This window comes from Delphinapterus leucas, chromosome 17 (assembly GCF_059928025.1).
Source record: "Delphinapterus leucas isolate spDelLeu-1000000601 "Yukka" chromosome 17, BTC_Dleu_Yukka2, whole genome shotgun sequence".
Lineage (NCBI taxonomy): Eukaryota > Metazoa > Chordata > Mammalia > Artiodactyla > Monodontidae > Delphinapterus > Delphinapterus leucas.
The window spans coordinates 7,925,331-8,068,882 of record NC_143145.1 but is presented as its reverse complement, the minus strand read 5'-3'; the positions used below and the strand labels follow the sequence as shown (position 1 = coordinate 8,068,882).

The window sequence follows — 143,552 nt, the reverse complement described above, 5'->3', positions numbered from 1 at the left end:
ATATCCCTATATCTCCTCCGTCTTGCATCTCTCTCCCACCCTCCCTAACCCACCCCTCTAGGTGGTCACAAAGCACCGAGCCGATCTCCCTGGGCTATGCGGCTGCTTCCCACTAGCTATCTATTTTACGTTTGGTAGTGTATATATGTCCACGCCACTCTCTCACTTCGTCCCAGCTTGCCCTTTCCCCTCCCCGTGTCCTCAAGTCCATTCTCTATGTCTACGTCTTTATTCCTGTCCTGCCTCTAGGTTCTTCAGAACCGTTTTTTGTTTTTTTTTTAGATTCCATATATATGTGTTAGCATACGGTATTTGTTTTTCTCTTTCTGACTTACTTCACTCTGTATGACAGACTCTAGGTCCATCCACCTCACTACAAATAACTCAATTTCGTTTCTTTTTATGGCTGAGTAATATCCCATTGTATATATGTACCACATCTTCTTTATCCATTCATCTGTCGATGGACACTTAGGTTGCTTCCATGACCTGGCTATTGTAAATAGAGCTGCAATGAACATTTTGGTACATGACTCTTTTTGAATTATGGTTTTCTCAGGGTATATGCTCAGTAATGGGATTGCTGGGTCGTATGGTAGTTCTATTCGTAGTGTTTTAAGGAACCTTCATACTGTTCTCCATAGTGGCTGTATCAATTCACATTCCCACCAACAGTGCAAGAGGGTTCCCTTTTCTTCACACCCTCTCCAGCATTTATTGTGTAGATTTGTTGATGGTGGCCGTTCTGACCGGTGTGAGGTGGTAACTCACTGTAGTTTTGATTTGCGTTTCTCTAACGATTAGTGATAACATCCTCCTTTGACTCTTACGACAGTTTTGACTTAAAGTCTATTTCGTCTGTTATTAGTCTAACCAAGCCTACTCTATTCTGGTTACCATTTAGATGGAACATCTTTTTCAATCCTTTCATTTAAATGTGTCCTTAAAAAATTGGGGTTCTGTTACCAAAAGAATGGATTTAGCAGTTAGCAGTCATCTCTAACCTACTTTTCCATTATTCATAACAGAATATGTGAAGGAAATTGTCAATAAGCACTAACATTTCTCCTTTCCCTCAGCTTGCCTTGTCCCTAACAATATTAATTAATTAAAAAAAATAAACTAAACTAAAATGGACCAGTGTGATGTCCCCTTGTTCTTGAGGAGTTTTCTGATAAACCTTGCCATGCATTTTGGGCTTCCTTCCCTCTCTGCCGTCTTTCAGGTTCATTGGTAGTCTGTCATAATAGTCTCATATCTTGAAAGTCAATATGAGGGGTAGAATCCTAAGGAAATAATCTAAGATGCAAAAATAATGCCGGGTCCAATGTTAGTCATCAGAGTGTTTGTTATAATGCAGACGTTTGATACAATCTTAATGCCCAGCTCTCATGTACTGAGCAGATAAGGCGAAGATAAACCACAGTGTAGAATGATAGGCAGTCATAAAAGGCAGGTTTGCAAATATCTGTTTAACAAGAAAATAAAAACTCAGGATATGCTAGGTTAAAAAGCAGAATAGACAACTGTAAATACATAAAACTATAACTTCAATCACCAAAAAATATGTGTAATAAAAATAATCTGAAAGATAAATTACAAAAATATTCCCAATGCTTATCTCTGGGTGATGGGATTTCAGGTGTAATTTATTCCTTTCCTTTCACATTTTTGTATTTTTTAGACTTTAATGTGAAAGTATTGTTTCTAGAGTCATGGGGGAAGAGAAATGCATATAACCTCATGCAATGGCAGGAAACACAGTTTCACCCAGTTTGGATTGCATGGGTGGGACGTGGTGGGAGTGGCATCTGGGTTTATGGTTCCCTCAGTGGAGTTGAAAATGAACATTCCTTCCAGAAAACCCTCAAAGGGTGGAGAGGGAAGGACTCTGAGCTCATTAGACCAGAGTTTCTCTTCCTGCAGCCCCAGAGATGATCAGAAGTGGACAGGTTGGTCTGGGGTTGGGGCAGGATCCTACGCTGTCCACTGGGAAACACATGGTCTCACCCAAAGGCAACAGCATCCCAGGAAAACCTCTGTACCCCTGCCTATGGCTGATACTTTGGACGCCCACCCTGGTTCTTTCTGAGGCCCATTGCTTCTTTCCCCAGGACGGAAGCACCCCCAACCTGAGCAGGAGCAGCCTCAGCCTGTGCTCAGAGCGGCTCGGGGGTCCCAGGAGCCACTGTGACCAATGGCAGGTGGGAGTTGGTGGCTGCAAGTCCAGCTCTCTCGCCCTTCGGTGAGACAGCGCTGAGTCAGGTTCTCTGCCGTCTCCCAGACAACCCCCGTAGGAGCGAGCCTCAGGGTTCCACAGCCACGACCTGCTCATGGATGCATCCGGCATTGGTGTCCGTCCCTTCCCTGCTTCAGTCTCCCACCCCTGCTGCTTCCTGAGAACATTTCCCCAAAAAGCTACCGACACACAAATCCTTGTGTTAGAGTCTGATTCTTGGGAGACTCAACCTAAGACTTGGCAACTCCTGCTGGCTCTGCTTCCTCTGGCATTTGGAACATTCTTTACTCCTCATTGATCTTACCCCCAGGGACACATGAGAGGCAATTGTCTTGTCCCAGGCACTCACTCCCGTTCCCAGATGTCTGGTGTGCCCTGCCCTCCTTTCTCTAGCTCCCTATGCCCTAACCTTTGCGTAAAGACCCATCTGTGCTTTCTTTTCTGGTTTTGCACAGTTGGCCGCCATTATGTTCGGGTTCTCTTCTCCAGCCATTTCCCTGATTCCTCAGGCATTTATCACTGCATAAGAGACTGTCAGTTGCTGTCTTCCACCTCTCATCTGCCCCCATGCAATCCGCTCTTCCTTTAAGCCAGATGATAAAGATGGAAACCCCCAAGGAGTTTGCTGGAATCATTCAATGAGCTCGAGGGTGGAGGAGACAAGAACAGTGCCAGCACCCACCAGGTGCTCGGTTGGCCCCCCCTGCTGGCTATACATCGGAGGTGTCCTGGTGCACCTTGGATTGAGTTCTGCTCCTTATTTGGGGCCTGGGACCAGGAGGGTGGCCCAGAGAGGCAGCTCAGCCTGGCTCTTGTGGGTGGAGCAGTATGTCTCATGATACATTCACAGAAATCACACTGTTGGATGGATTCCTACTGGCCCAATTGATGGCCAACTATGAGCTTGGAGTGGTCCGTGACACAGCAGCCATCTTGCTAACAGCAACAACAAAGGCAACAATAATAATAACAGTTATTTCTTGGCCTTCAAATGACTTCCCATCTCCCATGCACAGAAAAAGCCAAAAACTTTACAGTGGCCACAAGGTCATATGTAATCAGCCCTCCTTTCCTTCTTTTCTGATCTTATCTCTTCCTCCTCTTTTCCTTGCCCCAGTAATGTGAAATACAAGATACAAATAGAGGAGAGATAAACAAGGAAGACAAACCAGAAAATATTCAACTTATTCTTAAGTAGGGTTTCTGAGAAAGAAAACGAAAAATGGGAGAAAAATTATACACATATGTATTAGAGCGAAACTTTCCTGAAATAAATACACAGATTAAATAGGCAAAGTCCCAGGGGAAAAAAGCCTGCAAAATAACGAATGCCAAGATATAGTTATTGAACTTTAATGCTAAGAGAAGGACCAGAGTGTCCATGAGCTTTTCTTGGAGGAAGAAAGAAGAAAGCAAGAGAAAAACCAGTTGATATGAATTCCTGTCACACAAGCGATAAACCAAACACAGGACCCTGAGTTGGAGAAGCTCCACAAACAGACTAATGATGAACATCTAGCCCATTTAAATGCCCAAGTGATTCAAAACAAATGCAAGAATTATGGTTCTGAAATAGAATACAAGTTGTATCACATTTAATATTGAAAACCTCTATAATCAGAAAAGTGTCATAACCCGGTGGTAGAAATGGAGGAATGTTAGAAACATGCATAAGGACGTAGATTTCCTTTTCGTCATCATTCATTCATTCAACAAATATTAGTTGAGCACTTACTGTGTGTCAGAACAAGGAAAAGTCCCTGCTATCACAGAGCTGACATTCTACTGGGCACTAAGACAATTATTCCTGCTACTTGCTTCGTTTGGGGTCTTGTTATGAATCCCTTGAAGAGTTTCAGAACCCACCATGCTTGTCCATGCTTTTTAAGTGTCCTTTTTGCCTGGAACGCTTTTCCCACCCTTCGTCTGTTTTGCTTTGTTAACTCCCACTCAAATTTAAATACTCAGTTTAGGCATTACCTCTTTCAGGAAGCCTTCCCTGATCTCACACTCTGGCTGTTTTAGGTATCCTTCAAATGTGACTTCTTCAGCCACATCTCCTCTCCTTAACCCTGAGAGCTTTTGCTGTCTTGATATTTATCATACTTATTGTAAGTGGCTTTTACCCATCTGTCCATTCTTTTAGAAGCTGAACTATTCAAGACATAGATTATGTCTTTTGTGTCTTTGTATTCTGAGCACAGTGCCAAGCAGAGAAATAAGTACTAAATACTGTAAATATTTATTAAACAGATAGATAAGTAGATGAACTGAGGCTGGATGGATGGGAGGATGGATGGATGGATGGATGGATGGATGGATGAATAGGTCAGTGAATGGATGATGAATGAAAGAATGGATAGATAAATAGTTTAATGGGTAGATGGATGGATGAATAGTTGTATGGATGGATGAAAAATTAAAGAATGGATAGATAGATTAGTTGAATGTAGGTATACATGTATGTATTTACGAATGAATTAAAGAATGGGTGGATGGACAGTTGGATGGATGATGGATTAAAGAATGGATAGATAGTTGAATGCATGCATGGATGGATGGGTGAGTGGATGGAAGGACGGATGGAAGGAAGGTAGCGGATGAGCTGGTCTCTCCTCGTGCAGCATCACCCTCTGTAATCCACACTTCATCTTATTGTCATAACCTAGGAACCTAAGCATGTCACACAGTGCTCTCAATCTTTTTCCTTCATCCCACTGGCCACTTAATGAAGTCCAGGCTCTTTACTGTGACGTATGATGCCCTCTGTGATCTGGTTTCTTCTCTCATCTCCAGGCTCCTGCCTCAAAGCCACATCAGCCCTCGACTCAGCCAACACTTGTTACATATAAGCAGCCCCATGCTCTAATCTGGAATGACAGTCAGCTCCTCGACACGACCTCTAACTGGCCTCTTCTACCCTTTATGCTTTTGCTTTTCCTCCTCCCTTTTCTTGGAATTTCTCAGGCTTCTTTTTCTCCTTGGTTGTCCTGACACTGCCTGTATAGAATTACATCTTTACAACCGAAACTCTCTAATTTGCTTATTTGTTTACTTGTTTGTCATCTGTACTAGCCTGTGAATTCCTTGAGAAAACAGCCCTAAATATTGTTCACTTTAGAATAAGATACTACACCTGGCAAAGAATAGGTACTCAGTAAATATGTGTGAAAATATAATTGTGTGATAGGCGGACTAATGGCCCCTAAAAATGTCCACGTCCTAATTCCCAGAACCTGTGAATATCTCACTTTACGTGGCAAAAGGAACGTTGCAAATGTGATAAAGTTAAGAAGTTTTAGACAGGGAGATTGTCCTGGATGATCTGAGTGGGACCAAAGTAACCACAAAGGGCCTTCAGAGATGGAAGAGGAGGGCGCAAGTGTCAGAAAAGGAGATATGATAGAAGCAGCTGTCCCAGTGAAGTGATTGCTGACTTTGAAAGTGGAGGGAGGAGGTGGGGGGAGAGGTGAATGAAAGTGGAGGGAGGAGGTGGGGGGAGACGTGAATAAAAGTGGGGCTTCCCTGCTGGCACAGTGGTTGAGAGTCCGCCTGCCGATGCAGGGGACGCGGGTTCGTGCCCCGGTCCGGGAAGGTCCCACATGCCGCGGAGCAGCTGGGCCCGTGAGCCATGGCCGCTGAGCCTGCGCGTCCAGAGCCTGTGCTCCGCAACGGGAGAGGCCACAACAGTGAGAGGCCCGTGTACCGGAAAAAAAAAAAAAAAAAAGTGGAGGGAGGAGGTGAGGGGAGAGGTGAATTAGGAGTTTGGGATTAACAGATATACACACTGCTGTAGATAAGATAGATAATCAACAAGGACCTGCTGTAGGGCACAGGGGACTCTCCTCAATACTCTGTACTGACCTATAGGGGAAAAGAATCTGAAAAAGAGTGGGTATATGGAGAGTTCCCTGGTGGTCCAGTGGTTAAGACTCCATGCTCCCAATGCAGGGGGCATGGGTTCAATCACTGGTCAGGGAAGACCCCGCATGCTGTGTGGCACGGCCAAAACATTTTAAAAATTAAAACTTAAAAAATAAAAAGAATGGATCTATGTATTGTATAACTGAATCACTTTGCTGTACACCTGAAACTAACACAACATTGTAAATCAACTCCACCTCAATATAAAATAAAAATTAAATTAAATGAAAAAAAGAGAAAATGATGGGAGGGGCCATAAGCCAATGAATGCAGGCTGACTCTAGAAGCTGGAAGAGACAAAGAAACAAAATTTCCCCAGGGCCTCCAGAAGGAACACGGCCCTGCTGACACCTCGATTTTAGCTCATGGAGTCCCACTTAGGACTTCCGGCCCCCAGAACTGTAAGATCCTAAGTCTGTGTTGTTTTAAGGCACTGACCACTTGTTGCAGCAGCAGTAGGAAAGTATCGCAAAAGGAATAGCTAATGTGTGTGGAAGGCTCCCTGTACCTTCCCCTGTGCTCAGCCTGCTGCATTTGTTGTGCCATTTAGGCTGAGAAGTGACGTGACTGTCACATGCATACTAAGGGCAGGTGGGGACTGGAACTCTGGCTCCAGAGCCCCAGCTCTCAGCTGCTCCTCTGAATTAAAGGGTTTGGGCATCTTCACCTCTGTGATCTCAAGACACTGTAGTTGTAGTTGACTCTGTTAGTGTTGATTCTGAGGAAGAATCTAAAAGGATCTTAGTTCCTTCCTAATCCAGACCCCAGCGGTAGGAACTTCTCTTTCTTCCTTCCCTTTCCTTTTTACCTTCTTTCTCCCTCCTTCCCCGAGGAGGAAGCCGGCAGGAAAACAGCTGGAGCAGAGGTTTGTCCTCGCTGGGAGCCAAGTGAGCTGAGAGGCAGGTCGGGGAGCCAGCCAGGCTGTACCCCTGCCTCTGCCCTGTGGCTTCCACGCCTGGCTTCCCACTGGGGAGCAGAGGCTTTAGGGTGCCAAGGCGGGCTCGGGCGCTGGCCAGGTGGGCTGTGGCTTTTCCCAGAAATCGTCACTCTGTGCCAAACGTCTCCCGGAATCCACGCTGCTCACTGTGCCAGGCGGAGCTCTGGTTCTGCTGCTCTGGCCGGCCTGCACGGGAGTGGGCACCAGCTGGGACCTTGGGGCGGGACAGGCTTCCAGGTCCTCCTCCAGAGCTCTGCTAGGGCTTCCCTGGTGGCGCAGTGGTTGAGAGTCCGCCTGCCAATGCAGGGAACACGGGTTCGTGCCCCGGTCCGGGAAGATCCCACATGCCGCGGAGCGGCTGGGCCCGTGAGCCGTGGCCGCTGAGCCTGCGCGTCCGGAGCCTGTGCTCCACAACGGGAGAGGCCACAACAGTGAGAGGCCTGCGTACCACAAAAAAAAAAAAATCCAGAGCTCTGCTAGAGGTCTAAACCCACGGCTCCTGTGAGCACAGAGAAGAGCAAGAGGAAATGTGGATGGCAAATAGGAGGAAGACACAGGTCCCCTTGCCAGCAATCAAAGAAACGCACACCAGTTACCTGTCACATTCGTGAAGTTAAAAATGCTAATACTCACGCTCTCAAAGGTCTTGAAATAAATGTGCTAGAAATCAATTTAGGCTTATGTATTATTTGGAAAACTTCATACTCTCTGACCCACTAATTCCACTCCTCGGGACTCATATTCAAAAGGGAAAGAAGACAAAGCAGACATCTGAGCAATGATTTATGCAGAAACATCATCAATGCCATGTTAGGTATAAGAATAAAAAAAAGAACAATACAAAAGTCAAATTAGGGGTAATTCTGTATGATGGTAGGCTACATAGACTATAAAATGAATATTTTATAGGACTTCAATAGCATGAGAAACTTTTTCTGATAAAGGATTATGTGAAAATGAGAAAATACAAACCTATACATACTGTGTGATTCAATAAGGATGCAAACACACACACACGCACACACACACACACACACACATTTTTAAAAGAATACACCAGAATGCTAAGCATGGTTATCTCGGTGACTACTAGGTATAGCTTTTATTTTCTTTCTTATAATTCTTTGTGTTATCCCAAATGACATTATATTAAGTTTTGGTTACTTTTTTTTTTTTTTTTTTTTTTTGGTTGCTGCAGGTGGGCTCCTTAGTTGTGGCTTTCCAGCTCCTTAGTAGCGGCATGAGAACTCTTAGTTGCGGCATGCACATGGGATGTAGTTCCCTGATCAGGGATCGAACCCCCTGCGTGGGGAGCGCGGAGTCTTATCCACTGCGCCACCAGGGAAGTATCTTGGTTACTTTTAAGTCAGAATAAACATAGGTGTTATTTGTTTAACCCACATCAGAGATACTCTGTCTCCTTCACGCATCATGTTTACCAAGTGCTGACGCTGCTGTCAGTACTAATAAACCCAGGTGTTACTGAGATGCTCAGGCCACGGCAGGCAAGCCTGCAAGGAGTCCTCAAGTTCACGGAGGCAGCAAGAGCTGCGGCCAGCCCAGGGACACCGAACCCTCCTGACCTACCTCTTCTTATAAAAAAAGAGGCAGGTCTGTCTGTGAGCTCCACCGTCAGCTGCACATTGAAACAATCGGCCCCGGGGTGCGTCAGCTGACCTCACCCTGGCTTCACATGTGCCTTTCTGGGAAGGATTCCAGGCCCCTCAGGTGGACATTTATATTTTTGGAAACAAAACTGATCAACAACAGGCAAAAGCATTCTTTGCCTCCACTTTCAGAAACCCAGCTCTGATCTCACAAGGTGGTGTCTCAGACTCCTTCTTCCCCTCATCGGGCAGCCCCGGGGGGTCCAGGCTCCTTCCTGCTGTGTAGACGGTGCTCTTTCCCCAGAAGACCTGGCCGTGCAGACGGGAAGCTGAGAGCAGAGGGGGAGCCAGAGGCCTGAGTCTGAAGTCCAGCTTCGCCACTTACAAGCTGCTTATAACCTTGAGCAAATTACTAAACCTCGTCAATCTCAGTTTCCTCATCTGAAAAATGCTTCCTCTTTCAAAGAAATGGATATGTGAGTGTTCATCAATTACTAAGTTCTCACTGTGTGTGGGCCCCCTGGTACGGAGGGCAAGAGGCCGTGCTGGTAAACCACACTCTGCAAAAGAAGAAGAAAGCCCTGGTGTGTGGCCTTTGCCAGATGCTGTGGGGTAAACACACCCGCTATCATCCATTTCAAGCTACCAACAGTTTAACTGGTTGGCAAGGTTCCTGCATCTTTAACAACCAGGATCTCATGAGCTTCTGCACTCAGCCTGTCCCACGAGGACAAACTTAATCCTGATCTCCATGGGCTCGCGGTTTAATGGGAGAAAATCAAGAACTCTCTGTATGGTAATTTAATATAGATCTGTCCCACCTCTAGGCTCTGTGACGGCAAAGACTATTTTTATTTTTAAAAAACTTTTTCTTGTCATGTTGTCTTTATTTTTGGGGGGGAGGGGGGTGCCCCACGGCACGGACCTTAGCTCCCCGACCAGGGATCGAACCTGCACCCCCTGCAGTGAAAGCACAGAGTCTTAACTGCTGGACTGCTAGGGAAGTCCCTTGCTGTGTTATCTTTAGTCCTGGCAGATAGGAAGGTGCCTAATAACACCTAATAACATGTTGAACGAATACATAAATGTCTTCAATAAAAAACCAAAATGACCGAACGCTGAGTTAAATGCTGAGATACAGAGTAAGAAGGAGAAAGTCTTTTCAGTAGGTAGCCTCTCGGAGGAAAATATATTGAAGAATTAAACAAAACAATATTTTTAAAGGATGTAGCACAGTTGTCTATTCAATAACTATTCAATAACTCAATATATGATACCTAATGTTCCCTTTCTTTGTTCTTTGAGGCCAAATCACTACCCCAGTCCAAATGGTACGTCATTTCCTGTCACAGTTTCCTCTGACTTTCTTCCCGCTACCATGACCCTCTGTGGAGACCCCCAATGGCGGCCCTGCCCTAGCTTCCTGGAGGGGTCAGCATCTTCTATCGCCCATGGCTCTTGTGGCTGAACAGAGGCATCTGCGCATTCTCATACCCACGCTCTGGAATGTTCTGGCTCTTACTGCCCAGCCGAGAGCGTTGGGTCTTCTCTCCAACAGGGGTGGCCCGGGAGCCTGAGGCTGCTGGGAAGAAGAGTGCAAGGGTAGAACTGGTCTGTGTAAGGTCACACGTCTACCCAGGGCATAGCCCTGGTTAGGAAGATCTGGCCAGTTACCTGACTGTCACCTTGGGCAAATCACCATGCTTTGGCGTTTCAGCTTCCTAATCTATAGAATGAGGGTTTGGACCCAACGGTGTCTGCGCCTCCTTCAAGTTCTAACGTGTTAACGTTCATATCAGTTGACACTCTCCAAAATGTCCTTCAAACTCTCTGGGCCTCAAGAACAAGCTGTGCCTTAAACACGGCCATCAAATAGCCTCTGGCAAAAGCACACACAGCCTGGCCCCCGTGTCCCGGTAGAAGGCAGGTCTGACGAATGGAGGTGTCCTCTTGACGCCATCACCTCTGCTGTTCTCCCCCAGAATTTCTTCGCATCTCCCCAGTGGTCAGCATCTCTGGAGTCCCCTGCCAGCAACACGTGGCTCCACAGAATCTTAGGCCACTGAGGAGGCCCACATACGTCAATCTTTTCTTTTTTTTTAATACATTTTAATTTTTAAATTTATTTTAAAATTTATTTTTATTTTTTTGCGCTATGCTGAGTGGCTTGTGGGATCTTAGTTCTCCGAGCAGGGGTTGAACCCAGGCCATATCAGTGAAAGCACAGGGTCCTAACCATTGGACTGCCAGGGAACTCCCTCAAACTTTTCTTAATACCCCACGTGTGGAAGTCCAATCTCTCCTCAAAAGCTTCCAGCCGTGGGGAGCTCCCTACCGTACGGAATGAGGTCTTCCATTGTTGGGGGTCTCCAAGGGTGGGTTTGAGGGCTGTGGAGCTGATAGGAGAGAAAGGAGCCCACCTCTACTAAGCACCTACTATGCACCAGCCACGCAGGGCACAGCGTTCTGTCAGTCACCTTACTGAGTCCTTCTAATCTGGGGACGCCCAGCTCACTCTCATTTCAGGCCTGAGGCTCTGAGACACTGAGTCACTCACTTGAGGACACACAGCCGGGATGCCTGAACCTGGCTCTTTGCCTCATGCCACATGCTGCCTGGTGCGCAGAGCCTGAGCCTGACACCGCTGGGATGGCCACCCCTGTCCCGTGTCCGCCTGAATGATGCCCCTCACCAGCCGGACATGCCTCTCTTAGAAACCCTGGGTCACTGGGACCCCGCTGAGGGCAAACTCACACCAACTTGGGTGACATCCGGGGACTGAGGGGAAGGGAATCTTCATGTATTGGGTACTTATTAGGCAGCCCAAATTCCTTCATCTACTTTCCTTCCATCCTATCACATACTCCTGAGCACAGGCGGTAGAGTTCATGGTTAATAAGCATTTGTCAAAAAGACAAAGGCATGTCCCTTGCAGAGGCAGACACGGGGGCCTTGAGAGGCGGGGTGACCCACAGCAGGTAAGGAGAGCTGGGTCCAGAACCCAAGACCAGCTGGCTCAGGGCTCAGGCCCCCATCCCCACAGGAAGCTGCATGTTCTCACCTATGTCGGATTTGCCCCCAGCCCAAAGTCCCCAGGGAGACTGGGCCCAGTGAACGGTGTTTATAAAAGGCAGGTATGGAAGTCTCTGGATGCAGGTTACTCATTACATTTTATTAAATGCTGATATCGCCAACCCTCAATAAATAGGCCAAGGGGTGCTAAGTCATCAAAAGGCCAAGCCAGACAAACAAGAACCTTACTGATTAACCAAGCCCTGCTTTCCAGGCCTGCCAGCTGCTCTGCAGCCCTGGGGAGGCCAACGCTGCCATCTCTGCCAAGGTAGCCAAGGATCAAAGGCTGGGCTTGTCTGGGGGCCACTGTCAGGAACCTTGAAAACCAGGAGTGGAAAGGGCCCCTGGAGTCTCCCAAAAGCCCTGTTGTGGGGGGGGGTATTTTTCAGGGGAGGTGCTCCTTGAGTCCTGCCTCCTCTGACACCACGAGGCCCACTGGAGGGAAGCTGGCTGTCCCACACCCTGGCCCCAGGCAGCTTGGGGACTCGGCGGTCCCCCTTCCCACTGGACCCGGGGCCTCAGCTGCCACCTCTGTCCTGGCTCTCACGCTGGCTCCAGGTTGGGGACCCTGGCAAACATTCTCTGGCACTCCCAACATGAGCCCACAGTTGTTGTTGGCTTCAGAGTTTCATGAATAATATTTGTAGAGGGACAGAAAAAGGGGAAGAAAAATGACCACCGAGAGAAGCAAACAACAACCTCAAAGAAGTGCTGGGATCTTTCAAAGTCCTCACGGCGCTGTCTTAGCTGATGGGGGTGTGAGCTTCCTATGGTTGCTGTAACAAATTGCAACCAGCTTGGGGGCTTAAAGCCAAAGGAATCGGTTATCTTATTGGTTGTCTTATAGTGCTGGGCGTCAGGAGTCCAAAATGAGACTGTGTTCCTTCTGGAGGCTTGACGGGAAAATCATTTGCTTGGTCTTTCCGGCTTCCAGAGGCTGCCCACCGCTCCTCGGCTCAGGGCCCTGCATCCTTCTGCCGTCACATCTCCCTCTGGGACTCTGCCTCTCCCGCCTCCTCCTTATAAGGACCCTTGCCCAGCCAGATGATGCAGGACGATCTTTCCACCTCAAGACCCTTAACTTAATCACATCTGCAAAATCCCTCTTGCTACCGTGTAAGGTAACACGTTCCCAGGTTCTGGGGTCAGGATGTGGACATCTTTGGGGAGGGGTCATTATTCAGGGGGGCACAGTGGGTTTGCGCTCTCTCTGCAGTGAGCTCTGACAGCCCCGTTGTCCTAAGGTCACCAAGCTTCTCACTGACCCCTAGACACAGGAATCCCAAAATTTCCTTCCTTATGGCCTGCTCCCCAGGGCCGGGAGGAGCCTTCCCTGAGGCTGACAAGGTGCAGCTGTGCTCGGCGGGGGTGGCACTCATGCTGCCAGGAATCAGTCCCTCTGGGCACATCCTCACCCTTGGATCCTGATGGAGCTCTAGTTTCTATTCTCAACCAGGGCTCCTCTCTCAGCCTTGGCTTCAGAACCAGACTTGGCCATGTCAAGGTCATGAGTAACACTGTACAGATTACTCCCGCCTCTGACCCTCCATTTCCTCATGCACACAAAAGTGCCAATGCCATCTCCTCCCCAAAGCTATTGTGAGGACTGGAAATGGCAAACTGTAATTCAGATAACTCAGACACCCATAAAGGTCCCTTTGCCCTTTGCAAAAAGGACAAGATCTCTGAAAAACACAGCTCAGATTCTTGCACTCCCCACCTGAGATGCTTCAGCGGCTTCCGGTAGCGCTTGGGTTAACATCAGGCTCCCTCCCGAGGCTTCCCAGAACAGCAGAGTCAGGCCCCTGCCCACCTCTCTCCTCTCACCCCAAATCATCCCCACTGGCCCACTTCCTTTCCTTAAATACATCAAACCCACTTCTGGGATTTGTCCTTCCCTTTCTGTCCAGAACACTCTCGCCCAGCTGTGTGAACCAGTCTCCCCCTCGCCCTTCGGCTCTTAGCTCAAATCCCATCTCTTAGGAGCATTCAGTCTGAGTTGGTTCCTCCACTTCCTCCCCATCTGCACACCGTGTCTCTCTCCTTCATCACACGTGTCACTTTCCTCCTCCTCCTGGACATCCAGCTGGACCACACCTCCCGCCTTCCTTGCAGTGAGATGTGGTCACGTGACTGTGCCCTCGCCGCCAGTGGCACATGGGCAGGAGGGGTGCCCACTGTTACATCAGTCTGTTATACAGACCCCCTGCACGGTCCTCCCTGCTCTCTCTGCTCCCATCTGTAAGGCCAAGTACAGAGGGTCTGTACTTGAGGATTACGTCCTAGCAGATGGGGAGGGGGTCACATTCGAGTAAAGCCTGCACCCCCTAATCTGAGAAGACCTGATAAATACCTATATTGGATTTCTCCATAAGAAATAAAGTTTTATTGTTTTAAGCGGCTGAGTTTGGGGGTTGTTGGCTAACCCTGACATTTTTGTTTGTATCTGCTTCCTTGTTTATTGTCTATCTCACTAAAATGTCAACTCCAGGAGTGCAGGGGCACTGGATGTCTTGGTCCCTGTTGTTGTCTCAGCTCCGAGCACAGTGTCTCTGACACAAGGTAGGTGCACAACCTAAGCTTTTTTAATTAATAAATACAGGAGTGAATAAATAAAGTTGGCCTGACTCCCCATTCTATGTTCTATAGAAATCCGAAGCCCACCCCACGTTTTTGCAAATTCCCATGGACTTGGGCTCAAGGGTTCAGAGTTCTGGCGTTTTGCTCCCCTTTCCGCTGGATTATTTAAGTCTAAGCGTCTTCATTTCATCATATTCACAGCTTGATAAGTCGAGCGTGGAAACCCATCTCTTTCTGTGTGCGCACGCTCACATAGAACCGTGCACACGCACACACCAGCCCAAGGTGGACTAAAGTTAGTGGAGGGAAGAGGGTGACATTGCACGCAACGTTGAAATGAAGTCAACAACTCATTTTTACTTTCTGGGGCCACCCACTGCTCCGCCCAGGCACTCTGCCCAGCCATTTCCCTCTCCATGCTGTTCTCACCGCTTGGCCCTTTTCTGGTTCTCTTTTTCCTCCTTCTCTCCTCTCTCTCCTCATGGCAGATCGTGCCAAGATTGTAACACCTTCTCCCATCTTGCATGCTCTTCAGCTATGGGACCTCTCCACCCTCCCATCAAGAGGTGGAGTCTGTGACTGCTTCACCCCGATACAACGAGGGGGAGGTCACATCATGTGATTTCTGAGCCCAGGTCATGATAGGCAATGTGGCTTCTGCCTTGTCCACTGGGACGCTTGCTTTCGGTAAACTTGGCTGACATGTAAGAGGTCCAGCTCCCCTGAGGCCACCCTAGTGTAAAGAAGCCCAGACCACATGGAGATGCCGTGATGCTGGCTGTGGCCACCAGCGCCAGCTGAGGCTGCACCCGCCACCAGACTTCTGATGCTACCTGCCGTTGAGTCACCCCATTCAGCTGAGTCTTCCCAGCCAAGCCCCCTGTCTGTGCTCGAGCCCCCTGTCTGTGCTGTCTGTGCCCAGTTTCCAGCCCACAGAATTCATGAGCGTAATAACATTGTGGTTTTCCAACAGCAGGTTTGGGGGTGCTTTGCTCTCCAGTAATAGAGCAATTGAAACATCTCTTCCCAGCTCTCCCAGAGGCAAAAAAAAGATTTTCCTCATTTTCTTAAGCATCCCATTAGCCACTTCTTTTGTTGTCCCAGTCTCTGCCCTCAGGGTCTCAGATTCCATCCCAAGTAGCTTATTAAGGTATTTTCCTAAACAAAACTTCTCTCTGGGATGTGTCCTGATGCCAACAATTAAGATAGCAAAGTGTTTTATTTCTGCCAATTTTTTGAGTGCTTGGCATCTAGAGATGCTGAATTAATGTTAGTTTTGAATTCCGTCTTCTTCTTTGAACTCCTGGGGAGCTGGAAGATGAATAGAAGGCTGGGGTAAGGGAGCAACTTTAGAATTCCAGAAATAAGCCACCGGATCCTGCTGGACTCGGCATTTATATCAAGCAGGATCCAGCAACGAAAAAGCCCTTACCAGGAAGTTTAATAGAGAACATTTGATACAGAAAGTTAGGTACAGTAGTGTAGGAAGAATTGAGAGGCCTTACATGTAGGGTCGCCAGATAAAATACAGGACGGCCGGTTAAATTTGCATTTCAGGTAAGCAAGAATTTTTTTTTTCACGTAAGTATGTCCCATGTAATATTTGGGAATACTTACTTATACTAAAAGAACGATGTGCTGTTTATCTGAAATGCAAATTTAACTGGGCTTCCTGTATTTTTATTTCTTAATTCTGGTAAACTCTACTCATGGGAAACTCTGAGGCAACCTAGAGTTTAGCAATAGCAGGAAGCATCCCTTCCTGGGGCTGGGGGACAAAAAAGGAGGGGCTATTACCAGGGTCCAGGGGCTGAGGCTGCTCCATGGAGCTGGTACCGTGGCAGGGAATGCCTCGCTGGGGCTGGGGCCCAAAGCTAGGAGAAGTTCCTCAGCCTCTAGGCTATCTTCCCAAACAACTAGATTCTGTGGCCCGAGGTTGGCCTGGCTGCTTCTGGGCAGTAGCTGCCACAGCTTTATTAGTGGAAGAAGCTAACAAGCTTACCTTCAGACAGCCACTGGAAGTCCAGACCCCTCATCAAGTACAAGGGATTCTGGAAATTAAAGGCCACCATTGCCTAACTGGAGGCTGCCTTACTAAGTGCCAGGCTTTACTCCTTGACTCCCCAGAACTAACCCTTAAAACTTGACGCACCCTCAACCCGGCTACACTAATGCCTGCTGAGGCCCGGAACTAACACATTCCTGCCCTGAGACCCTTGACCAGGTTTATACCTGTAGACCTGATCTAACAGATCAGGCCATAGGAAACCTTGAGGAAGAATGGTTTACTGATGGCAGTAGTTTCATTAAAGATGGAGTCAGGACGGCAGGGTGCGCTACTGTGAGCACTTACAGTGTTATATAGAAGCAAAACCTTCGCCACCTAACACTTCAGCCCAGAGGGCTGAGCTAATAGCCCTAATTGGAGCCTTAACCTTAGGGGAAGTAAATTATAAATATATATACAGGGCTTCCCTGGTGGCGCAGTGGTTGAGAGTCCGCCTGCCGATGCAGGGGACACGGGTTTGTGCCCCGGTCCAGTAAGATCCCACATGCCGCGGAGCGGCTGGGCCCGTGAGCCGTGGCCGCTGAGCCTGTGCGTCCGGAACCTGTGCTCCGCAACGGGAGAGGCCACAACAGTGAGAGGCCCGCGTACCACAATAAATATATATATATATATATATAGACTCAAAATATGCCTTCCTTGTGTTACATGCCCACGCAGCTATCTGGAAGGAAAGGGGACTTTTAAATGCAAAAAATTCCCCTGTAAATTACGGGCCTGAGATTTTATATCTTATAGAAGCTGCTCAAAAACCAAAACTAGTAGCAGCCATTCACTGCCGCGGGTACCAAAAGGAAACTCTCAAGTTACCCAAGGGAACAACAGGGCAGATCGGGAAGCAAAGAAAGCAGCCCTGATGCCCGCACCAGATAGAAACCAACATTGAGAAAATTTGACAACAAGCCACTTGGCTTCAGCAGACAATTAACCACCAATCCTTGCTATTTGATATGGGTGAGGAAATTGAAAACTGGTTCTCTAGTTTGTTCTCTTGGATCCCACAAGGTATAAAAAACTTTCTGGGGACTTCCCTGGTGGTGCAATGGTTAAGAATCCGCCTGCCAATGCAGGGAAAACGAGTTCGAGCCCTGGTCCGGGAAGATCCCTCATGCCGTGGAGCAACTAAGGCCTGTGTCACGACCACTAAACCTGCGCTCTAGAGCCCACAAGCCACAACTACTGAGCCCACGTGCCACAACTACTGAAGCCCGCGCGCCTAGAGCCCATGCTCCGCAACAAGAGAAGCCACCACAATGAGAAGCCTGCGTACCGCAACGAAGAGTAGCCCCCCGCTCACTGCAACTAGAGAAAGCCCGTGCACAGCAACAAAGACCCAATGCAGCCAAAATTAAAATTAAAATAAATTTTAAAAAATTTTAAAAATAAACTTTCTGGCAGGAGGCTTTTATTTTCTTATAACCTTTTCTTTTCAGTCGTACTGACTTGTGCTGTTTCATCTAGTGCTCCGTTGTCTTCCCTACTGTGGTAAACCTGTGACTAAGACTTTTCTGTCCAAGAAGGAGACCTGGGACCAACGGGTCCAGACCTTCCATTCTAAAAATAGAGAAACACATTAAACTTTAACCCTGAGATTAACAAAAATATATACCCAAGCAGAATGGCTTCTTGGCAGGGGTGACATCACCTCCCCTGTCTGGTCAACGGTTAAGGAAGCCCTCCCAAAGTTAAGCTGGTTCCTTCCCTTTCCAGGCCCTTTAATGGCTACTGTTGCTCTTCTCCTTTTGGGCCCTTGTTTATTTAACCTTTTGATTGAGTTTGTGTCTTCTAGGCTCCAACAGTTTGAAGTAAGGTTCATGATGACTCAAGAATTCAACCCATCCCAGCGGAGGGTGGCCCAGGTCCCTACAGGTCCTTGGAACACTCAGCAAGGGACTTCTACACCTCTAGGGGAGGCTAGGGTCTGCGGCCCCTGTCCAGGAGGAAGAATTTTCAGAAGAAGAGACCTCTGGCCCCTTACCCCTTAAGAATACCAGTGTAGAGTCTCTCGGGGCAGATGAGACCGGCTGGGACCTGGGACCCTTTGCTGCAGTGCTGCAGTGCTCACACCTGGACAAACCTCTCCTCCAGCAACAAAATACAAAGAAACTATAAGGGACTAAAAATAACTGCATGCATGCACAGTTGGGGCAAATTCTGGACAAAAGGTACAAAAGACCAAAAAAAACTGCCACTTCTGAAGAGCTGGGAGCAAAAACAGGGCGTTGGGAGCAAAAGCAGGGTACCGAGCATGCCGCCTGCACTCGACACCACCTAAGTGGTGGGCAAAACACCTAAGCTACCCCTCCAGCCCGACCCCTGGACACACCCCTACCCTCACCCCACATAAGGAACAATCTCACCCCCCAACCCGGGAGCCAGCAAGCAAGGGAACCTGTTGTTTGTTCTCACCCCCCGCTGCCGCAGCAGGGGCCCCAATAAAACCTCGCCTGAAAAAAAATATATATATATATAAAACTTCTTTAACCATTTCTTGAGCCCTCACAATGTTTGTGGAACCATATTAAGCAATTCATAAGCATCACGTCCTTCAATCCTTAACCAAACTACAAGGAAGACGCGATTCTTTGGCACATTTTACAGAGGAAGACATTGAGGCTCAGTGAGATTAAGAAATTTGCCCCAAATCCCACGTAAAGTACGTGGCAGGGTCAGGTCTTTGCTATGCCAGCAGGAGGTACTTCAGTCCTGTGGGCAGGTTGGGGAAAGAATGGGAGTCAGAGAACCACAGCAACATCAATTCATCATAGACTGTTGGGTCTGGAAGGGACACCGTCTTGATCTGTGTCCATAGGCTTTGGCTAACAAAGTCCCTGAAATGCCTTCTCATTCTTGGTCTTCCTAAAGGCATTCAATCCATTAGTTCTTCCATTCCAACACCGCAGACTCACCCGTTGGCAGCCCGGTGTGGTAGAAAACAACAGGGTATAACAGTTAAGAGCTTGAACTATGGAGTCAAAGGGCCGGTTCAAATCCTGGCTCTGTCATTTACTAGCTCTGTGACTTTGGGCAAATTCCTGAAGCTCTCTGTGCCTCTCACACTTCATTTATAACATGGGGCTGATGATGGCAATGACGATGGTGACAATGATAATGATGGTGTCTACATTACAGGTAGGGTCACCATGCACAGTCACTGCTGCAGGCTGCATATGGGTCGCTGCTCAAGGCTGCCTCTACAAGCAACAGGCCAGGAGCAACCCCGCCCATAGCCGTGCACCTTCAATGGATTCATCTATGGCGGGAACCAGTACAGCGCCTGGCCCATAATCTTCACCCAATAAATGTCGGCTGTTATTATATATATAGTAAAGAACTGACAAGTGCGGGGCAATATGGGAAGCCCTGAGAGTACAAAGCTAAAAGCCCCCGTGAACCGTGTGATGGGGGAGGGGAGGGGGGGCGGGGAACCACACCGTTTTAGCAAGTTGTACTGAGTGCTAATTCAGGCACTGTCGTTAGGCCAGGGGGACAGAGGAAAGAAGGGACCAGTTCTGGCTGGAAATAAACAGCAGGACCGGGAAGGAGTTGGTCTTATAGAAAAGGGCATCAGAGGCGGGAGTAGACAGTGTGTAGGCATGGAGGTGGGGCGTGATGGGCAGGTGTCCGAGGAAAGGAGGGGAGGAGGGGCGTGCCAGATGCAGAAGGTTGGAGAGGTGGGCAAGAGGCAGGGCCCTCACGAGGAACTGGCTGTCTGCAGTGACAGGGAAGCTTTTCAAGTTGAGAAGTTGAAACATCTCAACAGGAGGGCAGGAAGGAGCATGCTCGGTGTCAAGCCTGTCACTGTTTTCCTCGCCCCGCCAGCACCGATCGGCCATCACTTTGTTGCACTGAGGCTGGCATGCCAAGTAATTTACACAAAGGGTCCCGGGCATCCGGACTTACTGAACGCTTTTTCTTGGGTCAGTTTTGCAGAGACCTTCAAAGCCTAATGAAGGATGGCAGCAGTGCTATGTGTTGTGAGGTCTTGGATAAGCCACTGCTGCTCCCTAAACGTGGAGCCGGTGGCCTCTGCTCCCGGCTGTGTGCACGGGCGCAAGCAGCGAATATGGCTGTGGACACGAACGTATAAGGGGAAAGTCAGAATTTGGAATACTGCGTGATATTCCCAAGGACCCCTGACTCGTAGCACAAAGTACCCCCCGATCTGTCCACCCCCCGTCCCTACCCCAGGTGGATCCTTCCAGGTGATGTATCTTGGTCCAAAACTTCTGACCTGAGACTTCGGCCTTGGGAAAAGCCCCTCCATGCCACCTAAGGCCCCAGGCTCCGAGTCTCATAGAGGATCAGATTAGGAGAGGCCTTCTGGGATCGGGTCGCCCAAAGCCCTTACTTTATGGCTGAGAGAACCAGGGTCAGAGAAGGGACAGGGCAATCCTGTGGCTTTCCAGTGGGTCTGGAATGACTCAGGGAGGACTCTCCGATCTTCACACTTCTCACCCCCCATCCTTCATGTCAGCTTCATCTCTTCCATTTACCTGTCCACCTATCCAGCCAGCATTTTTTTTAATTAATTTATTTTATTTATTTTTGCTGTGTTGGGTCTTCGTTTCTGTGCGAGGGCTTTCTCTAGTTGCGGCAAGCAGGGGCCAGTCTTCATCGCGGTGCGCGGGCCTCTCACTGTCACGGCCTCTCTTTTTGCGGAGCACAGGCTCCAGACGCGCAGGCTCAGTAGTTGTGGCTCACAGGCCTAGTTGCTCCGCGGCATGTGGAATCTTCCCAGACCGGGGCTTGAACCCGTGTCCCCTGCATTGGCAGGCGGATTCTGTACCACTGCGCCACCAGGGAAGCCCAGCCAGCATTTTTAAAGTGATGTCTTTTCCCATTCAGCCAGCACTGCCCGAGCACCTGCCAGCTGCCAGCCACTGTGAGAACACAAGGAGGACTCCCCCAACCCTGACTAAGAGCTGCTAATTTTTTTTAAAAAAATTAACCATTTTATTTATTTATTTTTTGGCTGCACCACACGGTATGTGGGACCTTCCTGACCAGGGATGGAATCCGTGTCCCCTGCAGTGGAAGCGTGGAGTCTTAACCCCTGGACCACCAGGGAAGTCCGCAAAGAAACAATCTTGGTGCGGAATAAGCATGTTCTTCTGAGGATGGACGGCTGTCCTGGGAGCTCTGGAAGCATGATGAGACGTGAGATGTAGGTGCCAGGAGGGAAGGGGTGATCCATCCTCCAGACAAAGCTGAGAGGGCAGTGGATGACTTTCCCGTGGCCCAGGAGGCTGCTCCTGTCCCCATCCGGCCAGTTAGCACCAAAGCAGGAAGGGAGGTGGTCCACGGCAGACCAGCAAGGAGATGGCTGGCAGAGCTGGAGGTCGGGGATGGGGCTGGGACAAGCCTTTGGTCACCTGGGACTCGGAGCCCCCGGGGAAGACTCTGACCGGAGGCATCAGCTGATCAGCTCTGCTCTTTCTAACCTTCCACTCTCAGCCGTGCCTACGTGCGTCAGGACGGAGAAACTTGCACTGTTTATGCAGCTATGACCTGGAGAGGCTGCGCAGTTCATTTTCTACCTTGATTTGGAAAGTTCAGCTGGTAAAGGGAAGCCACGTGTTTGTAACAGGAAGTCGGATTTCCAGGACGTGCCTGCAGTCACAGCTCTATTTCTGGAAAAATTCTCGGGCTCCAATTTCTTTAGAAAACTTAAAAGAAACCCTGCAAGGCCAGCTTTTCTCTCTCGTTGTCTCTGGTCCTGACTCGCCCTCCCTGCCTTCTCCCCGTCCCTCCTCTCCCTTCGCAGAGACCCGGCTGTGGGGAATGTGTAACCTGGACACCTTCCTTCGGGGCTTCGAAAAGAATCCCCTACCCATTGGACACAAGGCTGGACAGCTGCCCAGAGACTCCGCCCAGAGGGGGCTCCCGTCTCCCTAACCTCTGGCCATGGGCCCAGTGATGCAAACACCGGCCCCTAGATTCTTCCCCAAAGCTGGACAGTCAGGGAATCTGGTCCAATCTTTCTCCTGCTGCTAAGACCCTGTTAGACTCTGAGCAAGCCTTTAACACGCTGGGCCCTGGTTTCCACGTCCATAAAAAGGGATTATTAATCCACATTCTGCCCCCCACACAGGGCTCATCAAATGAGAGAATATAGGAAAACAATTATTGATTACTATTTTAATCTTTTAACTTATGCGAAATCTAGATAATATATAAGTAAGCATTTTAAAGTATACTATCTAGTGGCATGTGGTACTTTCACAGTGGTGTGCAATTACCGCTTCTATCTAGTTCCATGACATTTGCATCAACCCAGAACATACCTCTGTACCCGCTGAGCAGTTACTCCCAGCCCTCCCCCTGACCCCACCTCCAGCCCTTCCTGTCTCTGGATTGACGAAGTATGGATAGCTCACAAGAATGGAATCATATCATATGTGACCTTTTGTGTCTGGTTTTACTTGCTTTGCATAATATTTTTGGGGTTTATCCACATTGCAGCATGTATCAGTACTTCATTCCTTTTTATGGCTGAATAATATTCCATTGTGTGTGTACATCACAATCTACCCATTCTTCTGTTGATAGACACTTGGGTTGTTTCCACCTTTGGGCTATTTGAATAGCACTGCTACAAACAGTATGACAATAGCTGACTGATACAATCAAGTTTGGGTTTTAGTAGATTACATGCATGTGGATAATGAATTGGAGAGTGACAAGATGAGTAGCAGAGAGAGGACTTTAGAGTTAGTAGGTCCTTGATATTCTCTAATTGCAAGGTAATAAGGAAGGCTTAATGGGGGTTGGAATGGAGCTGTGGAGAAGATTAGATGTGAGCAATACATGTTATAGAAGCAGAATGGGCAGGGCTTGGGGGTGGGATAGCTGTGGTGGGTGAGAGAGAGGGAGCCCCAGGGATGCTACCTTGCACACCTGTTTTGCAGACCAGGGAGGCCAGTGGAGACGCCAGGAGCAAGAGCAAGGGAGGAAGATGATGGATTTGGTTTGGATTTGTGGAAGGTGCAGGGCTTTGGGACATAGAAAGGAGGATATGCAGAAGACACATGGATATGTGGGTCTGAGGGAGGAGAAAGGGAAAAAATAGAGAGTCATGGCACCAGCAGTGAGGGGCAGTGTGACTGTAGTTTGTAAGAAGAGGACCAAAGATGGCGTCTTAGGAAGCCCAGATATATGAAGATGAAGTGGGAGATGGGGAACGTGCAAAGGGCCAAGAAGGAATCAGAGAGGAAGGAGACGTGCCACAGAAGCTGGCCCTTCAGCTGGGGAGGCCCTTTCCCTGATTTTCACTTTTTGGTAAACTCCTACTTTACCCTCAGCACCCAGCTGAGTGTGACCATCTTCTCTTTTTTGGAGCTGCACAAGTACGGCTGCACCCTCCACCCCAGTCTGGTCAACACTCTTGGCCAAGGTGAAAATTAACCTTCTGGCATCCCTGGGCATTCCCCAGACTGGGCTGGCTCTTCTGTGATGAATCAGCCCACGGGGCTCACCTCCAAAGTGCCTCGGTTTAGAGCAAAGCTGAGTTCCCTGTCCCCATGGCCTTGGTGGCGGATGGAACACACATAATCCTTAGTCATGACTCATTTCATTCCTAGCATAATTTATCTCCAGGAGCTTGTCCTCTATATGTCCCATGGCCTTAGGTGCCTCAAAGGTGTTTGACAGCTATTTTGGGAGACACTGCAAGGGGCTTAGGGATTCCGAGTGCAGGCTCAGAGCCTGACCGCCTGGTTTACATTCAGGGTCCACTGCTGATGGGCTGTGTGCCCCTGGGCAAGGTGGTCTACCTCTCAGAGTTTTGGCGGTTTTTTTTAACTTTTTATTTTATATCAGAGTATAGTTGATTACCAATGTTGTGTTAGTTTCAGGTGTACAGCAAAGTGATTCAGTTATACATACACACGTATCTACTCTTTTTCAAATTCTTTTCCCATTTAGGTTGTTACATAATATTGAGCAGAGTTCCCTGTGCTATACAGTAGGTCCTTGGTTATTCACTTTAAATATAGCAGTGTGCACATGTCAATCCCAAACTCTCTAACTATCCCTCCCCCCCACCCTTTCCCCCGGCAACAAGTTCTCTGAGAGTGTTTCTGCCTTGTAAATAAGTTCATCTGTATCATTTTTTTTAAAGATTCTGCATATAAGGTAAATCATATATTTGTCTTTCTTCGTCTGACTTACTTCACTCAGTATGACAATCTCTAGGTCCATGTATGTTGCTGCAAATGGCATTATTTCATTCTTTTTGTGGCTGAGTAATATTCCACGGTATACACGTACCACGTCTTCTTTATCCATTCCTCTGTCGATGGACACTTAGGCTGCTTCCATGTCTTGGCTATTGTAAACAGTGCTTCAATGAACACTGGGGTGCGTGTGTCCCTTCGGACCATGTTTTTCTCCGGATACATGCCCAGGAGTGGGATTGCAGGATCATATGGTAGCTTTATTTTTAGCTTTTTAAGGAACCTCCATACTGTTCTCCACAGAGGCTGTTTTGGGTTTGTTTGTTTGTTTTTTCTTTTTTTTCCTTTTTTTGCTGTATGCGGGCCTGTCACTGTTGTGGCCTCTCCCGTTGCGGAGCACAGGCTCCCGACGCATAGGCTCAGCGGCCATGGCTCACGGGGCCAGCCGCTCCGCGGCATGTGCGATCTTCCCGGACCGGGGCACGAACCTGCGTCCCCTGCATCGGCAGGCGGACTCTCAACCACTGCGCCACCAGGGAAGCCCTTGGGTTTGTTTTTGCAGGTCTTTTTTCTTCCCTTCCTCTCTTGTGGTTTGATGACCATCTTCAGTGCTGTGTTTGTGTTGCCCTTTCTTTTTTATCTGTAAAATGTGCACGCCAGGAAGAATACTTGCCCCCGGAATTGTGTAGCAGGTAGGTTACATCCTGCAAACACTACAAACAGACTGGAACATGGGAGATATTTAATAAATGTTAGCATTCAATTTAAACTGAATAAATTCCCAAAGGCTCACTTAGTCAAGCAACACAATTTTTGAGTGCCTACTACATGTCTGCTACTGTGCTAGGAGCAGGGAATTCAGAAGGGAAGAAACTGACACTGTTCCTGGCCTCAGGGAACTTCTATTTGTGACTTTGGGCAAGTAGGAGATTAGATGTCCTTCGGTATAAAGGCTTGAAACACATAGATTTTGTCCAGATCCTCCGACGTACAGATCTGGAAACGGAGACCCCAGAGCCAGTGTGTGGTCCAGCTGCCATGCTGTCTGCAAGAATGGGAATGGCTTAGAGTCACTGGCAAACTCCACCCTCTCTTCCCAGTGTGTCTTTCCTGACGTCCAAATTGCTCTTAGCATCTACCAAAAGTGGTTCTCTGGCCTTTGCTCAGACAGCTACCCAAAGAGAGCTCACTTCCTTCCTGAGACAGCGGCTCATGCCGTCGCTGGGGGGGTCTACATTGGGAAGAACCATCTTGCACAGAAGAAGCCGGACAAAGGTAACGCTCACAGCCGCCTGGACACACCAAGCTTCTCAGCTGCACAACAGCCCTTCGGGTAAAAGAAGGCATTGATGAAGACGAGGCTGAACAGCCTTGATTCCACTACCCCTGTCTCTGGGGTCCTTCCCTAGGGTCTGGGCTGGCCTGTCTGCATTTTGCTGAGCCTGCAGAACGGAGTGCTCTGCCCAGGTACACTCAGGACTCACAGGGCAGAGCCAGGGGGCCTCTCACCAGCAGCTCTCTGATGTCTGTGACGTCAAGGAAAGACATGGGCGGAGATACTGCTCCTCTACTGTCCCAGACACTCCCCCGCATTCCCAGCCTCGCTTGCAGCTTTGTTTGGACCACGTGGGTAGTTCTGGCCACTAGACCTTGAGTGGAAGTGGTGGGTGTGGACTCCAGGTTAAGATTTAGTGAGTCATTTCCATCCCCTTGTCCCCTTGCCATTGGCCTTGAAGGCCAATTGAAGTTGAACCTGGTACTGTCACAAGATGAACATAACAGGGGAGCACAAGTCACCACATGGACGGCCCATGTAGGGAAATTGCCAAACCCATCAGACTCTGACACAGCAAGAAATACACGTCTGTCGTCTGTTCGAAGTCACTGGGGTTCTCGGGCTTATTTGTTGCTGCAGTGCTAGGCTGTGGTATCCTGACTGATGGAGTCAGGTCTGATCTTGAATCCTCTGATCCCTCATGGAGTGTGTGGCCACAGGCAAGTAGCTAACAGTCTCTGAGCCTCAGATCTTCCGTGAAGGTGGTAGCACTATTGCATCCAAGGGGCTCTTGTGAGAACTGAATGAGAAAATGCATGATGAATGCCTGGTACAGAGAAAGAACTCAGAAAATGTGATGCTGCTGTCTTTGCTTTCCATATACTTTTTCATTTAATACTCATTCTACAGATTAAGAAACCAAGTCCAAGAAATCAGGTTTACCCCATAGATTAGAAAGCTAATGAGTCACAGAGAAAGGGTGGGAGTTTGAAGCTAGTGAAATTCTGAGGTCTGGAGGTACAGCAGGGGCCTGGGCCCAGCTACGCTGTGTGACAATGCGACACCACGTAAAGCTTTTTAGCCAGTCCTCATTTGCTTGGGGTTTTGACCTTTTCCAACTGCGTCCAGACTTTTCCTCTTGACACAGTTCTCTTGGCTGAGTGACAAAGATCTCAATCTCCTTATCTGGAAGTGGTGGACTTGATAATAGCCAAGTCTTTTTAAGTTCTGACCTGGGTGTGTGTGTGTTTTCATGTGGTTTTCAAACCCTTTCTGTGTTGAAAATCCGGCTGAAGGCGATTCCATTGCACCCTCTGGTGGCCACTGTCTCTCGGCGTTCTGGTCAGGCTCTTGGCCAAGATCACAGTGAAAGTTTGGCAGCTCCCAGGGCAGGGCAACCACTGTGTGAGGGCTCATCTCCAAAGTGCTTCAGTTTGGAGCAAAGCAGACAGTCCCCTGTCCTCACACTCTTGTGGGGAACTCAGCATCTTGCTGTTGAAGCCCTGGCTCTACCCCTCCCACCCTGGCAAGTTACTTCATCTCCTGGAATCTCAGTTTCCTTGTTAAATTCTCCTCTAGAAGGAACAGTGCCTCTTGGCAGGATTGCTGCAGGATTAAATGAGATTAACGTAGGCAAAGTACTTAGCGTGTGAAAGGGAGCTATCATCATTATTAATAATCTCCCACTTTTCCTGGTGTTACGGTTGTCCCCCCATAAGACTGTGACCTTCTGATGGCACAGAACCTGCCTTGCCCAGCCCCCAGTGGCTCTCGGTACATATTTATCAAATGAAGTGTATGTGTACATAACGTATGTTAGTTTCTCATACACTCCCATGAGACAGGCAAATCAGGAATCATCGTTCCTACTTTACAGAAAAGGCCCATGTCTGAATCCAGGTCTTTGACTCCCTGGACCTGTGTGTGCCTGTGATCCAGCCAAGCCTCCTTCTTGGGGGACTTACAAAGGAAAGGAATCTTCCAGCGATCCACAAATCTACACCACCTCTAGCTCCCTGTTTTGGATAAAGTTTCAGGAAAGCCAGTCCAAATGTTTTAAAATATGGATGGGAAGGAGTTCTCAGAACTGGTCGGTCCCCATAGGAAGCTGAGCCTGGACATACGTGGATCTGAAGGTGCCCTTAGGGCACGCAACTTACCACAGTAATAGGTTATACGGTAAGCACCCCTTCCCCAGGGCTGCAGAAAGGATGTTCTGAATTGATAGCAATCAGGACCCTCTGCTGAGGCCTTCCACAAGCCAGGAAGTATGCTGGGCATGTGGCATCCAGGGGATCCCTGGCCCTGAAAAGAAGGTGGTAGCTCATTGCCCTGTCTTGTGAGACGTGCCTGGAGGGTCCTGCGGACACGACTGCCACCCCAGCTTCTGGCCACTCACGTCCAGCTCTCAGCAGCAGTGTCCAGGTGAGGACCACGTCTCCCTTGGCCACACTGACGTTTCTGGACATCACACACGCCCACTCCCCAAACCTTCCTTTGCAGCGTGTGCCATCTGGGTGCAACACTCGCCCTTCCCTATCACTGGCACCCACCGTCTTGCTGCCTACTTTCCCTCATTCGCGGCAGACTGCAAATTGGGGATGTGAGTTTCTACCAGCTTGTGCCCTTGGCCTGCAGGCTTCCAGCCAGATCCACGGCCTCCAAGGTCAATAGCCTGACAAGGCCCAGGTCTCTGATTCCAAATGGCTGGGGCCTTAGGGCCTCAAGCCCACCTTACTGTCCTGAGCTCTGGGGTCATGGCGAGATTGCTCCAGGAACCAGTCAAAATTACATGCTAATTTAATTTTGAATTGAATTAGAACTGGAGCAAAATATTCAATTCCCTTTTGCTTATCTCATCCAATTGAACGGACTTTTCTATCGCTGATTGCAGCAGCCAGGACAGCCTGAGCAGTGAGCCATGTGGAGATCCGGAGATGGGGGAGAGATTGGGGGAGGGACGTGCTTCCCAGAGCCCAGCTGGGATCTGGTTTTGCTGAGCTGCCTTCTCACTATGTATCTTCTCTTTTCTTCACTATGTATCTTCTTATAAGGGCACTAATCCCATTATGGGGCCTCATCTAAAGCTAGTCATCTCCCAAAGGCCTCATTTCTAAATACCATCACACTGGGGGTGAAGGCTTCAACATATGGATTTTGGGGACACAATTCAGTCCGTAGGAGTTGAGTGTAACCAGTCTCTGAATCCTTCCACGTGACCACAGATAAAAGGTGTGGCGAGGTGCCTAGCATCTCTGAGAAGCAGGTTACCTGGAATTTGCTGATTCCATGAGGATCTGATGATTCAGCTGAAGATGACCAAAGAGCTGTGACTCTGACATGTGGAAGGGGCATCGTCTTGCTCTTCAGGGCTCCAGAGTTTGGACAGACCCAGTGGTGGGTTTTGGGTGCGGGGTGGGGGGGAGAGGGGAAAAATGCATCATCATTATCGTCTCACAGATGGATATTGATGAAGTAGGGCTGGTTAGTACCTGAGCCCCGGAGGTGTTTGGTGGGTGCTGACTCAGTGAACGAAGCAGAAGCGAAGGAGAAGCTGGCCCTTCCCTTCAGAGGGACCCACGAATCAGTGGCGGTGTTTCTTCTCAGACCCTTAGAAGCACAGTATCCTGGACCTCACATGACCTCCTTGCTTAGAAAGGGACAGACCTTTGGTGACATGACTTTTGTGAATCCTGGTGTAAATAAACCACCTTCCAAAGGCATTTGGAGGACGGGGCACCAGAGGGCCTGGGGACACCTCCACTTGGTGGGTGACACTCAGGCGGATGGGACAGGCACGCTCTGAGAGACCTACTCACTCACGCACAGGAGCCAAGTGACATCTGAGGCAGATCCCTAAACGCAGCTGGACATGAAAAATGATGATGAAAAAGAAAGAAGAAAAACTGAGGGGGCGTATGTGGAAAACACTGAGGATCGTTGAATCTAACACCTGGGATCATACACTCTCTCCTTTCAATCTTTGTGTATGTGTAAAGATCCTTATGGTAGAAAGTAAAAAGAAATTAGAAATATTTTTGGTTGGTTTTTTATCTATTTTTAAAAATTTAACTTATTATTTTTTTAATTTTAAAATAATTTTTACACAAGTTTTAAAGGTTACTTTCCATTTACAGTTATTACAAAATATTGTCTATATTCCCCGTGTTATACAATACACCCTTGAGTCTATCTTATACCCAGTAGTTTGTACCTCCTTCCTCCCATCCCGTGCCCTCCACAATGCTGCCCCCCATCCCAGCCCATAACCACTGGTTTGTTCTCTATATCTGTGAGTCTGTTTCTTTTTTGTTACTAGTTTTTGTATATTTTAGATTCCACATATAAGTGATATCATGCAGTATTTGTTTTTCTGTCTGACTTACTTCACTTAGACTCATGCCCTCCAAATCCATCCATGTTATAGTAAATGACAAAATTTTGTTCTTTTTTTTTTTTTTTATCCCATTAGCTCTTTGTTGAACAATCAAGTGCGTGTTTTGAGCAGCCTGAGGGGCGTTGCTGGGTGGATTTCCCCAGGGTTCCCAAAAACAAATCCTGGGGGACCTGTGTTTGTGGGAAGGGTCGGGTGGTGCAGAGCAGGCTGGCTTTGGCTTGTCTCTGGCGGGTGCCTGAAGGGTTGCAAAGAAATGCCTTTAGATGCTCGGGGCTCCCTGTGGAGGGCCCTGGCTGATTCCTTTCCCTGCTGGGGGCTCCATGGAGTGAAGAGTTCCTGCCTGGCCTAGCTCATCCAGTGGGGCTGGGGTCCATGTGTCGGCACCTCGTGGCCACTTGTCCACATTGCAGCTCTAATGTGATACCAACTAGAAATAAATTTGGGGTAAGACGGGTCTCTGATGGAGTGGAGGGTCAGGAAGCCTGTTAACCATTGATGAGAGAAGGTCCCAGGTATGGTATAACACATTTAACCCTCAACGCCTGCTTATATGGGAGGTACTTCATCACCCCAACTTTATCCATAAGGAAATATGCACAGAGGTTAAATAACTCGCTCACACTCACACAGCTAATAAGTAGGAGCCCAGGCAGCCTGACTCCTGGGCACCTGTGTTAATCTCTGCACCGTCCTATCTCCGGGGGGGCTGCCTTCAGAAAGTCACCACAGACAAACTTCTCAAGTGACTCGGGAGGTGTCACCGCAGAGAACAGGGAGCCCCAGATCTGGAGAGGAAAGGCTTGGCTTGAACCTTACCTCTGCCCTCAACTGCCTGCATCCATTCACCAGCTCTGCAGGGCTCCTGAGAGAGTTCAAGATCGTGCCTAGGGAGGCGTTGTGCAAACTGTAAAGTGCCACGCAAATCGGGAAGTAGTATTATTTACACCAGCTTTACAGAGTCCTGGTAGTGGACTGTTGGATCTGTTTTAAAAATTGGGCAGTTTGTGCCAGCTCTGGATCAGACTTGCATCCATTCATGGACGAGTCTTCTTTGGGAAGGATGGACACTAATCCGCCCACATTGGCCTATTTCATTCAGCAAACGCTTGGAGCGGCGGGCTTGTGTCTCCACCAGCCTCCTACGATGCGTCTATTCTTGATTTCACACTCCCTCTGCTGGCCCGTAGAGTGGTCCCCATTGGACAGATGAGGCAGCTGAGGTTCAGAGAGGTTGGGCGACTTTACCACAGTCACACAGCAGGGAGAAGGCACGGTTGCATCTGAGGAGAGGCTATCTCTCCGTGTCCTGAACATCTGGGCACTTGGTTCAGGGCAGACACTAACACAGGAGGCGTCTTTTTAGGACTGAAAACATCTCCTGAGTGGAAACCTCAAGAGATGGCACCAAGGTACAGCCCTCACAGAAAAACGACAGACACACCCAAACAATAAAATAGCTCTTTTTTATTCACTTTGATTCGGATCATTGGAAATGTTCAACAATAAATTAAAAATAAAAAACAGAGCAGAGGCTGAGGAAGGCAGACTCTTGCCAAGTTCATTCAGGTGAACAAACACTTAGCTGCAAAACCTGGGCGTGAGGCAACGGGGGGGCAAAGAAAGCAGATTTTAAAACACCACCAACCAACCCAACAAGATTGCAAACAGGAAAAAGTGCTCAGGAAACTTTGGCTTTGACATGAATTCAGTTAAGTGCTAACATGATGGTGCACTCATGTCCATCCTACTGGGGCCCAGTGAGGGCTCCCAGGTTAAAGCTGATGTCTGGACCAGGACGTTGGGCAGGAGGGCGACCATGGCAGTTCAGAAGCTGAGCAACGGGATCAAGTTCAACACGAGTACGGACCTCTGATGGTCTGGGAGGGAAACAGGAGGCCAGAGGCTGGCTGCTTGTAGGAAATGCAGTGCTTTGGGTAAGGACAGACTGTGTGATGCTGCTTTGCCTGGCCCGCTGTTCCTCCTACACCCTCTTCTTTTTTTTTTTTGCAGAGGTGTCGTGGACTGTCCCCCAGGAGGGCTCAAAACTTGTTAGCCCAGACCCCAGGAAAGGATGACCAGCCAGTGGCCTGAGGCCATGCCTGCTGCAAACCAGATGTCCACGATGGACACAGTGACATCCCCGAACTCTTTGGGGGAGCGAGAACAGTTGCCAGTCCCTGATGGCACGTGGCTGGAGTCCAGCCATTTGGCTTCCCTGGAGAAAGCATTTCCGACCACAACCATGAGAGGGAGAGTGAGCTCTTTTCAGTTTTCCATTTTTCCTTTGGGTTCAAGCTGCCTTGAAGAGAACAGTTAAAGCAAACATCACAGCTCTCAATATTCTCTGTGATTCTATCCCACCTTTGATCCAGAGGCCCAGATTGCGTCGAGGTAGGATTGGCCTCTCGCTGGCCATTCTGGCCACGGCAGAGCCTGGGATGCCATCAAGTCCCCGAACCCACCCCCACTCCCTGTGACAAAAATCACCTGCCCCCGTTCTAACCTGGCTTCTCTCTTTTAGGTCCTATTTCCTTGTATCTGGCCTCTCCCACTAAGCCCAGCCCACGTGGTTTGCTGGACGATGCCTGATGAAGCCAGGGTTTCAAAAGGCATCAATTCAAGAACTTGCTTCTCTTCCCCAGATTACTACAAACCGACCCTCCTTTCTTCCCCTACAGGGGGGTGAGAGCAGGGGCTCCAGGGGTCGTGTGGCTGCAGGCACTGCTTTGCTGCAGCTGAGAAAGCAGCCTCTTCAATCCCTGGGACTCAGGTGTCTGGGATGTTGGCTGGGGGTCAGGTGTCTGGGATGTTGGCTGGGACTCAGGTGTCTGGGATGTTGGCTGGGGGTCAGGTGTCTGGGATGTTGGTGACCTCTCTCCCTCATCAGTTCCGCCTTGCGGCTTCAGGCTCAGCACTGGTTGTCGCAGCCTTCGCGCCCGGGGCTGGTCTCCAGGGAGCTCTCTGTTCGCGGAGTGGACAGAGCCCTGGGCTGGGATCCCGGAGCCCCGGGGAACCCAACTGCGTATACTGTTCATGCAAGAACTTCCTCGTGTGGGTGCTTCTCATCCTCCGGCCGATGGCCAAATCCCCGTGGGAAACACTCTTGTCCAGTTCTCAGCCACCTTTACCCCGGCATGGGCCCCGCTGGTTAAGGCAATGGTGCGTTAATCCCGGCCACAGTGGCTGGCTGGATTCGGGTAGGTGGCTGTTGTTAAGCCACAAGATGACGTCTGGCCCAGCTCTGGGAAAGCATGATGCTATCTCCTCCACTGGAAGGACGGTGTGAGAAGGCCGAGGTTACAGCTTGCCTCGGGCCACCGTGGGCAGCCTGAGAACGAAGCCCGGCGGTGAGAGGCTTGCAGTCCGAAACCTATACCGACTACAGTTCTTTGAGGGGCTGGATGAGCCTGGCTGGGAAAGCCCACCTCTGGAGCCAAGAACACCCTATTTCGGCTCAAAATCTGTTTCACAATTGGTTCACTTTTGTAATCGCTCGCCTTCTCTGGCGTTGCTTTTCTCATCTGTAAAATGGGATCCAAGGGCTGAAAGGCATCTCGCACTGAACAGCCTGGTGGGAAGGAGAGGTGGAGTGGGGACCAGGCGGCCGACCCAGGTGGCGCGCAGCTCAGCTGTGGACACCTGTCTGCTCTGGGGACCTGACTCCGCACATCCAGGAAAGCTAAGTGCTCTCTCTGACCCCACCATCCTGAACAGACTTGGCTTTCAGGAGAAGGGGAGAGCGAGCTCAGGGGTCAGCCCACACCGCTCCCTGCGCCAGTGTCCATTTCTGCAAGGTTTTTCCCTGGGGTTAATCAGCCGACCAGCACGTTTGCTGAATTCTTCACGTCAAGTACTCCCACGAGCTCCAGCCTCTGAGGATTTATGCTCGGAATAATGACCTCACAGCAATTTACAAGCCTTTTATCAGTCAAGAGGGTCTTCAATTTTGCAGAATTTTAAAGCTGGAACATGTTTTTGTTTGTTAGCTTTTAAAAACCACTTTCTGGATCCTGAATCTTTGAGAATTGAATAAAAACTGGAGCCTCTCCTCAGGAAAATACTCATATACAGGGACTCAGGGGAAAAACAAACGTGGTGTGTGACTTCTAGGGATGCTTGTGAATGCCCGTTGCCATCTGTGGTCCGTGACCTTTGTAATTCCTCTCTCCCCATTTGCAGAGGGAGAAAGTGAGGCTGGGGAGGGCAGGGCTTACCCAGAGGGCTGCAGGGAGCAGCGGAGGCGGCCTCCTGGCTTCCCAGACCAGGACACGGTCACAACTCCTCAAAGTTTCAGTGGCCTTTTAGGAAATGCTCTTGACAGAAAAAATGGGCTGTTGTTTTTTTGTTTGTTTGTTTTGTTTTGATTAAATGTCAGCAACTGGAGCCAAAAATCACTGTCCTTTTACGCCTGTGACTCTACTCCCCACCCGGCCCCAAGACAGTGCCGCTGGGTTTGGCGATTCCTAGCCTGAGACTCAATCTAAAGCCCGTAATGAGAAAGAAGAAAGGTAGGACTGGGAGAGAAGGAGGTACAGAGCATCCTACAAACCTACCGACCTGACACCCCAGGATCTGCCCACCAGCAAGCCCTCAAGCCCTAGACACCATGGTACCCCAAGTCTCAGGATTCCTACAAAACTGGCTTTGAGCGTCCACACCCCAGCTGCCAGCTGAAACGAGAGCAATTGAGTCACAAAGTGCAGATGACATCAGCTGAATTTTAAAAACAAAACAATAAATAATCAGGAAGGCTGACAAGGAAGAGCGAGCAGCTGGGACGTGAAGGATGAGGTATGACTTCTCCCCTCTGATGGTCACGTTCCTAGGATGACCCTGCAACCCCCAGGACACCACACAGGTGACCAGGAGGGACCTGGCCCAGAGCGTAGACCCCTGGGGGAAACTGCTGGCTGGTGGCGGCCTCCTGCACAGCTCTGGAAGGTTGCGGGCGCCAAATCCAGTAGTCTGTGAAAATAAGTCCCCATGGCTGACGGGCCTCTGGATGGAGCCGCGTATCATCCGAGCTTTGTTCCAACTCAGACGCTGGCTCAGGGAACTAGAAACCTGTCCCCAGCTACAGAGTAAGGGGAGTGCACCGCTGCGGTCCCCTTTCCCAAGTCGGGGCTTTTGCCTCATTTCAGCCAAATGCATGCACCTCTCTCCCCAATACAAAGGCACACAGAAGGCGTCAGATCTGCTCTCAGCCATCATGATAAACACAAAGATTGATTACTCAAGGGAACAGCAGCTTGGGAAGGAGACATCTGGATACTTAGAGTCTCTGAAGACCTGTGGGTGAGGAGCCCTCCTGGACACCATAAATGAACTTTGGGCAGAAAGGGGAGGCGTGGTGGTCCTACCATGTGAGGGAGGCCCCACATGGCTGTCCTGGGGGTCGTCCTCACCCAGGAACTTCGCAGCGAGAATCAGAGCGCTGGCCCCGGACCCCTCAGCAGAGCAGAGTCTCTGTGCATCCTCCCCAGGAGACCATCTTCTTCTTTAGAATGTGGGAATCTTCGGATTGGACCTCTCCCCAGTCTCCCCACCTTCCCCAGCCCGGAACAGCAGCGAGAGGGGTCTCCCCACCCCAGAATGGTTCTGAGACTTGCCCTGCAGCCCTGGCAGGGCTCGGCAACCTTGCTGAGTAGATGCTGCCAAATGTTGGGGAGCAAGAGGCTGCGAGGGCCACCTGGGCACACCCCTGAGGCCGGCCCTCCAAGTTCCCAGAGCGCAATGGCTCCGGCGAGAAGCTGGGGCTGGATGTGGAGAGGTGTGCTCTGGTGCATCTGTCCTTAGCCCTTCACAGCATCATCTTCCCTTGAAGATCCGGATTTTGTTGATGGATGCCAAGGTGGCCGTCACATTGGACTCAAAGTCCCCATCGTGTACCCCAGTCTTTCGAAAAGCCCCCGCCGACGGGTTGTTCTCCCAATAGTGGTGCCAGTTCCCTTTGCTGTCCGCCCCGAAGCCGTACAAGTCCACCTGCCGGGGCAAAACACAGGTGAGAGCTGGACAGCAGGGCTGCAGGTGGACCCTCTGACAAAGAGAGCCTGCAGGCACCCCCAGCATCTGTAAACACCACTTCCAAGGATTCACAGAAACCCCTCTCCAGGAGCCTGGAACTCCCAGAGGCTTGGGGAAGCAAAGGCAAGTTGAGTAAAAGTCAAGTCCAATGCCAGAGCGCACAGTGGGAGGCTACTGCTTGTGGGTGGCCCTGCGGGTGCTGGGTCCACCTCTGGGGAGGCACAACCTCTTCTCCAAGGCTTGAGGAGCAGGGCTTCGAAGCCCAGCAGTCTGCCCCAGATCCCAGCTCTACCTCTTGCTGATACATCCTGCAAGTCCCAAATCACTTCTCTGAGCCTCACTTTCCTCATATGGAAAATGGGGCCAAGAGCGATGACCACAGTGAGGTGGGCGGTAGCTCTGATCCCTGCCTTCCCTTGAGCGAATACCCATCTGGTCCGGGGGTCCTCACTGTCCGGTGGGCGGGGCACGGGGGTGCTTCTTACGCATGACAAACTTTTACGGAGCACTTATTCTGTGCCAGGTGCTGCATTAAATCCATCAGAGTTCAGGCAGATGCTGGCGCGATCAGGGATGCAGGAGTCAGGTCTCAGCCCCTGGCGCTCCTAAATTATAACAAGCACCAACCGGGCCCCCGTGGGGGACAGGGGCTAACACCGGGGCTCCCTCATCACCGAGGACGGAGGGGCAGGAGGCCGGAGAGAGCAGAGAGAGCTCTTTTGAGCAAGTGACACTTGAACTGGGTCTTGGAAAATGAGCAGAAGGTGACCAGGAAGGGACGGGAGGAGGGGCTTCCAGAGAGAGGGAAAGCTATGTGGGCCGCAGCATGGCAGACAGCTTTCAGGGGCGGGGACCCACCAGGGGCAGGAGGCAGCTCCGTGGCAAGTACAGCCTTTTCCGAAAATGCCAGCAGGGACACGGGCCCGCCCCAGAGCACGCGCTAAGGGACAGGAGGGGCATTTCTGAGGCAGAAGCCCACGGGCTCTTTGACCAGCCAGCTGGAGGTAGGGGCTTGGTGGGGAGACGAGAGGCAGGTATGGTTTCTGGGGTGAAGGGCAGGCGAAGATGGTGGCAGAACAACTGAGGCAGAGACGGTGGGTGGGCCTTGCTACCCCCTCAATCCCTCCTCCCTGCGATGTCCAATGATGAGCGTGATGGGGCAAGGGCGGGGATGGGCTGTACGTGACAAGAAGGGACAGCGGAGTGTCCTGCCTGAACCCAAGGCCAGAGAAGAAGCAGGGGGCACTGTGGTCCCCATCCTGCTTCACTGTCCACGGGCAGCAAGCACCCCAGATCATTGATGGAAACCCAGGCCCAGGCTGGCGGACAGCGAGCCGAATCCATGATCGGAAACACACGGTTGGCAAAATCACTGATTCTCAACCTCGGTGAACAGTGGAACCCCTGGGTGCCGGGTTTCCAACCTCAGGAATTCTGGTGGAGGTGGGCTGGGCTGTGGCCTGGGGGCCGGAATTTAGCTCCACAGATGATTCTGATGAGCAACTGAGATCGAAACCACAGCCCCAGACACCTCCCCCGATTATAATATACTCCTGGGGGCAAGATATGCTTATATTGCCCCCAGATCAGATCTGAGCTTCCACCTGCTGGGCCAGGCTCTGCCTTGGGACCTCACACACCAAGAGAACATGGCTACTCCCCAAAACTTTCCATGCGGGAGACAGTGCAAGCCTCACCGTAGAGACAGGATCGGAGCTTCTAGAAGAGACAGGCTATGCTGGGGCCAGGAGGGGCGATGGAGGTCTGCCTGACTGCAGGCGCTCTCGCCGCCCCTCTTGAGAACACAGAATGAGGAGCCCTCGGTCCCCGACCCCCTGGGGGGGGGCAGGCAGGCATGGGGGAGGGAGTCCTACCTCATCACAGATGTGCAGTGAGAAGATGACCGAGAGGATGCCGGTGGATGGGTACCGCCCGTGGCCCTGCAGCCAGCTGTCGAAGACGTACTTGATGAAGGCTGGGTGGTAAATCAGGATCTGCGGGAGGGAGGACACGGTGAGGGGTCTGGAGAAGGATACCAGGCCTGTGTTAGGTGCCACACACGCTATTGTAACCTCGGGGGACTCTGTTGTGACTGGAACTCATAACCCTGCACTCGGGGTGGGGGGATTACGTTCTAGTGGAGAAGACGGATCGTGACCTAAATCACGGAGACACAGAGGATGCTAGAAAAGAATGATGAGACTATGGAGACAAAGCAGAGAAAGGAGATAAGGCACTGGGGTGAGAAGGCTTGCAGACAAGATGACATCTGAATTACAATCAAATGCGGCCAAGGAGTGGGACATGAGGCTGCAGGAGAAGGTTCCAGGGAAGAGCATGAGCTGGGGACAGGGACACTCCTGTCACACTGCAGGAAGACACCGAGCCACCCGTTCTGCCTCATATGGGCCTGAATGATCTCCAGTCCCTAAAATGACCCCGCATGCCAGCTCTCCCTCTCCTCATGTTACAGATGAGGAAACCAAGGCTCAGAAAGGCTAAGTGACATGCTCAATGTCACACAGCCACCAGCAGGAAGACATCAGCTCCGGCCATACAGTGACTAGCTGTGTGTCTCTGGGCAAGTTACCTGACCTCTCTGAACCTGATCTCTCCATCTACACATGACAGTGTATGCAAACGTCTGGTGTGGCGGACACTTCATTTCCTTCATCCCTCTGCCCTTTGCCCACATCTTAGCCAACCCCATTCCAGGGCCCACTGGGGAAGATGCAGATATGGAGACAGGTGACGAGGTCTGGCTTTGGAGATGCTCATGCTGTAGGGCAGTGGTTCTCGAACAGCACCAGCATCCCTGGGGGGCTTGTAAAAACCAAGCGTTTCTGATTCAGCAGATCTGGGGTGGCCTGAGGATCCGCATTGGTGACAAGTTCCCGGGTGGTGCTGCAGGTCCAGGGTCCAGGCTTAGGGAACCTCTCCAGGGTTCGTCTCTCCACTCTCTAAGCGGGGGGACACCAGCCCCACCAGCCCGGGGGCCCAGGGGCTCTCCACCACCAGATGCTGGCAGAGTGGGGAGACGGTGATCTCCGCCATCCTCACGCAGAGCCTTGAAAGCGAGGCTGAGCTCAGGGGACAAGGCACCTGAGCCTTGACTCACCTTATCCTTTTTCACCTTGATCTTCGTGGGGACAGGAACGTAGGTGCTGCGGGAGGACAAGGCAGGTGGTTAATGTGGGAGGGGGCTGGCGGCCTGGGCATCAGCTGGTAGGGGCAGCCGGAGACGCAGGTGGGGCAAGCGGGAAAGCACACTCATTCCCCAAGGGACCCCACCTCCTCGCAGTGGCCCATTATGGACACCAGAGGGCGATCGTGGCCCATTCGAGGACCCGCTGCTGCATTATGCCGCCTTCTCCCAGAAAGTTTAAGAAGCGGGATTGCTCCAAGCCGTGCACACAGCACAAGCAGCACGGAGCGGGGCCCACAACACCCATCCCCCGCTGCTGGGACGCTGGCTGATAGGCCCACAATGGCCCCCTTTTCATCTGCAAGATTTCACGTGCCCCCAAGATGACGGTATACGTGCCTGGCCACCTGGCCTCACGTTGCATCTACCTCGGGGACAAGTCACGTTCCAGCCTGTGGGACCAGGAGGAAGGGGCCAGCAGCGGAGCCCTGGCTGGTCCAGCTCCTCCCCTGGCTGCGCCCACTTCCCTCACTGCCCTCCTCCTACGAGCACAGCCCCCAGGCTTCCCGCACCCAAATCCCTCGGGCTTCCTAACCAGGCCTCAGACAAGGAGGCTTTTGGCCATCTGGGCACTAAGCCACTTCTCTTCAGGCAGGTGCGAGCCTGGCTCTGCGAAGGGGCCAAGCCTCCGGGTCTCCTTGGAGGCTGGAGGTCATGAGAAGGACTAGTGGGAATTCACTGAGACCCGTGCCAAGTGCCCAGAACAAATCAGAAGATGTGAGCATCTCGGTGCTCAAGGCAGCCGGAGCCGATGTGCTCCACGCCCGGTCTCCCCGCCCGCCCCCCAGCCCGGCCGGGGCCATTCTGATGGTTTGAGAAGCGGGGGTGGGCGGAGGCTGTCATCAACGGGGAGCACCCCAGAGATGAGCACGGGGTCAGAACTAACACGTGCTGTGTCCTTTCCAGCGGGGCTCCCTCTCCCGAGGGGTTTCCAGGGTGTCTGGGGAAGCAAACCTGGGAGGTCTATTGGGGGGGGCGGGAAGTCATGAGGAAGAGGAAGGCCGGAGCTCCAGGTGCATCGGGGTGATGGGAGGAGGGGTACCAAGAAGAGCCGGAGGGTCTGGAGGCGGCCGGGGGACTGGGGCTCTGCCCTCCAGGAGGAGGCCTGGGGAGGGGAGGTGCTCCGGGGGAGGGACAGCACGAGCATGGCTGTAGGGGGTGGAACAGCATGGCGGGGGGCTCAGAGGCCCTCACACAGCAAGGAGTAGCAGCGGGACAAGCAGTGACCCTCATCCAGGTGCCCCGAGGGGACTTACTGGGAGATGGTGCCTGTGGTGGTGGCGCTGATCACCCACTGCAGGTCGGTGGTCTTGAAGGGGACCAGGACCATGCTGACGTTCTCCGCCAGCTCCCGGAAGCTCTCGGGGTACACGAGGTGGTGGGTGGTCTTGCTGCCCACGTCGGCCTCAAACCCTGCCGTGGGGGCCTTGTTCATCCTGGGAGGGGGAGGGAGAGAGGACAGGCATCACACTGGGGCACCGATTCTGAGGGTCAGCTTCAGCTCTGCGAGGCTGTGCTGGGCCCCTTCCACTGGGCCCCAACTTCCGCATCTGTAAAATGGGGGCAATTGCAGCACAGCTCAGAGGCTTTTGCTACTGTTTTCTCATTTATGATCTCGAGTGAGCCTGACCATCGCCACCATCGATGGCCTACTCTGTCCTGGTCCAGTGACGCACATCATTGACGCTTAGTGATGACGGTGTCCAGCACGTACTTTATGGTCCTATTTTTATGGCCAAAGAAATCTGAGTGCAAAGAATTTATCCCAGGACACAGAGTAACCCAGAGGCAGCCTTGAACTCAGGGCCTGTCTGACCCTGAACCTGACTCTTTCCCCCTCACCATGGACATGCCCACTGGACACCAGGTACACTGAGGCTCCCTGAGGCCAGGTGAGTGGTCTAAAGACAAAGTCAGAGACCACAGAAACAGGGGCTGGTTCTAGAAGGTGCCTGCGCTTCTCATCTGAGTCACTGGTGCCCCTGGGTCGGGTGACTGGTGTGGGGATGACAAGAAACGCGGGAGAGACGTGGGGCATCTCCCTGGAATATCCATTTTACGTGGTGTCAGGGAAACATATTTTACATTAAAAGTATATAGTTATGTTATGGCCTAGATGGCAAAACAGAGACGGCTTTTATTTTATTTATTTTTTTGGCCGCGCAGCTTGCGGGATCTTAGTTCCCAGACCAGGGATGGAACCCCAGCCCCTGGCAGTGAGAATGCTGAGTCCTAACCACTGGACCGCCAGGGAACTCCCAGACAGGGATGGATTTTAAAGATTAAACAAGAGTCCTCAAGTTAGTCTTGCCCTCTGGCCAGGCCTCTCAAGGCCAAGCTCCCAGCCCCCTGGGTACCTCTGTGTATGGTTTCCTCTCTCCATCCAGAGAGGCCCTGTTGGTTCATCTGCAATGCAGATGGGGAAACTGAGGCCTAGAGGGGGCAGTGAGGGGCCCGGGGTCCCCAGGTAAGGCTGGGCACACCCGGACTGGGGTCTTGACCTCCTGACGCTGAGCCATGAAGCCCCCTGCAGCTCCAGGGGCCCGGGGGGCAGCGGGATGGCCTGGGGGGCGAGGGGCTGGCACCCACCTGAGCACGAAGTCGTGACTGTCTATCTGAGGCCCGTACCAGGACTCTCTTAGGTTGCCAGAGTTACCCACGACGGCACAGCGCCGGCAGCCTACCAAACTCTTCTCCAGCAGGGGGTCCACGTTCCCGGGCACCACCTGGAACAGCTCCTTGATGGTGTCGTTCAAGTTACTGGGCTGTTTCTCCCGCTGGAGCCTCTGTGGGCGGAGGACGCAGGACACAGTCAGTCTGGATGTGTTACCTCTGGGCCCCGCTGCCGGGCCCCAAGCCCCCTGTGGTTGGTGATCCAGCCCCTCCCGAGTACCCTTCTCTCCGCTGGGCACCTGGAGATGCAGGCGGCTCAGACAGCCACCTCCCCTGCCAGGAGCCCAAGGGCCACTCAGGGAGATGGGAAGGCAAGAGATCATTCACTCATTCTACAAAGGTTTATTGAGCACCTACTACGTGTGAGGTACAGCTCTGGCCTCGACGCAGTGAGACTGGCTGGTATGAGTAAAGCACATGGGAGAAGGGTCGGGTGACCCTTCACGCTTGCCTCCCCTCCCCTCTGTTCCCCTCACCCTCCCGCCTTTCAGCTCCTGCAGCCCCAGGACCACCGGGCTCCAGCCAGACTCAAGAATCAGCCCTTTGCCGGATGCATCAAGGAGTCCAATGTCTGCTTAACAAATTGTTTTCACACCCACACCCAAGGTCAGCTGCCCTGGGACCTCTCTGACCCACAGGCGGAGACGAACACTGGGTTTATCCTGAGGGTGACCAGCCCCCTGGTTGGCCCAGGGGTTTCCCTAGAAGCAGGACTCTCAGCGCTAAAAGTGGGATGAGTGGGTCTCCCTACTGAGCCCTCTCTCTGTACACCCACGTCCGTCCACTGCCTCGGGGGAGCTCGGCCATGCTGCATAGTGGCCACTCACTGATGCACGTTACTCCCCCACTCAGTGAAACCTGCAGAGATTTCCTAAGAAGCATCGCATCTGCCTGTGTCACCAAGCCGCAGGGCTGTGTCACTTCAAAGGCAGACGAGAAAGGATGCTCTGGGGCCCAGGTCGGTTGAGCACGTGTCCCGAATCCAAAGCAGGATTTGAAGCCAGGCTTTTATAAGCCCACCTTGAAGTCTCTCCCACAATATCACCCCTGCCTCAGAGCCCTGGAACCTTGACCTTTGGAAAGCCCAGTCCCTGAGCTTGAGGAGGGGTAGGTGGCTGTGGGGTGAGTCCCACCAGTCACTCGCAGCCCCAGGAACAAGAGAGGGGCTAGGAGAGAAAGGTGAGGCTAGCAGCTGCTCTGGCCACTGTCTAGGAGGTCAGTGATGGGGGGATTGCGTAGGGAGATCCCCAGGCATCTGGTCCCCACCTGGCATTGGAGGAATTAGCATCCCCAAGGAGAGGCACACCAGGAGGCCTGGATGGTCCAATAGATGAAACCACCCAGCATCTCCTCCAGCCTAAGACACTCACATGCTGCGGGAGCCGCAGGCAACGACATCAGGACCGCAGACACACTTCTACTTAGAAACATCACTGGTTACAATAAAAGAAAAAGGGGAAATAGCAAGCGTAGGTGAGGACACTGGAACACTCGTGCCTTGCTGGTGGGAATGTAAACTAGCGCGGCCACTGTGGAAAACTGTTTGGTGGTTTCTCGGCAATTCCATTCCTAAGTATTAAAAGGAATGGAAATCAGGGAATTCCCTGGCAGTCCAGCGGTTTGGACTCCGCGCTGAGGTCCCAGGTTTAATCCCTGGTCGGGGAACTAAGGTCCCGCAAACCACAAGATGAGGCCAAAACAAAAACAAAAACAAAAAAGAACTGAAACCAGGGTCATGAGCACATACTTGTTCACTCGTGTTCATTGCAGCATTACTCACAATAGCCAAAAGGCGGAAACAACCCAAGTGTCCATCGATGGATGAATGAATAAACAAAACGTGGAACGTGCAGACACTGGAATATCATTCAGTTATAAAAAAAGGGACATTCTGATATATGCTCCCAATGGATGAATCTTGAAAACACTTATGCTAAGTGTTATTTCACTGGCTTATTTGCCGGACACAGAAGGACACATATTGTACGATTCCACTTACAGGAGATACTAGAATCGCCAAATTCTAGCATGTAGAATGATGGCTGCCTGAGGGATGAGAGGGGTGCTGAGGGGGGTGGTTATTAATGGATACAATGGGCTTTTGTTGGAGGCGACGGAAGTGCCAGGTACGGGTAGTGGTAATGGTAACCCAACATCGTGAATGCATTTAATGCCATGGAATTGCACACTTATAAAACAGTGATAAATATTATGTTGTGTATATTTTACGACAATAAGACAAAAATTATATCCAGATTAAACACCTGCTCCGATAGGATCTCCTGGGGCAGCTCCAGGCTCCTGAATCACCTGGGCTAATGTGTGACATCTGGGCAACAGAGCCATTTCTCACAGGCTCCCAGGTGATGCTGCTACTGATGCAGGGACCACACTCTGAGAACCCCTGGGATCGAGGACCACAGCCAAGCTGCCCGGCAGGGACCTCCACGGGGGCCCCCACCCAGGAAGAGCCCTGACAATGTGAAGATGCGCTCAGAACCAGAGTGTGTCCTCCATCCATGTCATTGCCTCGGGGAGCATGACACTGTATGCTGGGTTAAGGGAGCAACACGGCATTCTTTAATCCAGCGCTCAGCAATATTTACTGAGCACCTATTATGTGACACATGTGCCTGCTTTGCCTCGGGAGCCCTGGGGTTTGAAGGCTCACAGCCGGCAGGGTACCCACGCTGGGAGTGCAGCATCACGTTGTCCCGTCCACCTACTACTGACTTACCCCTCTTTAATGATTCACTTTAAAAAGTAAGTTTATTTTTAAAGGAAATCTCATATCTCTGCCACAAGCGGAAAGCAAGAATTACTTGGCAGAAGTAAAAAAATCTGTCCAAAAAAAAAGGAAGTGTCCAGTACAATGAAAACAAAACCACTTTATTTGATTCCAGCTCCATCCTGTTGCTTGCCCAGGCAAGCCGCCCTCCTTTGCTAGAACCAAGATGGGCAGGTGTTAGAGGCACATCATGAAACAAGGAGCGACATTTAATCCTTGCAACTTCAAAGATGGAAAGAGAATTAAAGCCGAATGACATCCTCGCCCTGAGCGTGATGCGATGCTCTTAAAGGCCCTGCCCCTGTATCACCAGGAATCACGCTGCCCCACCGGCTCACACTTCAGGAACCTTGGCTCTGTTTCAGACACTCATTGGCAGGAACGGAGATTGAGGCCCAGAGAGGGAAAGATCTAGGCCACGGGGTGAGTACAGAGCTGAGTAGAACTCGGGGACAGCGGGCTGGAATCGAGCTGTGTTTCTGGGGATTAGAGCCCTAAAGCATCCACTCACCAGCTGGGGTAGATGAGGCAGGTCAGTACCGCTATGTCCCCGTCTTCCTTGGGAAGGAACTCTCTGACTTCTCTGCCTTTTGTAAATGACAACGGAAGTCCCAGAGGGCTGCTGACATGCACGCAGGAGAGAAAGGGCAGAAGTTCCAAGACACCCTTCTCCCCTCTCACTCTTCCTGCCTAGTTTCCAAGCAGTGTGTTTCTTTGTCTACAATCAGCGCTCAAGCAGTGTCTGCTGCTGGTTGTCAGAGGCTCCCTGAGGAAGCATCAAGTCTTAAGGCAGAGCCTGGAGGCAGAGGCTGAGACAGCCAGCATCACCCCACTGCCGCAGGACATGGGGGACTTCGTGATACCCAAGGCACCTGAGCTGTCAGCCCCCAGCTCCTGAAGGCTTCTTCCTGATTCCCCCACGCCTGCCCTCCCTCCCATGTGGGTCTGGAGGAGCAGCGGTGGGCAAGAAGACGGGAAAGCAAGGGTGCCTTGCGGCGGGCGGCAGGGTCCCAGGCCTGGCTCTGTATGGATGGCTGAGTGACCTCAGTGAAGTCCTTCCCCTCATCCCGGAGACAAAGTAGAAGAGGGAGCAGACACGAGGGGTCTGCTCCAAACCAGGGCCCCGAATAGGTCTGGGGAACAGCATGTCTAGGGCCAGCCCCTCTGACACCTGGCATCAATCACCTTCTGCGGGCTCCCCGCCAGCCAAGCATCCTTCAGGGCATTTCCCACCAGGCACGTCATACTTTAAAAGCAGGGCTCTGTGTTTGGGGTCCGAAATCTGGATCTGTCAGACATTGTCCTGGCTGTCTGGGGGCCTTTATGCAGAGCTACGGTGCCTGCTGGAACTCCCAGGGTGTTTTGTTTGTTTGTTTTTGTTTTTTTTGCGGTACGGGGGCCTCTCACTGTTGTGGCCTCTCCCGTTGCGGAGCACAGGCTCCGGACGCACAGGCCCAGCGGCCATGGCTCACGGGCCCAGGCGCTCCGCGGCATGTGGGACCCTCCCGGACCGGGGCACGAACCCGCGTCCCCTGCATTGGCAGGCGGACCCCCAACCACTGCGACACCAGGGAAGCCCCCAGGGTGGTTTTTATTTCAATATTCTGTGTCTCCGTCTGGAGGGACGGGAGTGCTCGTCAGATGTGGTGTCCTGATTCTTTACTCAAAACATGTGGTCTGTGTGTTGTCAAGGAACCCAGAAGCTCTAAAGCCCTGCTCCTTTCTGTTGATTTCTATTCATGAGGAACCTTCTCCCCTTCCTTCCTACCCTGCAAAATCCCTTCCAAGAGGCTAAACTCCAGCAAAGAAGGACTGCACATAAGGGCTGGGGTGGGGACGTGGGAGGACAATTTGATGAAACGGTTAAGAGCCACATGGGAAAACATTCAGCCTTCATTAAGTGCTGAAAGAATGCAAATTCATTTTCCCTTGCCCGTTAAAACAGCAAAAATAAATAAAAATGTTAAAACCTAATGTTTGCGGTGCTATAGAGAAACCTGGTGAGGTGACTATTACTACCTCAATCTGAGAATCTGAGATGAAGAGCTTCCTCAACATCACCCTTGATAAAATACAGAAAGTCAGGAGCAAAACCCAGGGACCCTGGGTGCCTATCACCTATCACCCTGCCTGTGCTGGTCTGTTTTCCCTTCTCCTCCAACCATCCCTGCAAGCTAAAAAGGCAAGGCTGTTTCTTTCCATCTCAGTATCTTGGCATCTAATAGATGCTCAATAAGTCTTCAATGAATGGATATTTCTCACTCCCCTTCAATCCACTTTGCGCTCAACAACTAGATCAGATCATGGACCTCCCCTAGTTAAAATTCTACAGTGGTTTCCTGTTGCACTTAGAACAAACCCCAGGCTCCTGGCTGTGGGTCCTGCCCACTCCTGGACGCCCGCGCTCACGGCCACGCACAGCTCCAGCTCCTCCAACACGCCAAGCGGATGCTGCCCCAGTGCTCTCACACTCGCTGTCCCCGTGACCCGCGGCACTTTCCCCAGATCCTCCCGCAGCCGGCGCCCTCTCCGCCTTTGGGTCTCAGCTCAATTCCCGGCTGCTCAGAGACCTTCCTGACGAGCCCATTTACAGAGGCCCCTGCCCCAAGTTTCTCCCAAACCCCTTTTATCCTCCTCCGAGCACTTCTATCTGAGTCTATCTTGTTTATTTGTTTCTTATCTGTCTCTCTCTGCCAGAATATAATTCCATGAGAATAACAATCTGGTTTTTTTTTTTTTTTTGGCTTCTCCATACCCAGAGTGGGTTAAGTAGTGGCCTCTAAACAGATATGCCCAAGTCCTAATCCCTGGAACCTGCACCTTGAGCTCAGGCTTCTTCTGCCTCCGGAATCGCGAGAAAATGCGTTTCTGTTGCTGTAAGCCACCAAGCGTGCGATCACCTGTTACGGCAGACACAGGGAACTGCTACAGGGCCCTCTGCTCTGATTTATAATATATACAGGAGATCCTCAATAACAGAGGCTGAATGCATGAACCAACGAACGTACGGCTGACCAGTATTCTGAATCCTGCCAAGCTCCTGGCAAGGCCCCTGGTGCACACTTGGGTCTGAGCGTCTGGCAGGCAGGGGCCGCCCACATCTCACCCCCAGACCCACACTCAGCCCCGGCTCTCACCAGCCACCAGCTGTAGGTGTCTTCCTCCAGGAGCGCGTTCTTGGCCGTCAGCAGCGGCTGCAGGGACCGGTTGAATCTCTCGTCGAACCAGGAGGACACCTTGCGCTGTCCGATGCAGCGGGCGCAGGTGCAGGGCCTGTGGGGGTAATTCACGAGCCTCCTGAAGTTGTCCGAGAGCTCGAGGACCATCTGCCTGGGGAACCACGCGGTGGCCACCATGGTGTGGGAGTAGTTCAGGAAGAAGGAGGTGAGGAAGATGAAGAGGGTGAGTAAAGTGAGCACTTTGAGAATTCTTTTCCTCGCGGTCGCCATTTCTGCTCTCCTGACGCGGGGCCTCCCAGGGATGGGCTGCAGGAAATCGCGCCTAATTGAGGAGGAACTTCCACGAAAGATCCCAGAGACAGAGGATCGACTGCAAGGCAAGGCGGGGAGCCCCAGGGAGCCTCAAAGCCTCCTATGGCCACTGCTGCTGGGCAACGGCCACCCGGCTGTGCCCGACATCACCCGCGACACTCAAAGGCTAAGCGGACCACTTGTGGCGGGGTGCCTCTGCTGGCGTATAATTTGTCTTTCAGGAAATAAAGCGGCCTGCTTCCTCAGCAATCCTTAAACAGCCGATAATGTCTCCTGATGAAGCTTTAATCGAAACTTGATAACAGTGATTTCCTTTCCCATCCAAGGGGGTTGAGGGGTAATTAATCCTTGTGACAGGCCAGGGTCCCTCAGAGGTAAAGGCCTCGAAGGAAGGGTCGCGGTACAGGACAGGGTCAAGCTGTCTTTGTTACCGCCCTCCAGAGAAGACGGTGTGTGACAATCCTTAATTAGAACTTGGTCTTGCCCATGCTGTCACCAGAGATGTGGCAGTGAAGCAGCCGACTTGACAAAGGCACTGAGGGTTGTCTGTCATCTGCACAGAAAAGGAGGAAGAAAACAGGATGAACTTCTATTACTGTTTTATAAAAACCATTTCTCTCTCCACTTCCTCCCATCGTCTTCCGTTTTGTTGTCAAGCCAATGTGGCAAGTGGCTACAGACAATATTTTACCCTTTTGAGCCTCAGTGTGTGCATGTGTACAGTGGGATGTTAACGCCTATCCTTCAAGGTTGCTAAGAGACACGGAAGGTGGCCCACCCATCTTTCCTGCAACCAGAACCTAGTACCTTTAAGAATCAGACCTAAGTTTGTGAAATGAGTTAATAATGCACGTACAGTGCCAGGTACACAGAGATTGCCAAGTACATGCTACTTTCTCTCTCCTTCACTCTCTCTCTCTCAGATTCTAAAGTTCAACCACAACCAAAATGGTATGCTTAGGGGGTGGCCCAGGCTTCCACCTGGCCCAGGTTCAAGTACTGGTTTACCAGTTGTATGGCTTTGGGAAAGTTATTCAGCCTTCCTGACCCTCAATTTTCCCTTCTGTAAAATGGGATAGTAATAGCTCCGCTTATATAAGACAAAATGCTATATGCTGGGACTTCCCTGGCGGCGCAGTGGATGAGAATCTGCCTGCCAATGCAGGGGACACAGGTTCAAGCCCTGGTCCAGGAAGATCCCACGTGCCGCGGAGCAACTAAGCCTGTGTGCCACAACTACTGAGCCTGTGCTCTAGAGCCCACGTGCCACAACTACTGAGCCCACGTGCTACAACTACTGAAGCTCACACGCCTAGAGCCCGTGCTCCACAGCAAGAGAAGCCACCGCAATGAGAAGCACGTGCACCACAACGAAGAGTAGCCCCCACTCGCCGCAACTAGAGAAAGCCCGCGTGCAGCAACAAAGACCCAATGCGGCCAACAATAAATAAATTAATTAATTTTAAAAAATGCTATATGCTGAGTTTCTGGTGTTCATTAAGTAACTGCTAAACTTTCATTTTCCATTTTCAATGTACGAATGAATGTTCTTGGATGAGCCACTAACAGCCAAACAGGATGGTACAGTCATACATATCTATTTCCTCAGATGATTGACAAAGTACACCATCAGCTAGATAGGGGTTTCCCAGGTTGTCCTAAGAAGAAACGGAGATTCAAAGAGATTAAATGACTTTCCCAAGGTCATGGGGAAAGTAAGAAGCAGGATCTGAATCCAGACCCACACCCCTCTGACTCCATGCACCTGGAGGAGCCAGGGTACCAGAAACACGAGCAGGAGGTCTGCCCTGGACGGGACACCCTGTCTGTTAACTGGGCTCCAGATGACCATAGTTGGAGGGATACAGAGAAAGCTGGGAGTTATTTAATCAAAGAAAGCAAACCAGGACTCCTCAAACGCTTGTAACACAAGTCCCCACACCTCACTGACTTTCCGGGCTTCTGCAGAGTGCAGCTGTGGTCACACCTCTGCACTTGAACATGATTCCCTTTGGTACTTGCCTGGAACGTGCCCCTATCTCTATCTGTCTGATCAATTCCTTCCCCATCCTCAACGTGTAGACTATCAACAAGCAGGATATATTTTTTCCAGGAAAGCAACAGTGGAAGGGAGATTGATTTACCTTTTTGGTAGAAAGAGGGGCAGCTCAAAAATCAGATTAAATCCACAGTGCCTTCCTGGAGGCAGCCAGGGCTCAAGATGTGTTGCCTCCACTGCTTCCTCAACACCTCAGCCCGGGCGGCAACGTCTCTCCATTTGCCTACTGCTCCACTTTCTACTTGTCGTGAAAATGTGACTTGTATGTAGAACCTAATGGTGTCCAGAGCTGTCCCTTCCAGCTGTCCCCTGCTTCTCCATCAAGCTTCTGTCATCTGAGTTAGATTAACCTGCTTATCCTCAAGGGCGGGCTCTGATTTAACTTGGCAGGCAGAGGGTTCCCACCCCTCCTACCGCAGTCATTGGTCCAGGGATGGATATGTAGCCTAATTCATCTGGAGTGAAACTCCTGACTTCTTGCAGTGGGGGGCAAAGAAACATTCTTTTGCTCTGGCCAGTTTGCCGTTTGGATGCGAGGTCAGGGTCGTACTGGACATTTTGCTAGCTCACCGGAAGAGGCGAACAGTGTTGAATCCCCAGTCGATCCAGCCCTGCAGCCCACCCTATGCCTTGACTTTTCAGGGGCCTGAGAGAATAAATCCCCTAACTTGAAGCAACATGACGGACCCACAGGTCACAGTTGCTCCTGCCTCTGGGCACCTACCCAGACTGTCCCCACCGTCCGGAAAATCCACCCCACCCCACCTGGCTCTGATTCATTCTTCAGGGCTCAGCTGGCACTGATCCTGGAGGGAGGCCTGCCCACTGCCGGCCTGAATAGGGGCCTCTCCTGGCCTCCACAGCATCCTGGCTCCACTCTGCCTGTGCTGTGTACTTAATCTGTCTCCTCCCTGAGCTGGGAGCTCCAGGAGGATAGAAACTCAGTCCCACTCATTGTCGTGGCCCGGAAACCGGGAACACACATGGCATGAAGGAATGCAGAGGTGAATGAAGGGAAAGAGCCACCAACTCAGAGTGGAGACCTGAGCAAGAAAGCACAGACTAAGAGTCGGAAGATTCTGATTCTCATCAGGTTGCACGACCCATTTGCTGTGTGACTGTGAACAAGTTACCTAACCTCTCTGAACCATCCCTTCAACAGGAACATGGGGCTGACAACACAGATTCTGCCCACTTCTCGAGGCTATTAACCAAGCAAGATCTGTCCATTCACGCGATTCGCTCGCTGCATCTCTGCTGGGGCCCTGAGCTGTGCCAGGCTCTGGGCTGGGTGGTGGGGGACCCATCATGAAAGATTCTAAGGTGGGAGCTTCCCAGGCATCTGCGAGGCTCCAGTGCCTTTGGGAGAAAGGAGGCTGGTGTCCTTGGATCGGAGAGGAGCATGTATGTGGCATGTATGTGGGTGGGTTCGAGGGTGTGCGGGACTCAGAAGCCATGATTTCTCTGAGGGACATGGAGACCCACTGGAGGGTCTAAGCAGAGGACTCACATGGTCTCATTACATCTGTCTTTGTCATGAGCAGGGCCCATGATGCTCTTATTGACTCTGTATCCTGATGCCAAGGGCAGAGACAAGTTCACTGAAATAGATGATTACTGAACCATGTTGATCGAATAAAATTCTGAATGAGAGGTTAGGTTCCCTACAACGTCCCAGCTCCACGAGAGATATTAATGTTCTACACTAGCGCTGGCGGAGGCCGGGGGAAGGTGTGGTGAGAGTTGGGACAGAGGGCAAGGCTGAGCTGCCGAGCTACAGATTGTGACATCCTCCTCCCATCCAGCTGGGACGCCTTGGTAGCTGCATCTCTGAGGCCAGGGTGCTTGTTCTGAACCCACCTACCAGCAGACACTTCCAGGCTGGTATCAGTTAGCACTTTTGACAGCCCTGGAAAAAAACTGCAGTGGAAAAGCAAGAACAGCCCTCCACCTTCCCCTTCCCCCCAGCCCCAGGGAAGAAAGGAGGAATGCGTGACTTTCTACACTCTGTGATGTGAGGCAGGCTGCTACACACGGGGAGCGCCAGCCCTGGCACCCAGAGATGGAACTGAGGCCAATACACCATGGGCCACAGATCTCCGCATGCCAAGAGTGCGGCCAGGGACGGAGGCTGGCCAAGCCTCCCAAAACAAAGAGGACGAGGAGAGGGAGTGGGGAGGAGGACACAGCTCCCTGTCCTGTCTGCAGAGAGACAGTCATCTCACGGCCACACACGGGAGTTCTGGGAGAGGCACAGCGGACGTGGATGTGACGGGCTAACGGGGTCACTGCAAAAAGCTGACGCAAGTTGGTGCCCTTTCAAGAACTCAGAAAGTAAGGATTCCCCGAAGGAGGGTCCCTAGTGAAGATATACCCCCCCTACCCCGTCCATAAAGAGAGGTCAGCAATTACCAGCCACTGAGAGAAGAGTTGTTTCCAATGCTTGGAAAACCAAATGAACGGACAGTATTGGTTTGTGAATGTTTATTTAATGCCGGCTGAACTGCACAGTAGTTCTAACAAGGCTGGGATGCCCTCCTAGCTCTCTGCATAGCCTCCTGCCGTATGACTGTTGGTGAAATGACCGAGTGAACGGTAATATCAGCACTTCTAATATAGAGCTGCCATGACCGTCCTCCACGGGGTCCTCACGTCATCTGGGTGAAGTGAGCCATCATGCTTATTTCCCTGAGAGGAGAAACTGAGGTTCAGAGAAGGCAAGAGACTTGTCCAAGGTCACACAGCGAGATGGTGGCAAAGCCAGCACTTTGCTCCAGGCTCCTGCCTCCTCCTGGGCTGTCCTCTGTAGACACAGCTAATTGTTCTACTTCATCAGGACTTGCTCTCATTTTCATTTCCTTTCTTGTCATTTCTTTGGGTTTGTAACCTGTCATCTTTTCAGCTTCCTGAGATGGATACTACCTTGTCCACTCTCTTCTGCTGTGTCTAATCTGTTTAAATTATATACTATATTCATTTCAGTTGTATTTTTCAGTTCTAGAATTTCCATCTGAGTAATTTTTAAAAATAAGTTCTAGTTTTCAGGTGAAAATCTGCACCTTGTCATCTATCTTCCTCCAATGATCCATCACAGTTATTCAGTTATTTAAAGACCGTCTCACCCTCATGACATTTGGAGGAGATGTGGGTCTATTTCTGTTGCCGATTTTCTCTCCTTATCTCTCTTTGGTCATTTGGCTGTCTCCTGGAATGCCTGGCAACGGTGGATACCACATGTGCTGGAAGTGTAGCAGTTGAGAATAAGGCTGTCCTTATTCAGGGAGGAATCTGTTTGCTCCTGGAGCTAGGTAGAGCACGGGCACATTACCTTGTTCCAGTTGGTGACCAGGATGATTGGGGCTGCACTTTGTCTTCCTGATGACTAGTTATTTCTGGCTTGCCCTTACTTACAGGGCATAGCCCTTCTTAAAGGAAAGCTAGGAGGCCTACCAAGAGACCTCTTCCTTGCACGTTCTCACTTCCAATTCCTGTCTCCCCTACACTGTGAGATTGTCAAAGGCTCAGTCTAGCTTCTCAACCTCTCAGCTTCCAGCTTGTTTCCTTAGGCTCTGGTCCCACGCCGCTGAAATTCCGGCAAATGCCTTGAAAGGAAAAAGAGGTGCGGAATAATGACTCTGCCTGTGGTTTCTGTTGCCCTAGGTTCTTGGCCCCTTGATTTTACCTGACTTGGTAGTCCCGCACTACACTTTTATTTCATTTCTTTACTGTTATTTTTTATGTCCAGCCTCGTGAGACTGCTCAACACTGAGCTGCTTCTCTCCGTCTGTCCTCTGGAGCCTCCCACGAGCCAGTGCATCCCTTGGGCAGGCAGGTGGCAGGAAGCATCAGGCTCACCCCCGCCCATTTCTCTCCTTCCAGGGGTCTTCGTCCCTCAAGTCCTGGCTGCCTGGTTGTTCTCTAAAACCTTCGAAGAGCTGAATTTCTATCTTACCCAGCTCTTACAGTCCTTGGTGGGATAAGTGGTCTGACACAAGCTTCAGCCACAGCCAGGCGTGGAAGGCATGGAATCTTTGCTCTGCCACTCTGCGTGCTTGGCGTGGCGTCCTGCACATGATGAGGGCTTGGCGAATCCGGAGAAGGGGGAGGGGCAGGGAGTCCCCAGAGGTGCCAGGGCAAAGCTCCTTGCACCGGCTGAGTGAGCGGACCGTGGGAGGGAAGGAAACAAACCAACAAGCAGAGGGCTGCAGCTGCAGTCTCTCATCTGCCACCACTTCCCTGTCCCCGAAGAGGCCCAGCCCCATCTGCTTTCACTCTGCTTCCTCACACAGCAGCTTTGGGACACACAGCGAGGTGACTGGCTGGCTCAACCATCCTGAGAACGTGAGGAGCAGTGGTGGGGAATTAGCATCTGTGAACCTGCTGATCACGGAAAACTGGATCCCACCAAGTCCCGGCCTTTGGGGTCCTGGCTGGCTTTACGTGAAGGCACAGGGTGGCATGAAATCAGAACTGACTGGTGAAGGGCCCCCAAACCTTCCATCAGAGAAGAACAACTCTGGGGGAGTGGCCAAGATGGTGGAGTAGGAAGCCCTTAAGTCCACCTCCTCCCATGGGCCAAATAAAATTACAAATATTTACAGAATAACTATTGATGAGAAAGACCAGAATCTAGCAGAAAAGATCTTCTACAACTAAAGACATAAAGAAGGAACCACAATGAGATGGATAGGTGGAGCAGACTTACGTTATATTCAGGACCTCAGGTAGGCAACCCACAAACGGGAGGGTTATTACAGCTGCAGAGATCCTCCCCAAGGAGTGAGGGGTCTGAGACCACACTGGCCTCCCCAGCCTGGGCGTCCTGAACCAGGAAGACGAGCCCTCAAAATGCCTGGCTTCGAAGGCCAGCAGGACTTGCTTTGGGGAGAGCCAGAGGACTGTAGAAAATAGAGCCTCCGCTCTCGAAGGGCACATACAAAACCTCATACTCTCCGGGACCCAGGGCGGAAGCAGTAACTTGAAAGGAGCCTGGGTCAGACCCTAATGCTGATCTTGGAGAGGCTCCCAGAGAGGCAGGAGGCAACTGGAGCTCACCCTGGGGACACAGACACTAGAGACAGCCTTTTTGGGAAGCTCGTTCTACCACGAGGATGCTGGTGCTGGCAGCACCATTTTGGAATCCTCTCTATAGCTTATTAGCACCAGGACCCAGCCCTGCTCAACAGTCTTTGGGCACCACTACTGGGATGCCTCCGGCCAAACAACTAACGGGGCAAGGTCACAGCCCCACCCACCAGCAGGCCAACACACTAACTCTGAGACCCCCAGGGCCCTGCAGCCAGAGACCCTGGAACTCAGCTCAGCACATCAGCAGACTGACACTAGCCCCAGGGGGCCTTGGGCCCCAGCCCAGCCCACCAGCAGGCCAACACCAGACCCAGGAACCTTCCTCCCACCCACTACCGAGCCCCAGCCCTACTCACCAGTAGGCAGGCCAACACCAGCTCCAAGACACTTTAGACACCTCAGCTAGCTGCCCTGGGATCCAGCCCCACTTACCAGCTGGCTGACACCAGCTTTGGGACACCCTGGACCCTGCAGCTAGCCATGTCAGGATCTGACCCTGGCCACAGCAGGATAACACGAGATGCAGGAACCTCGGACCTGCAACCACTCACCCTGGAACCCAGCTCCATCTACCAGTGGGCCAGCACTAGCCCTGGGGTCCCCTAGGGACCCATGGCTAGGGGCCTCATTACCCAACCACTCCCACCAGTGGCTGGCACACTCCATACAGTGCAGGGCCTGGCAATCCCCCAGACTGGGGGCCAGCCACACCTACCAGGCCACCCACAGTAGTCAGCCTGCCACAACAGAGAGACCCACACAGCCCACATGGGGGCACTCCTAGAACATACAGCTCTGGTGATGAGAGGGGAGTGTGCTGCTAGGACCCATAGGATGTCTCCTACATATGGCCACTTTTCCAAGGTCAGGAAAAACAACCAACCTACCAAATAGATAGAAATAAAATTAGCACATTAGGCAAAATGAGGCAGCAGAGGAATATATTCCAAACAAAGGAGCAAGACAAAACCCCAGAAGAAGAACTAAGTGAAGCAGAGATAAACAATCTACCTGATAAAAAGTTCTGGGTAATGATCATAAAGATGGTCAAAGAACTTGAGAGAAGATTGGATGTACAAAGTGAGCCTTTAGAAGTTTTTTAACAAAGAGATAGAAAATATAAAGAAGAACCAAACAGAGATGAAGATACAATAACTGATTTAAAAAAAAAAAACACTAGAAGGAATCAACTGCAGATTAGATTATACAGAGGAAAGGATCAGCACGCTGGAAGACGGAGTTGTGGAAATCACTGAAGCTGAACAGGAATAATAACAAATATATATGCTGCCTACAAGAGACTCACTTCAGATCTAAAGGCACACACACTGAAAGTGAGGGGATGAAAGAAGGTACTCCACGCAAGTGGAAATGAAAAGAAAGCCAGGTTTGCAATACTTATATCAGACAAACTAATCTTTAAAATAAAGAATGTAACAAGAGACAAAGAAGGACATTACATAATGATCAATGAATCAATCCAAGAAGAAAATATATCAATTGTAAATATATATGCACCCACATAGGCACACCTAAATACACAAAACAAATCTTAACAAAAATAAAGGAAGAAATTGTAATAGTAATAGAAATCTAATCAATAAAATCAGAAATGAAAAAGGAGAAGTTACAACCAACACAACAAAAATACAAAGGATCGTAAGAGATTACTATGAATAATTATACACCAAAAAACAGACAACCTAGAAGAAATGGATAAATTCTTAGAAATGTTCCATCTCCCAAGACTAAATCAGGAATAAATATAAAATATGAAGAGACCAATGACCAGTAATGAAATTGAATCAGTAAGAAAACAAACAAACAAACAAAAACCTCCCAACAATCAAAAGTCCAGGATCAGACTGCTTCACAGATAAAACTCTACCAAACATTCTGAAAAGAGTTAACACCCTTCCTTCTCAAACTATACCAAAATATTGCAGAGGAAGGAACACTTCTGAGCTCATTCTATGAGGCCAGCATGATACCAAAATCAGACAAAGATATCACACACAAAAATATTACAGGCCAAATATCACTGATGAACATAGATGTAAAAATCCTCGGGACTTCCCTGGTGGCCCAGTGGTTAAGAATCCGCCTGCCAATGCAGGGGACACGGGTTCAAGCCTTGGTCTGGGAAGATCCCACATGCCGCGAAGCAACTAAGCCTGTGTGCCACAACTACTGAGCCTGTGCTCTAGAGCCTGTGAGCCACAACTACTGAAGCCCACGCGCCACAACTACTGAAGCCCACGTGCCTAGAGCCCAAGCTCCGCAACAAGAGAAGCCACTGCAATGAGGAGCCTGCGCACCGCAACGAAGAGTAGCCCCCGCTCACCGCAACTAGAGAAAGCCCGCACACAGCAACAAAGACCCAACACAGCCGAAAATAAATAAACAAATTAATTTTAAAATCCTCAACAAAATATTAGTAAACAATTCAACAATACATTAAAAGAACATATACCATGATCAAGCGGGATTTCTCCCAAAAATGGAAGGATAGTTCAATATCCACAAATCAATCAATATAATACATGATGTTAGCAAACTGAAGAGTACAAATCACATGATCATCTCAATAGATGCAGAAAAAGCTTTTGACAAAATTCAACATCCATTTATGACAAAAACTCTCCACAATGTGGGTATAGAGAGAACATATCTCAACATAATAAACACCATATATGACAAACCTACAGCTAACACCATACTCAATGGTGAAAAGATAAAAGCATTTCCTCTAAGATCAGGAAAAATACAAGGATGCCCACTCTCACCAGCTTTATTCAACATAGTACTGGAGGTCTTAGCCACAGCACTCAGACAAGAAAAAGAAAAAATAATAATAAAAGGAATAAAAATTCCTTTATTAGGAAGGAAGAAGTAAAACTCACTGTTTGCAGAGGACATGATACTATACATAGAAAATTCTAAAGACACCTCCAGAAACCTAAATCAATTCATAATGAACTCAGTAAAGTTGCAGGATACAAAATTAATATACAGAAATCTGTTCCATATCCATACACTAACAGCAAACTATCAGAAATAGAAATTAAGAAAACAATCTCACTTACAATTACTTCAAAAAGAATAAAATACCTACATATAAATCTAACTAAGGAGGTAAAAGACCTATAATTGAAATGATCAATGAAACAAAAAGGCTGCCTACTGAATGAGAGAAGATATTTACAAATGATATAGCTGATAAGGGATTAATATCCAAAACATACAAAGAACTCATACAACTCAACATCAAAAACATATAACCCAATTAAAAAATGGGCAGAAGACCTGAATATATGTTCTTCCAACAACGACATACAGATGGCTGACAGGCACATGAAAAGATGCCTAACATCACTAGTCATCAGGCAAATGCAAATCAAAACCACAATGATATCACCCCATGCTTGTCAGAAAAGCTATTATCAAAAAAGTACCACAGGGCTTCCTTGGGGGCACAGTGGTTGGGAATCCAGTTGCCAATGCAGGGGACACGGGTTCGAGCCCTGGTCCGGGAGGACCCCACATGCCGCGGAGCAACCAAGCCCATGCGCCACAACTAATGAGCCTGCGCTCTAGAGCCCGTGCGCCACAACTACTGAGCCCACACGCCACAACTACTGAAGCCTGCGCACCTAGAGCCCGTGCTCCGCAACAAGACAAGCCACTGCAGTAAGAAGCCCACGCACCGCAACGAATGAGTAGCCCCCGCTCACTGCAACTAGAGAAAGCCCACGCAGGAACGAAGACCCAACGCATCCAAAAATAAATAACTAAAGTAAATACATTTTTTAAAAAAGTATCACAAATAACAAGTGTTGGTGAGGATGTGGAGAAAAGGGAACCACTGTGCACTGTCAGTGAGAATGTAAATTGGTGCAGTCACGATCGAAAATGATATGGAGAGTCCTAAAAAAATTTAAAATAGAACTACCGTACGATCCAGCAATTCCACTTCTGGGTATTTATCCAAAGAAAACAGAAACATTAATTACAAAATATATACGCAGCCCTATGTTCACTGCAGCATAATTTACAACAGCCAAGATACGGAAGCAATCTGAGTGCCCATCAACAGACGAGTGGATAAGGAAGATGTGCATAAATAACTCTTCCATAAAGCAGATTTGCAATAGCATGGATGGACATGGAGGGTATCATGCTTAGTGAAGTTAGAAAGAGAAAGACAAATACTGTATGGTATCGATTACATGTGGAATCTAAACAACAACAAATGAACAAACATAAAACAAAATAGTCACAGACACAGAGAGCAAACAGGTGGTTGCCAGAGGGTAGGGGAGTGAGGGAAGAAAGAAATAGCGAAAGCAGATTAAGAGGTATAAACTTCCAGCTGCAAAATAAATGAGTCACAGGGGAAAGAAAATATACAGTGTGGGGAATATACAGTGTGGGGAATACAGTCAATAACTTGGTAATATCTTTGTATGGTGACATATCACAACTAGAATTATTATGGTGATCCCTTTGAAATGTATAGAAATATGGAATCACTATGTTGTGTAATAGGAACTAACATAGTGTTCTAGGTCAATTATAGTTCAAAGACAAACAAACAAACCAACTCACAGAAAAAGAGATCAGATTTGTGGGCTTCCCTGGTGGCACAGTGGTTGAGAGTCCGCCTGCCGATGCAGGGGACACGGGTTCATGCCCCGGTCCGGGAAGATCCCACATGCCACAGAGCGGCTGGGCCCGTGAGCCACGGCCGCTGAGCCTGCGCGTCCAGAGCCTGTGCTCCACGGCGGAAGAGGCCACAGCAGTGAGAGGCCCGCGTACCGCAAAAAAAAAAAAAAAAAAGAGATCAGAGTTGTGGTTACCAGTTCCCACTCCTCCCACCCTCTCTGGTAGGAGGAGTGCGAACAGGATGTAGGCGGTCAAAAGGTACAAACTTCCGGTTATAAGATAAAGAAGTGCTAGGGATGTGATGTACTACACAATAAAGACAAGGAACGCTGTTGTGTGTTACATAGGAAAGTTGTGAAGAGAGCAAACCCTAAGCGTTTTCACCACAAGAAACGTTTTTTCCTACTTCTTTTATTTTGTGCCTATATGAGATGTTGGATGTTCACTAAACCTGCTGTGGTCATCATTTCATGATGTATGTTAAGTCTAATCATTATGCTGTGCACCTTAAACAGTGCTGTATGTTAATTATATCTCAATAAAACTGGAAGAAAAAATCTCCAAAGAGCTCCAAATGACCGATAAAACAGAAATTAAAAAAAGAAGAACAGTCCTTCCTGCACTGTTCTGCAGCCCCTGGTCACTGGACACTAGGGATCCATCTGTTCTGGTTCTGTACCAGTGGATCATGGCCAATGGTTGTTGGAATAAAAGATGGCCCAGACGTACCTGGGTTCAAATCCCAACTCCTCCCATTCCCAGTTTTGTTCTCATGGGCAAAGCACTGCCTCTCTCTAATACTCGTTTTCTGAATCCACAAGGTGGGACTAATAATGTCCAAATGGAGGGTTGCTGTAGGATAAAAATTATTTGCAAAAAAGTGACCAGCTTGGTTTCGGGACACAGAGAGGATACATTATAAATGTCAGTTCTCTTCCCTCCCTAAGTTTCAGGCTCCTCATTTGTAAAAAGTCCAACAGAGTCCCTGGCTTGCCCTACTGACAGGGTTACATAAAAGACCAAACAAAATCAGGCATGAAAGAACCAACCAGGGGAATTATGAAAATTATGATTCCGACCCGCTTCATTAGTTGCTTCCATTCCTCAAGGGACGGGACAACCAGTACTTCATTGCTCTCTGCTCTACCTCTGAGAACCTGCAGGGAAGGGGGTCCCAAAGTAGTCACTGGGCTAGAGGCATAAGGGGTATCTGTAATTCACATGGCCCAGATTCTCTCTTCAAACGGTTAATTCTCAGTGCATCAACCCGTGTGCCTGTGAGGGTTTTGGGGGCATCCTGATTCCTTCTGTTTGCAGGGTCCCCCTGCTGGTTAGTGTCTATGGGACTGGGGATTCTTTCCTCCCTCTGTGCTCTTGGCCCTGTGCTGCAGGGGCTGGATGTCTAGAAACTCTATTTCCCAGCTTCCGCTGACCGGAGGGCTCTGGATGCAGTTGAGAATCGGCCAATAAGAGAAGGATAAACACTGCAGGTTGTCCTCCCTCCCGCAGGGGCTGAGGCTGCTGTGTGGCCTGATCATTGGACCCAGGCCCTCTGCCTCCCTCTACCCCCTAGTCTGCAGGGCAGCCTCCGATTCTGTGCTGGCTTCCTGGCCTCTGGGCCCCAGCCTGCAGCATCAGGACCAATATGCCCCCCATCACCTTTCCAACAACTTTATAAGCACCAGATCCCCTGAACCAAATCCTTTTGCATGAAGCCTCTGCCTCAGTGAAGCGTCATCCATCACGTGGGGATAAGGTAGTGTCCAGCTCACAGTGTGGGGCCGAGAAAGAATCGAGTCAGTGCAGGTAAAGCTCATAGGTCTGTGCATGGCACACAGCGACTGCTCCCTGAATATTAAGTTTGATTACTGGCGTTCCTCCTGCGGTTTCCTGCGGGGAACGCCAGCTAACACTCCCACCTGCCCCCTCTCATTTCTGCCCCACTTCGTTTAACAGCTGTGGAGGCTGAGCTCAGAAAGGGCAAGTGACTCATCCAATGACACACAGCAAAGTCCAGAGCTCAGAGGGGAACCAGGCTCCCAACTCCAAGATGGGCGTGGCCCCTTATAAGGAACCGGCTGTATTCACGCAGCTGCCCTAGCGTGGCTGTTTCTACACCTCCCAGGGCAGGAGCTCAGAGGGCGTCATGGGCCCAGATGGAGCCATCAGGGGTTGAGATGGAGAGGTCAGAGGTCAGGAGTTAGTCTAGCTGCTGCAGCCAGGGGTGGGACCCTGCCGGAAAATCCTAAAAGCACCGAGCCCTTTGTGGTGTAACCCAGGGGCATTACAGGCGCTGCCTGAGCTTCGAGTGCCTAATGTAGAAAATGGGGTTAAAAACCATCCCTGCCTCTGAGGGGGCCGCACGGGGCACGAATTAATCTATTATCAGGGGCCACCTTCCATTCGTGGAGGGTCTCTCCTTGCAGACCCTGGTTTCAACCACGGTACTGGACAGTCACACGGCACTGGTACCAGCTCCATTCTTTCAGAGGTGGGAACAGAGGCCCACAGCTGTCAATCGACTTGCCCAAGGAGCCGGGATTCTGGGCAAGGGAAAGCCCAGCGGGTGGTGGCCCAGCCCTGAGCCCTGCGACATCTGGGCTGAGAGAGAGGGCCAGTGACAATCTGCACTCCATGGTGGCAGCCCGAGCACTGAACAGGGTTTGCGTGCGGCCAGTTCAGGGCCTGGCAGGCAGCGGATGTGAACCCTCCCTTCCCGGTTTTGATTTCTCCCTGGTCAGCTCCTCCAGCCCATCCCCACCCTCTGAGTCACACACGAAATTGGCAGCCAGGCCCCCCCACCCCCGGCCCGTCCTGGGCCAGCTCCTGTGCCGTCTCCTGCCCCCGCTCAGGAAGGACCAGCCTTGGCTGCAGTCAGACCCAGGTCCCTCCAGAAAACGTCATCCAACAGAAGCCCGGCCTGGTGCGGTGAGGCCTGAGAGATGGCCCCAGCCAGGGAGAGGCAAACAGGCCGTGACACAAAGTAACATAGAAATCCTGCCTGACTTGCCAGCCCCCCGGCTTGCCCTACAGATTTCACACACTTAAGGCCAAGACATCAGCTCTTGCCTAGTCTCTGGCCTGCAGGTCTGCCATCCAGATTTTGACTTTGCGAGCCCCACCCACAAAGCGTGAGCCGATTCCTAAAAATTCATCTCTGCATATACACATACAGCTATCGTACTACATGTACTACATGTTTCCCATGGAGAACCAAATGACACGGCCTCCTTCAGGGCGGTGGGGGATAGAGCATGGGATGAGCCGGCGGGCATCCCGAGAAAGCGGTAGTGGCCGGAGGACTGCAGGATGGGCCGGTAACTAGGCAGAGAGCAAGGGTCCCCAGGCAAAGGAACCTGCAGGTGCAAAGGCCTGTCAGGAGAGCAGGTGAGGCTGAAGGAACTGAAAGAGAGGTCAAGTCAAGCGGAAACCCAGAGAGGAAGATGCAGGATGGGGCTGGCGGCGGGCAGGCGAGGTCTGGTGGCCCCCTAAGGGCTGGAGCCACACCCCAGGCACCATGGGAAGCCCCTGCAGGGTTTGAAGCCGTGGGGTCTCCTGATCAGGCTCAGGGAGGTCGAGACTTGCCTAAGTCACACCAGTTGGAGGAAAACCAGGAGTGACAGCACAGCACCTCCTGCAGTGCCACCCCTTGTCCCTGCCCTGCCTGCCAGGGAGGGCCGAATGTGTGCAGCCAGGCCTTCCGGGGTCTCGGGAGGTGAGCCGGGCACCCTGACTTCCCTTCCAGATGGTCCCTCCACCCTCGCACCCTGCTCTGTGCCCAAGGGCTGCACGCATGGGTTCCCACGCTGGCGGGCTCCCTGGGGGCTTTGGGCCATGGGGACGCAGAAAGGAGACTGGAGGGAGAAAGGGGGCTGAGGGCAGGTGCTTAGGGCCCTGGCCCCCTCCCTGGGGGGCAGCCAGGACCTGGTGGCCTCTGGCTCCTGTCAAGCGGCCCTCTCCACGCAATGGCTCTGTTTGGGGGTCTCTGTCCTTGTCCTCTTGCCTCTTCAGCCCCAAGGTTAGAAACACCCCAATGTTTTCACTCCCAGGGACCACACTGTCCTGGTGTTTCCCTATCCCAGACCACGCCCTTGTGAATCACCCTGGCATTAACCTGCCCTCAGTGGCCCACTCTGAGTTCCCCAGCTGCATCCTGCAAGCAGTACCACCTGGAGGTTTGGCCCACAGGGAGCCCTGCCTCCCCACCACTCCTCTCCCCAGAGAAATAAGCTGCTCTGAGAACAGCCCTGGCAGCTCAGAGGATGTGCAGGAAGAGCTGGCGCAGGCCAGCTGGATCCCCCTGTGCCCCGGCTCCCCTCCCTCCTCCTGTGCTTTCTGGAATCCTCCCAACCATGCTGCTCCCATCGCTGCCTGGGACTCACCCATCGGGAGGCCTGCTTGTCCTCCTCATGCCATGGAGACAGCCTGGGGCAGGGAGAGAACTGGGGGCAGGGAGGCTCCCTGTGGGCACCACTCAAGTTCCAGGCTCACCACATTCCAGTTCCCACTAGGGGGCGTGCTAACAAGCCCCGCCTCCAGGCTCCCTGGGGACACCCACCAGCCATCTCTCAACACTGCCTCCCACTGGATCGCAGGGGAATCACAGGGCAAGGCCCCTTTAGCCCTTGGCCACTCTGGGCAGTGACTGGAGCCTGAACCCCACCCACTCCTGAGCCCCGCTCTGTGACCATTTCACCTGCTCTCTCTCCCACTTGTCAACTCTCTGACTTCTGCTGGACTTAAATATCTAGATATCAGAGAGAATCCTCATTGTTTTTCCTGCAGACTAAGGCCCCCAGAACATCTCTAACCAGGGCTGGTGGCCACTGATAGTGTCTCCTTCATCCTGTCTCTGGATTGATTAGGCAGTTGCCACTGTCTCCCCATTTATCCATGCAATCCGCCTGTCTGGCAGTGTCAGCATCTGACTCTTTATGTGCCGGACACCTGGCAAGGCACCCAGAGGACCTCCAGGGAAGGTACCATTCAAGGCTATGTAGCTTCCTAGGGACCAGGCAGGATGGGAACGAGACAGTTGCAGATCGTGTGGGGAAGGTAGTGTTATCTTCCAGAGAGGGAGCTGGGGTCACACGACTACCGAGGGCTGGGGTGGATTCCCAGGCCTGCTCTTCAGTGCCATCCTGCCTGGCTTCTCACCTGGGCGTGCGAGAACCCCGTAACACCTCACTGAGCACACCGGCCACGCCTCTCCTCACCGCTAGATGGTGAAGCCAGCCTGGGCCGCTCCAGGATCGTGTGCACGGCAGCTCGTACATATAACTCTCTGCTCGTGAGGGACCAGCGTTTCCAAGGAGGGAATGCCAAGGGCCCCAGGGATGCGGGAGTGGCGTGTTGGTGATAACCGAAGGGAGAAGGGAGACAACCTCCATGTGGCCATGGAGCCCGGCTTTGAACACAGGGGGCCTCTGGCACTGATGGAGGAGAACGGAGAGGGTGGGGTAAACCAGGCAGCTCCCAAAAAGTGCACGGTGGAGGCAGCGGTGATGGGGGCACTTGGCACAGTTATGGAAAACAGGGTGCCCTTAGGGGTGACTTTGGTGGGCAGGGGCCTGGTCATGGAAGTCTTAAGAAATATGGACTTTGGGATGAAGGAAATGGGGAGCCAGTGATGCTTTGTGAGCAGCAGACAGTGACACAATTAGCATATGGAGTCTGGACTGGAGAGGGCGCACACAGCGCCCCCTAGAGTCTGGAGAGCAGCCCTGCCTCCGTCTCGGCGCCTTGGGAAGCCTGTTTGGGAGGGCTGTCTCCCCACTCCTGCACTAACTTGACCGTTTGCCCATTTCCCCCACACCCAAGAAGTGCGGCAGGCTGGGAGAACCCTCCCCAGGGCTTGCAAATCCTCCTCCCCTCACCCTAGTACCTCTTGCCTGCTGCTATGCTGGGGAGCGCTGGAGGAAAAAGCAGAGGTTCCCGGAAGCACAAGCAGTGCTTCAGCAGGTGCTTTGGAGAAGCACCCCCGAGAAACATGATTAACCAGGATTAGGGTCATATGAGAAGGAGCTGGATAAATTTTCCTATTGTGAGCTGCACAAAAGGAATTTAAATCCACAAATCTTCTTATGTGTGTAGACTGAAGGGTGCTCAATTCGGAGTCCAAAGACATCCGCACGACATCCAAAGCGTGTAACGTGGTCAGGAATTTAAGGAGTTGCCCTGTATAGGCAGCACATCAGGAGGACACTGGTCCCCAGAAGAAAGAGGGGTTTCCCTGATTTGGGTGGCACAAAAGTCATGACAAAGGAAAGCCGATTGGGAACTCTGAATCCCCAGCCCAGGCCCCGCCTCTGGGGTTGGCCCCTGACTCCAAAGAGCTTTGCGGAAGTGAATGGCTGGAGTCCTGACTGGTCTTAAAGAGAGAACTTCCTCCCAGGCCCCCTAACTTCATGGGGAGATTTGCACTCTAATGATTAACAATGGGCTTCCAGAAGGCTCCTGAAGGGGTTGGGGGTCGATCTCTGGTGATGCCCAGAACGGGGATTCGGAATGCCTGATAAACCCAGCAGCCAAAGTGGCGAGGAGCCCGGCACCTCCCGCCCCCCGTGTTCGGGGATGGGCGGGGACCCCAGACAAGCACGTGTCTGGCACAAACCATCCCCGGAAAACAAGGGTGAGAGGGGTATCATAGTATCCAGTGGGGCCGCTGGGATAAAACTACCCTGGCCCAGGGGACCTCCCTGGCGGTCCGGTGGTTACGACTTTGCCTCCAATGCAGGGGGTGCGGGTTCGATCCCTGGTCGGGGAGCTAAGATCCCACATGCCCCGTGGGCAAAAACCACATAAAACAGAAACAATATTGTAACAAATTCAATAAAGACTTTAAAACTGGTCCACATCAAAAAAAAAAAACCAAAAAAAGCCAAAAACTGCCCGGGCCCAGCTTCCCTCCCCATCCCCCAGCCGAGCCCCACTCGGGAAGAAAGGAAGGGCAGCTCAGCCCATTCAACCCCACAGCAGTCGGGGCCCAAGCCACCTGCATGGGGCTCCCTCCCGAGCCCGGAACTTGGGAAAGGAGGGAGACCAAAGGAGGGAGACCTTGCCCCCTTGACAAGGGATGATGCGGCAGTCCAGTGGGAGGACCGAGAATAAGGGTGCCTGGAGCAGGTGCGCGAGGATGGTGTCATGGGGGCCAGGGAGTTTCCAGGGCAGCTGAGACCAGGAAGCCCGGGAAAGCCTAGGGCAGGAAGTTTGAGAGAACACGGGCCAGCCTGGGGCAGCAGGATCCCGGCAAGCAGGGCAAGAGCAGAGGCCAGGGATGACCTGGCACACGGTGGGAGGATGTGGCAGATGTCCCCAGAGCCCAGTGTAGCTAAGGGGGGCAGGAGGTCTCGGAGCCACAGAAGAGAGGGAGATGCCCGGGTTGCTATCTCTCCGTTTGCACCCACAGCTGGAGAGTCTTGAAAAAATCTGTGCTACTGTGTGTCGGGGACCTGTCCCTAATGTCGACAACTGCGCGCCGGGCACAGAGCTGGGCGCTTCTCCCAGGGCATAAGGGGGTGATGCTGCCTCTGTCATAGCCAACGCTGAGGGCACTTGTGCAAGGGCACATGGCCAGGGAGGGACGTGAGATTCAACCCAGAGTCAAAGCTGCACTGCAGCCACTGTGCCTACTGGGAGGCCCTGACCTGCAGGTATTTGTATCTTATTCCCAGTTGGGAGATGTTAGGGACTCTGGGCAACACCCAGATGACCCTCTCCCGCTGCTGCTGGAGCTCCGGCCCCTCGGTCTCCCTTCTCACATCTGTAACTAACGAATATTATCCAGTAAGTGCTCATAAGTGCTCATCGTCTAAGCATTTATTTGACCAAAGGGGCTCAGGCAGGTTAAAGGACCTGCTCACGGTCACCCATCGGGGCAAGCAGTGGATGGAGACAGACAACTCAGGCCAGCATCCGTTTCCTGTGGGGGAAGTGGAAAGAGGACGGGGGCTGCAGTTCCAAAGCCTGATTAGCTGTGTGACCTTGGACGAGCCACCTGACCACACTGGGCCATACCCAGCCCTTGTGTGCAAAACTGAAACAGTAAAGACCCATGCCTTAGGAGTCCTAAAGGAACGGAATGAGACAAGGACAAGCTTTGGCCTCCATACAGGCCAGTGGTCTATCTGATCCGTCCTCTGTATTAATCCGATTAAGAGCAGACGTATCCTGTGCCCTGACTTTGGGCTGAGTGCAGCTCTTAGAGCTGGTCTAAGAGCTTTATTCCTGCGAACTTGTTGAATCTATTAATACACCCATTTTACAGATGAAAAAATGGAGGCTCAGGGAGGTTAAGCCATTTGGCCCAGGGCTGTACATTTTGTAGAATGACACTAAAAGGTGATCCAAGCCATCTGGACCCAAGTGCCTGGGCTCTGCACCAAAGTGCCCTGCAGCCTGACCTGCTTCCACAGCTGGAGTCCTGGCTGGAGCCCATCACCTCCCCTGCGGGCGCATCCATGCCACCTAGACCCCACTCAGGATTATTCCCACCCCCACCCCTCCCCGCAAAGTACTCACAGCCACTACTTATCCTCTATGCAATGGAAGAGGCAAGTCAAGCAGGAGAGAGGGAAAGAGCGAGATACGCTGACCCCCAGATGGCAAATGCCCCCCTTGTGGTCAGGTGTGCCCCAGGGACAGAGCTGTTCTGCCCCAGCCCCCGAGGGCTGCGGGCAGGAGACTTCAGGGTTTGTCCCCTGCTGCCCATCAAAGGGCCTCCAACTTGGGGAACACAGCACTTTCAAAATCTCTCGTTCTGCCTAATTTGCTTTAAAACACACAGGTGTCCTTTCATCTTCTCCTAAAATGCCTGTGGTGAGAGGCGGGCTTTGAAGAGGCTGGCTGCTCTCCTGGGGTCTCAGAGGCTGGCCAGGGTGGCAAGTCCAGGCATGTCTCAGGGTCTGGCGGAGCACACCTGACACCAGTCAGGGTCTCCACCTGAGAGTCCCAGAGCTTCTATCTTGCCAGCTAGGTGACCTCGCCCAGCCACGGGGCGGTATCCCGGGTTGACACAGGGACCGCTGGAGTTTGAGGGAGGGACATGGGGGTAACTACAGCTCTCTCCAGATGTACAGCACGGGGTGGGAGTGAGGGACGATGAAATCAAATTCATATTTTATGGCAACTCAAGAAAAATTTAAACACAAAAGTTTTCTTTGCCCATTTGGACCTCCTCCTTCCCTTTAGTGTGTGTTGTGCATCTGCATCCAGATGTCCTTGGAAGATAACATTCCTCCTTAATCTCATAAAGGGTCACAATTCCTTAGGAGATAACCTTTCCTCTTAATCTGGTAAGGGGTCGTGATGACCCATGACCCATTACTTGCTCTGGACGTGTAGACCTGGATTGTGTAAACTGCCCATAATACGTCATTTGATGTCCAACCCTTTGTCTCCAAAACTTGTATACCTGTGCTCTGACCTTTAACGGGAGGAACAGTCCTCAGAGCTTTCTGAAAGACTGTCTCCTGGGTTATAATCGTCAGGTTAGCTCGAATAAGATTTTCCATTTCTTTCTTAGATGGACTATTGATTAGTTTTTTTTCATCCATAGGAACATGATCTGAAGAGGGGCTGCCCCAGCTCTTTTCTCTGGCTCTATTCTTTTGCTCTCTGGGAACCTGACCCTTTTCACCTTCACATCCTTCCCTCTCCCAGTGAATGACCAACATCTTTATCAAGGAAGATACTGGCAGGTGAATTCTACATGGGTGTCTGCGTGTGTGCTGTGAACTAGAGCTGCACATCAAACAGTTTCAATCTCAGTTAAAAAAAGGAATAATCTAAAACCTAGAAGGCTGAATTATTAGAATGAGTTTGCATCCTCATGTTAATGCAAATAATAAGTACATGGTCTTCAGATTCAACTTATATTCACGAGGCCTCCACAATATGCCCAGATGCCAATTTCCTTCCTATTTTATCAGTAGATAGCAGGCTTAGAGAATAAGTGCCTTCTGACAAGCCATGACCCGGAATTGGCCCCAAGAACGTTCACTCCCTTTTGTTTCCTGAGCTCAGCCTCTGAAAGCACTGACTGAGCTAAAATCGTCCCTACAGTTTAGAAGAATTCACCCTGAGCTCAGGCTCCAGGCATGAAAGGAGTGGGGTCTCTCCCACCTCATACCAGTCTCTCTTCTCTGACCCAGGACTCTCCTGTCTTCTGCCAGCATCCCTGAAACACTAACAAGCTAGCTTATTAGCTTGTTAGTGGAATAAAATCAAACCCCAGACCTTACACCCATGCTTTTCTACTTTCCATATCTTAAAGTATTCTGTTATCAACCAAACGTCCTTGTTGATGGAGTGGCTTTCTGTCTCCTGTCGCCTCCCAGCTGGTGAATTTCATGTCTCCAGCATCATCTTCCCCCGAATGTCCCTGGTTCCCTCTCTTCCCCTTTTCCCCAGAATTCATATGAGACTGGGATGTATTGGATGGAACAGACCAGAAGAAAATTTGATTTGATTAAAGCAAAGAGAGACATTAGCTTTAGTTAGTAAACATAGAACGTGTTTCGCCAATGAATTTGGGGCAGACATTGTGGAAAACAGAAAACGTAGAGAAGTGAAAGTTTCTGAACATTTATATTTTTGTGACCTTGAGAGCGAGCTCAGTCATGGAGTCTCTAGAGTTTGACCAAATGTAGAAAACGGTCAGGTTGAGCCTGAACTGCCCTTGAGAGCACAGACTGTGTCTTATTTAGTTCTGTGTCTCTGGTGCTGTGCCCTTGGCCCTGGCCCCTCATGGGGGCCTGTTAATGGACAGATGGACAGGTGGATAGCCCGATGATGCTGATGGGCTTGCTGGTCGACCACCAGGCTCCCTGCTCCTTGGGGAGGAAGCAGGGAGGGCTGAGCCTCATGGTACATGAGCTTTTTGCCCCTTTCTCATGGGAAACTTTCAAGGAACTCATGGTAACCAGGCAGAACTGCTTTCTGATTATTATTTTTCCAGTTGAATGAGATTAAGTTCACAGAAGACTTAATAAGTCCTTTTGGGCCCTGAGGAAAGATACATATTCCTTTGCTCCCGGAAATGAGTTTCTGGCTCTGCAGACCCAGGTCTCAGATCAGGGAGAGGTGAGGACTATTTGAAGCCCTTTACATGAATGCCTGAGGCAGGACGGCCAAGGTCGTGCCCCCTTCATTGGGCCCCTCCCCGCCAAGAGCCCCATGTCTACAGAATCAAAGGGAAGCTGCCGAAACTCTCTGTCCCTGGGCCTGACTACTGCCTGGTTTGAGGCAAAGGCTCGTGGCATTTCAGGATCGCAGAGGGTCATAGGAAGCATCACACATTTCTGCTTTTTTTTTTTTTTTCCAGGTGCAGAAACTAAGGCTCCGGGGTGGCGGGGAGAGGATGTGACTTGTCCAAAGTTGTAAATGAGAATGTGGTGGCAGCAAGATTCGAAGCTGGGGTCCCTCACTCCCAAAGTATGTCCCTTCTGGCACACCTGGCCCATGAGCTGCTCCAGCAAGAGCCAGACAACATCAGTACCAACACAGATACAGAGCAAACGGAGCCCCAGATGGGACGGGCCTGCCCGAGGTCACAGCCTGCTAACGGCCATGCCCCCGTCCCCACCCCAGGCTCTGTGGGCTGGAGCCCCCTCTCCTGCGCTCAGCTTGAGGTCAGCAGTGCAGCTCCAACCTACTTTCTTGCTCTGTTTCTGTGATTTTGGAATACAGATTCCTGCCCTGCTTGGAAGCACGGGCCTGAAATGGTACATTACAGTGCACGGAAAACCCACAGTCTTGGTTTAAACACACATTTTGAGAATAAATGCAAAGCAAGAATGTGAAACCATTTCAAATGTCACCCAAGAGTGAACTGTGCAAAGAGGATGAAGAAATGAGACAAGCGGTTTCCTGTTAGAGATATACCTTCTCTCTGCCCCATTCAATTCTGTTTGATTTTTCTTGCTACACAACTGCTACTCCCTGCCGCACCCCTAGACACTTGGGGGTGACAGATGGAGGGAACAATGGAGATGATTAGGAACTGTGTTGCTGGAAGGTGGGGAGGCAAGCACATAGAGAATCAGAATCCAAGGGTGCAAAGGTACAATAAGCACATGCCCTGCCCCAGGGCCTTTGCACGTGCCCCTCCCTCTACCTAGAGTTCATGTTCTCAAGGTGGAACCCACAGGGCTTGCTCCTTCACTGCATTCATTCTTCTTTCCAGCTGCCCTCCTAGGAGAGGCCTTCCCTGATCACCCCAAGACAGTCTCGCTGTCACTATCCCTTTGCTGAGCTGCATTTTCCTTCATAGCCTTAATCAGAAAAATGACACTCCATTGTATACTGACTTCCTTCTTTGTCTCCTCCCCACCAGGAGGGCAGGAACTTCACCTGTGTCCCTCACTGCTGTGTTCCCCCCTGCTGAGAACAGCGTTAGGGTCTCAACAAATACGTGTGGACTGACGGCAGAGTGAAAAGTGCTCCAAGCCCAGGGAGCAGAGGTTCATTCTGGTATGGGCACAGTGAAAATGAGGGAACTTGGTCATTTCTGGGCCTCAGTGTTCTGAATGGGATGATTCCAATGACAACCTCAACCAGCCTGGCCCATGAACGGCCGGCCACAGTACCCTGCTCAGAGCAGGTGCCCTCCGAACTCTGGACCTTGGGTCTTGAGGTTTCCTCTTCTAGCTGAGCTCTGCTTGTCCCCGCCCGAGCAGATCAGCCATCCTCAGGGAGAGGAAGTCAGGGCCCAGCCTACAGATTTCCTTTGGCTTCTGCAAAAACAGCGAAACCAAAAATACTACAAAACCACACTGTGTATCTGTACAGGGCTCAGAGCCGTGGCCAGCAGGTGTGAGTCCTGCCTGCTGGGCTCCTCTGTGGCAGGAACAGAACGCAGAGCACATAGCTCATGAGCAGGCGCCTGGCCCCGCTGTGGGGTCCACGGGTCTGGTTCCCAAGATCCTGGAGCCTCCGTCTGACCTCCCTGGAACAGTAGGATGGCCTCTGTCGGCCACGGGAGGCTCATTCCTGAACCCACGTGTGCATCTGGCTCTGGGTTTGTCCTGACCAGGGTATGCATGGAGGATAGGGTGGTTTTTATCAAATGCCACCCCCTTCTCAGTCCTCTGCCCCCATGGCTCTTCCCTGTCAACCAGGAATCTGCGTCTGAAAAATAGAAGAAAATACTCAGTCTTAAGGAGAGGGAGTGAAGATCTAAGGAGAGTGCCTGCCTTCTACTCAGCTCAGACACAGAGTAAATATTGACTGCTGATGAGAAAAGGCATGCCGCGGTGTGGGGAGGGAACAGCGGTCACCTACAGAGCCCTGCAGGGAGTCAGGGGACCTGAATGTGGAGGCTTTCTGCTCCAAACTGTAAATGAAAGCTCTGTGCTGCCTGATCACCATGACCGCTTCCTGCTCTAGACAGAAGACAGAGGAGGGCGTATTCTGATCCTGAGACCGCTGTGTGCCCCACACTGAGCTAAGATTCTTCACATGTGGTTTAACCTCCCAGCCTCCGATAGGACAGAGGAGGAAACTGGGGCTCATCAGGTGGAGCCCAGTGGGGTCACAGCGGTGCTGGAAACCTGTCTGTCGGGTCGAAGCCCTTCTCTACCCAGAGGACAGAGGGCAGACATGAGCAGGTGGCACCTGCAACTGAATTCGTGGCAAGTCCCAGATCACATGTGGGGTGGGAGGGGGTCTGACTCGGGAATATTCTAACTGGCAGCAAACAGCTGTGCGTTTTGCATTTGCGAAGGGAGAGAGAACTTGAATCTGAGAATTAGGAGGTGTCATTGCTATTTTAGCACTTTTCCCTAAACGTGGAGTAGGGGAAGGGCCCTCCGTAAACAACAAGGACGACATGCTATGGTATTATTATTATTAATAAGCCTGCGGGCTTGCAGCTGCTTCAGCCACATGCTGTCTTAGCTCTTGCCCCCTGCGAGGTGTGCAAAATGCTCCTGCCCCTGGGGGTGGCGATGAAAACGACTTTCTGAATGGTCAAGACCTCCGGGTCCTCTTTCTCTCCCCCTCATCTGAGCACACCCGCGACCGTGGACCTGAGCTGGCTGACCTCTGCCCGTCAATAATGGATGACCTGTGGACATTAGTATCACATAGCACCCGCCCCGGCCAGCAGGAGGGAGTCGCTGCCCAGGATGTGCCCAACCTGCCTCTGACTCTCCATGGAAACAACAGGAAAGGAGGATTTATTTTGGTTTTTTATTGAAGTATATCTGATTTACAGTGTTGTGTTAGTTTCAGGTGTACAGCACAGTGATTCAGTGATATATACATATTCTTTTCCAGCTCTTTTCCCTTATAGATTATTACAAAATACTGAGTATAGTCCCCTGTGCTATATAGTAGGTCCTTGTTGGATATCTATTTTATATATATTAGTGCATATATGTTAATCCCAAACTCCTAATTTATCCCTCCCCCCTTCCCTTTTGGTAACCATAAGTTTGCTTTCTAGGTCTGTGGGTCTATTTCTGTTTTGCAAATAAGTTCATTTGCATCTTTTTTTTTAGATTCCACATGTAAGCATATCATATGATATTTGTCTTTCTCACTTACTTCACTTAGTGTGGTGACAATCTCTAAGTCCATCCATGTTGCTGCAAATGGCATTATTTTATTCTTTTTCATGGCTGAGTAATATTCCACTGTGTGTGTGTGTGTGTGTGTGTGTGTGTGTGTGTGTGTGTGTGTGTAAAAATAACATGTAAAAATAACATCTTCTTTATCCATTCATCTGTTGACAGACATTTAGGTTGCTTCCGTGTCTTGGCTATCGTCAATAGAGCTGCTATGAACTTTGGGGTGCGTGTATCTTTTCAAATTACAATTTCCTCTGGATATACATCCAGAAAGGAGGAATTTTTTAAAATCATCAAATATTTTAATTAAAAGTAATTACTTTCCAGAACAAGCAGCATGTATTGCTTGTACCCCTTCTCCCACCACATGCAGGGAGCTATGGGAGACACAGTCCATAATTAACGTCAGGTGAGCCTCAAGGCCATACATGCAGTGGCAAGGGGCATGGGCTGTGAAGCCAGACTGCCAGCTCTGTCACTGCTGGCTGTGCCTCCTTCAGTGAGTCACTTCCCCTCAGTTTCCTCATCTGTAAACTAGGAACATTGAGACTGCCTACCTCCTAGGGTTGCTGAGAAGATTAAGAAGGTCAATGTATATACAGTGACAAGGAGAAAGTGCTCTCTAAGGACCAAACTACCATCACCATCACCATGATGTCATCATCACCATATCATCACCATCACCATCACCGTCACTGTCACCGTCACCATCACCATCACCGTCACCATCACCATCACCATCACCATCACCATCGTCGTCTCATCACCATCGTCTGCTCTTGGCCAGATGCTGCACATCACATGAGAAGTGTCACTGCTCCCATTTCCCAGATGAGGAAACTGAGCCTGAGATAAGATAGCACCCACTGAATTATTCATCATGCCAATAATTAATTAGCAATGAGCTGGGAGGAGGCCCAGAACTTTCACATGGTACTCTCTTCTCCATGACACTGCTGGCCTGAGCACATCAGGCAGAGGGCTTGGAAAGGCCGGCTGTCCCCATGTCCTTTAACCTTTTCATCCCCAGGCAATAGCGCGATCTGCTAAATAAACATCCTCAGACACAATCCTTCCTAAGCAAGGCCAGAAGTGGGAAAGGTAACACGAATGAGGAAAGAGAAACGAGCACAGGGTTTTTGAGTGTTGCCATGGAACCCCAAGAGGTCATTCCAAGCTTGTGGTTCTGTGTCAGAAACTTCCCCGGACCCAAAGCAGCGAGAATAAGTTCTCCTGCTGCCCATCCATGCCCAGCCCTGTCACATTACGGTGCTTTGCTGGTGGGGGACAGTATCTGTGGGAGGGAGTTTAGAGAATTATGGCCACCTTGGAGTTTATAACAACGTCGTCGTAAAAAAGGATCTCTCTGAGTCTACCCTGGCTCTGAACATTGCCTAACTACCTTGGTATAAGCACAAAGGCCACGAGAAATCTGCTGAGATTTTGCTGACAAACCCGCTCTGTCTAATGTGAGGGATCCTGGTTGGCCTGAGACCGTCACTTGTCCACACAGCAGGCTCACAGCACAGCCAGGAGCACAGCCCAGGGCCTCCTAACCCTGGGTGGCTCCTGTCAGCTGCCTCAGGCTTCACGGTAGGATCCCCACAATATATTTTCTGAGCACCTAGTGTGTGCCAGGAATTGGGACAGAGGCCAAGGATATAAAGATAAATGGAATGAGAGATATCTACACAGGGGAATGCCCAAAACGTGGGACAAACTACCACCAAGTACTCCCAGCAGCCCTGCACCTATTCAGTGCTCCCAAGCCAGACGTCCTAAGTGCCTGGCCCACACTCACAACAGCCCTACAGAATAAGGCACTGAGTGGCATCACCCCACCAAATACATATGCTAAAGCCCTAACCTCCAATGTGACTGAATTTGGAGACAGGGCCTTTAGAGAGGGAATTAAGGTTAAGTGAGGTCATAAAGGTGGGACCCTAAGCTGACAGGACTGGTGTCCTTATAAGACGTGCACACACAGAAGGAAGGCTGTGTGAGAACACCATGAGAAGGTGGCCAGAAAGAGAGGCCTCGCCAGAAACCAACCCTGGCAGCACCTTGATCTCGGACTCTGAGCCTCCAAGACTGGGAAAAAAAATACATTTCTTTCATGTAAGCCACCCGGTTTGTGATACTCTCTTACGGCAGCCCTTGGAGGCTAATCCAGGGCTATAACTGTCATCCCCATTTTGCACATGAGGAAGCTGAGGCACAAGGAGGTGACGGACCATACTGAAGGCCACACAACTACTAAGAGGTAGTCAGACCCACGCATCTGGCTGCAGAGCCCAATGGTTTATGGCCAATTGTATTATGCAAACATCGTTCCCCTCTCTTTGCCCCCAACCCCTCACCGTGGGGGACTCTGACTCCCTGCTCCACCGACGCTGGGTTTGGCCATGTCCCTTGCTTTGGCCAATAGAGTGTGAGCAGACGTGCTCTGTGTGCCACCTCTAAGCAGAAGGTTTAAATTTGATTGTGTGGCTCGCTCCGTTCTGGCGTGAGCACAGCGTGTCCTAGATGGTGACCACCTTCAGCCTGGGTCTCTGACCGAGAGAACTCAAGGAACACGGCTGAGCCGCAGTCACCCTGCCATTGATCACAGTCTGCCTGTGATGTGAACAGGAAATAAGCATGTGTTGTACGTCACTGAGGTTCGGGGACTCTTTGTTATGCAGCACCATACACGGTTCCTTTTGCAATTATCCAGACTCCTTCCAACAAACATTCCATTTGGAAGGACTGAGTAGGTGGTCTGGAGACTTCCAACCCAGGCTCTGCCATTCACCAGCTTTGTGGCTTTGGATAAGCCACTTCAATTCTCCGAGCCTCTGTTTTCTCATCTGCAAAATGGGCATAATAACAGCACGCCCCCCCCCGACCCCGATCCTGGGGTTGCTGCAGGGACTCAGTGAGAGATGATAGAAAGTTCTCAGCATGGCGTCTGACATAGTAGGTGCTCGGTACGGTTGGTAAGCGGGATGGTGGTGTGATGTGTTAAGTCGGAAGGTGGACGGGACTGGATTCGAATCAAGTGGTCCTCTTTTCAGCACATCTTTACAGCAAGGCCTCCCTCCATGTCAATCAGGTGGAAGTCTGCATTCTACAGGAGCGGGCGGGGCCGGTCCCACTCAAGAAGGCAGCAGGAAGCAGGCTGCGTGAGGAACCAGGAGGCACTTGGTTCTCGCAAAGGCAAAGCTGGGCTCTCCCCAGCCCAGAGTCAAGAAAGCCTGGACAGGAAGGAAGGCTGGGAAAGCACTTTGAGGGTCTGGCTCCTCTTCTCCCCGCTCCAGTCCCACTTCACAGATGAGAAACTGAACCTGGGAAGGGGGAGTGTCTTCCCCAGGGTCACACAGCCACTTAACATCGGAACTTGGAATAGAACCTTGGTCTCCTGAGATGAGCGTCATTCCTCCGCCTCCTGCTCTTTTACGAGGAAACGTGGCTCATTCCTTCTGCTGGCTCGGAAGGCAAATGTCAAGTTTCTCTATCTCCGTGGGCGGATTTACCAAAACTCAACATAACTCAACAAGCTTTTCTTTGAGTCACTTCAAAATATCTCCCTTGTCTTTCAGGGAGAGTCGATCTCATTCACATGCTCCATGGATCCTGGAATGGGAAGTGGGGTAGTCAACTGTGAATTCAACGCAGGGCATAAAGGAGGAGTTGGTGGGCACTGGATTTGGTTTGGGGTCTTTGTTTGTTGGTCTGCTTTCCCCCAAGCCTTGCAATTGGCAGTGGGGGGAGAGTGTGTGCGGGAAGGTACAGAATCCGCTCTTCAGAGCTGCTGGTCCAGAGTATGTGAGACAGGATGCTGTACGTTAGAGAAGAGACAGGAAAGGTGAGCACAGGCTGTGCTAGACAGGGAAGGCTTCAGGGAAGAGGTAAGCCTGGCACTGGTTCTAGAAAGACAGGGAGAATAAGACAAGGTAGAGGAGAAAAAGAATTCCAGAGTCTTGTGGGGTCAAGTTTTGAAAGAGCAAGGAGGACAAACATCCCACTTTTATGTTTTTGTTTTCCTTCACAGGGCCGGGGGCAGAGCTGATAATGAGTAATAGGTAGAATCCATGATCTGAACATTCAGGGAGCATCACTGGAGTGTGCCTCAGTTTATCCATCTGCAAAATGGGGAAACTGCAGCCAACTGTATAGGCTTCTGGAGGGTAGTGAAGGATGAAACCCATGTGGGACATCCCAGAGGAGGCCCTGCCAAGTAGTCTAGAGTTACACTGCCCAGCACAGCAGTCACTGTTGAAAGGCAATTCTTCATGGGTCTTCTGCACGTCTATGTGTCTTTGGGGCAGAAGCACCGACAGCTTCTGTTCTGGCCTATCTTTTCAAGGATGCAGAGGGAATGGAAGACAGAGGTAGTGTGTCCCTCTGGAGCAGAGTCCAGGTCTGCTTACCATCCAGTATTATAATAAAGACTATTTTTTATTAGTAATAAAGTTGGGTAGGTTTGCTTGCAGACCATTATAAAAGATCATGGATCTTCATCTACAAAGCAAAGCCATGGGACTTGGGAAGCAAGTAAATGATACAAACTAAAGCTCAGACTGCCTTCTGTGTGTGCTATGAGTAATACAGTCCTTCGTATCTGATCCAGGAAGCTCACGTCTTCTGCCAGCATCTGCCAACAGGCTGATTTGTTAGCTTACAAGTCGAATAACATCTCAAGATTTTCAGTTCTTCACAGCCACTGGCCACACGTGGCTATTTTTAATTAAAATGAAATAAAATGTAAAATACAGTTCTTCAGTTGCGACAACCATATTTCAAGCACTTAACAGCCTCGTATGGTTAGCAGTGACTGGACAGGACAGATGGGGGCCATTCCCATCACTGGGGAAGCTCTATGAAGAGCACTGATCTAATGCATAAGGGCACAGGGTATGGGGCCGGAGCAGCTTGGGTTCAATCCTTGCTTCTACAATTTCTGGCTCTGAGACTTTCAGCAAGTTATTTCAGCTGAGCTCCCTTTCCTTGTCTGTAAGGCAAGAAAAACAGGGCTGACCTAAGGGTTCTTATGAGGATTCCGCAAGACAACACATACAAAGTGCGCAGTCCGGCCTGCTGAGGGGGTCCCTAAACAGGAACTAATAATTTAGATATTGAGCAAATGCCACTTCCCCTTCACACTACAGTGGCAGGTGGTGGCAGGCAACACTGAGTGGTGCGAATGAACAGGAAGCAAGGTGACAAACACAGACAGGCCTAGGAAGTCAAGCCCAAAGGTTTAGCCTGAAGGCAAGTGGGAGCCTCAGAAGACTGTAGGCAGAGGGAGGCCTCTTCTCTGCCCACCCAAGCTCATGGAGGCAGTGTGGGAGGGGAAAGGTCACAGGCTTTGGTCTAGAAGACATGGCTGGGATTCTGACACTGTCCCTCTCGAGCTGTGAGGCCCTGGGCAAGTATTTTATCTCAAGAGCCGTGGCTTTCACCTTGCAGACGCTGGCATTGTAAGCCCCACCTCGTGGGGTTGGTGGGAGAGGTAAATGAGATAATACACTTAAAGCTTCTAGAACAGTTCCTGGCGCATAGTAGGCACACTAAGAAAGGAAAATCCATTACTTTCTTCTCTGGGCTGGCCGAGAGGACAGGCAGGAAACCTGAGTGGCCTGGAGGGGCAGGGGGTGGTAACCAGGAGCTGCTGGCCTTTCCTCGGGTAGCAGATTACTCGCAGTGACCCTCAGAGACACCTCACCTGGAAAGGCAGGTCGCAGGTTTGAATTCCCTCAGCTGGGGTCAGGCTACGTGGAAGGGGCCGCCAGGTCCCTGGAGAGTGGCCGCTCTTGGCGCCCAGTCCAGAGAGGCTTTTCTGAGCCACTAACACCCCTCAGCTGTTGTGTCTCTTGGCTGCTAGCAGCTGCCCCTTCCTCCAGAGGACTGCCCTGGCCAGACAGGAGCTGCCTCGCCCAGGAGGTGACCACCTCTGGCCCCTGCCACCCTGGGCTGCCCCCAGACTATGACAGAGGGAATCGGGGCTGCACGAAGCTGACCCCCTTTGCCTCCACATGGAACCAGCCCTGTGGTGGGTGCCCTGTATGCTCCGGGGTCCCGTGGGGTCAGGCTGAGGGTTGGCTCCAGCTGAGATACCTCCTTGCCCAGCCTCTCTCCTCCCCCTGCCCTGTCCAGCCTCTCTCACCACCTTCTGGAAGCCACAGGCACCAAACCCCTGCCTCAGGCTCTGCTGGGAGGGAACTGGGCCCCCTGCCTGAGGCTGGTCTGAGCAGTGACCGTCAGGAAGAGAAAGCCTCAAAGTGAAGCACTCGCTCTCAAGTTCAGAGAGCTTCCTCCAGAGTACGGAGGCTCCCCGACCACCGTCTGGTCTAAACTCTTGGCTTTATACCAAGCAGCAGAAGCCACTGGTCACTTAGCAAAGACTGACTGGGGCCCAGAATGTGCTGGGCTCTGTTCTGGGTGCTGGTGACACCACGGTGAACAAGGAAACAGCCTTCTCCTCTGGAAGGTTAGGCATCAAATCAAACAGAGCAGATCACGGCAAACACTTCAGCAGCAAAGTCGAGGGGGTGGCGTGACAGTGGATGACAAGGAAGGTGCCACTGGGGTAAACTCCAAGCTGAGCTCCTGAACGAGTCGGCCGTGCAAAGGCAGGGGCGAGGAGACCAGAGTTCAGGCGGAGGGGAGAGTCCGTGCAAGGTGGTACAGCAGAAACGAGCTATGCATATTCAGCCCAAAGGCCAGCGCGGTGCAAGCACACTGGCTAAGGGATAATTTTACAGGATGGGGTCAGAGAGGGAAGCAGGGCCTGATCATGTGGCCCCGGGAGGGCAGTGGCTTGTCACCCAGCAAATTAGCAAAGGCAAGAGACTCTTCACGACCCCCTTCCTAGTCACCCCCTCTGGGTGAGCTCTGTCCTTGGAAACCAGTGGCAGACCAGTCCCACTGGGGTTCCCCAGGCCGAGCCCGTCTTTCACGTCGAATATTTCAAAACCAGAGATTAAGACTCGCGAGTAAACCAATTAGCGGCGTTTGGAACATCACCTCCACTTTCCAAAGTGTTTCTCTGGGCTTTCATGTGAAGGCGCCCAGCAGACACGAGACTGATAAATATTTCATCGTCCTTCATTTCCTCTCACATCAAATGAAGGGGCGGCGGAAGGCGCGGGGAGGAGAGATGAGTCAGGGCAGAGCATGGATGGGCTTTTGGAGTGGGGGCAGCTGCATGTCCTTCCTGCTGCTCGCTTGCTGGGCAACCTGCAGCCAGTGCTGAAAGCATCCGGCGCCTCCGTGTCCTCCTCTGGAAAATAAGAGTGCTAGGAACCGTGAGAGAGTGGACTGAAGGCGGCTCACATGCTGGGCACACGCTGAGGACAGGTGACCGGTCTTCAGCACTGACAGTCACGTGACTGCACTCAGGTCCTCCTCTGCCCAGGGCGCCCACCCCAGCTGGGAGCAGCACGGGGACACGGGGAAATGTCCATCATGGGGAAAGGACAGGGCATGGAGTAGAAATCTGAGGACGCCTGTCTCCAGTGCATCCTTCCTGAGTCCTCACACTGTGTGATTCACGCAAATAACCGCTGACCTTTTCAAACAAGATTTTAAGTGATAAACGGAAGTGCTTGTTGCCACAGCAGATAGAGGGCAAAGAAAGGAAATCCTTGTCATTTCCCTCTTTAAGTCTCCAGCCTTATTATCCAACGCCTGAATTAAATCCCTCTGATATACTTGTACATTTTGGCAGTAAATACTCATCTCAGGGGTTTTAAAAGATCGACAAGCACATTGTGAAAATTCTCATCAAGCCGAAGCTTGCTAAGGATGGAAAAGCAAGGTTATCTGGGCTTAGAACGTTCATTAAGAGTGTATGGAGATGTAGATACGCATGAAATCTGCAGTCCCTGTGCAAGATTAACATATGGGATTGTTCTGGAGCGTCTAATAACACAAAAGCGTGACCGTCTTTAATGAGCACCTACTATCTGCCCGGCACTTTACATACAACGGAACATTCACTAGCTACTTGGATGTGCACTGTTTCAAACAGTTTATGTGGATAAAGCCATTCAATCTTCCAAACAGCCTAGTATTAGGTACCTTATTGTCACCCCATGTTTAGGCTAGCACAGAGAGGTGAAGTCACTCATGCAAAGGTCACACAGCGAGTAGATGGTAGAGTCGGTACCAGAATCCAGATTGCCGGGCTCCGGAGCTGACGCCAACAGTGACAAACTATCCTAAGGTATCTCCCCTCCTCTTAGCTACAGACCTTGACAGTGACATATCATCATTTCCATTCTTAAGGGAAGTCCATCAAGTTGCAGAAGGAGAAGGGCTTTTCCCAGGTCACAGGCCAGATATGAGTCAACTCAGGGACAGTCCAGGTCCCAAGCCTCATTTCTGCAGTGTGTCCTGAGGCTAACCAAGTCAGGGGTGGGTGGGAAGTGAGCTGGGAGGAAAGGAAGACAAAGTCATTTGGCCTCTTCAAATTCAGAGAACCAAACGCATCTCCCTATTTGCCCTTTGCCAAGCCAGTTTGGGTTTTCAAGTGAATAATTAAGATTCTTAACAGGAAATCTGTATCTTAGGCACAGCACTGGGTATGAGGACATCTTCGAAACAGGACCAGAAGAAAAGGGTGGAGGAGTCTCCTTTTGCTTAGTATAAAAGTCGCACATGATTCTTTAAGATCAGGCTGACAACCCAGTCCATGGAAGGGTCCAGACTGGGGGGAAGGGACTGGTGGCTTCTGCGGAAGTAGGGGGTCCTCACTTGGGGTCCTATTGCCAAGGACTGGCTGGTGGACTGGACAGGTCTCTCAGGACATGACGGGCCCAGTAACCCCTGAGAACACAGTTTTCAAGGTCAGGGAGAAGCACAGAACAAGGACAGCGCCGTCCCCACTTCGGCCACCCCTGCTCGGAGGTCCCACCAGGCCCCCAGGCTCTGGCTTTGCCTCTGCCTGCATCAGTGCCCCGCCCACCTCTCCTGCTGGGGACCTAAGACTGACCAAGATGCAGGTCGATGCCAGCACGTCCAGGATGCCTCATCCAGAACCACCCGTTTATACCACTTTTGAGTACTTTTTTCTTCTTTTTTTTGTTTGTTTGTTTTTGCATTTTATCTTGGAATGGAGAAGGTCCATGCTTAGTGTAAAACTCCATATTTACATCAAGGAAAAGGCTGAACACACAAGAAATGTGAACTTCTCGAAGGCAAGGGGTGGTAAACTACAGCCTGCAGGCTGGCCACCTGCTTTTATAAATAAAGTTTTATTGGAACACCATTGTGCACATTCATTTCCGTATTGTCGATGGCTGCTTTTGTGCTCCAAGGGCAGAGAGTTGAGGAGTTGTAACAGAGACTGTATGGCTCTCAAAGCCTAAAATGTTTACTACCCGTCCCTTTATATAAAAAGATGGCTTTTTTTTTTTTTTTGATCCCTCACCTATGGGACCAGATGCCTTGAACTATTTTTTTTTTTTTTAAGGGGAAAGGACATAAAAGGCAAATCAGCACAAAAGGAAGGCAGGTGACCCATCAACTATCAAGAACATTTCAACTTCACTACTAACCGAAGTCATTCAAACAGCAAAGAGACGTCATTTCTTACCTATCAGAACCTCAAGGATGCCGATCCCTGACCCCTAGTTCCCTCTTTGCATGACCCCTCCTGCCCTGCACAACACACTCCCAGGCAACGCACAGGTGACTCACTGTGGTTTCAGGCTCACACACATGCTCAGAGTGGACCAGCGCTGCCTGCACTGGCTCAGCATCACCTGGGAGCACGATGCACAGAGTGGATGCGCCCTCCGAGCTGTGGGAGAGGAATGAAGGGGCGGCATCAGGAGGTATAAGAGCCACCTGGTCACTTTCCTCCCTTCCAGCTGCTGCCCAGTCTCCTTCTGGTGAGTCCCTCTCCTCCGCGAGCCCTCCATGGGATGGTCAACACCATGACATGAGCACAGGGGTCCCTGGAGACTCCTCAGGCTTCTGCATTCTCAGGCAGTGAGATTCGCTCCTGGGGCCCTGACCTCTGAGCACACGAGCGAGGCTGGAAGGAATGGGGGGGGCAAGGTTCTGAATTCCTGGGGCACTAGGTGGAGACATGGGGTCCAGACCTCACGTGGGTTTGCCTGCTAAGACCCTGCCTTTCTAGTCCAGGGCTCAGGGCCTTCTCTTCAATCCTGCGGCTCACCCACAGTTTCATAGGGAGAGGGAGGCCACGCTGCTCATTTCCACACCGGCCCCTCCGCCAATCCAAAGCCCTACTGGCAAAATCCATCTCCCTCTCACTATGCAGCCAACCCTACTCACGCCTCACAGCCCAGATGTCCCTTCCTTAACGTTTTTCAGGGTGATCCAGCCTTCTCCTCCCTACGGTCCTCTTCATTTTCTGGACCTCTCGTCCCCCCACCCACAGTCCTGGCCTCACTAGAAGGGCCTGTCTCAGAGAGTGAGCTCCTTGCCACGATCTTGGGGGAGAACACCCATCATGAAAGGGCAGGCAGCTCGTCCTCCCTCCAGAGACCCACACCCACTCCTGGAGCCCTCGGCCACCTCTCTCTGCTTCACCCTCACGTGTTCACCCCTGCCCTCCCTGTTCCCATCCTGCTAACCCAATATCTATGCTTGAACTCTCCAAGTTCATTCTGCCTCAGGGCCTTTGCACTTGCTGACTGTACTGACTCCTTCTCCTCCTTCCTTTCCCAGCTCAAATGCCACCCTTTGGGGAGAAGGAATAGAAGGGAAAAAGTAGCTCACGTTTCTCTAGGCTTTTCGTTGGCAATTTAGATCCATCCACTTGATTACACTCTCATAAGAGCTCTGTGGCAGCGGCAGGGCCACGGTGATGAACACGGGCAGCCCCGTGTCAGAGCTCGGTCATCGTGAACTGGACTGCTATTCACTTTCAACTCCAAGCTCGGGTTCGCGTCCCTAAGCCACGTGTCTGACCACAAACGAGAGAAGACACCCCCACTCCGCGTGAGACTTCCCAGGCAGACTCTAAGGATACCAGTTCAAGGGCAGTCCGACTCCAGGCGTTCAGTCGAAGAGACCCTTTACCAAGAGGCCAGAGCTGATCTCTGCGCCCTCACAGCTGAAAGTGTTAGCTCAGCAAATGCACAAACAGTTCTCCTGCCAGCAGGGGCGCCCTGGCATTCGTGCCCCACTGCGTGCCAACCGTTTCCTGCCGAATGACAAGTCAGAATTTGCCCTGTGCCACACTCTTGGTCAGGCTTTCACCGAAACCATTCCAGGGTTGTTTTTGGCAACACAGTCGCTGGACAATCCCATGGAGGAGGGCCCAGAAGCCCTGCCCTACCCCAGACTCTGCCATTACCAGCTGTGTGACTTAGAGCTGGTCCCTTTCCTTCCCTGGGCTTCGGTTCCTGCTTTGGCAAAAGGTGGGGTTAGGAGACCACTGGGACGTCGGACTACGCTTTACGTCCCTCGGGGTCACTACCTCCCCAGGAAACTTTGGCAAGTTCCCAAACTCTGAACCTCAGTTTCCCAATCAGTCAAATGTTGCACTAAATCAGAAGACACGGCAACAGCTGTTTTACAAACCGATTCTGTCTGTGCCATACAGCCATTCACAAAACTTTGAATTAGCTATAATTGTCAAAAATCAGAAAGCTTTACATAGAAATCTGGACCTCAAGCTTCTTTTGCTAAAGAAGGGGAAAAGCCAGGAACCCTGGGCTCCCATTCCCCAATCCCCACGGCTGAGCAGCAGCCATCTCCTTTGGTCAGAACCTGGTCGGTTTTCTAGTTTGTTGCAGGCCCCACTATTCCCTATTGTCTTACTAGGTCTCTTTATCTGTTCATATCACCCACCTGGTCCCTATGAACCTAGGGGACTGTGACTCCTGGACTGGAGGTCCTAAAGATCTCCGCTGCTCCTGCTACCCTGCCATACCCTGGGGTAGAGAGTGGAGGGCCGCCCAGCTTGAGGCTGAGACCTCCAGGGCTTCCTCTCACTGCCTGGCTGAAGGGAGAGGCCCTGCCTCTGTCAGGATTCCGATGCCCGGGTCAGCGGAAAGATGATAGCCTCTGGAACGCACCTACCAGCCATCAGTCAGGCCATGTGGAGCTCCCTGCGGCCACTGCAGCCTCCTATAATTACCTGCAGTGTGTAATAAAGCCCCATTTAGAAACCTGAGAAAGGACCCCACAAGGAGAACTGTTTCCTGGATAATTTCCTGATCACAGAATTTCAGGGTTGCAAGCGACTTTAAAAAAGCATCTAGACCCACCATCTGATGCTTAAATCTCCTCCAGAGAGGCTGACAAGATTCATTCCAGGTCTTACTATTTGCCCGGCACCGTCAGGAGCTGAAAATATAAAAAAGCAGCAAATGCAGCCTCAACTGCGAGTCCTCCCAGGCTGTGGAGGCCAGTCTGGTAAACAGACAATGAGGACGCAGGATGGCACGGGCTTTCACACCCAACAGCTACCAGGAACTCGGCCATACTATTTGTCAAACACTCTGCATGAATAATCTCAGCTACTTCTCAAGAAAACTCTCCCAGGAGGTGCTATTCTTTCTTTATTTCCTCAACTTTTTGTTTTACTCACAATATAACTACAACACGCGCCACACATTGACATTTTCTCCATCACGTTCTTAAGCCTCTAGACAATCAACAAAACGAAAATCAAACTATGATTCGCGTAGGTTTGTCAGTTTCCATATGAAAATATTCCCATTATGGCCGATTTCAAGCTACAGGGAATTAGGAAGAGATATACAGTAGACAACGTTATAGAGCGCTTACACAGACGGTAAAACAGACCCAAGTAACCCAGTAGCATAGATATTACTCATATGTACTAAAGCAATAACAAAGTGATGAATTTCAAGTATTTATTCAGGAGGTGCTATCCTTAACCTCTCGTTTGCAGGTGAGGACTCTGAGGCTCAGAGAGGTTAAGGCCCTTGGTCAAGGTTGCACAGCCTATAGGTTTTGGAGCAGGCTTCGATCCCAGCGATCTGAGACTCCAGAACTGGGTTTGTAGACACAACCTTAGTCTGCTATTCTGAAGGGCAGCCTGGGGAGCAGAGAGGAGAGACTGGGGAGCAGAGAGGAGAGACTGGGGAGCAGAGAGGAGAGACTGGGGGGCAGCATCTGCTGAGGGGACAAAAGTCTGTCCTGAATCCTGAAGGCCACGCAGAAGACAGAGTAAGCCCGAGGTGGACGAAGGGCCAGGCTGAGGGCTGGGCCGGTGCAGAGGTCTGGGGCCTCATTAGTAATCAGAGAAATGCCAATAAAAACAGGATGAGACATCACTTGACACCTATTAGCTTGGCAAAAATCATCAAGCACTGCGATGCCAACTGTCGGCGGGTGGCTGCAGACGTGAGAACTCACGCCCTGCTGATAGGAACGTGGGCTCGGCAGCCGTCCTAGGACACCACCTGGCAGTGCCGGGGCAAGTTACACATAGGCATCCCCTATGCCCCAGCAATTCCACTCCCACCTATCCGAAGTGTTAAGGAATCTATCAAGCAAATTTTGGGATGTTCTTATGTATGTTAAAGGAAGATAAATTCTGGTTCACAAAGAATTTTTAAAGACATGGGGAAATGTTTCTGTTGTAAGGCCAAGGAGGCAGGAGGCAGGAAATACATGAGCTGAGAACAGAGCCACCTTGTAGGGTAACCCGGGAAGTGTCCAGGATTACATGCCAGGCGTATTTAATTCAATAAATCAATGTGCTCAGGTGCTGTTACCTCTGACAGTCATGTTCTGGGGAGCTTTGATCTGATCTTTACATTTTCCCCCATTCATTCATTCATCCATTCCTTCGTTCAATATTTATTTACTAAACACCTGTTAAATGTCAGGTAATGTGTCAAGAGGGAACAAAATGGATGAAGGGAGCTTAAGTTTTAGGCACAAGAGAGAATCAACAAAGAAGGAAATGCGTAACACGTCAGATGTCCAGAGACCAGTGATGGAGAATAGAGGACAGGGCATGGGCAGAGAGTGGGAGGGTGCACACGCAGCTGGACGGTTTTGTGGATACTCTGCAGGGAACCCCGTCTCGCTACAGGCAGCCCCCTAGGCCAGCAGCACCAAAGCTTCTGTGTCCTGCCATGTCTGCTCTCCTAGGGCTCCTAGTCATACCAGCTTCAGATGAAACTTCATTTAGCTCCTGAGGACTCGAGCTGCTTCGAAGTCATCGAGAAGAGACACTGAGTCTGGTCCACATGGTTTCCTCTGAGTCAGGAACACATGGTTTCAGATCCTTTTTCAGCAGAAGCATGAGCCCCCTGCAGCAGAGGCACCGTCCCTGACAGCTCTGCTCACCACAGTCTCCAACAAGAGGACATTCATGTTCGGCATCAAAAGCCTAAACAAGTACTCAGCTTCCACCCTGGAGTCCCCTTCTAGGGATCTATTCCCGGAAATGGCTCAATGTGTGGACAGAGTTTTGTGCCCAAAGAGGTTTATCATCGTGTTATTTTTTTTTTCTTCCAGTCTTATTGAGATGGAATTGACATACAGCACTGTATAAGTTTAAGGTGTACAGCATCATGGTTTGACCTGCATACATCATGAAATGATTATAAGTTTCGTGAACATCCATCCTCTCATGCAGATACAAAATTAAAGAAACAGAGAACATTTTGTGATGAGAACTCAGGATTTAGTCTCTTAACAATTTTTATATATAACATACAGCAGTGTTAATTATATTTACCGTGTTGTACGTTCCATCCCTAGTACTTATTTATCTTATAACCGGAAGTTTGTACCTTTTGACCACCTACATCCAGTTCTCCCTCCCTCACCTTCCCCTCTGGTAACCACAAATCTCATCTCTTTTTTATGGGTTTGTCTGTATGTTTGATTATTTTTGAAGTGTGATTGACCTACGGCACTATGTTAGTTCCTGGTGCACAACCTAGCGATTTTTTTCCATATATTTCAAATGATCACCACGATAACTCTAGTTATGATATGTCACCATGCAAAGATATTCTATCGCTACTGACTGTATTCCCCACACTGTATAGTTCATACCTGTGACTCATTTGTTTTGCAGCTGGAAGTTTCTACCTCTTACCCTCCCTCACCTATTTCTTTCCTCTCTTCCCCTCCTTCTCCTGTGGCAGCCACCTGTTCGTTCTCTGTATCTATAACTCTGTTTCTGTTTTGCTATATTTGTTCGTTTTGCTTTGTTTTGTTTGTTTTGTTTTCTAGATTCCACATATAAGTGAAACCATACAGTATTTGTCTTTCTCTGTCTGACTCATTTCACTTAAATAATACCCTCTAAGTATTGTTGTAAATGGCAAGATTTCATTCTTTTTTTATGGCCGAGTAATATCCCATTGTGTGTATATATATATATATATATATATATATACACCACATCTTCTTTATATTTATCATGTTATTTTATTTATTTATATATATATATTTATATATATATAAATATATTTATCTATATAAATAAATAAAATATCACGTTATTTTATTTTTATATATATATGTTTATATATATATATATATACATATATATATATACACACACACCACATCTTCTTTATCTTTATCATGTTATTTTATTTATTTATTTTTTGTGCGGTACGCAGGCCTCTCACTGTTGTGGCCTCTCCCGTTGCGGAGCACAGGCTCCGGACGCGAAGGCCCAGCGGCCATGGCTCACAGGCCTAGCCGCTCCGCGGCATGTGGAATCTTCCTGGACCGGGGCACGAACCCGTGTCCCCTGCATCGGCAGGCGGACTCCCAACCACTGCGCCACCAGGGAAGCCCCATCATGTTATTTTTAATAGCAAAATGCCACAGAGCTCCAACACGCTCCACCGTAAGGAAATTACTAAGTGCATCATGGTACGAGCGAGTATCTGTTATACCATGGAAAAGTCTGCATCTTTAATAATGCTCAAGAAGAATTTGAACAGGAGAAAACATCTGCTATACTGTCAAATTGTTAAAAGACAAAGGAAACAATATCAGTAACAGAATGACAGTTTTAACAATAGAGGAACCGAAAAACATACAGTGAAAGGAAATTCTCTAAAATACTAAGATAGGTACTTTCTGGGAGAAGTGGTTCTGTAGGATTTTTTATCTTCACACTCTTCTCTCTTTTCAGCATTTTCTTCAGTGATCATGGCTACTTTTATGATCATGAAATAAAACTACCAACACTCCCCAACCCTAGAAAATGGTGGTACCTTCAAAACGTTCTCCAGCCACCCGACGCTCAGCACCAGGACCTTGACCTAGCAATCTCCCAAGGCTGTATTTAATGAGAAAGCCTCCTAGGATTTGGGATTTCATTTCCAGAAGCTCAGACGCAAAGAAGAGAAGGAAAAATAGAAAGCAATATAGGATGTCAGCAAGGGTGTGTCAGAATGCAGACCCAGCCAGGGTGGACCTGGCTCCCAGGAAAGAGGGCTTGGGAACACTGTCCCTGGATCCTGAGGCTCCCTAGGGCCCCGCCCAGCCCCCATTCCCCTCTCCAACCCCAGCTAAAAGCCTGTAGGGACTGCCTCACTTTCACCCTGGAGCGCAGAGAGGTCCTTTCTCGCCTTTCAAAGCACTGTCCCTGGCTCAATATGGGCGAAGCTCCTTGCACTATCCTTGTGGGAATGTATTACGGTGTCATGTATTATACGCCACAGCAGAAGGTCTGAGGCTCAGAGAGGTCAACCGACTTGCCCGAGGCCACACAGCTGGTAAGAGACAAAGCAAGGCATGGGACTCAGGCTTCTGCTCTGACCCCCGGAGGACTTTACCCCACACCACAGCTGGCCCAGGAGCCCAGCAATGGCATCTGGAAGCCTGGGTTCAAATCCCAGCAGAGTCGCTCAGCCTCTGTGGGAGTCTCGCTAGTTAACCCCTAGGAGCCCAGGGTCCATCCATGAACGGGAGACAAACCTAATACTGACCCTAGGGGTCAAATGCTAAGCCGCTGGTACCCTGTAAGCACATAATCAATACTATTATTGTTGTTGCTTGTCACTTTCGTCCTCCCTGGAGTTAGGTCCCTCTCTGGCCTCCTGGTGTGCCCCAGCACACTGCCCCCCTCCTTCCACCCTCCCAGGCCGAGGAAAGGGCCTTCCCAGCTCCATCCCCAGACCAGCGTGGAGAACGTGCTGGGCAAACGAGCAATGGAGTAAAGAGACCGAGACCGGCACAGAATCACGAGAGGAGGGTCAGCTCTGCTGAGACATTTGCGGAGCATTTCCAAACTCTGCTTTTTGGCTTCACGTGGCTGCTTTCTGGCCAACTGTGCTCAATTCGTGTCTAATTCCAAACAGATGGGTCTGTGCCCCGCCCTCACCCTGCTCAGTCTCTCCCCACCTCCTCCACGGGCCTCCCGCCTTCGGACCAGACCAAAGGGGTGCTGCCCGGCCTCCTGGGGAGGGTGGGGCACAGCCCTTCCTGGGGGTGTTACTCAGTCCTCCGAACACCACAGAGGCAGAGACTGAGAGGTCCAGGCCCACATAAGCCAAAGGACAGACAGGCTCGCCCTGCCCCTGGGCGCGCCTCTGTCACAGCACATGTCACACGGCAACAACCATGCCTGTGCGCAGCTGTTGCTCCCTCCACGCTGAGAGGCAGGAAAGCCTAGTGGTTAAGCACATAGACTCTGGGGCCAAGTGGCCTGAGTCTGAATCTGGCTCTGCCAAATCTTTGCTGGGCACCCCTGGGCAAGTCTCTTAACCTCTCTGTGCCTTTTTCTCCTTTCTCTGTAAAGCAGAGATTGTGATGTTAAAACTAGCACCTACCTCAACGGGGCACTGCAAGGATGGATCGGGAGTTTATGTAAAGACTGAGAAGAGTCATGCCATCGACGGAGACCAGCCATGTTTCCCGCTCTGTGTCAAATGCACAGTCAACTCTCATGGGATTCCCAGGAATTCCCTAAGGTCTGCACTGGGGTCAGTGCTCTTCCAGGGTAATATTTATGACTGGTAAAAAATATATATATGTTTTTAATGAAGGTTGAGCAAGTTATTATCACCCTAAATTTTCAAATGAAAATCTGAAACGCAGAGAGGTTAAGAACTTGTCCAAGGTCACCCAGCCTGTAAGTGGTAGAACCAGGACACAAACCCAGGCAGTGTTCCCAGGACAGAGCTTTAACCACCAGGCAACACTGCCACCTCCAGCTGACATCACCGTTTTGCAGGTAAGTGGACCCTGCCACTTCCTTTAGTTCTCCCAAAGGTAGCCTTGCATTGGAAGGCAGGCCTGGACCCTAGGCAGCCTGCATTTTGACAAGCTCCTAAGCTGAAGATTCTCCCACCTTTGCAGACCTGACAACTCCCCAGCCCTGGGCGCCAGAGACCTTCACCTTCTGCCGTTCCCTCTTCCATCACTCATTCCCCAGCCAGTCTCCAGGGTCTGGGTTCCTACAGATTGTTCTAGATCAAGAGGAAGGAAGCTAGAAAGAGCTGATGAAGGCTTCAAGGCTCCCCAAACATTCAGAGCCAGCAAATCCATGCAGAGGCTTCAGTAAAGGGTTGTCTAATCACCGTTTGCTTCAACCAGCTAATATTTTTCTTTTCATCCAGACATCTGTCTCCACAGAAAAAAGGCATCCACCAAGGGGCCAGGGGCCCAATTGCTGTGGGTTCCTGAGATACAATTACGTGTCAGAGAGAAACAGAGCGAATACTGGGACTTTCGGGCAACAGAGAAACCACTGTAAAACCTTGCAATTACGGGGCAAAAACAAAAAAGTGAGCTGCCCCGGCCCCTGGGGTAGAAATAGCCCAGCGTGGTTTCCTGATTTGCAGTACTGCCCAAGATGAGGTCAGAGCGTCCACTCACAAGGGGAATCATGGCACGAAGTTCTGCGCTCAGTGGGAGGGGTGCCCGCAGTTCCCTGGTGCAGAGGGGGTGGGGGAACTGCAGGGAGCGAATGAGGAAGGGGGGACCGGAGGCCATGCTTGCTGAAGGCTGTGGGCTCTGTGATGGCTGGACACTCAGATACATCAGTGTACTTGGTTCTCAGAACAACTCAGCCAAGTGGGGCCTGTAGCCCCAGTTGCCAGATGAGAAACCAGAGGGTCAGAGATTTGCCCCAGCCCATCAGAGTACTGATTCTTGAGCCCAGATCTGGCTGATTCCGGGCCCAGAAACCCATCCATGTTAACGAAGGTGTGCATCTGTATTGCCACCTCCCTGCTTTTTAACAAAGAGCAAGGTGAGAGGCTAGATTACTCTGGGTGGGAGGAGAGAGCTCGCCTCTGTTTTTCTGCAGGTCCCAGGCCAAAGGAGGGGTTTGGGCTTGTGGATAGAACACATTGGACTGGAAACCGAAACCCTGCTTCAAATCTTGCCTCTACTACCAATGCTGTGTGATCTTGGGGCAGATTACTTCAGTTCTCTGTGCAACAGTGTCCCAGCTGGAGAAAGGAGGTTGGGGTGGTGGGTGAGTCTGATCCACTCTGGCTCCCTCAAGCTCTCTGTCCTTCCTACTGCCTGTCAGCTTGGCATGGAGGTTATGAGCTAAGGTTCTGTGGCAGATTGCTGGGTTCAAATCCCAGCTTCGCCCCCATGTGGTGTAACCCCTGTGACACATCAGGATCATAACATCCCCAGCATAGGCAGTTATGACAATTAAATAACGTGTGTGAATCGTACTTGGAGCATACAAGGCGCTGCCTAAGTGCATGTCGGGACTCAAGCCAAGGCCACGCAGAGCCCGGGACCATCCCCGTGCAGGAAGGGAACAGCTTGCCTCCAGATGGGTCTCGCACCTCAATGCCTCCTTTTCAGGGACTAACAGCAGACAGGAAGTTCCAGGTGCCCCCAGCCCGCTCTCAGCTCTGTGGTTAAGGCTGGGTGGCTTAGAAGTCTGTGGGCTACGGCCAGGAAGGAGGCATTCCTAGGATGTCGGGAGTCTGGAGGGCTGAGCGGAATCCTCCCAGGGCCACCTCGAGGAGATGTCACCCATCCTCACCCCATTAAAATCAGTGCAGAAATGGTGCACCTGGAGGAGGGGATTTGCTTTCCTGCCCAGGGGCCCCAGAGCCCACGCCCAGCCCCTCCTCAGCATTGGTGCTGGCAGGGAAGAGGCAGGGTCCAGCCCAGATTGCTAGGCTCAGGACCTGCAGGAACGTCATTCCGTCACTCACTGACTGGTCCCACGTGCCAGCGGCCAGCCCTGTGTCAGGCACGTGCCAGTCCCTGAGGGTGCGGTGCTGAGTGCAAACATTGTCTGCTCAGGGAGAGCCCCTGTCCAGCGGGGGGGACGCAAGGCATTAGCAAACAATGCCTACATGCGCTAGTCAAGCTGTTTTCCTCTACAGCCAAGGCTAAGGCCAGGATTCAGCGAATGACCCCCCGTGGGCCCAATCTGGCCGGCCGCCTGTTCGGGCAAATGCAGTTTTCTTGGGACACAACGACGCCTGTTCATTTATGTATTGCCTGTGGCTGCTTTTGCGCTGCCATGGGAGATCTGAGCAGACACAACACAGACGATCTGGCCCACAAAAACGCAAATATTTACTATCTCCGGCCGTTTACAGAAAGAGTTCACTGCCCCTGTTCTAGACCGCAGGGGCTCCGACGGCAGGGCCACGTGAATCCTTCTGGCACATCAGAGCCTCTCCGTCCATTGTGGGGAGATGAAAACAGCCAGCAAGATGGGGAAGGGCCGGCGCTAAAGGGGAGGGGTCAACGGGGACAGTTTCCTGAGGAGGTGGCCCTTTTGTTGAGTTAGTAATGGCCGGCAGGTGACCTGCTGGGTGGGGAAATAGGGCAAGCGCACTCCTGGCAGAGGGATGGCCTTGCAAGGACGCATGGGCACTGTAGGTACTGAGCGGGTAGATGGGCACATGCGGGGTGAGGGTGCGCAGAAGCACCGCACAGCCCGGCGTTGAAGGCTTCGGGGGCAAACCTTGTAGCGGCGGGTACTCATCCCCAGCTCTCTCCAGCCACAACGAAGATGACACACATGCCGTTCCTTGCCTTGTGGAATTTAGCACCTAGTGGGGGAATGTGACGGCAAATGCCACGCAGAATGTGCTGAGTGCCTGGGAGGGGCACGAGAGAATTTGAGCGGGTTCTGATGAAGGACAGAGATCAGTCCCTTTGGGGACAAGATGAAAAGGGTCCTACAGGAGAGCTGGAATTTGAGAAAGGCCCTAGGGTCTCTTACAGGCTGGGGGTGGTGCTCCTGAACAAGGGTTAGACGTCATGAAACCCAGGCCCAGCTGCAGCCCACCTGGCAGATAGAATATTGAAAGACCCAGCTAATGGGTCTTAATCTGGCAGCTAATGGGTCTTAATTTCCGTCTGAGGTTGGGGACGCGAGGCTAGGGGCTGACGTAGGCTGTCACGGGAGCCCGGAGGAGGGGCTCCAGGCCCAGGCAGGGGTTCGGGGCTGGTTTCCCAGAGGAGGGGGGAGGCTGAATAATTGGAGGAGCATAGGGAATTAGCCACAGGAAATCACTGAAGTCCATCAGGACACACAGGGTCACCCTTGGAGACAAGTATCACCCAAAGGTCAAGGCGGCCCCTACAACCGGCCCTCCCCTTTCCCCCCTGACCACCTACCGGCACCTCACTCACTCTGCAGGGCTGGTCGGATTCGCCAGGCGCACTCCTCCCAGTCTAGGGCTTGTCCATGGCTGTCCCCCCAGCTGCCCACCTGGATCAGGTCCTCACTGCCTCTAGGTCTCTGCTCACCTTTCTGCTCTCAGTGTGGCCAGCCCATCACCTCCACTGGCAGCACTCCCAAGTCCTGTCCTAGCTTCTCGCTCTCTCTCACAGCACTTCCCATCTTCCTACAGATCCCTGAATCCACCTGCTAACTTGGTCATTTATCAGAAGTCATCCCCACCGAGACGTACATTTCACAGTCAGTTGACTGAGGCAGCCTCAGCTTTCTGCACCCTGCCTGGAACAAGGGGGCATCCAATCGATATTTGTTAGTAGAATCAATGAATAAAGCGGGCGCAAGAGAAGGACCCAGCGCTTTATTAAGAGACCCTCCTCCCCCCGCCCTGCCAATTCCTTCTTCACACGCTCAAAAGCTGTGGCTGGATAATCCGCACCGACCTTTTATCGTTTTTTTCTTTTTGAACCGATGTGTATTTTCAAAGCCTAAGGGAATGCATATGCCTCTATAAAGCTCACACTGAGAGCTTCCAAACAAAAAGCATTTCAGGAAAACACTCCCAGTGCGAGCCACCACGCCACTGACAGAGCATCCCGTGAGCCGTCAGGAGCAGCCTGGGGTTTCCGGGGAATCCCTGGGGCCAGGCACCGGGGGCTCCTGCTTTGATTCCTGCCCCAGCGGCAAGATGTCCTCAATCAGGGGCTGAATGAAGACAGTCACTTCACCAGCAAAGGGAGGCAAAATGAGGAGGGCAGTTGGGAGCTGTCACCAAGCCCTTCATCGGGGCTCCAGGGAGCACGAGCTGGGACAGACACGCGGCCCCTGCACCCCACAGCTGAGCTCTCGTTGGGGTCCCGCCGTGATGGTCATGCTCTTCGAGGCACCATGTGACTGTCCCTCAGTGCACCCACCGGCGTGAGGGGACAGAAATGCCGCCTTAAGATGTGGCTCGGGCTTCCCTGGTGGCGCAGTGGTTGAGAGTCCGCCTGCCGATGCAGGGGACGCGGGTTCGTGCCCCGGTCCGGGAAGATCCCACATGCCACGGAGCGGCTGGGCCCGTGAGCCGTGGCCGCTGAGCCTGCGCGTCCGGAGCCTGTGCTCCGCAAGGGGAGAGGCCGCAACAGTGAGAGGCCCGCGTACCGCAAAAAAAAAAAAAAAAAAAAAAAAAAAAAAGATGTGGCTCTGTTTAAGATTCAGATTCTTAGCAATGAAGTGAAATGGGTAACTTCTGCTGTAGTGACTTAAAATTGTTTCTTATTGGCTTCAGTATATATATAGTATATGTATAGAGTATGATATGTATACATACACATATGTGCATATATAGTGTATAGTATGACGTGTATACATATACATACGTATAGCGTACATATAGAACATATGTATACACATATGCATACACATATAGCATGTATGTGTATATGTATGTATGGATACATAGCATTTAATAAGTACCAGGCACTGTTCTCTAAGAGCGTCATACCTATCAGCTCATTTAATTCTCATAATAACCCTGAGAAATAGTTACTATTATCCCATTTTATAGGGGATGGAAGTGAAGCACAGAAAAGCTACATATCTTGCCTAAGGTCACCCAACTGGATGCCGATGAGCCTGGGATGTGACCTCTCCTCACCCCACAGCAGCCTGCTTGCAAAGCCATACTTTTAACCTTGTACTTGTGCTTTGTAAGTTATGTACCAGGGACCCCAGGGGGTCAATAAGCCCTTCCAGGGAGTCCATGGCACCAAAACCATTTTCATAGTGATAATAAGACACCATTAGCTTTTTCAGTCTCACTCTCTTGGGCTGTTGCTCAAGGGCACCGAACAAATAAAAGGGTGAAAAACTGTGGTAAAGATTAATGATTAAATTGGAACAGAGCACAAGATTGCTGACACTGGAATGGCAAACATTTTGTTTAGAAACTAGTTAATTATTGAGTTTACCTGCCTTCTTTTTGTGGGTTTTTCCCCCAAATACTGAGAAATTAGAAGGCTTAGAGCTGTTGCCTTGGTAACAGCACTGGACAATACTGACATCTTAAAATGATGTTGGTACCACTGTCCAATAAATGAACATTCACATTGTTTGTGGAATTTTGCATTAACTCATTGTATGAGAACCGCCAAGCTTATTTAGCAGGATGTGGGTGAATACACGTGACTCTATTCCTAGGATATGGATATGGCTCTGCCTGAGACATGACCTCCCCTCCTCCCACAGCAGCCTGCTTGCAAAGCCATATTCTTGTACTTGTGCATTGTAAATTATGTTCCAGGGACCCCAGGGGGTCAATAAGCCCTTCCAGGGAGTCCATGATATCAAATCGATTTTCATAGTGATAATAAGACATCATTTGCTTTTTCAGTCTCAGGGGTTTCCCAGAGGCAAGTGGTGTGGGATTTCACCGCAGGCCAAGGCAACAGCCGACTGAGGACCCAACTGACTTCCTTTAAGACAGACATGGAGGAGATCTGTAAGACAACACTACTTTTCTCACTAATTTTCTTTTTTGTTTGGGAAAGTAGCTGGTTTTCATCACACTTATGTTACCATGTGATGGACTTATTATCTTTTTTTTGTTGTTTTTTTATATGTATTTAGATTTATTACAACTTCTGGATAATTTGAACCTTTTTCATCGACCCTCTCTACTGTGTTTTTTTTGGGGGGGGTGCTGCATTGGGTCTTTGTTGCTGTGTGCAGGCTTTCTCTAGTTGCGGCGAGCAGGGGCTACTCTTCATTGCGGTCCGCGGGTTTCTCATTGTGGTGGATTCTCTTGTTGCAGAGCACAGGCTCTAGGCACGCGGGCTTCAGTATTTGTGGCACGCAGGCTCAGTAGTTGTGGCTCGCGGGCTCTAGAGCACAGGCTCAGTAGTCGTGGTGCACGGGCTTAGTTGCTCCGCGGCATGTGGGATCTTCCCGGACCAGGGCTCGAACTCGTGTCCCCTGCACCGGCAGGCAGATTATTAACCACCGCACCAGCAGGGAAGTCCCTATCGTTATTTTTAAAGTAATAAATATGTAAAGAATTTCTCAATTTTAATAACACAATACATGTTAAAAGATATAAGACACAAAAGCTATTTGGGACCATCAGTAATGTTTAAGAGTGTAAAGAGGCCTTGAAAATAAAAAAGTTTAAGAACTGCTGCTACGCTACTCGATACCAAATCTCCCTTGGGTTTTGGGGGGGTTTTTTTGTTTTTTTTGTTTTTGGCTGTGCCACGCAGGCGTGATCCTAGTTCCCCAATCAGGGATTGAACCTGCGCCCCCTGCAGTGGAAGCGCAGAGCCCTAACCACTGGACCGCCAGGGAAGTCCTCCCTCGGGGTTTTTGAAGAGGGCATCTTGGCAATTTGGAGAAGACTATTCTTCCTGCCCAGGGAAGGACTGGCCATGTTGCAAGATGTATAGCATCCCTGACTGCTATCTACCTAACGCCACAAGACTCCACAGGTGCTATGACAGCCAACATGCCTCTGCCTATGTGTGTGAGTGCATGTGAGTGTCTGTGTGTGTGTGTATTGGGGAGGTGGGTGGACACTGGACCCAGCTGAGAGCACATGCGCTCGCCCTCACAAGATCCCACTGCTGCTGCCTCTGGCCTTTGCACTGGTTCTTCTCCTAGTCCCAGCAGAAAGCCTCTTCCAGTTCCTGTCCCCCGTCTGACTTCCCCTCTTTGTTCCATGACAAAGTCACAATAGGTAATAGGTGGCAAGGACCTCTTTCCTGGGAATTCATCCCAAGGACATAGTCCAAATGAAGGAAAATGCTAAAAGCAGGAAGATGTTCAGTGCAGCGTTGTTTACAATAATGATGATGATCTACGCTGACACATATCACACAGAAATATGCAGTCACAGAGACAGATAAGTCATATGGTACTGCTACTTGATGGATCACTACACAGCCACACAGTATGACAGTTGTTCAGGACAACTCCAGAAACACTCACTGAGTGCCACCTCCTTGGCTGGGGTACCGGAGACTCAGTGGGGAAGGAGATGGCCCCCGCCCTCAAGGAGGTCCCAGTTAAGCGACTGTCCACCTGCTGTGGCTCCCTGTGGTTGGTACAGGGAGTCAATTCCATACATCCAACCACTAGAAGGAAGAAATCCATCTCCCCTGCCCCCAAAGGCCTTCCCGTCCGTCCTTCTCTTTTTCTGATGGCCAATCCCCCAGCAATGAGGATATTTTTAGCGCCTGTGACAAAGTGTTTACATGAAGGCCATTGAGCCACATGGTGACGTGTCTCTTCCCTGCACAGTGTACAGGACATGCTGGCCAAATGGATTTCAGACTGGCTGGCTTTGGGTCCCTCCCATGTCCTTCTTCCTCTTTCTCCTGGTCCAAAAGGGCAGTGGGCTATCCTGGCAGGACATGCTTGCTTAACTTAGGCGGAGGCAGGCAGGTCTATAAATAGCAGGTGTTCTGCAAGCAGGCAGGCCGAGCTGTGAGCAACACAGAGATGCTGGCCAGTCCCAACGTTAAAGAGCCATGAGCCTCCAGACATGGGATCCCCCATCTCCAGTTCTCCAAAAGCTGGAGGCAGAGGAAGTGTGGCAGGCTGAGTGAGGCCCGAGGGGGGCCCAAGGAGAGAGAAATGATCCCCAAGGAGGCGCAGGCCTGTGTCCAGCTCAGCAGAGAGGTCAGCTCACTGGACATCATGTTGACCAAACCAACAGCCGGGGCTGGCTCTCTGTGGCTGAGACAAGTGGACAAACCATGCCCGCTTTCAAATGCCCATTCTTGGCCCTCAAGATGCAGAGATGCACCCGGCCCAGGTGGCTTCTCAGTAAGTCCCCACGAAGGATGAATCACACATTCCTATTCCCCATGGAGCTCCCCAGCCAACAGGGAAAACAGACACGCACACAGGCCATGCACCACAAGCAGTGGGGTCAGTGGGATGAAAGCCAGCCACACGCTCTCTCTCTCTCTCTCACACACACACACACACACACACACACACACACACACACACACATGGTGTTTTGGGGCACGTAGAGGGCAGAGCGGGGAAGGACTCCTGGAAGAGACAATGCTGGAATTGAGTTTTGAAGGATAGAAGATTGAAGCAGGAAAGTAAAAGAAGGGTGTTCTTAGTGGAGGAGCAGAGCAGATGCAGACCGCATAGTCCAAGTCCTGGAGACAGGAAAGTTACTTCATTAAGCGCGAACATTACTTACGGTAATGAGAACATAGGATGCGTCTGTATCTAAGTCTGTCTCTATAGCCACACCTATGCGTCTGTAGTGTAAACGCCTGGCAGTTAGCTTTTTTGATTGTAATGTAAGGGCCTGACATTAAGCTTTTAATTGCCGAGGCACCTAATATTTGAAAGGCACCCATCTCGAATAAACACACTGCCACAGCTACACAACTAAATAAATGGCCAGGTGGTCCTACCCATGAAGTTCCTCTTTCTAGAAAGCCCTGGGTAGCCTAGATAACTGACCTTTTGAGTGGCCTTGCTTCTCCCTTCCCACGCTTTAATTCTCGCTCTTCTGTTTTAAATCTGCCAGTAAAGAGTGACCCTGCAAAACACCAGGCCCCCAACCTTAGCCCCAGTAAAGGCAGAACCCGAGGTCTGTGCACACCTCCACCTCCCTGCGTGGCCCAGCCCAATAAACCTTGGGTTTCTTTCGAAGTTCCCTGATGGTCTTTGCCGAGGTGCATCTTGCAATCATAAGAACCATGAGAACCAGAAAGCAGTGAGAAGGCCAGGAACGTGGGTGGGGTCTCCGGTGGTAGTGGCCTTGTCTGTCCTGCTATGGAATTTGGACTAGGTCCCGAGGCCATAAGGGAAATGGTCACTGCAGGCTGGAAGGGCACAACTGGATACCCTTCAGGAACAAAGGCTATTGTAAATGCCCAAATGCTTATCAGCTGGGCCTGATTAGAACAGAAATTAATCTTTTGAGGATGACTCAGTCTATGGGTTTGGCTCCTAAAAGGACGCAGTAAACTTCCATGCATTGGGTGGATGCCCTCTTCCTGTGACCCTAGTGTTGTCAAGGCCTCCAGGTCTGTTCGCAACAGCTACCCCTGGGATGTCCATCCTCTCACGGAAGAGATGTCTTTGCTGTAGCTGGACACCTTTCCCTCCTACCCTCACAGCTCACACGTCCCACCAGTGCGGCTCAGCTCTAATGTAATAATAATAATAACACGGCTGTAACTTATCCAGCATTGGCTATGGGCCAGGCACCGTGCCCAGCTCTTAGAATCATTGTCTCATTTAATTCTCACAACCCCTCGTAGGTGGGGTACTGTGATTGTCTCCTTTCTTACAGACCAGGAATCTGAGCCACAGAGTAGCAAAATGCCTGCCCAAGAGCTGGAGAGGGACAGACGCCGGTGCCTGCCAGGGGGATCCCACTCCAGGGCCTTGAACTTGCTACAGCTTGCATGTCCCCGTGGGGTCCATCTCCCCTGGTGGGTGGGACTGGCCCCACTTATCAAAAGAACAAAGCTCAGCAGGTTAAGGACGCACAGCTGGCAATGGCAGAGCTGTCCTGAAGCTTCTTCTTTGGACTCTAGGGCCCTGGCTTCCTCCCTTCCAGCCCGGCTGTCCACCGGGGCTGGATCTTTGAACATCCAGGGAGGAGGGCAATCCCTGCAGCTGTCAGGAGCCTGACCTTTTCTAGAAGATGGTAATGATGTGAGGTATGCCCGCTGACAACTGTGAAGAGCCACTCTGAAGTCCAGGAGGTCTGTGGGTCCCTGGTTCATTTTACAAATGAGGCAACAGGTGTTGGGCGGGGCTGGATCTGGGGCTGGGGGCCAATCAGGGCCTCGGGAAGATACACGTAAGGCAACAAAGAGGGAGAAAGCACAGACAGACTGTGCAATCAGAAGCTGGACCAAAAGTAATCAACAGGAGAGCAGAAGCCATGCTTGAGTTTGTCACCACCATATTCCCAGTACCAGGCGCATGACAGGGTCTCAGTTAAAACCTATTGAATGGATGCGTGAACGAAATGAGCCATTATAACCGCCGTCCAGGTGAGGGTACAAAGGCTGAGAGGGGGTTCAAGCACTGCTAACACTGTTGACAGTGTTATTTCTTATGTATCCCACCTTCACACCTAATGAAAGCATTTCAGCATGCTGGTAAGAACTCTTTGTACGGATCAAACACTTATTAGCCCATTCTACGTATGTACTATAGCCACTCTCCCATGCTGGCCCCTCCGGATGTTTCCAGAATGTTGCTAGAAAAGAGTTAAACAGCGAGGACCCTGGAGAGGCAATGCAGCAAGGGCACGGAGCCCTGGAGGCAGGCTAGGTAGCTTGAAAGCCCGGCTCCTCCACTTATTAGCTGTGCATCTGTGAGTGAGGTACCTAACCACTCTGTATCTTGGTTCCATCATCAATAAAACAGGGAGAATGTCAGCAGCTGGCACGCAGAGGGGCTGTAGGGTTAAAGGTGTCAATATCGGGGGCTGTCAGGAGAGCGTGTGAGCCCCGGTGAGCCCTCTGTAAAGTGCTCACAGCCACTCCACCAGCACTTAGCTCCTGAAGGCCAGGCGATTCCACAGAACACTGTCCCGGAATTGCGATCACAAGGTCAGCCTGCGGAACTTTAAGGAAAGCACCTTTGAAAATCGCAGCAGCGCTAAGAGAAAAAGGGTCTTTAGCCCAAGAACAAGGGTTCGGGGGACCCAGAAGGTGAGGCTGCCCTACCACCAGAATTCCAGAATTCCCACTGCCAGCCTTTCTGCCAAGTGTTCATCCAGCCTCGCAGGAAACAAACCCTCGTGCCCTCTCACCTCTCCCAGAGGAGGCCTGGGCCAGGCCAAGGAAGGGTAAGCACCAGGGGCCGTCAGTGGCTCCCCAGTAATCTAGGGCTTGCATTTTAAATTCCTAACCTTGTATTCTTCTTAAAGAGAACTCCCAAATTGTATTAGCTTCAGGCGTCACAGAACTGCATCTCAACATACCACTGATTTGTTAATCCGTCTGTTTCTCCCATTAAATTATTAACATCTTGAAGACACAGCCCTTACCTTATTCTGTCACACTTCCAGTGTCGGCACAGTGCCGGGCACCTAGGTGTGTTTGCTGAATGAATGAATGAATGAATGAGGGGATGAGAAGGATAACACTCCGTGAACTGAAATCTGTTCATTTCACCCATTCCACTTGGATTCTCTCCTCAAAATTGCCCAGAAGGGGTTAATCCTTTTTCACCTGACAGCCTCTCAGATATTCAAAGATGGCTCCTCTCTTTCAGGAAAACAACCCTCCTGTAACTAGTGCTCTTTTCTTAAAGGTTATCAGCAACAGAAATTCCACCAGGCTTTCCACTGCTGTCCATTTTCATATCTAAAGACTGCCAGGCTGTGCTCTTATCTACCCGGAATGCCTTGGCCTGCGGTCTGTCTGTGGTCCAGCTGATAACATTTATTTGGGGGGAGGAAATGCTTGAGCTCTGAGGGAGAGAGCCCACGCATGTGACTCTTCAGGCCGGAAAGGATGCACTGGAGAAGACAGGCCTGGCTCTGCAGGGGCCAGGCCACAGCCCCTGGAGGAGAGTAAATGAGTCCTCTGCCTGTCCTTTGATCGGCAGCCCCTGCTCTCCCCACCCTCACCGTCTGTTCTCTCCTATCAGCAGTGGGACGTGGTTCCATAAACATCTCCTCAGAGTGACCTTCCTGGACCACCACACCTACACTGTGATCTCCCCCGGGGTCCCCCTGCTGGCCCCCCCATCCTGCTATTTTTTCCTGCTCACGGCCAATCCCTTCCCTTCCCCGCTGTTTGCTAGGATGTGAACTCCCTGGGTCTTTGTCTGCCTAGAACAGTGCCTGGCACATAACAGATCTCAGAGATATTTGTTGGTGCACAAATGACACTAGCATTTACCCACCGCACATTCTGCATACACTCTGCTGGGTGCTGGGGGTACAAACGTGTTCACGTTAACGCCTCTGTGCGTAAGTCACTCGCCTGGGGAAAACCCCACTGCAAGAGAGGGAATGCCCTCTCCCCAGTTCCGTAATCACATCCTCAACCTGATCAAGGTGTCTGCAAGCACTGGACAGCGGTCACATGCCACCCCCTACAGAAACACACACACACCAGCCATCGCACACAGATGCACATTTCCACCACACGCATCTCTGCACACCCTGTTGTACGTTACGTGATTCCATCAGTGATGCAGACCGTAAGCACAGCTCCCTGGGTGTGAAGGAGGTAGCCGTCCACCCACATGTTTTGCCTTTCCTGCTGCTGGAGGGCCAGAGACCCCAGGTCCAGGTCCGTGGGGACAAACGCTCCCCCACCTTTTGCTCTTTTTTTTGTTCTGGGACAGTACTGTCTCCCACGGCCGTCTGATCAAATGTCAACCCGCAGACAGGCATTCTCTGCAAGCTTGCCCTGTTCACTAGCTGCATCACTCTGTACCAGTTAATGAGGTTTTCAGAATCTTGCTTCCTCCTCTGAACCTGGGCCAGTGGGATTTTTTTTTTTTTTTTAAAGCATTGACTAATTTAATCCTCACATCCACGGTGGCATTGGTACTTTTGTTTTTAATTAATTTATTTATTTTTGGCTGTGTTGGGTCTTCGTTTCTGTGCGAGGGCTTTCTCTAGTCGTGGCAAGTGGGACCCACTCTTCATCGCGGTGCGCGGGCCTCTCGCTATCGCGGCCTCTCTTGTTGCGGAGCACAGGCTCCAGACGCACAGGCTCAGTAGTTGTGGCTCACGGGCCTAGCTGCTCCGCGGCATGTGGGATCCTCCCAGACCAGGGCTCGAACCCGTGTCCCCTGCATTAGCAGGCAGATTCTCAACCACTGCGCCACCAGGGAAGCCCGCCAGTGGAATTTTGTGAGCAGTAACGGCAAGGAAAGGGTCTGGAACAGGACCCGATCCACGGTTAAATAAACGTGGTGGGCGGTGGAATTGACAGCGGGTCAGGGTGACTCTTCAGCATCACTCAGACAGATATGAATTTCAAGAACGTTCTAGCATCACTGTGTGCCTCGTCTGGCTAAATCTCCTTCTGCGTGCAGGAAGAGACACCTTGATCGCTCCTCAAAACTGGAGGAAGGCAGGACGGTTAGGACCCCCCAGGCGGGCACCTTGTTTTCCTCTCTTCCTCCTTCCATCAACCACACAACTGGGGAGGTGCCCCGGCTCCATCTGTGGGTTGCTCCCCAGGGTCCCCCGTCCAATGGCTCTCCCACCCTCACTGTTACTGTCAGCAGCTCCCACCCATCTTCCAGCTTGAAGACATCTGTTCTCTGGGGCTTTTTCCCCAACCCTCTCCTGCTTGAGTTATCTCAACTCTCAGCCGGAAAGATGGGTGGTGGTGTCCCCAGAGCACTAGTGGGGAAACTGACATGGCTTGGACACAGAAGGCACTTGCCCCAGACCTAACAAACAGTGGCCCTGACCTCCCCCGGTCCTTGCTGATCCCTCTGCCCCCTTGGCCTCCGGGTGAGCGGTGCCCTCGTGGCCTTCCTGTGGGCTACACTGACTTTGCCTTCAGAGGAAGGAGATGCTGACAGGCTGGGCAGCCTCCCCCCGGGCCTCCTGATGGGCACTGTTCCCTGTCTGCCAGAACTGAGAAGAATCGTGAAATACGCATGTGTTTGTCTTCTAGGCAACCACGGTCTGATTAAGGAGGCTTAACTATGTACTTTGGGACAAGATTTTGTGGATGAGGGGAAAGAAGGAAGGAAGAAAAAGAAAGAAGGGAGAGCGAGAGGGAGGGAAGGAAGGAAGGCAGGGAGGGAGGGAAGAATCTTGTGCTGACCATGAAAACCCTGGGCTGGAGGACATGCTGGCATCACACAGATTCTGTCCCTGGTGATGGGACCCGAGTGCCACCATTAAGTGTCCTATTTATAGCCCCCGAAATAGGGTTTAGTGAAGGAGCCTCTTATCTGATTCTCAGAACAATGCAAAAGGAGGGTGGGAGGAACGTGGGTGGCGTGAGGTCAGACACTGGGTGGCGCGAGGTCAGACACTAGCAGGGCGGGGATGGCTGGAGGGGGCCGGTCCCCCCCCCGGGGGGCCACTTCCATGAGCCTCAGTGTCCTCAACTGTCGAAATACTGTTAACAAGAAGGACCGAAAAGCCCTGTTTAGAAGGTTAAACGAGTCCAGAATGTCCAGCATTTCCCGGGCAGAAACTCAGGAAGGATACAAGGGCAGAGAGATGGCAGAATTCACAAAAGCCAACCCTGACTTGCTGAGAAGGAGGTCAGGGAGACTGGGGGTCGGGGGTGGTCTGAGAGGCTGAGGTGTAGACACGATGGGGGTCCCTAGAGGAGGGGGCCCACCCAGTGGGGTCATCTAGGAGTCCTGGCACCCGGGTCCGTGCCTGCTGCCGTGTCCCCTGCTCTGGCATGCAGATGGGCACCAGAAGCTCTAGGACAACCCTGAGCTGCCCAAGTCGGGCGGAAAAGCCAGCGGTGAAAGTCGGCCGTGGCAGCCTTGAACGAAGGGCTGGCTTCTCACCCTGGCTCTACCTGCTAACGGGCTGAGGAATCACACGGGTCAGGCCTCCGTCTGAGCTGTCTTAGCAGTGAAATACAAGGCAGGGAATGGCTAAAATGTCATGTCCAAAGTCTCAGGTGGACCTCATCTACCATTAGTGTCCAGGGGCCACACCATAGCTTCTTAAGCCCAGCCAACTTTCCCAGCCTTAAATTTAGACAGCTCTGGAGACCCCCACCCTACCACCTCCTCCAGGAAGTCCTCCATGGTTGGAAGCTCTGTATGAGGAAGAGTTTTCTAATCCACAGAGGTGTCCAGAGGTCAGAGGGCCACTGTGTGGGGCAGTGATCTGGCTATCACTGGCAGCATTCAAGCAGAGGAGGGACAACCACATAGTGGAGTTGAAGTGAGGAAACTTCAGTGGGAAGCTGAGCAAGGGATTTCCTAACTCGAAAGATGATGATCATAGCATGTACTCAGCAGGCACTTTAAAGCAGGCACGCTGCAGGGCCCTGCTCTAAACACTTTCCAAGTATTTAGTACCCACCAAGATGTAGGTACTATTATTATCCATATTTTATAGATGAAGCAATGGAGGCACAGAGAGGTTATGAAACACACTGAAGGTCACACAGCAAGGAAGTGGCAGAGCCAGTACTTCTATTGAGTGCATCAGTGAATGACTCGGTCGATAAATAACTGAAGTCTGGAAGAGGAAGGCTGAACAAGGGCGCTGCTAAGAATCTTTGCAAATGCTTGGATTTTACAATTCCTTCTGATTTCACGCTCTTTAAATGTGCAACCTTTGTAACTTGCTGTCATTTAATTGACTCACACACAACTTCCTTCCAACCTCTCCTATAACGGTTACAGCTTATGTTCAGAGAAAAAGAGAAAACCCGTTTACTCCATCCCAGGGGCAGGTTCCCAACGATGCAGGGGGTATTCTGATATTCCAAACTGTCCCCAGGGCCAGTACATTTTTTTCTCCTTGTTTGGATGTTTGGCATTGTAGAGACATCAGTTTCATTTCTATAATCCTGTAGTTCACCAATGATTTTCACTTAGCTCAGTCTCTTCCCTTTCATAGGTTACAGACAGAAAAACAGAAGCGGCTCTTATGTTGGAACCAATTCTTCAGACCATTCTGAAAGGTGTGTTTTTCATTTGAAATTTCCCTCAAGTGTGGTACACAGCCGCGCTACCTTCTAATCTCTCCTTTTCATTTTAATTTCCTTTTTGCCAAAAGACTGAAGTTTAAAATTTAAGGATACGCTTCAGAAACACCCAGGAATACCCCCCACTAAAACATTCTTGTTGGTGGCAACTAACATGTTTCCCAAGCAACAGTTTTTATTCATCAAATTCTCCACCAGGTGGTAGGATTAACAGCGTTTTCAAGTAACCGGAACAACAAACACTTCTCTCAACTGTGAAGATGTTATTAAAAGGCAAGTTTTCAGTGTTGCAACAGCAACTTTTACTGTTCATTTTTCTTGAAGCAGATTGCCGAGAGACACCTGTCTAGGGATCTGGGCAGGTTTCCACCCCCTGATGACAAACTTTATACCAAGCCTTCCTGCTCAGTCCTTCCTCAATCCCCAGGCACCGTGGGGCTCTCTGAATTCAATTTATGTGGACAAGCCAAAGGATGAGTGCTTGCAATCAGCAACGCAGGGATCCTCGTGGAGATCTGAGAATCCAGCCAGACTATCGAGGGCTAAATAAACCCATCCAACCAGCCCCAAATGGGTGAATCAGGGAAAATGCCTGGAGCCCCAGGCCTCGGCAAATAGCACGTGGAGAAAAATTAGAACCTCCTTCCAAAAAGGATGTTACAGAACCTGGGTCCATTTGTCATGCCTGTCGGGTGGGATGGCACATGTCTTGGGCTACGGTTGGGAACAGATACCTGGTATGATGTGTTTCATAGCTGCACCTCCAGAGGCAGCTGCCCCCCCTTCCTGGTTCCCCTGATCTAGAGACACAGGACGATCCTGGCAATCACACAGCATGCTGCCTGAGATCTTGGGCTTCGGGCAGATATGGAACCATCATGAATTCTGGCTCTGCCACTTTCTAGCTATGTGACCTCGGGCAAGTGGCTTCCCTTCTGTGAGCCTGTTTCCACATCAGTAAAATGGGTTAGGAAAAAAGTACAAAACAGTGACTTACAGGGCTGTTATAAAGACTAGGGATCTAGTATTAAAGAAATGATCCGCTCTTACTGAGGAGGGAATGTGTACATCTTAGCTCAGTGGAGGTAGAAGTGCTGATGGCAGGCCCTGAGCACAGGGGAACCCAGAGACCACCTATCACTAGGCTCCAAGGTTGAACTCTCGGGGTTTTCTAGAAAATCCAACAAGTGAAACTGTAGTCTTTGAAATCCTTCTCAAGGACAGAACACACACAGTAACCTCTTTGCCCCCAAAAATGTGCGGGCAAGCTTCCCTGTTCCAAGACTGCCTGCAGCTTTCTTCTCTCCTCTTTGCTTTCTCCTAAACTCTATTCATGCAGTTATTCTATGACTTTTAACTCCATGTACTTAGCTGACTCCCTCCCCCGGGAGAAAATCATTTACAGGCAAAATAATTAAATAGCAGGGAAATTATCTAGCAAAGTGTCTGAGTTATTGGTTGACAGCTCCTTTCTGGAGGTTCCACTGTTATGTGCCTACCTGAGTCTCAGCAGCAGAACCCCACCTTGATGCTCTAAGCCTCCCCTGGGGGCGGCACTCTCTGGCTTCCTAATAATGCTAAAAGCTAGTTCTCGGCCAAGCCTGTTTCTGGTCAGGTTCATCCATACTTACTTTGCATGAGCTGTGAAAGGCAGCTGTGGTTGTTATGTGCTGCTGTGTTGTGTTAATCGCGTTGTTATGATGATAAAGTTTTGGTTCCCTAAGTTGACTCTAGGATCTAACGGGGATGCTGAGACTTCGTTTATGGGATCTTTTGCCACTGTTCTCAGACGGGAGAAGGGGCGAGGCAGAGACAGCAAGGCCCTGAGGGGCCGGGATGCAGGGAGGTGGCTCCACCAAGGTCAGAGGCCGTATCCTAAGCCCATGTGGACCTGCTCACCTGACTGACCTTCAACTTCCTCACCTGTACAGTTCAAGGTGGGAAGGGTGGGTGGTGGGAGCTCCAAAGGGTGAGCGGAGGAAGATGTGTGATGGGGCTTCAAGGCAGCTGGAAATGTGGGCTTATTCCTTCCCCAGGAGTCACCTACTTCCCATGAAGGTAATTCCAGGCACACGGAAGATCCGGGTGTGGGCAAGACCATGTGACCTTGGGTATGTCTGCAGAATGGGGAGGGCCCTGATCCCAGTGGAGCACACAGAAGAGACGAACGGAGGTCCAAATAGGGTCAGGTGCCAACAGCTGTGAGTGCAGAGGTGACCTGTCTTCATCCCGTCATGCCCTTGAGAAGCTCCAACAAGGAGGCCCGTGGCCTCTGGCTGCTGGGAGGGCTCGTCTCTTGGTGACACAGGGATTGTGGGGGCAGGCAGGACAGAGCCAGGTGGCAGAGCGTATCCTCCTGTCCCCTCCCTGCCAGGGGGAAGGGGGAGGCTCTTCCACAAGCTTCTATCAGCTCCTACTGCCGTGCTCTCCTGGTTCCTCTCCCCCATCCCTCCCTCTGCTTCCTCTGGGGGGGATGGGAATGGTGGGGCGTGGTCACTGGGCCCAGGTACTGCTACATCCCTTACTGATTTCCCTAAATACCGCTCCCAGCTCTGTTAAACACTCTTTACTAAAACTCTCCACTCAATGTGGGTGCACATCTTTTCTACCGGAACACAAAATGATCTGAAGTTTAGAATACTTGCCACTGCACTGGGCACACACTAAACATTTAATAAGAAGTAGATGTTACTCAATTTATAATCAAGAAGGCCTGTTCATCAGCCTCATCCTGTCTTGGGGGATTTATATTACCCTCTACTAGTTGAGGAAATGGAGATTCAGAGCTTAAGTGTGTGGATGAAAAATGCTGCTGCCGTCTCAGCGAATAAAGGAAGCTGCAGCCATCAGGACACTACAGTCACCCCTGAGGGAGCGCAGGATGGCAACGGACCCTCAGACCCTGCAGCCACCCCCAAAGGTACATCCTGAGGGGACTCAGGATGGGAAAGGACAGGATACTTGTCCTAGATAGCTGAGATGCACATCAAAGGAATGATTTCAATGAGCCCAGACATGCATCTTCCCATACACAGAAAAGTACCAAATTCATTCACTTGAGATGTCTGGTTTTCTCTCATTAGTGGTAATCTTTTTTTTTTTGATGTTCGAACTACCTGGTCTTTGTGGCAAAAACCCCTCTACATCCTGGTTCCTCCCTGACCTACTTGGGGCAGTCCCTCAGAGCGATCTGAGAAGCTGTCTCCCCGGCTTGAAGTCCTCAGAAAGTCCACCAAAAAAACCCATAATTATCAACCTCGACTTTTAGGTTGTGCCTTTTTTTCCATCAACAAATGATGTCCCCAAGGTCATGGGCAGCAGCAGGTAGAACAGGATCAGTACTCGGGTGGGGCACTTCTGAACCCTGGGCCAGCGGTGCCCCTAACGGGAGGAAATATCCTGACACCAGGGCCGTCCCTCTAACACTTGTCCCTGGCTTGACACTACAGAGTCCACTCCAGGTGCCTTCAACTTTGACACATGCCACACAGCCTGCTGACCAGCCAGGCCACCTGAGCCAGGACAGGCTCAGGGCGCAGAGCATCCCTTTCCCCCAACCCAGGTGCCACCGCTCCCGGGAACTCTCCAGGTCATGCCCAAGGGAAAAAGAAAACTTTAAACGCTTAGGCAACCTGCAGGAATGAGAAAAGAATGCTACTACCCCAAACCAGCTATTCTGCCTTGCTGCTTCCAGGGTGGGTTTTTTACCCACCACTGAACATTAAAGCCAGCCTCGGGTTTCCAGTGTTCTTCCATGAGCTTCCCAAAACGTTCCACCTCCAGTCACCTCTTCTATTCCCACATGCTCTGTCGCGAGGCAGTATCTCCAGCCAGCAGCACTTCCTCTTAGAACCCTCTGGAACCAGACTGTTATTAACTGGGTCGAGGGGGGCTCTGGGAGCCCAGTCCCACAGGCAATATCCTCTCACGCATGACCTTGCTTCATCCTCATAGTGGCCCACTTCCTGGGGGGATAATCGCCCACCTGCAACTCAGATTTGGCCAACGGAGGTGCAGGGCTTGCCCGAGCTCACCCAGCTCGACCTGGGCAGCGTGATCCTGAAAACCTGGGTGCTTCCCCCCCCCACGCTGCCTGCTGCGCCATTTCACTGCCCTCTCCCAAATCAGCTCCTCCAACTTGATACTCGTCTAAGGATGAGCATTAGAGATAAAGCATCGAATTTTATTTTTTAAAGCCAAAGCAGCCACTGGCATTCTTACACACCATCACTCTGAAGCCCAGAGCCTTTGGAGGACTGCAGGGTTCAGGGACCTGCACTCTGGCTGAGTAGCAAGGATGAATCCCACAGAAGCAAACCGGAGATCAGCGCGGGAACCGGGGGCCAAAGCACCGAACCCCTAAAATCTCCAGTTCCCTCCCCTCTGCTGAACCATGCATAAAAGACCTCTTGTTATTGTTATTTTACTTTATTTTTCTTGCGCACCTGTACAGGGCACACGCCACTTTGACTCGATACCAGTTCTATGCATTCAAGAAAACACTCTTGCTCTCCTGCAGTCTGACTTGTGCCTGGAAGAATTCCCCAAGGTACCCATGGGTTGTCTCCTCAATGAATCTTTCCATGGGTCCCCCAGGTAGACGAATCTCTTTTCTTCTCTGTCGAAACCCTGCCTCGGCCAGTGCGTATTTCTGCTCTAGTGCAAACCCTCACTATAGAGTAACTCTTCATGTCCCCATGCACCTCCCCACGACACCGTGACCTCTGGCAGGGTGGGGATGGAGGGGACAAGGACTGACCACATGTCCTTCCATCTCTATAGTTCTAGCACCTTGCATGGTGCCTGGGAGACAATAAGTTCCTAATAAATGTTGGTTCAACCGAAACAATCCAACCAGGTGGAACCAGAAGGTTGATGATGCCGACTCCCACGTACCTCCCCACCAACCAGTCAGAAGAATGGCCACCAGCTGATCACGCCCTCTTTGAACCATTACCATAAAACTTCTCACTACCCCCTCCAGGTTGGGACACATAGTTTCGAGGGCATTAGCCCGCCGTGGCCCCCTTTGCCTGGCAAAGCAATAAAGCTATTCTTTTCTACTTCACCCAAAACTGTCTCCGAGATTTAATTCAGTGTCAGGGTACAGAGGCCGGATTTAGCTTCATCTCCAAGGATATATTTGTCTCCAACAATGAAAAAGAGACATAAGTGTATGGAAATGAGTGGGCTTGGGGAAGGGGGAGCCCAGACAGCTAATCTATTTAAAGTTTGAGACCAGCCAGCAGTCTAGATCAGCTCTGTCACTGCAGGTCCCTGTGACCTCTCCACAGGGCCTCAGTATTCTTGCATAAAATGAAAGAGTTAGTTGAACAAAATGATTTCTAAGAACATCTCAGCTCTTACAGTGGGAAACACCTAGGTCCTGGCGAGGTCCCTGTGGTCCCTATTTGCAATATGCATCATTGGAGAGTCCTAACAGATGTCACCCCAGAGCCGGAAGCTTCTGGGCCCTGTCTCCATACCCAATGCTGAGAATTGCTGGAGAATAACTTTGCCAAGTGAGGGTGGGCTTCTCAAGGCTCCAGGAGTGAAAGGGGGTACACAGTTGGCATGGGTGGGCTAGGGTTGTCTGTGATGCCAGGGATGCCTGAAGCATTCTGAGGACGGAGCTGGAGGCAAAAGCACATGGGAGGAGGGCACTGTTTTCGCAAAGAAAGGCCTTAATGCCCCCGAGGTAATGTCAGCAGAGCTCCACACCTCTCATTGCCCAGAGTGACACAGACCCAGAGCCTGAAACAGTCTGGGTTTTAAGTGGTCACATAACTGAGTGCTGGCCCTGGGGCTAGAACGCAGGGTCTTGCTGGGGCCCAAGGCTGGGTTCCCGGGACCAAATTGAGAAGAGAGTGCCCAGATCCTCCGCTCTGCAGGGGGGTTGGCAGTGCTGGAGGTTCCAGAGGGTTCCATAACTGACCAAAGTGTATGGAAGCCTTATTCTAGAGTAATTCTTTGTGACCAGGCCAGCTCTTCCTCCGGCCCGTGGTGTGTGTGTTCAGATGCATACAGAGAACTCACTGGGAAGCCGTGTATGGACAAGATAACTGGTCGATTTTATTTTTTGCTTTCTTGGCTGCTTTTTGTGGTATGGGAGGGAACCTAGAAGAGGATTAAGGTTTAGATTCTGCAAGGCAAAAGCCCTGTCCAAATATAATGCTTTTGAGTCAACAACGGATTCAGACAGAGTTAACTGACCAGAAGATTAAGGGGTCCCTTCCTACGGGGCTGCAGACAGCTTGTCTCCAGGTGATGTTCCTGGGGCTGGTGGTGGAGAGAGAAGAGGTGTACCCACCTGGCGCAGAGTCCCACGCACCCGCGAGGCCCCAGGACCTCCGAGGAACCCTCGCCACTTGGCCCACCGATGGATCCAGCCCACCAAAGCTGGGGCACCAGAAGGCTCCGACGACCAGCACTAGGCAGGTCCCCGACTTCAGGACTTCAGGTGCTGGTGAGCCCAGCCGGGGAGTGCCCAGCCTGTACCGCCAAAGTGGAAACAGTCCTAAGGTCAGCAGGAGGCTGCTTAAGAGCCAGCTTCCATCTGCTGATAGAGCTTGCAGGAGCATATCTTCAGCCCTTAAAGAAATTCCTCCGCCATTACTTCTGGCAACACTTCCTGGTTTTTTTTTTTCTCTAAACCCAGTGCTCCATGGGGGTGCTAACCCCCCGCCAGCAGAGGGAAGTGAAGGTAAGACTCTGCTGGGGCCCAGGCCCTGGCCTTGCCCCAGCGCAGACCTGGACAGCAAATGCAGGCCTAGCACAACACAGGGGTAGCATATTCCCACGCCTGTGGGATAGTTCAAAGGTCGGGAAAGGACCCCCTACTTATTCGGTCACTTATTCAGCAAAATAAATTTTTCTTATGATGAAATTCCTTTCCCCCAAACTTGAAATCGAGGCATGTGAATATATACATACACATATGTAGTATGTGAACATACGTATGTATATCTACTTATACAACACACACTCAATTACACGTAATGTTTATCTTGCATAACGTATTTATAAGGGAAGAGCAATGACCCCGTTTTACCCCCACTCCGTACCCAGATCGGGGCATATTATGGTGAACTCTCGGGTCGGTCTTTTCAGCTAACCGCAGGATTTCAGAAAAAGGCCGGGCCATGGTGTTTGGGGGTAGGAACCGGAGGTGCAGGGCGCGACCCCAGGCACCCTGCCGCCGCGCCCCTTCCTGCCTCGGAACCAAGAGGCAATCTCTAGAGTAGTCGGCAGGGGGCAGTGCACCTTGCCTTTTCCGAACGTCGGGAACGCTCTCCCGCAGCTCCCGGGAAAGAAAACCTGGCGGCTTCGCCCCAGCGTCTAAGAAGAGCCCATCTCTGAGCCCAGCACGTAGTGGGTGCGCAAGGTACGTCTAGAAGCCAAAAGCGCTGGGCTGGGTAGATAGATGCGAAATGAATAGTAAACGTGGGGAGAAAGAGGCAAGGGACGTCCCGGCCTCTGCCAGCGCCTTCCCTCGAAGAGGCCTTTTCAGACAGCCTTCGTACGTACCTACTGTGTGCCAGGCGCGACGGCTGTACAACCTCGTTCCCCGCCGACCTCATTTTCCCCGCTGGCGAGTACCGCCCCCCGCCACCTCAACACACACACATACACACACACACACACGCACACGCACACAGCCGCAGAGCGGGAGCGGGTACTCGCTGTCTCCCTGGGGAACCATCTCTGCACAAATCCGCGTGGCGTGGGACCTGGGAGGGGGATGAGCCGGAAGAGGCGCGAGGTACCCGGACGTGGGCGCGTGAAAGCCCGGCGGATGCCTGATGCGGCGACGACGCAGTGAGGAGGTCACTGCCCTCAGGGTCAAGGCTGTCTCCCTCTGTGGGACACGCAGAACCCGCCCAACCCCCAACCACTCGCAGACTTCTGAGCGGGCACGTGTCCGCTCGCCCAGCGACCCCACCAAGCCCCGAGCGTGGAAGGTGCGGTTTGGGACCCTCGCGTAGGAGGGAGGAGAGACTCAGGTCTCTGGCGGAAGAGCAGAGCCCAGATAATTCCAACACCCTTCCCAGGAGACCAGGCCTCGGGATACAGCGACGGCGCCCAGCTGGGGAGCAGCCTCAATCCCCACGTCAAGTTCGGCCGCGCTTCCTCCCGCAAGGTCAAGTTCAAACACACTCTCGCTTAGTGAAAGGAGGAGCTAGAAATTGCGCCCCTGTCCGGATTCCGAATCAGGTTGTACCCCCATCAGGGCGCTATGCCCCGGTGGCACCGCTCACCGCTCCTGCGCTCTCCCAAGGAGCGGCCCCTGCGCCGCGCGGGTCACACACCCGAGACGCAGACAAGTTGCTAACTTTTGTCAGATTATTTCGCGGCAGCTGCGGCGCCTACCGGGACTGGGGCGGACCCAGAGTTTCAAGTCGCCACGGGCACCACCCCCGCCACGCTCCCCTTCGCCCACCCTGTCCACCACGCTACGTCCAGCCGTCCTGTCCCGGGTGCCAACCTCTCCACCGTATCCGGAGCAATGCGGGCCTGCGGTGTCCCCGGGGGCGATGGCCACCTCCTCGATCTGCGCCTGCTCGCAGCGGATTTGGAAGCACCATCCGGATACCATCCCTCGGCCGCCCGACCGGATCACTGGGCGGCCTCCCAGCGCCCCAGCACCCCTGGTTCCGCTCTAAAGCGCCGGAGGGCGACCCCGTTGGCCACTCCGCCTTTCGGCGGCCCCCACCGGGGAGATGCTAGCCCGGCGCCGAGTGCAATGTCACTGGGGCCACCCCGGGGACCGCTGCCCCAGACCCGGTGTAGGCTCCCCGTTGAGCACCCAACAGCTGCTTTTGAAACGGCTGTAAACCCCTGAGCCCGACCCTCTTCTGCGACCTCCTTCCTCTCCCAAAGACCCCGGCGACACCGCTGCTAAGGAAGGGGTCTTCCTACATTTGCCCTCCTCCCTCCCGGCACCTGAGGTCTTCAACCCACTTCCACCCTCCTGTCACACCCTCCTGGATCCTTCCCCACCACTTCTGTCCCCGGGTGCGGACAATCGCCCCTCCACTCGGAGAACACAAGCGAAACTGCCGGACCCCAACTCCGGTGGATGCAGCCCCCCGCGCACCCCCGGCACCGCGCGCTCACTCACCGCGGCCGGAGACACGCGAAAGTTTCCTGGGCTTCGGGGGATGAGGGGATTCGGAGGAGAATCAAAAGGGGGTGTCCCGAACACTCGCCCCCTTCCCAGCTCACATCGCCCCTTTCTCCTCTCTCTCCTCCTCTTCCTCTTCGTTCTCCTTCCTCTGGTCTTTGTCTTTGCAAAGTGTCGAAACTGTCTGGCATAGTGGAGCTCCGCCGGCGGAGGCTGGAGCCGGAGAAGCGGGGAGGCGGGGTGAGGATGGGAGCGGTCTCGGGAACACCTTCCCCCGGGTGTAACGGAAGGGGGAGGCGGGCGGGCCGAGGAGGGGCCGGCCGCGGCCAGGAGCCGGGGCGCGCGCCGGAGCCGGGCGGGCGCCTCTCCTGCGCGCGGCCCTCCCCTTCCTCCGCCCAGCGCCCGCCCCTCGCCGCCCGGCGCTCTCCCCGCGTCACTCCCTCCACCCGGACGCGGTCGGGTTTCCACACGCTCTGGGCTGCCTGCGAGCCGAATATAGAGCTGCGAGCCACGTGGACTGCTGTCGGCTCAGGCGCGGGGACCGGATCGCCGCCCCGAGAGGGGCTCTGCGGGGACGTCTCGGCGACACTTCGCGCCGGGGCCGCCGCCTTCAGGGTGGGAAGGCTGGGGAAGAGAGGCCAGGGGGGCCGGGGGATCAGCCCCGCGGAGGAGGTGACGGCGCCCTGCGAGAGGACGGGCTCTGAAGAGCCCGAGTCGGGTGCATGGTAGCGAGAAGGGGCCGATCCCCCCTGCTGGCGGCTGGGCAAAGCCACCCCCTTCCTCTAAGGGCGCGGGACTCGCGGTGGGATTTAGGGAGAGGGAGGGGAGGAGTGGGGCTAAGGAGCCGGTGAGGCTCGGGCGGGGGCCCAGATAAGAGCCGCGGAGGCGCCACCGCGGCCCGGCCCCCGCCCTGGCCCTCCTGCCCGCCGCTGTTTTTTTCCTCCCAAATGCGGAGGCTGCAGCGTGATCCAGAGCAGGTCAAGCTCTGGGTAGCCGGACCCCAGGCAGGAGCCAACCCCAAAGGGTTCCTGGGGCTGGGGCTTCGAGGACCGGGCCCCCTTTCGGGGTCAGGTTTGCGCGGTTTTTGCCCTTCCTTCTTTACAGGGAAGTGTGGGCGCTGGAAGCGTCTTGCTCAATGGCAGAATGCCAGTCCTAACGCTACGTGCAGGACACAGGATTTAAGAGGCGTTACCAAAAAATCTGGTTTTACAGTTCTTATCCCCTTATTGGGGTTTGTCCTCTTTCACAGTTTAACTGAGGAATGCTAAGAGGAAAAAGGCATAGCTTGGCCTCGGGGTCAGTTAATTCTTTCAGCTTCCCTTGCCCCAGTCGGAGAGGTCAGCCTTCTGCAGTGGAGTCAGAGAGCTCGTTAGCTCTTCATCAGAGGAATGTGTAGTGTGTGCTTCAGATCAGGACCAGCTGGACCTGACTTCTTGGTTCAAACCTGCCACTCCCTGGATGTGTGAAATCGTTAGGGGAAACACTGACTGAAAGCACCAGCCCTGGCCAGGCAAAGACAGTAACAGTTTGCATGAGTTATTCTGTCACAGGAGGTCCTGGTAAGGAACACAGAACTAACAAGCTACCAACAACCGGAATCCGGGAAAGGTCTAAAGGAGATGCCAGTCCACATGGCCTACCAACCTCCCAGAATCCTCCTCGCTGGAATCCATCTTGGCTGAGCGATGCCCGCGCCACCAGAAAGGACCCTGAATCAGAATGATTGGCCAGAGGCAATCCGGAAACTAACCCGATCACCATAAAACCTGAGACTGCGAGCCATGTAGCAGAGCCGTCCTCCTGGGTTCCCTCACCCTCCTGCTCTCCACCCGGGTTCCCCTTCCCAATAAAGTCTCTTGCTTTGTCAGCACGTGTGTCTCCTCGGACAGTTCAGTTCCGGGTGTTAGACTAAGAGCCCACTCTCGGGCCCTGCAAGGGGTCCCCCTTCCTGCAACACAATTAGGCTAGTTTCAGAATCCCTAAGCCTACTAGCTCTGTGCCTCAGTTTCTTCATTTGTGCAAATGGGCTTAATACTGTCCATCTCACAAGGTTGCTGTGATGATTAAGTGAATTCATGTATGTCCAACATTAAAACCTCTACTTAGCATATAGTAAATGCTCAATAAAAGTGTGTTGTGTGAATGGTGGATTTCTCCGGCACCAGGTCCCTGCCCACAGCTGGGGGAGGCCTGCCCTAGAGAATGGGGTGGTGGTATGCAGAAGACTTCTGGGAGTTGAAGGAGAAAAAGAGAGATATTCAGAGCAGAAGAGATAACGATTAAAAGGGGCAGGGGAGAGAGTGAGAAAATTCCCTACTAGAAGGGGAAGGAAAAGAGGAATAGAGAGAATAGGGCAAGGGGGCGGGGGGGCGGGGAAGCCGAAACAAAAAGCATGCGGATCTGCAAGAGTTCTTCAAGGAGCAGGAACCCTGCCAAGCTGCACCCGGGCCCTGCTGCCTGGCTAAGTTTCCTGCCCTCCGGGAGTTTGCAAGAAAAGTTTTGGGTATTTCGTGACCTGAGACCTCTTGCCTGAACCTATTGGTTTTTGTTTCAGTTCTAGAGGTGGGTGGAGGTGAACCTTCTGGCCTGCCTGGAAGCATCGTGTGGGCTTTGCTCTTTCTGAGATGTGAGTCAGGGCGTCCACTGCACTTGGCATTCCCCAAGATGCTTTAGTGTTTGGGACGAGGGGAGCAGAGAGGGTTCCTAGGAACATCAACTTCTGTTCCCTGCAGCGGCAGTGTCTTCCAGCCATGGGAACCTTCCGACATGGACCTCTCAGACTCAGCACCTGGGGGCCTGGCTTGGAACATCAACCAGGTCCAAGTATCCAAATGTAAGAGTGGTCCTCTTGCTGTCTTCACAGGGACAACTGCCTACAGCGCCCTGTTGATTTTCCTGATTATATAATCGGCGGCGTTTGCCTTCTGATTTGATTCAGCTTGCTGTGGGGAGGGAATGCGTTGGGTTTTGCTCCCGGCTGACTGCAGTGCCCATCTCATACCAGTTACATGCTAGATGCTGAATAAAGACTTCCTGGATGAATTAATAAAGAAATGTTGTTTATGGCAAGGATCAAATAGTATAATGTACAGAAAAGCACTTTGCAAAATAGAAAATGCTCCCGTCATTAAGACTATCCTATTATATCCTAGCAGGAGGGAGGTCAGATTGGGCAAGTAAGTGGCCCCAGATCATCCAGCTCTTCTGCTTTGCAGCCAAGAATCAAAGTCGGCTCTCGGTTTCACCCCTGGGTTCTTGGCAGTTCCCCTAGATGACTGTGCAGTGAGATGGAAATTTCTTATTAAGCAACTCTGGTGAAACATGCATAAATCATCAGCTTATCTATATAAAAAGATGCACATCAGACACATCTTCTCCCAGTCTCTGATGGGTTAACCTGGGAAGGCTTTTTCTAGCCCCACTTCCTTTATTTTTACAATGTACTTCTTACCAGGTAGCACAGAAGGCCTCTTTCCTAGGGTTATGACATTTTATGAAAGCACTTCTGATACCCTCGCCAGTTTCCAGGAGCCCAGATCTGGGGCTATGTGTCAGGATTGTGTGTCTGTGAACATTCCTCCTTCTCACCCGCACTGTGTCTCCCAACATGGCCAACCGGTAACAGTCATGACTGGAGTGTCCGCACAATGAGTTCCCTGGGAGCCCTGACGTTGATTTAATGCTCACCATCACCCCACCCAGCCCCACAATGTCTTCAGAGCAACAGCAAAGCTCTTAGTAATGATGGTTAAGGAAACTGATTTCATCCTTTCCCCATCCCCTTTCTTGGTGCATCAGAGTGGAACAATTCTAATGGGTTCTGATGCCATCTGGGTGATTGTGCAGAAAAGGAAAGAGCTGCGTTGCTTGTCAAAGGTGAGTTCAGAGCTGCTGGGTACTTGGTGTTTGGTTTTGGGCAGTGTTTTACTTTGGGTTCTTGAGGCTGTGAGGACCTGGCCCAACTTTCCTTAGATTAAAAAAAAAGTGATGTAGGGATGTACAGACTGACTAAAAGTGGGGACCCAGAAGGAGAATGACAGCCTGTCTCTGTGGCCCTCTCTGTCTTTCTCTTTCTCTCCCTTCCTTGTCTCTCTGCTCTCTCCTCGCCTATAGGCATTCCCCGTTAAGTCCTGGGGTCGCCCTAAAAGTTTTCTGTATGCTTGTAGCCCCAGCCCCTCTACATCGTGGCAACTGTTCATCCGCTCCAAGTTTTAGTTTTTCCAGGAGAGGAATCTGATTGACAGGTCTCATTCCGTTATAGGTCAACAGTCCAACTGTGAACAGGCTGCTCAGGTAGCATGTACCCACCTCAATAATAAGTATGTGGATGGAGACCTTTACAGGAGATTTTGCATTACAGGGAACGTAGGACCCATGATTCTTCAGTCCTCTTCCAACCTTGAAAATCTCTAGGCATTTGAGTCAGCAGTAGTAAACAGAGCCATACACTACACTGCTCACATATATTAGATCCAACAGCTAAGGCAGCTCATTACTCTTGTCCAATCATGACTCTCCTAATCTCTTTGCCAGAAATTGGCTCAGGAATAAGTAGATTTAATCCCTGTTTGGATCAACAAGATAGAAATATACTTGGGTCTTCTAGGAAAGAAGTTCTTAAAAGTATGCCTTGGGAAGCTACTCTTTATTTCCAGCTGGATATGAACAAGGAAGTATTTTTATTTCAGTTTCTCTGGAAGATATCTTATGCCCCTGCCGGAAGCCAAATTGAAGCTAAGTATATCCAGAGCCCAGATCACACTGTACCTGAAGCCTACATTCTAGTCTTTCTTTTGTATGAGTCAATACAGTTATTTTGTTTAAGCCACTTTAGGTTCTGTTACTTGTAGCCAGACACTTGATAACCTATATAAAACTACAGCCAGAGTGATTTTCCTGAAATCCCCCTTCAAGAAAGTCATTCCCCCAATTCACTTCCAAGCTTTCAACCCTTAAAACTTCAATGGCTCCCATTGCCTTGGGAAGTAAATCCAAACTTCTGAGCCTAACAATTAAGGTCTTCCTTGATATGGTCCCAATGTATGTTTCTCACTTGTTTCCTTCCACTCTTCCTCTTTGTGAACCCTATATAGCAAACATGACTCAGCCCAGAAGCTCTGGTTAAATTAACACGTTTTTGTGTCCTTGATATCAACATAGATCTCCCTGTTGCTGGGCTGGTAAAGATTTCCCTAATATCCATCACTGGCCTCTTCAACCCCTGAGGTGTGCAAAGGTCCAGAGTTCTAACACAGGGCCTGGTGCGAGGGAACTCTGCTTCTTAGCAGCATTCACTATATCAGCACAGCCTCCTGCTGGTCTAGGCTGCCCAACCCATAAAGGACCATGGCTCCTGAACACGTCTGTCATGCGGTCCAGGCTTCCTGGACGTGTTAGTTTCCTAGGGCTGCCAGTACACACTGCCACAAACCGGGTGGCCAAAAACAGCAGAACTTTATTTTCTCACAGTTCAGGAGGCCAGAACTTTGAAACCAGGGCATCAGCAGGATTGGTTCCATTTGGAAGCTCTGAGAGAATCTGTCTCCTGTCTCCCTCTCAGCTTCTGGTGGCTTCTGGCAGTCCTTGGCCTTCCTTGGCTTGTGGAAGCATCACTTTGATCTCTGCGTCTATCTTCATATGGCTATGTGTGTGTGTCTGTGTGTCTGTATGAGTCTGTGTGTGTCTGTGTGTGTGTGTCTGTCTGTGTGTCTGTATGTATCTTTTCCTCTTGTAGGGACACCAGGATTTAGGGGGCCCACCCTAATCCAGTATAACCACATCTTAATTTACTTAATTAATTACATGGGCAAAGACCCTATTTCCAAATAAGATCACATTCTGAGGTTCCCAGGGGAACATGAATTTTAGAGGACACTATTCAACCCACAATTCCAGGGACACTTGACCTTCCTGCTCACCCCTCTTTAGGGTGCTGCCCTTGAGTGGTGGCTCCCCTCTGCAGACCTCCAGCCGACCTCCAGCCTCAGAGATCCTTTTTGTCACCTTCCCTCCTGGTGTTCTTGGAAGTATGCTCCTCTCCACTTTTCCTTTGTACATGGATTGAAACAGGATTTCAAAGAATTCCTACTTCTAATTTTCCCTTTGGCAAAAGTCTTTGAGGCAAAGAAACATCCAAGGCCTGGTTTGAAATGGGGAAAACAGGAACACAAAGGGGACAAAACCCACTAATAGGTAAATAGAGTGTCCTGCCGTGCCTGTCATACCTGTGGTCTCACACATCACCAGTCCTAGAAAACCCACCACCAGGCTCTGCAAATGGACAGTCGGTGCCCTTGAAGGCTCTCCATTAGCCTGACCCCTGCTGTCTCACTGTCCCCACATGAAACCGTTACTGTCATCCCCTGTGTAGCTTTTGTCTCTTCCCTTTATGAAATCCTGTGTCTTTCTTAGAATCTTTTATTCCGTGTAGCTTGGTAGTTTATTTGCGTATTAAGCTACATTTCCAATAAGATGGAAAAGTCCTGGAGAAAAGGTGCAATCCTTCATTCATCCAACACAAATTTATTGAGCACCTACTAAGTGTCAGATACTGTGCCAAGTGCTGGGGACAAGGAGGTGGACACGACATAGTTCCAGCCCCCAAGGAGCCCACAATTTGCAGGAGACTGATGGTGGCTGGTTATTTCACCACGTTTGGGTAGCACCGTGATAAGCTAACAAGTGGGTATAGGGAGATCACAAACAGGTTGTTGGTTTGCAACCTCAGGAGCTTTTTGGGTGAAATATGAAACCAGCCCCATAGGTGGAGGCAAGAAGAGACCAAAGAGAGAGGCAGACACACCAGATTGGTAGGTGGCAGGTTTAATAAGTATGGAAACTTACGAAGTTTGTTTTGGGCAACAAAACCAGTAGATTTCTGCACTTGCCGGTCAGAATCTTGAGTTTACAGAAAGGCCTTAAAGGGGCTCAGTGACATACACCATCCAGAGGGTCTCAACCACACATGCTCTCTCAAGGCTGCGTCCTTGAAAACAGCTCCCACTGTGGGCATGACAGGCAGAGTTCATCCCAAGGACAGGGGAGGGGGAGGAGCCTCCAATTGCCTGGGTCCAGCTCAGGGGTCAACCCGAGGTCATGTCCTCTTGATGACCTCCTCCAACATTTTCTTTTCTGTGACCGGATTTTACAATTTTATGTTTCATTTCTTTTTTTTTTGTAATATGCCCTGAGCGGTCAGCAATGAGTTTTGCTGGCATGAAACTGGACTGTTTGGTGGCTGCCTGGCTGTACTGGAAGCAGATACTACAGCAGTAATAAAGGTACATGTAAAGAAAAGCACAGTTAAGATAATGATTTTTAAAATAAGTAACAGTTTTTTTTTTTTCTTAATGAAGTGCCCCATGATCCGAACCATTTTTTTTAGGCTGGGGATAGGATCATTGAGGGCATTTATTTGTGTTTCTCTGTGATTTAATAAAGATGATATATTGGTAGGCTTATCAGGTATGAACATATGTTATTTTGTTTGGATAATGGCCTAGGTGTCTCTTTGTGAGGCAATAATAATGTTTAAGGCCATTTTATTTGGGAGGACTGCTTTTTTTATCAGAGAGATTTTAATGTTTGGTAAGGGTAGGCTTTGTTGGCTATAACTTATGGCTTTTGGGTGAATTTAGTAAGAGGTTTCCTATGTGTGATAATGTTTTCCAGACCTGTGGAGGGAACAAAGATGGCGGCCAGGCCAACTGATTGCACGAGTGGAAAACAGAATGTGTCCACCTGGCCTTGCGGAGGGGGAGGTTGGCTGCTTTAGGAACTCGACCTGGTTGTGGATACCATACATGCTAGCATCAGTGGGAATTTATTTGTTTTATTTTTTTTTTTTTTTTTGCGGTACGCGGGCCTCTCACCGCTGCGGCCCCTCCCGCTGCGGAGCACAGGCTCCGGACACGCAGGCTCAGCGGCCACGGCTCACGGGCCCAGCCGCTCTGCGGCACGTGGAATCTTCCCGGACCGGGGCGCGAACCCGTGTCCAGTACATCGGCAGGCGGACCCTCAACCACTGTGCCACCAGGGAAGCCCTTTATTTATTTTTTTATGCAGCCGGTTCTTATTAGTTCTCTATTTTATACATATCAGTGTATACACGTCAATCCCAATCTCCCAGTTCATCACACCACCACCCCCCGCCGCTTTCTCCCCTTGGTGTCCATACGTTTGTTCTCTATTTCTGCCCTGCAAACCGGTTCCTCTGTACCATTTTTCTAGGTCCCACATACATGCGTTAATATAGATACTTGTTTTTCTCTTTCTGACTTCCTTCACGTTGTGTGACAGTCTCTAGGTCCATCAGTTTCCTTCTTCTGGTATCAGTTTTCTCATGTGCACTATTAGGAGGCTGATTTAAAGCAACGTCCTCAAACTGTGCTGTAGGGGACCTAAGGGGTTCCACGTTGGGTTTCCGTCTGCATTGATCCGTTTCGCGAATGTTTGCTGTAGGCTGGGCCCCGGGCTGGATATTAGGGATATGACCCAATCAGTGACCGATTACCATTATGAAAGGTACTTCAAAAGAGAAACCCAAGAAGGGGTGAGAGAGGGAGTCGACAAAGGTGGTTTAAACCGTCGTACATGTGCTTCCCATTGGGTTGCCGTTTGGGCAAACCCTTCCCAGGATTGAAACCACTGGCTTAGGCGATCTCTAAGAGTCCATGCAACCATAAACCTTTGTTCTATGATATTTTTCAATGATTTTACTTTGGAGTAAAATCAAAACAGGCAGAAGGCAATTCCTGGATTTGAAGGCTGTCCAAGACCCCAAGGTTAACACGTCATTCTTTTTTTTTTTTTTTTTTGCGGTACGCGGGCCTCTCACTGTTGTGGCCTCTCCCATTGTGGAGCACAGGCTCCGGACGCGCAGGCTCAGCGGCCATGGCTCACGGGCCCAGCCGCTCCGCGGCATGTGGGATCTTCGCTGACCGGGGCACGAACCCACGTCCCCTGCATCGGCAGGCGGACTCTCAACCACTGCGCCACCAGGGAAGCCCCAACACGTCATTCTTGAAAAGAAATTGTGGGGCTCTTTAGGGATCAAAAATGTTCTATATCATGGTTTTATGACATTTAAAAACCAGCGCCTTACCCTGGGAAATTGAGTGAAAGAACAGACCGAGAAGGGTGAAATGTAGCCCTGCTTGCTAAAGGAAGCAGCCGAGCATAGAGGTGCAGGGCGGGGCTCTGGACTCTGATATGTGTGCTGAAGCTGCTTGTCAGATGATTCGCACTTTCTGAGCCTTCTAGTTTCCATCTGCAGAATGGGCATGTGGTACTTGCCTCTCGGAGACCTTTTAAGGAGAAATATTATATATAAAAATTTACTGTTTCACTGCCAGATACTTACTAAGTATTCAATAAATGATGACCATCATTAATTTAAGTATCTTTCTAATGCATACGACACTTGTCAACGTTCCTCCAGATGTTTTATAAATGAGAATAGAAAGTCACACAGTTTAAGCGTTGCCCAGGATCTGGGCTCTGCCAAGCCAGCAGCATCTCTCTGAGGGAAGAAAGCCTTGTACTTCTTCCTTTTTTAAAATACATGCCCACGGTGGTGGCCTTCAAAATTTGAGTTTGCCTATTTTTTCCCCCAAAGGAGAGTGAGTTATTTTTCCCAGTTGAAACAAAGCCTAAATATTCAAATTTGGGATATAAGTGTTCCATGTTTTCAAAGAATGAAGATGGCATCAATATATGTTATTGAGAAATAGAAAAAGAGGCCCTGAAATTATTTCTCTGTATTTTTGATAGTTTAATAGGTTAACTTTCCTTGAGACTAAGTCTACAAACATCTTTTCCCCCCCCTCTTTTGGTAATTAAAACAAATCAGAGAATGCACAAGGGCTGGCGTACCTCTATAACTCAGTGGTTTATGGGGTGGAGCTGCATGTATGAACTTGGGCAAAACATTTAGCTTCACCTTGCTTGCGTCTAAAATAAGGATAACGATAGGATCAACCCTCTGGGATTGTTGGGAAGGTTAAAGAAGATAATTATTAAATACACCATGCACATAGAAAGTGTATAGTAAGTTTAGCTATTGCTATTTTGATGTGTATCAATGTACTAAGTATTTTGATATTGACATATATTTTGAACTGCAAACTCATAAAATATAAATTAATATTAGCTTCTTGCACTTAATAATCTGCATTTAATGATTCTGGAGGCAGCTATATCTACCTTAAGATTGTGTTGGGAGCTGTGGCATCAGTTTTAAGAGACGTGACATCTGCTACTAATTTGGGCTGCCCATTTGGTAAAATTATTTAAGTCATTAGGGTGCCTTAGGACTGTGGTCCATAGCCAGACATGGGAGAGGGTGGAATTCCATCAGGCAGTAAAATAGCTGACTGGTGAAAAATCTTGTTGATGGAGGAAAGATTCAGAATCTCATCTATGCAAATCAGATGAGAGTATCTGTAGCGGTTAGGATGAGGCTGGGCTGCAGAAAGCCTGAAATAACAGTAGCTGAATCAGATAGAAGTTAATTCTCTTTTACAAGTCCTGGTAGGAAGGCTGATATGGCATTCCGTTGTTTCAGGGACGCAGGCTTCATCTATCTTGTTCCTCAAGAGCGCCTGCCATCCGTCCATAAGCTTACTTCCTACTTCAAATTGGCTGCTGCAGCTCCAGCCATCAAATCTTTATTCCAGGCATTTAGAAAGAGATAAGAGCATGTCCTTTACCTTTCAGAACATCTCCAACAGATTGCCCACACCAATATCTGCTTACATCTCATCCCCCAGGCCACTCCCTGCTGCCTAGCTACAAGGGATGCTGGTAATGTAGTCTTTATCCTGGGAATGTATGCTGAAAGAAGTGGCTATGTGGGGACAATTAGCAGTCTGTGCTGCAGGGTTAAAAGGGGTTAGATCACTCAATTTTGAACAGGGCCAGGAGTGCAGAACCTAATCCCATGTGCAAAGCATGGACTTCGAGTTGCTTGTTGCCATAGTAACCAGAAAAGACTGAACATGCCAAGTGTTATGAAGAAAAAAATTGTCCTTGCATCTCAGATCCTGGGTTCTGGCCCGAAAACTCTGGCTGATAAGCCCCTAAGTTTAGGATGGTACTTACTTATGATGTTAAAACAACTTGTTTATTCTCCTAGTGCTAAACATTTTTTCACCCTGGGAAAGCGTAGAAATACACCGAATGATGGGAAAGTAAATCACAGAAATAATACTTGTGGGAAAATCAGCACATGTTTGGTATTTGAAGTATGTGGTGTAGTAAAAAATATTTTTGACATATTAGAGACAGATTAGCTTGATGACGCCACTTTAAAATGTAACCAAGCAGCAGTTTAATTTAGTGTAAATTTTTATTGGAAAATTTAAAGAAAGAAAATTTGCCATGTTTGATTGTTTAGAAGAATCTAAGAGTCTTTAAACTTGGTTTTAAGTTTATTGCTTCACTAGATGTTTTGAATACTTAAGGAAGGCTTTTTTTTTAATTAATTAATTTATTTATTTTTGGCTGTGTTGGGTCTTCGTTGCTGTGCGTGGGCTTTCTTTAGGTGCGGCGAGCAGGGGCTACTCTTTGTTGTGGTGTGCGGGCTTCCCATTGCGATGGCTTCTCTTGTGAAGCGCGGGCTCTAGGCACGCGGGCTTCAGTAGTTGTGGCACACGGGCTCACTAGTAGTGGCTCTTAGGCTCTAGAGTGCAAGCTCAGTAGTTGTGGTGCACGGGCTTAGTTGCTCTGCAACATGTGGGATCTCCCGGACCGGGGCTCGAACCCGTGTCCCCTGCATTGGCAGGTGGATTCTTAACCACTGTGCCACCAGGGAGGTCCCTGAATAATTAAGGAAGGCTTTTGCTTATCATATCGGTATAAGTATTGGAGGAGATTTAATGAATTGAGTTGTTTTATCTGGGTCCATTGTTTAAAGTTATTTAGGTTTCTTTAAACATTGAATAAGCAACTCCCTGATAGTAACTGTTAAAATATAGTCTATGTTAAAAGAGAGTTGTAAGTTGAATTCAAAGGCCTAAGGCAAAAAATGGATTTCTAAATTTTTTTCATATTAATACATTTAAAAAATCAACCTTAAATATTTTTCTATGTGCAAAAGCTGCCTAATAATGATAATAATAATTATGATAATAATAAACACTGACAGCTTCAACTTTTAAAACTTTTTATTTATTCACATACAAATAAGAGATCTCTGGTGATAATTTCTTTTTTCTTTTAGTAGTGGAGTTCTTTTGTGTTTGTTTCTTTGTTTGTTGCTTCAAATTAAATCTTATGTGGAATCCAGAGTTGGGCTTGTTTTGAGAAATGACTCTCCCTTATTCCAAGTAGTCTGGGGAGCCTTTCAGATAAGGGACCCTCTCCTTCCTCAGTTACAAGATGGCAGGCACCCCAAGCTAGGCCCGTCACATGTGACACTTCTCCGGAGACATCAATCATTCTTTATTTCCTTTTACCTAGAACACTCAATTTTACCTTCCTACTTCCTGTTTTTTTAGCACAGGCGTGAAAAGCCCTGATTCAGAAACCAGATTTTGTGTGTTCAAATCATGGCTCTGATACTGCCTCCCTGTGTGACTTTGGGTTCATTACTTAACCTCTCCGAGTCTCAGTTTCCTAATGTATAAAATTAGCACCATACTAATGTCCTCTTTAGTATTTAGTATTGTTGTAAAGATTAAGTGAATTAATACATGTACAGCTCTTGAATGGCAGCTGACATATAGTAGGTGCTCAATGTATGTTTATTATTATTATTACCTAGGTGCTGAGCTTTCCTTTCAATTATATGAATGAACCCACGGTTTTCCATTGGATTCCTTTTGTCCTCCTTACTTTTTAACTATGGACTATTTATGTTCCTTGTAAGCAAATATTTTCTGGCTGGAAAAACCCCAGTGTCAAAATAGATATCCTCAATGGATGACCCGTTGGGCCCCTGTACCTGCTACAGTTGCGTAAGATCACCTCCGTGCGACATTGCCTGAAACCCACTGGACCCAGTCGTGTTAAGGGCTCCTCCTTGGTTTGTGTGCTCTGATTCCCTTCGCCAGTCCCACCTGTCACCCTGGCCATAAGGATCGTGTACTGAATAGTGACCTCAACTTTTGGACGAATATCCAAGGAGGGTCTATGATGACAAGAGTCTCGTTAAGACAGAGGAATAAACTCGTAATTGTACAATATATTCAACAAGGGTCAACTTTAGAAGGAGAGGAGGAGGAAAATAAGAATGAGATGGAGAAGGGGAAGCAGAAAACCACCACCACTGTCTCAGGACTACTTGGATGTTCCACCGAACCATTCGGTGTGTTCTTCTGTGAGCCCCCCTTGAGCCCCCCTCGTCTACGGGATAAAGGTGACAACTCCGCAGCATGGCATGCAGACGGCCCAGGACGGCCTTTGGCTACCTGTCCACTCCCAGTTCTGCTTCTTCTCTTCTCTTCCAGTCATCTTTTGTGTTTCATAGGTACCAGACTCCCGCTACATCTTATTTATTCCCCGCTCTCTCATGCCTCCACATCTGTGTGTATTTCCTTCCTTCCTTGCTGTCTTGTCCAGCTGGCACGGACCACTCATCTTCAAGCCTCAGATCACACTCTGTCTTCTCTGAAACAGCCCCTGACTTCCCCACGCATGCCGCTGAATCTCTGTCCCTACTGCTCTATGCACCTTACATGTAACCCCATTTTGCACTCGTCAGATGTGACCTCCTTGTGGCAGAGTGTGTGTGTCTCTCCATCATGTTGTACCCACTGCAGCCTAGTCCCTGACCCAGAGCTGGTGGTCCTGAATATTTACTGAACAGGGTCTTCCCCAGACCATACTGTCCTTCTCTGATACACTTCCCTTCCTTGTGCTTGGCTGCTAGGGCATCACCCCTGCTGGAAATCAGTTGTTGGGGGAAGCAGTTGGTTCAGTTTCTGAATCTCCTTTCAAACGAGGCTCTCTGAAAATAGAGACTATCATCCTTTTTCCCTGCTGGGTCTCCAGTGTTTAAAAAGGTACTCAGATAATCATGCATTAGATAGAATAATAAATCCATCCACTGCTCATTCTGCATATCTGAGTCCAAGCCCACCCTGCGCTTAAATAACATAATCTCTGCCAGACAGATGGTCTGTCATGTCCTGGTCGCCCCAACGCAAGGACCTGTGTGAGCTTCCTCGAGAAGCAGAGGCATGTTTCTTGGAATCTGTAGATGCCAGGGTTTGGTGTCAAGATGAAATGATTCTGATACCCGTGAGCAATGAATCTGGTGCTGTGCTACCAAGGCAAAAAGAGAAGAAAGCCTGTCAATGTCACTCTCTGGGGACAGTTGTGACAATATCAAAATAAACTCACAGCAAATGCTATTAGCTTGGACTGAAGGGAAGTGTTTGGGCTTCTGCAGAAATGAGACCCAAAGCAGGGAGATGCTATTACTGGTGCACGTCTCTCTTCCTCACTCCCCCGACCCCTCCATCCTCCAATGACCCCTCAGCCTTGTCCCCCTTCAAATCTACAGAGAAAGTCTGGGGCTCTGAATTTCTGCCAGTGCCATTCTTCTAAGAAGGTGACAAAAGAAACCATGTCTTATTTATTTTATGCAATCGTTCATTTAATGAAATATGAAGTGTTTCATAGTAACATAGAGACATCTTGCCAAAAAAGAAAAAAAAACTTTAAGAAACCCAAACCAAGCATTCATCTAACCAAATTTGTTGGGAAAGCTGAAGTAGTCCCACGGAAACCTGTGCTGGGCATCCACCATGGGCCAGATTCAACACGGTATCTGGCAGACAGAGAAATAAGTGAATTCTAACCCAAATGGTATTGTCCCTTCAAAATGTGTGCTTCATTCCTTATCTGGACCCTTATACTCCAGCCCACAGATCAATCCATCTCGTCTCACACTCCGACCCCAGACCTTTGGGCAATTGTCCCCCCTTTTCTCATAAGCCATCAAGTATGCAGAAGGACACCCAGTCAGTAATCTACAAATTGCCAAGATGCCACCAGCCCACTCTTCACATCTTTTAACACCAGAACTTAGATCTATACAGTCATAGTTTGTCAGCCCTAGAACAGGATTATCACTTGGTAGGGCTTTTGGGTCAACCAGATCCAAGTGTGCATTCTCCCCCCACAGCTCCCTGTGTAACCACGCACAAGTTACTTAACCTCTCTGAGCCTTCTCTTTCTCATCTGTAAAATGCAGGGAACTCACTGCAACCTCATAGACCTCTTGTGAGGATTAATTATGGCAAAATTTACATAAAACTTAAGACCATTTATACGAGATCATGAAGACCATCCCTGCTGGATTTGCATTAGTACCTGGGTTCTCCTTAAAATATCCAGGATCAGAACTGGTCAGATACTTGACTGTAACTCAAGCCTTTTATTTTATTGCTAAAGAAACTGTGGCCCAGAGAAACTCACTAACTTCCTTAGAGTCCTGCATACCAGATCAAGGGAGAGGCATTTGTTGATTTGCATGTTTAGTAAACACATAATGCTTATACTGTATCGGACACTATTCTAGGTGTTTTACAACTATCAGAACATTTAATATTTACAGAAACCCTATGAGGCAGAAATTATTATCATCTACACTTTACAAATGAGGAAATGGAAGGGTCAGTAACTTGCCCAATTACAGGCTTGTAATTAACGAAAGAAGGATGTAATCCAGGCAGCTGGCTGTAGAGTCTGTGCACTGAACCTGAACCACTGTACTGGTCTCAGCTCCTGTAATACTCATCACGCTTCTTCAATATTCATCTACAGTCAATGCCACCTCTTCTCTCCATCTCTCCCCCCTCTTCTCTCCCCCTCCTTCCCTCCAGCCTTTTATCTATCCTAATTAATAATAAAGAGAGTGAAATTACTTTCTCTGAGAATCCCACTGAGCGGAGGCTGAGCAAAAGCCTATGTGTTACTACTTGACTATAGAGAATTCCAAAGAAGCTGGAGAGAGAGAAAGGGGGAGGTGGGGGGCAGGGAAGGAGGGGGATGCATCCCAAGGTGCATCACTGAGCTGGTCTCCATTTGGTATTGTTTATTCATGAGGGACTGTCTCTAAGAGGCCTATGAAGTACCAGGAAACAGACAGTTGGGGAGGGGAGGGGATGGGGGAAGAACGTATCCATTGGCTCCCACTTTACATAGGTCAAAGGTTTGCTCCCTGGGGCATTCACTCTCCTACATTCCCGGGCTACTGCTGCCGTCTTGGCCAGGCTCCAGGTATCTCTCATCTCTGCAGCAGCAGAGACCCCTGGAGAAGGTTGTCATGAGGGGAGGGGCTGCAGCCCTGCAAAGTTGGGGTGGGAAATTGGCCCAGGGTGCACAGAGGGGTCTATGGGGAGCTGGTCTGCGTCCTGGGGGTGGAAGGCTTCTGATACCCCTGCCTCGTGGAGCTGTTGGATTCTCCTGACATCCAAATCTAGCCAGGAGTTCCCCGTTTCTGGTTCTCATTCCTATTTCATCCTTAGTCTAATTGTCTCTGTAATTTGAGGCAGGTCTCTTCATTCCTCTCACTTTCCCATTTACTAAATGAGATATTATGAAGATCAAATAAGCAAATGAACAGGAAAGGGACACCTCCAGGATGACACAGTGGGTTGGTGGTAGAGCCAAAGGAAAAGAATCTAGATTTTGCAGTAAAATTGGGGTACTTCTCAAGCAGCACTCTAGAATAAGAAACTTTTAACCAGCTCCAAGCCAGCCAGCCGCGGAAAAGACCCCCCTGTTACATACATGAGCGATCTGTGAATGGCTGTGCAGCCCCTCACATCACGGCCACACAGCAGGACACAGAAACTCATCTCGAGTCAAGAAAGTGCGTTCTCCTAGGTCCCTAACTTCTGAGTTGTCCGAAAAGGTTTATTCTCAATGAATAAATGGCGCCCCTGTCTCCAGATGGCACCAGTAGCTGACCAATACTTCCTTCTTTATTGTGCTACAGATCAGTTAAGCATTGTAGATATTTGATAATTTTGGTAAAACACAAGATAAGAAAAATGATCATCTATTAAATACCACTTAGGTACCAGAGACTGTGCTAGGTGCTGTATATTCATCAGAATTGTTAACACACATTACGCACGTCTCTGCTCTGGGCACTGCTTCTCACAGGGCAATGTGCCACTCATTCGCTCCTCTCAGCAGCCCTGGGAGAGAGGAAGTGGTGTGACTATCTCTATTTTGCAGATGAGGAAAATGAGGCTCAGAGTAGCTGAGTCACCTGCCCCACATGGCACAGCTGGTGTGAGGTGGAATTGACATTACCCGCCAGACATCTAGCTCTAGACTTTATGCTCTACACTTCCACTCGCTGCTTTTTGACACTTACCACAACCCAGATCTGGCCCCTGAGCCACCAAGCAGCAAAGCTGTCTGTAGGATAAAGTGCAAACTCTTTGCGGGATGGGCTACCCAGCCAGCCTCCCAACCCACCAACCCTTTCCATTCTATGCCCCTCAGTGGTGCCAGGAAAATTACCCTTCAGACCCTGACCGGCTACATTCTAGTTCTCTGACCTTGAACACGTCATCTTCACCTCTCTAAAACTCTGTGTCCGTAGCTGCAAAATGAGGAGAAAACCCTTTCCTTTGCAAGAGTCTTATGAAGTTCAACCAGACAAGCTATGTAAAAACCCCTAGTTCAAAGCCAGGAACACGATGGAATTTAACCAATGCCCATTTTCTTCCCTTTGCTCTTCTGAACTTAAACAGATTAGTTTGCAACTTATCTGCATGCCTTCCACGTGCCCCCAGCTAAAATGCCCCTCCCGCAGGTTTCAGGAGCTTGGGAGTGAGCACATTTATCAGGGAATGTGTCCTCTTCCTGAGTTATTTGAGGGTGAAGGGTTTACCTCTTTGTAACTACCCCAGCGCCCAGCACAGTTTCTGACAAATGCAGGAGCTCAACAGATAAATGTCTGTTGAATAAACAAATGAATAACTGAATACAACCTCTTCTGGTTCATCATAGGAGAGTAATAATGACTCGGTGACTTGAGATTTGACTTGGTTGTACCTGTGCATGCCTGGATTGATCTCCAGGGGAACATAGTCGAGAGGGATTATTTATCAGCTTCTCTCTGCTCAGTTCAATTCAACGAACATTTCATTTACATCCACCGTGAGCCTGAAGTGGGAAGAGGCAAAGCCTGATGCTCTTGGAGAACGCACAGCCTTGTCCTAATTTCTGGGCTCATCATGCCAGCTCTTCCAAACCCCTGCACAGATTAGCCACGTGAGAAGCATTTTTAATGAGTACACGTTTGTCCATGTCCTTTGCCCAGACTAACAGCTCAGCAGAAAAAGGAAGCGCACAGGCTCCAAGATAAAAGGGAATTTGGGGTGCTTGCCTACCATGTTCTTGTCCTCTCTCCCTCACACACACTCACTTACATACACGCTATATTTTCCAGGATTAAGAGGAAGCAATCTCATTTCAAGTAGCATGGAAATAGTGGGTCTGCCCTATCCTTCCAGCTGGGGTTTTTAAATAGCTTTATGACTGCTTAATCGAGGTTTGCCACGGAACACTTCACACAATCAGGAGGGACATGCCCTGCGCACCCTTCTAAGTGCTCAAGTTGCTTTCAGGAAAAGGCAGCTGCACAGGGAGAAGACAGTGTAATAGGGAAGAACAAATCCGACTCCATATGGGATCTGTTTCTTTTCCTTTAACCTTTGTATTCTCTTGCCTTGGCTACAAGTTAAGAATGTTGCCTACAGTCTGAAATATACAAGATCGCCCATTCTCAAGGCTCTGACCTTTAAAGGTATACCACTTTTCCATTCACATAGAGATAAAAAGTTGCGGAACAGAGAATAACATTTGTCCTGTTGGAGGTTTATAGGAACATTGTGACCTGACCTAGGTGGACAGCCCCAAGAACAAAGGATCTGGCACCAAGAAGTTTGCAACAACCAACCACAACCCCTCCTCTTTCAGTATGAAAGAAGCCTGCATTCTAGCTCGGGTAAGATGGTTCTTTGGGACACCATCTTCTCTGTCTGCCGGCCTTCCGAATAAAGTCGCTATTCCTCGCCCTAATGCCTGGTCTCTCGACTAACTGGCCTGCCGTGGGGCAAGCAGTACGAGCTTTGACTTGCTAACTGCAGGACACGAGCGCTGTCCAGTGGCATCCACCTCGATTAGGGTGATGTGCAGACAGAGCAGGGCTGGAGTGGTGACCAAGGGTTTACAGACAACCCCATATAATCTAATTTAGCAGGAACCACTTTCAGATAAAGAAGCAGCATTTCCAGGAGACTGTCTGAGCTTGCGTTGGTGAGTGGCAGAGTTGAGCTTCCTCCCCTGTAAACCCGTCGACAATTCTACGCAGCTGTGCCTATGGAGGATGAAATCAGACATGTCAACTGCCTATGGTGGAAATACACTTTATAGAGAGCGTGTGAATCTTCAGTGTAAAGCTCAATGCATTTTACATATGCATGCACCTATGTACAGAAATGCCACCTCCATCAGACTATGTGACATTCCCAGCATCCCAGCACACTCCATTCTAGGGATCCTTGATGGAAATACCTCTCTTCTGATTCCTCTGCACCCAATGTGCATTACCCCTGGCTTCTATACAAAAGACCTTTGAAATGCAGCACTTTGTTAGAAAAATAGAAGTTGACCAGAAAACTGCCCCAGTTTATTGCTGCTCTTGCTGCTCTCATTATTATCACTGGGCATGTGCTCAGTATAGTTATCAATGAGATGATGCCACTTATGAAGACTTTGAGCGACTCCTGACTACAGGGAATTTGAGTTTCCGAGAAGTCATAAAGACATGGCGCCATCCTGCAGCCCAGTTTGTGAAGCTGGGAAAAGACCCCCCGACCTCCTACTTTCCTTGTCCTCTTTCCTGCATTTTGAGAGACAGTCTCAGAGACTGCAGGGCGTAGAGGGAAGCCTGCCAAACATAGGGGTCAGTTTTACTCTGAATTGTGCTGCTAACAAATCATGTGGCCCCTGGGCAAGTTGGGCTTCCTCCTGGGGCCTGGGACACGCCATCTGTAAAAGCACAGGATCGATATTTGTCTTGTCTTTCTCTGTGCTTTAAAGGTGAAAATATCTCCGTCTCCAAGACCACCCAGGCCTGGCTCCTTCTAAATCCTCACAGAGTTGGGACATTGCTAACTTATACGGAGTCTCGACGTGATTTGAAAAAGATGCCCCTGGTAGGTGGGTGCAGCCCCACAGCGTGGGGGGTGGGTGGCCCCTTCGTGAGAAGAAACGCCCCAGTTGCTTTGGGCAGGGGTAGGCTTGCACCAGAGCACACAAATTGGCCAGAAGAAGGAGGGCTGGATTTCAGCTCTCACTCGTCCCCTTCACGCAGTGCATGATCTGCGGAGCTGTACGCGGCGGCCCTGCAGAGTCTGCTGTTGCCTCAGTGCATTTGCATTTTTTGGAGTCCTTGCTCTGACTGTGTTACTTGGAGATGCAGATTAAATGGAATCTTGTTAGTAAAGTCTTTTCAACTGTGCCTGGCATGCTTTTAGAAACCACTCCACCCGGAGGCTCCTCCACCGGTGGAGCCCGGTGCCCGGTGCCTGCACACACCTCCACCACGCTGCTCTGGAGCCCGGCTCCATGTTTTCCCCTCAGGATTTCAGGAGCTTGTGAGGGCAGAGAATCGGTCTGCTGCTTCTTTGTGTTTTCCTCGGCATCCATCACTGCACTGGGCTCAGAAAATATTAGTGAGGGAGGAAGGAAGGGAAGAGAAGGGAAGCAGATGCCAATGAGCAGGTCCGTGGGTCCCTCTCCTCCTGATTGGCCCAGTAGGGCTTCACCTATGCTTCCTCCATTGCACCTGAACTGCAGCTCGTTGACACAGACCTCATGTCTGCAGTCTGTTCTCCTCTACCCACTAGTGTGACTTCAAGGCAGGAAGCAGGCCTTCCTCACGTTTGCATTCTCAAGGCACCTGGCATGTGCCTAGCACCTGGGTGGGGTGCTGATAACTGAGTGGAGGTAAATCAAGTTGAGGAAATACTCCACAAAGCCCACTCCACATGCCCCACTGTCTTCTCCTAACATCCCAACTCCCCCTGCCCAGCCCAGGTGTGAAACAGCCCACCGGGTCTCTCCTGCTCTTTGCTCCTGTGATGACCCAGGCCTTTTTCACTCCTGACTCAGCTGACTTAGACTCCCTGATGGGGCCTTGGATGTGAGTCTCCCCACCAGCCATGTCCTCTCCTTCAGGCTGATGAGTGGGCTCTTGGCATTCATGGATTTCCCTTTCTTGGTTTAGACTCTTTATCAAATCTATTCAGAAGGTCCACGATAAAGTAATTTGTTTAGAGCAGTGACACTCCATCCAGGCTTGGCCACTCATTAGCTTTGTGGCTCTGGTCAAATTATTTATGCTTTCTAAGCCTTGGTTTTCTCATCGGCAAAGTGAGACAACGTTGGGTGTCTTGCTGGTTTCTTGGGAAGACTGACCAAGGCTATCCGTGAAGCTAACTGTGCACGTGGTGTGCACTCGATACAGGAGGCTGTTCTTAGGACTATTCTCTAATCAAGGACCAGCAAAATTTTCTTTAAAAATTTATTTTTGTTTGTGGACCACAAAAAATATATGCCATGGGTAGATTTGGCCTGTGGGCCACTATTGTATTAAATACCTGAAGAAGTCACGTCACTTTTAATTTTTTCAGTTATTCTTCATTGAATTTTGCGCAGGAAAACATGTCTCTCTATGTGTGAGTGTGTGTTTTAAGAATTGGAAGATGCGTGACATTTGTGAGCTCTGTCCCTCAATGACCTACTCTATAATCAAATTACAAACTCCCTCTTATTGAGTGTCTGTACGTGACAGGCCTGGTGTCCAGTACTTCATTTATATTATCTAGTTTAGCCCCCAAAGGTGGACATCATAATCCCATTTTATAGATAAGAGCTGGGAGGCTCAGCCTGGATAAGTCATTTACCCAGCGTCGCCCAGCAAATAAGAAGCACAACCGGATCCAGTCTCAGTTCGGTCCGACCTTAGAGTGCTAGGTTTTCAAGGCTGTTCTCTCCTGACCCCTGGGGTCCCATCCTGGGTCCTAACCCACCAGCTACACTCCTCCCCTGCCATCCTGGAGAGCGGAGGAAAAGTCTGCTTGGCATGACCTACGCTTACGCTGAGACAGGTGCGTCTACTCACCTAGCAGTCTCTACTCCCAGCAAAGCTGGCAAATAAGGTCTGAAAAGGACCTCAGTCAAGTCCAGAAAATTCTCAAAGAATTGAAGGCAGTAAGGACTCAGCCAATGTTGGATCCCAGTTCGCCCAGAGAATTGCAGGTGGGACACAGCTGTCTTATCTGCAGGGCAAGGGCAGGAGGCAAGCCCACTGTGGGAACACAGGGGACTTCCAAAGAGAAACACAGTGCTGTTGCGTAAGCGTCAGTGTGCTCTAGGGTCAAGCTAAGCCAGAAATTCAGATAAAGCAGAGACAGCTGAAAGAAGAGGGGCAGTTTTACATAACGTACGTCAGAAACGCTAGCTAGATAAATACACCACCAGAAGCGGACTATTGATCTCACTGGGAGACCAGAACATCTTGTCTTGCCAAAGGCTTTGAGGTCAGCTGTTGGCTGATAAGCAAAACAGATTGTAATCTTTTCTGGTTAAATGATATTTCCAAGTTTCGGAGGTCAGCGGTTGACTCAGGAGGCTAAGCTTACGTGTGATGATTACTTTTATTATCATCTTTATTTCTAATGGTAAAAATTCTTCTTGAAAATCTGAAATGATATGGCATTGACAAATGTTTCCCAAACTGTTATACAAACCCCTCAGGGCTCTCGTTAAAAAAATGCAGATTCGGATTCAGCCGTTCTGAGATTCTGCATTTCTAACCAGCTCTCAGGGGATACAGACGCTGGTGGTCCACGGACCACACTTTGAGTAGCCAGCGTCTCCACCCCACACCTGTGTGTACAGCACTCTGCATCCGAATGGCCTCTAGGATTTACTTAGCATCACTGTGGATTTGACTGTAGCTGGGTTATAGCAGAAACGGCCCGAGGCTAGGGATCAGGATATCAGAGTCCAAATCTTGGTCTGTCCCTTGTCGGTAATGTGACATTTGGCAAGTTATTTTGGCTCTCAGCATCTTCGTTTCCTTACTTGTAAAGTAGAGAAAATAAATACTCCATAGAGCTAGCGGGAAGATTCAATGAGCTAACGTGTGTAAAGACACGACACGTTTTACATGTATCTGGGTCTGAAATTATTCTCAAAGGCAAGCCCTCACTCCAAGCCCCCTCGGGGCACCCCTGGCGGCCACAGGCTGGAGCCCGGGGTCCCCCTGTTTCACTAATTTTCCCAGGTGGAATGCGGACCTGGTGCTTGAGAGTTTGGCAAAGCACTTTCTTTTCCCACACCTGTTCTTGTCCCTTGCCCAGCCCAGATGTTCCCCTTCTTCTTCCTCTCTCCTGTCCTTTCTCCCCTCTCCTCTGCTGTCGCCGCCTCCCCGCGTGGTCTCATGGCTGCCCCTAGTTCCCTGCCCCCATGGTTCTGTTTAGAGATTTGCCCTCCTGTCTGGGCAGGGCCCTTCCAAGGCCCTCCTGCTGCACAGCTCCCTCCAGCATCTGGAACTGGGACCTCCCCCCCCCTCAGCCCAACAGAGAGGGCAGAAGCTGCTCAGGGAGCCCTCCCCTCACCTCAGTCTTTCTGTTCACACAGCTTTTCCCACTGGCAGCCCCCTACTCCCTCAGGACCAGGCTCATTTCACATCCAATGTAAGTTCCTCTCACCGCCCCTGTAAAGGCTGCGGTGGTGTACAGAAGGGACCTCAATTTTCTGCAAGAGGACCCAGGATTAGACACCAGCCCTGATGACACCACAAGCATGAGCAACGGAAGAAAACAGAGAACTTGGACTTCATCACAATGAAAAACTTTTGTGCATCGAAGGACATTATCAAGAGAAAGTACAACCTCCAGAATGGGGGGAAATATTTGCAAAGCATATATTTGATAAGGGTCTAGTATCCAAAATATAGAAAGGACTTTTATGATGTAACACACACACACACACACACACACACACACACACACACACACAAGACAAACAACTCAATTAGAAAATGGGCAAAGGATTGGAATAGATATTTCTCCAAAGAAGGTAGACACATGGCAAGCAAGCACAGGAAAAGATGCTCCGTGTCGTTAGGCATTAGGGAAATGCAAATTAAAACCACAACGAGCTACCACTTTACACCTGCTAGGATGAATGTAAAAATTGTATAAAAAAGGGAAATAGCAAGAGTTGTCGTGAATGTGGAAAAATTGGAACCTGCTGATATATATGCTGATGAGAATGTAAAGTGGTTCTGCCACTGTGGAAAGCAGTTTGGGGGTTCCTCAAAAAGTTAAACATGGAATTAGCATGCCACCCAGAAATTCTACTCCTGGATACATACCCAAAAGAATTGAACACGTTCTTGCACACAAATGTTTATAGCAGTATTATTCACAATAGTCAAAAGGTGGAAACAACCCAAATGTCCATCAGTGGATGAATAGATCAACAAATTGTGGTCTATACATGCAATGAGATCTATTATTCAGTCATAAAGAGGAATGAAGTTCTGATACATGCTACAAGTTGGATGAAACTGGGCAACATTAGCGAACTGAAACGAGCCAGTCACAGAAGGACAAATATTGTATGATTACATTTATATAAGATATCTCGAATTGGTAAATCAGACCTATAGAACACAGAATGGTGGTTGCCAGGGACTAGGTGAGGAAGAAATAGGGAATAAATGCTTCATAGGTAAGAGGTTTTATTTTGAGGTGATGAAGATGCTTTGGAACTACCTAGACATGGAATTTGTACAACACAGTGAATGTAGCAAATGCCACGGAATTGTACACTTTAAATAAAATGGTTAATTTCACCTCAATGGAAAAAAAGTATCAGAAGAACTAAAGAATACCAATAAACGTTCTTTTTTCATTAAAAACAGTCCTGATTATGTCTAACTGCGTGACTTTGGGCAAGTCACTTGGTTTCTCTGGGCCCATGTCCTCTATTCTGTAAAAGGGGAATGATTGCCTGCATTGCTGAACTGCTTTGACATTTTGATGAAAATGCATCTAATATCAAATGATTACAAGAGATATTTCTAATAAGAAATAAAATGATGTCAAATATACATTTCATGTCAGTCTGAAGTCAACCCTATGCATTTCCTCCTCTCTTATAAGCTCTGTGTTACTCACTGCCTCATACAAAGTCACTTAATTACACCCTCCCTGACCTTTGCCTTTAAGTATTCATCCCCAACTCTAAATCTTAGCTCTTTATCGTAAGTCCCACGAAGGGAGAGATCATTCACCTGCCCCAAGCTTCTCAGTG

The 143,552-nt window shown here is 50.4% G+C and overlaps 1 protein-coding gene across 8 annotated transcripts; it reads right to left on the bottom strand.

The window, feature by feature from the left end:
- Positions 1-31,717: 31,717 nt before the first annotated feature.
- Positions 31,718-118,577, bottom strand: ST3GAL1 (ST3 beta-galactoside alpha-2,3-sialyltransferase 1). Of its 8 annotated transcripts, none has more exons than XM_089898692.1 (8): positions 118,185-118,577; positions 75,604-79,555; positions 48,101-49,007; positions 42,092-42,288; positions 40,759-40,938; positions 39,416-39,461; positions 38,172-38,291; positions 31,718-36,255 (listed from the first exon to the last, which is right to left on the bottom strand). In XM_089898692.1, the coding sequence occupies exons 3-8, from the start codon at positions 48,410-48,412 to the stop codon at positions 36,082-36,084; spliced, it is 1,029 nt and encodes a 342-aa protein (XP_089754818.1). In that variant the 5' UTR covers positions 48,413-49,007; positions 75,604-79,555; positions 118,185-118,577; the 3' UTR covers positions 31,718-36,081. The 8 variants fall into 8 exon arrangements, with proteins under 8 accessions (XP_089754818.1, XP_089754820.1, XP_089754817.1 ...); XM_089898694.1 differs by having other exon boundaries at positions 75,604-75,682; XM_089898691.1 differs by lacking the exon at positions 75,604-79,555 and adding an exon at positions 50,599-54,115.
- Positions 118,578-143,552: the final 24,975 nt, after the last annotated feature.

Coding starts and splice junctions, on each gene's coding strand:
- ST3GAL1 (XM_089898692.1), bottom strand. CDS start 48,412: ATGGCGACCGCGAGGAAAAGAATTCTCAAAGTGCTCACTTTACTCACC. Junction 42,289..48,100: donor ACACCTACAGCTGGTGGCTG/GTGAGAGCCGGG, acceptor CTCCGCCCACAG/AGGCTCCAGCGGGAGAAACA. Junction 40,939..42,091: donor AGTCACGACTTCGTGCTCAG/GTGGGTGCCAGC, acceptor TCCCCCTCCCAG/GATGAACAAGGCCCCCACGG.